Raw genomic sequence first — 144,179 nt, 5'->3', positions numbered from 1 at the left:
ATGCTTACACCTGTTTGGTAGGCCTCGTATTATACATTTTTGCACCCATGTCCCGCTTTTCTTAGGGCGCTGATTATTTGTGTATGAGCTATAGCCCTGAAAATATCTCCGTATATAAACAATTTATAAAAGAAAATGCTTAGATAAAATATATTAATCTGTTTGAGTTGAGTGCCTCAACTAAATAGGTCTTGATGTGCTACAAATTCACAGGGGTCAGTAAAAATGTCCCTTTACCACTTAAAACATTTAGATGTTATATTTGCAAATCTTTTAGTAAAGAATATATTGAAGGATTTGCCTATATAAAACAATATGCAAGAACATGTGGCATACAGACACTGATTGTAGCAACTCTTTGTTCTAATACTTGAAAGAAGATCTAAAACTCTTCTGGATTACGTGTTTTGGAGGGAAAGATAATAAAGAATAGCAGTGACAGGACAGTGAAGTCCGAGACTTAGTAAATATTTTTATTAATGTACAGTAAGCTGTTTGCACATGTGAGAAATATAAAAATTAACAGTTTCACCACTTGGCAGTTTTGGGTGTTTTGCAGCCAAATTATTGTCATGCTTTGGAGAAAGCAACCACGGTAAATCTCAGTTCTTCTGGATCACGTTGCATAAACTTTTTACAGACCTCTATAGCATCCTAGAAAGGAAAGATATATATTATGCATCTTAATCTAAAAGTGTATTTATCCACCATTTATTTAATATTTTTATTACAATTTGAACTGTTAAAACAGTTAATTAATTCTAAAATAGCTGATTTGTGAAGTTATTCCAACTTCATTCGGTCACAGTACCAGTCATATAACCACAGACTATGACTACATTCCAGCTGAGTTCACTGGCTAATGTTTTTCTGTACAGATAAATAATGTGGAACGAGGTGGATAAAATAATTACACAGAAAAGCGGTCCACAGGAACAACAATTCTGGAACTATGTACACACATAATTACTAAGATAACCGTGGCTTGTAATTCTAAAACTGTTAAAAAAAAATATGGCAAAACCCCCCCCATAAATAGTGGAATATTTACATGAAATACCAGCTGTCCGGGACTAGAGAGGGAGAAATACATCTGTACTCTGAGCAAACTGTAGTAAATCAGGCAAATAGTTAGGTCAGTGTCACTGTGTCACTGGTTTAACGTCAATAGGAACAGAACCAAGAATGTCATCCAATCGCCTACTGCGGTGCGCAAAATTGTACAAATGTAGGTATAACCTGATTTTACAGTTATTTGTTTTACCTTGGGGTAATAATTAATAAAAACAACCATGTTTTGGAGTAAATAGTGTATTAAAGTAACCATATGTGTTGGTTTCATATGAGAATGTAATTGGTTCACATTCTTGTAAGACGTAAGAACAGGTTACAAGGCATAACAGCAGCTAACGAAGCAATTGTCACCAGCTTAACATGCCAAACTGGTAACCATTGCCTTGTATGAAAACATAGTATAAAAGTTGGCAAAGCTTGCCTTTAGCGCATCCCGAAATCGGTTATACCTTTTGCCAGGGCCATATAAGTATGTGAATGGACTACCAGGGCATGAAGAATTCACCAGTGAAATCTATCAAACAAACCCAATTCATCATGGACCTTACCTCTAACAACGTGTCATCACTAGTCTGTCCATGGTTTATTGGGAAAGGCTTTCGGCCATCTAAAAGAAAACAATAAAACAGTTTCTAGCCTTGTATTTGCAGAACTATTTCAATGGGAGCTCAGATTAGCTTGGTATCTAATAAAAAATCCTTTAAAATTGTCCAATTAAATATTGTTACCCACTCATTGTGGATCTCTGAGCTATATGATGGCGATGTCAAATTAATCACTAATAACTAAAAACCTATTGCACGTCATTGTTTTAAGACACAAATGTTTTATATCAAAGATTCTGAGACTTATAATCAATTAGTGAGGTATTTTATGGAACTACGTAAGCCTCAAAAGGAATTTGAAGTGACGTGTACTTTGGTATGGTCCATGTAGAGCATAGCTACCTCTTACAGTTTCCACTGCGATAATACAATTTATTTACTTGTAGGAAAACATGCTCAATACTAAACTGCTTTGTTGAAAAGTATAAGAAGTTTGGGTATTATCAGACATTTTTGGCAGTACATGGAATTTGATTAAATTGCTTAATTAAATAAGATCACGCTGACAGCCAGCCAACAAATTATAAAAAAAAGGCGTTCTTAATTTGACAACCACAAACCAAGGAAGGATTCGGGCCCTGGAGAACAGAACTGCATTAAAATATATTATTTGGGGTGAGAGTCCAAATTAAATAAACATAAAATTGTGATTTCCATAATAGTGTGGCTGTTGGTATTTTAGCACAGATCCTCAATAATACAAAATGTTGGTGTCTACAACATACAATAAATAGGAACTTAAATAAAAATAAAATGTAATTACCCATTTCATATAGTTGACCTTGCACGTTTACAAAGGCGATAAAATGCAAATCTACTTTATCATCTATGCTTGGTGCCTGTGAAGAAGAGGAAGTTAGTGTAATCGAAAAACACAAGAACCGTTGTACAGCTCTGTAAAATATTATAGCACCATGTACCGGTAACTCAATAGATAATATGTTCTTGATCACAACAGAACTGAAATTGTTAAACGGTAAAAGAAAATAGTAACAATAAGGTACCTTCCATCTACTCTTACTTTATCTCTGGCTCCTTGCCACTCAACACACATTAAAATTCCGTTAAAACCAGGGACATCTTAAATGTTACACTATTAAAACTTTTCTTACGTCTCAGTTTCGTGTAAATCTCAAATGTAAACCACAAACCACATCTGCAGCCTTTATATAAATAAAATCATTTAAAATACATATGCAATGGCTGGTATTTTATTCAATAAAAAAATATATACATATATTACTACTACTTAGTTCCTTGGTTTTCCAGCCGGCATGGCCGCAGTTTTAGAAATCATAGAAAAGGTTGAATTATTAGAAAGCTCCATGTTTACCTTTGACACTGTGACTGTTACTTCTTTTACCCTAATAACTCCTTGCTTAGAGATTATTGCTTAATATCAAGTCCTGTTCTCTATGGCTTAATCCCCGGATACCAGAATGGTGCAAATTAAAAGGGAATATTCTAGTATTATATATACTGAGAATAATCTGCTATTAAATGCATCAAACCTGGACAAACTCAAATTTTACAATTTGTGCAAAAAAAATGGGTTACGTTACGTGGTAGGGCATGTTCTTAACTGCATAAAACAAGCTTTAAAAATGGTAATAAAAAAGGTCCTAGCACTTAACACTAACCCTGCAGGAACAACACGGAAAGGACCCAGTAAAACTACATGGAAGTAATGAAACCTGAAATATTCATGTAAAAAAACAGACACAGAATTTGACGTTAGAACAAGAGAGACAATGTGGTCCATCTAGTGTGTTAATTTTCCTGCTGTAAAAACCTCACACCTTATTTGGTCTTATCTTATATTCTGGACAGCCTTATGTCTAGGGTAGTCACATTTAAACTCCCTCACTGTATTAACCTCTACCTCTTCTACTGGAAGGCTGTTCCACTTATCTACCATCTTCTCGGTGAAGTAAAACTTCCCTGGATTACATCCAAGCCTCTGCCCTTCTAGATTTAGACTATGACCTGCTTTCTTTGTTGAACCCAGTTATGTATTTAAAAGATTCTATCACACCCGTTTTCTATGTTCTCTCCTCCAAGCTACACACGTTGAGATCTTATGAGACATATTTTATTTTAAATTGAAAACAATTCACCATATGAGTAGCCCTCTGAAATCTCCCCAAACTCTCTTTATTATCCTAGAGATGGGGTCTGCAGAACTGCGCACAATACTCTAGGCGAGGTCGGACTACTAATGCTTCCAGCTATACACTCCAGCACCCCGCTTGCATTTTCCACTGCTTTGTTAAATTGCCTACTGTTAAGCCATCGGAAATAAATTACTCAAAAATCCCTTTTTATCTGTTGTCTGTTTATCCGTGTAGATTTTTGTCCCCTGAAAGTGAACATTCCCATCTGGGTTTGATGAATTCTGGTGGATAAGTCCTAGTGGCAGCATTTTTTTAATGAAGTATTATATAGACGCCAACTGAATAGCCTAGTACAGGGGCGTCCAACATGCGGCCCGCGTGACCTCGAGGTGCGGCCCGCGTGAGATCGGCAGCCAGGATCACAAGCCCTGCCGCTTACTTGTGGGAGGGTCTATTCTCTGCTCCAGTCCTGCCTCCTCTGTGAGGAGAATGAGGGAGGACGTGCCCCCTGCTGAAGTCTGTGAGCGGCATTGAGAGCTGTAGTAGGTAAGGGGGTGGGGGAGGTTGTTTGAATGAGTATGCCTGTGAGGGAATGAATGTGTGAATGAATGACTATGAATGAATGAGTGTGTGTGTGATAGCATGGATGTGTAAGTGCTGGAACCTAGGCATGATGGGACTGTGATTGCTGTTAGCAATCACACTCCTATCATGCTAAGTCAGCCAGTACATGCTGAAACCTGGCTAGCTGCCCTCCTTGTGTATTGATGATGCCAGCAGTATGGGGTCTGCACTTACAGCCACCCTGTACCAGCATGTACTGGCTGACTTGGCATGATAGGAGTGTGATTGCTAACAGCAATCTGCTAACAGCAATCGCAGTCCCATCATGCCTAGGTTCCAGCATTTACTGGTTGCCTGGGTATGAAAAGAGTGTGTTTGCTGTTAGCAATCACACTCCTATCATGCCAAGTCATATTGTTGATTTTTTTTTTTGTCCAATTGTGGTGTGTTACTTTTATTAAAAGTGTGGTTACACACTTGGACAAAAATTACTGGTACAATGCCCAGCCAACCAGTACATACTGGAATCTGGGTATGCCTGAGATTGCTGTTAACAATCATAATATAAAAAATTTTTTTTACTTTTATTAAAAGTATGTGGGGGGGGGGTCATTTTCAGTTTTGGCTAAGTGAACCCTGAATTTTCGGTTTTGGTCCAAAATTTTCATTTCGGTGTATCCCTAAAATAAATAGAACTATTTCATTTTGACTTATCCAGAATCCTGCATTTGTAGTCACAAAACTTTCTAGGCCCAGAAATCAGTGAGAGGAAAAGTAAAGGTTTTGTGTAATTTACTTTATTTTAATCTGCATATTTTAAATGCCATTTTTTCACACAGTGAAAAATGAGTGGCCCGCACACGTATACAATTCTGATGAAGTGGCCCACTGCAGAAAAAACTTTCCTGGCCTAGTACCTTTATACTACAAATATACCAGACCCTTGCAAGAAGGGTGGAGCAGACCCTGCACAGTTGACACCTCAACTCTCTTGCAACCTTCAGCTTGGTTAATTTGAAGAAATAATTTATTTTTTTTATTATTTATTTTTTTAAGATGTTTTTGTTTTTATCACATTATGAACTAGAGTAGGAATTGGTACGGTGCCTTATACTAGGTCTGCCGCGGATGGCAATCGCCTAACCCATGCACGATGGAACTTAAGTGAAGACAGCACGAGATCTGGTGATAAAGAAGGACCAGATAGCTGTGACAAATGGTATCGAGCAGCATACAATGAAACTTGAAAACATATAAACCTCGAACACCGTTTAAAAGCAGAAACGTGACAATCGCACTGTTTTATGTAGCTTCGGCATTACTATTCTTTTAATAAGAATCTTGGTTGCCAGGGTGAAAGGTAGCTAAGCTATAAAGAATGCACAACCGAGTAATGGAAATATTTGTCAGAAAGAGCTTATGAAAGCTGCCAAATCACTTTATAGAGTATAAAACCTATTTGATCAACAAGTACTGCATTTTTCAGGGTTAGTAACACTTCTTCATTTCAGTGCTTTGAATATGTGAGGACTGATTAAAGTAGTCTGTCCCCAAGCTCTTGGATGTCCACTTATATTTCAAAAGACCATTTTCCATAACAGGAAGCCAAAGGACTAGATATTTTTAAACATCAGCATATTATAATGTTTTGTTGCCAGGAGAAAACTGCCCAAGCCCTGGCCAACATTCTACATTTTGCTCTGTCTTGGTTTCCTATGAATAACTTTTCCAAAAAAATAAAATAAAAAAATCCAAAAAACCCTTAAACATGCTGCTTTCAGGGCTAGACTGTTGGCCAGTGACTGGATTCCTGTGTAGACCACAAACTTCTGTTGGGAAACATTATATAATGAAATACGAGTCACCTGATAAAGCAACTTGATCAGCATTAATTGGCACAGTTTTACTACATTGATGTGAAACATGCTATATTTCTATATAGGGCTGCAACAACTAATCGATAAAATCGATAATCGATAATGAAAATCGTTGCCAACGAATTTCATTATCGATTAGTTGAATCGATTTTTATCGATTATAAAATGAGGGTTTTTTCAGAGCAAATGCTCTGAAAAATACCCCTCATTATATAAACCGTTTCAGTGACTCACAGCAGCAGCTCCTACTTACCAGCCCCTCCCTGTAATCACTGTGACAACTGGCCCCGCCCCTTCCTTCTCCCAGAAGGCCAGAACCACATGGCTGTGACACTCATCTAACTGTAAGTATAAAATTAATATTTGGGCTGCTGAAAGTTAGGGGAGGTGAGGGTTAATTTAGGGGCAGTTATGGTTAATGGGGTGTTTAGGGTTAATTTAGGGGCAGTTATGGTTAATGGGATGTTTAGGGGCAGCTATGGTTAATGGGGTGTTTAGGGTTAATTTAGGGGCAGCTATGGTTAATGGGGTGTTTAGGGTTAATTTAGGGGCAGTTATGGTTAATGGGGTGTTTAGGGTTAATTTAGGAGCAGCTGTGGTTAATGGGGTGTTTAGGGTTAATATAGGAGCAGCTGTGGTTAATGGGGTGTTTAGGGTTAATTTAGGGGATGCTGTGGTTAATGGTGTGTTTAGGGTTAATTTAGGGTAGTTGTGTTTGATGGGGTATTTAGAGTTAATTTAGGGGTAGTTATGGTTAATGGGGTGTTTAGGGTTAATGTAATGATGAGGACTGAGGGTTAATTTAATTAATTTAATAAGGTTAACTTAAGGTGCAGTTAGAGGTAAAGGGGGGCAGACTAAGGGGAATCTAAATCCTGGGGGCAGTGAAGATTAATATAGTACTTATTTATAAAAGTATGGTGTCAGTGTGCTGTGAACAGGTCTGTGACTCTGAGGGGACTATGAGGTATCTGGGGGGTATATGGCATATCGGGGGAGGATGGAGTGACATATCTGGGGGTATAAGGCATATACGGTATATAAGGCATATGTGGGGAGGGCAGTGTGGCGTGTCTGGGGAGGATGGAGTGGTGTATCAGGGGGTATAAGGCATATCAGGTGGAGTGGAATATGTGGGAGGCAGCATGGAGTGGCATGTCTGAGAGGCAGCGTGGCATGTCTGGGAGGCAGCGTGGCATGTCTGGGAGGCAGCGTGGCATGTCTGGGAGGCAGCGTGGCAAGCCTGGGCTCAAATGTGCATAAATTGGGGGGGCTGGTTGGGAAAAAAAAAGACAAGAAATGCATTTTATCAAAGTTTTTTTATTCTGCCGTTTGTATTTAACATCATTTGTTTATTAAATTATTTTAAATAAATGAAAAATGTACATAAACTTTTTTTATCCGATTAATCGAAAAAATAATCGGCCAACTAATCGATTATGAAAATAATCGTTAGTTGCAGCCCTATTTCTATATTTTCCTACTTATTGCTAACAAACACAGATTTATATGCATGCCTAGGGTTTTGGGGAGCGCTCCTCGCCAGATCTGCTGAATCCACTGGTGTACGGAAGGCCCCTGGCATTGTGAGGGGGCTCAGAATGTCAGCACCCCCAAACCCTTCCCCACCAGCAACCCCTGCTCACTCAGCACGTCATTTCCCGGCACTCAGGCACAGCCAATGTGTGAGGATCATAAGGTAGCAGGAGAGCCGTCCTGAGCCAAAGTAGAGGTAAAAAAATAAAAATAAAAAAAAAGTGTGTGTGTGTAAGTATGTTAGTGTGTGTGAATATGGGAATATGGTCATATGATCCAGCTGAAATATCCTTATGTCAGTCACATGTGAATGTGTTTTAATTGATATTTTTTACGCTATTCACAAACCAACCCAACGCTTAAACCAATGGCCTAGCTTTAGTCAACTGGCCTTTTCTCCAGCAGTAAGTCACAGTCCACAGTGGCAGGACTTTTCAGAGCAGCTGGGAACAGACTGTCCACACTCCTGCCATGACACTTCCCATCTGGGATAATCACAGAGAGCAAGCAGTTTAAATTCCCCACAAATCTTCGAAGGGAAGCTTATCAGAGATCTGGTTTGATTTTGTCTATTCTCTTTGCCAGACTAATTTTGAAAAACAAAATATCAGCATATATGTAGAAGCCGCCAAAGTTCGATACGCTCACTTGGCAATAATCTGCAATGACTCACACAGTGAGGGTTTAAAATATAATAAAATCAATAATGTTAATTAACATAGCCCATATACTTTGAAACTCACTGCTTACAGAAACTGATAATATAAAAAACATGACTTGTCATCTCTGATTAAGTTGTATTTCTCAAAGTGATACCGAATGTTGTTACGATATTGAGGTTTAATTTTACCACAAGACAGGAGGCTTCATAATTTGCATAAACCTTCTTTACTGTACCACCAACAGCAGCAAAGAAAACTCAAAACAACAAAGAAATATAGCCAATGAATGACCAACATAACATATATAATGTCCCAACTGTCACTTCTCTTCCTCTTCTTTGCTGCTGCCACCAGCAAGGTCAGGTCAATTTAATTTCAGGGTCAAATTAATTTCAAGGTCAGGCTTTAATTTGTCCATTTTCTCTATTTCTTCTTATATATTTTTCCTATATGTCTGGTCTCCCTTAGTACATCTGGGTTTTGGCTGCTTACCTTGCCAGCTATTTGACTCCCTATTTAGGCCGTAATCGCGCCATTTAGCGTGTGGCCCTTCCTCCCTTCTTTTATCCATTAGTTTCCCTTTCTTTTTTGGCCTTATCTCTCCTCCTCTCCCTCTCAGTTCTTACCTCGTCTGATGGTCCCATGTCTTCTTCTGCTTCTTCCCTCCTCTTGTAATCTGTATTTAATTATTTATTTCCACAATCGCGTCTTTAATTATTTATTTTCGCGGGCTTTCTCTTCATGGAGTTCTCCCTTGTGCTCCATCAGTTAACCCTTTCCTTGCTGCAGCTGTTTCAGGCTGCCAGTCTTCTTATTAATAAACATTCTTGTATTCATATGTTTGGTCTCTGGACTTTTCTTCATTAGTTAGTTCTCTTGGTTTATTGTTTAATTATTTACTCTCTTATTCTCATTTTATTAAAAACACCATTCATCTACTCTGATTTGCTTTTACTCAGACCACGCCACCAGCTGGTCTAGTGGTTCAGTACTGGGTCTCTCAGAGATGAAGTTGCTGGTTCAATACCCAAAGGAGCTAGATACTAAAAAAAAAAATAAAAACAAAAAAACCAAAAACTTTTATATTCAAACTATTATAAATTACTATAAATTGTAGTATATGTAAATACTTTGTATGGATCACCCTGCTTCACACTGTCAATCAGCAGGGTGATCCATACAAAGTATTTACATATACTACAATTGCTAAGGCTCGTCCCCCGCTTCATACTGTCAATGAGCGGGGTGATCCATTCTAAAGTACTTACGTATACTTATATTTATATATATATATACACATATATTCTTGGCCCTTGTCCCCATCTGGGTGATTTATCAAATATATATTGGGCCAGTCAGTATAGCCTTAACTGACCTTAGCCTCTACTGCCACCTTGTGGTTTTGTCGTTGTGCTCTGCACATTTATGATTTATTGCCTCAATTCTGGTGCCATCAACCATAACTCTGTTCTCTTACAGTTGTGAGACAGACATACTCCTAAATATCATGGCAGACGATACCGGCACACCTTTGGCCGCAGATTTCGCTTCCTGGCTCTCTGCAGCCAAAGCCTCATTTGATACAGCCCTCCAACAGGCTTTAACCTCCATACCTCAGACTCCGGCTATTCCTCAGGCTTCTTCCTCCGGGGTACGCCGCAGAGACGAAGTTATCCTATCAGACCCTGATCCTGAAGGCTGTGCTCACAAGCGCCCTCGTAAAGGAGTCGTGTTTGGCACCAGTAAGGGGAAACATCGCGCTATATGCGCCCCAGTTGGCTCCACCCCAGAGCTCAGTGGGGTTAATCATAGTTCCTCATCTGAGGATGACGAGGCTGCTGGCTCCTATGCCCTAGTAGACGAGTGGCAAGGAGACTCACACGACTCTGAATCTGAATACGATGCCCCTGACCTCCCTACCTCTCGCATGTTCGGCGAGACGGCTCTCTCATCCAATACAGGCAATCCTACGGTCACAGGAGACTCCGCCAACTTGGATGCTGCAGGCGAACCCTGGTTTGACCCAGAACTAATCCGACATCCTCGCTCCGCAGAATGGACGCCCCCGGAGCACATATCCAATTTCCTTGTGAAGTGGATTCAGAAGCCTGTGGAGAGGGAGGTACGAAATAAGCCTTGTGTGGAATAAGACCGATTATTCCACACAAGGTGTTAAAGACACCTGAATTCGATCCCACCATGGCAACTTATATGGCCAAAACGGGTCACATCCTTCAATAAGGCTCAGACCTCCATCAGGAAGGCATTTTCATCGGGCCAACGTTTTTATGGCAGGGCTGGACGACCGAGGAGCCGGGCCGCCAGCCGTTCTGCCACCAGAGGCTCCCGAGCTTTCTACCAGACTCGTCAACCCGCCTACCAAATACGGGCTCCTTTTCCATCATCCAGAGGCGCCTTCAGGAGAGGTTTCACCAGTTCCTCCCGGGGAAGAGCTTCTAAATGTAAGTCCTTTACTTTCAAATCTCTCTTTCCCCTTAAAGATTGCGGGCAGATTATCTCTCTTTTCCCACAGCTGGCACCTCATTTCACAAGACCCATGGGTTCTTCAATCTGTCCTAGGTTTCATGATCGACTTTGTCATGCCGCCGGTCCAACTGTTTCTTCCCGAACCCCTCCGCCTTTCTCTCTCTCAACAGGCCCTAGTGGAGTCCGAATTGCAACTCCTCCTCCAGAAAGGCGCCATAGAACCCGTCACAGGACCGCCATCCTTTGTCAGCAACATCTTCCTAGTCCGCAAGAAATCAGGAGAGTTCCGTCCAGTCATCAATTTAAGGAACCTCAACGCATTCGTTTCATACCGGCACTTCAAGATGGAGGGGATCCATCTTCTAAGAGATCTTCTGTTAGAAGCAGACTGGCTCACGCGCCTGGACTTCAAGGACGCCTATCTGACGGTACCGATCCACAAAAGCCATCGCCAGTTCCTCCAATTCTTCTGGAACGACACTCTGTGGCAGTTCACCTGCCTCCCCTTTGGCCTCAGCTCCGCCCCGTGGTGCTTCACCAAACTTATGAAACCCATCATGGCTTTCTTTCGATCCCACGGAATTCGATCAATCGTCTATCTAGACGACATTCTCCTCTTCTCACAAGATCGATCCCTCGCTCTTCAACACACGGCGTTCGGGTTTTGTGATCAACAAAGAGAAGTCAGCGCTCATCCCAACTCAGGTGATCCAGTTCCTGGGATTCGAGATAGATTCCGTAGCGGCAGTTCTAAAGCTCCCGCTTTCAAAAATTACAGCAATCAAGAAGGAGATTCGCAGAGTACTTCGCGTCAAGGCGATACCTCTTCGCATTTTGGCTCGCATTGTGTGTCTCCTGTCCTCTTCAATCCAGGCAATCGTGCTCTACAACGCCTGAAGACAGAATATCTACGCCAATGTCCATCTTACGACCAGACGGTTTTCCTCTCAGCAGAGGTGAGGATAGAACTCTTGTGGTGGCTTCGTCACATGGAAGCCTGGAATGGTCGAGCTATCTTTGGTTCCTTACCAGACCTTGTACTGGAATCCGATGCCAGCACTCTCGGATGGGGTGCTGTCGGACCTACGGGAGCGACAGGGGGTCGCTGGTCAGCGGAGGAGAGACAGTTACATATCAACTGTCTGGAGCTGATTGCGGGCTCTTTCGCCATCAGGAGTTTGACTGCGGGTCGTTCCAATTACTCCCTCCTGCTTCGGATGGACAACATCTCAGCGGTGCAGTACATCAATCGACTAGGGGGCACCCACTCTCGCATACTCACAGACCTTACCAAAGACCTTTACGATTATTGCTTGACCAATCACATCACCCTCAAGGCAGAGTACCTTCCGGGCAACGACAACATGGTAGTGGACTGGTTCTCCCACCACTGGAGAGACGTCAGCGACTGGAAGCTGGACAGTGGGGTGTTTCAACGTTTATTCAACCTAAGGGGTCCGTTCATCTTGGATCTGTTTGCCTCCAGACTGAACGCTCAACTCCCGAACTTCTTCAGCTGGCTTCCAGACCCGGACTGTTCGGCAGTCGACGCCTTTCTTCAGGTTTGGCCCCCGACCGGATCGTATGCTTTCCCCCCCCTTTGCACTGATCCCAAGAACGCTTCACATGATTCGTCTGCAGCAGGTGTCGGTGATGCTCATCACCCCTTTTTGGCCGGCTCAACCCTGGTTCCCATCCCTTCTGGAGTCATCTGCAGGGACTCCACTAACACTTCCGTCATTCCCTCGCCTCTCCGGCGTCCCCAGGATATGTCACGACTTTCAGAGGACGCTCGAACATTGTTACGAGATGCCCATGCCCCAGGCACCAGAAGGACATATGCCTGTGCATGGCGATCTTGGGTGTCTTGGTGTGTGGAACGGCAGGATGATCCGTTCTGCGCCTCTGTAGAGTCGGTCCTTAACTTTTTATCCCATCTTTTTTCTCAGGGGAAATCTTATCGAACCCTTAATGTTTTTGGCTCGGCTATTTCGGCCTCTCATGCCTTAGTCGAGGGTGTTCCTCTCGGCCAGCATCCTCTTGTTTGTCGTCTCATGCGCGGCACCCGTCTCTCTCGCCCTCCGGCCCCTAGATACCCATATCTCTGGGATGTCCAGAAGGTGTTGGATTTTCTGGGCTCCTGGCCCGACAACCCTCTGTTATCTCGCAAACAACTGTCTGCCAAGCTCGCGCTGCTCCTCTGTCTCCTCTCCTTCCATCGTGTCTCAGATGTCAGAGCGTTTGATGCTGATGCGGTTTCTTTCTCTCCCGAGGGGGTAGTTTTTTCCATCTCTCGTCGTACCAAGACTTTCATTTCTCAAGTTTATTATCCCTACTTTCCCTCCCATCCTCTTTTGTGTGTGGCTCGCTGTACTCAGCAGTACCTTTCGGCTACGGCTAGTCATCGTTCTTCGAGCTGTCGTCAGCTCCTGTTGTCCTATGCCCCTCCATTCCGACCTGTTTCTTCTCCTACTATCGCCAGGTGGGTGCGTTGGCTGTTACACCTGGCAGGCATCGATTCTAGGTTCGGGGCTCACTCTGTCAGGGGGCAGCCGCCTCCGGTGCTATCTCACTTGGCGCCTCCTTGACTGATGTCTTACGATCGGCAGATTGGTCCAGAGCATCTACTTTTCGCACCTTTTACTTTCGTCCGGTTTCACATCCTCTTTCACAGAGCCGCGTCCTCTTTAATTGAGCGTTAAAACTGCAAATTATGAAGCCTCCTGTCTTGTGGTAAAATTTGAGATTATTTTAGCCTCGGTGAAGGCATAATCTAAATTTTATTAAAGACAGGAGGCGAATAATTTCCCCCCCTCCCTTTCCCTGATATCTTTTCTGGGGTAACCTTTCTTCAGTCTATTTATTTCTGCTGTGTCAGGTTTTGGTCTTTTCTTTTACTCATTTTGGTGTTTTTCTGCCTATATTACATTGTTCCATTATTTGTGCGCTCCTACTGTATTGTTTACAACTGGTTATTTCTGCATTGTTGACAACTGATTATTTCCTTATCTTCATTTACTGTTATAGCTTCTCTTTCTTTCAGTTTAATGGCCATCATCCGGCTGGTGCCTAGAGTTTCCGGCGGCTGTTTGGCTGTTCGTGTTCGGCTGCGGCTGATTCGTTGGATTTTCACGTTCCATTTGACTGTGGTTTTGCATCAAAGAAGAGGAAGAGAAGTGACAGTTGGGACATTATATATGTTATGTTGGTCATTCATTGGCTATATTTCTTTGTTGTTTTGAGTTTTCTTTGCTGCTGTTGGTGGTACAGTAAAGAAGGTTTATGCAAATTATTCGCCTCCTGTCTTTAATAAAATTTAGATTATGCCTTCACCGAGGCTAAAATAATCTCAAATTAATGCTCATGTTCTAAGGCTTGTATTTCTAATGATTGTCTTCTTTTTCATATATATACAAGGCTGTAAAGAGAAGTAGATGTTGGCCTTCTCTTAAACATCCATTATTATTTAAGTCAGGTGTTGATCCTAATCCTTGAAGGCAGTGTAGATAATATAGTCTAATTTAATGGCACGCTGCATCTCAGACACACTAAATTAAACATTAAGTCCGGGGTGGCCTTTTACCAATCGACATGCTCCCAAAATGAGTTTGATTCAGTTGGATACTTCTATTCAATGGGAAAATAGATTAGCAATCAAAAACTGCATTAAAAAATAGAACAACCCTACAATGTTTTGAAAAAGACAAAAAATATTAATAGAAAAGAGGGAAAACTTGCAGATTTTGTGTGAATCTCTCTGTCTTATACATTTTAGGTTATTGGAAGATTTCTGAGAGATAACAGCTTATATATCGCAGTGTGGTCACGGCAAATAATTGCATTCCCCTGTTACTTGAATGGAGGTCTGTGTGACTATTACAATGGTTGGGAAAACAGCAAATAATTGCTCTGACTTAATTTGAATTAGCATACTTTATTTACATACATTGAGATGGAACGCACCTCGAAGAACGTGTTCCACAGATGAATGAGGGCTGCATCTATCCTAGCACTTAGCTGCAGTAAAATTGGCAACTGCTCACCCTTGTCAAAAGACAGCTTTTAGCCATAAGTCACTTGCCGTGACCCGCACTGGATGCAGGATGGAGAGCAAATTCCAGCCAAGACGGACATCTGTCATGGCCTCTCGTTAGTATGCGGTTGCCTGGAAAGTCTCCTCATGACACAAAAGGAAATGCAGGAAACAGCCCAGAAATTGTTGTGGCCCTGGAGCACCTGCACTGAAAGACCAAGAACAGGCATACCGTCACAAAACGAACAGTGCTCCTAATTGTGCCTTTTGGTAATGGTTGCTGATCGTGAATATTTTCCAGTAAACCTGCAAATTATGTAAGATTTTTTTACAGCCCTCTTACTATAACAAAATTCTTAATTTTGTGACAAGTTGGATGAAAGTAAGTTGATTCTCTATACAAGGATTCCTTATTTGCTTTTATGTGTAGCTACTAAATAGCTTTGCCTGGGCCTTTAACTTTTTTTCTACATTCTAAAGCCGCATTTATTTATATAGCCTTACCAGACGCCATCAAGTCCATGGGTGTATTATTTAGGAATAGGCCCTAAATAGAATAATTTAAACACAGTTCCAAAATTTTATGGCATTTTAAAATTTTCACAAAAGGCAAATGTTTTTTTAAGAATGGTTCAGTTACCTTTATATATTTTATACATTCCTTATAACCATTGAATTAGTTAAACTGGAAGTAGGGTGACTTGATTAGCCCCAGCACTTCTCTAACCACAAAGCTGTTCAGCGTCAGTGTGTCCTGGGCAAAGGGTTTTCTGGGCCGGGCTCTTGGAAGATAAACTGTGCCCTGTTACAGAAGCAGGAGATTGTGGACTAGCTGCAAAATGTATATACGGACTGTGTCAGAACGAAGTGTGATTTTCCCCATTGTAGATAAGTGGTGGGAGGTTAAATTCCTCTCTATCAGGCAAAACGCAAAAGCTAGGGGGGGGGGCAGGGAAGAGGGAATTCAGAAGGCTACAGCACAAACTACAGTGCAAGTTGGGAGGTCGTTGAGTGCTGAGGAGACCAAAGATGCGAATCATGGCTATCTTCTTCAAGAAAGTCTACAACTCCCACATGCCCCTGAAACAACTGCAAAATAGACAAGTTGTGGTACAATAGGGTGAAGAGGTGCAGAAGGTGGTTGGCAACTATTGGGGATCTGTACTCTCCAAAAGACACATATATATCACCTGGTGGTAAGTTCCTGTCAGGTCTCACTAGCACCATTGATCTTGAAAGTGAAGCACCAACGGAGGCCTTCTTGGCACTGGACAACTGGGGACAGGGACAGTCTCAAAATTGTGTTATATACAACACTGTCGGATCACTTTTTGTATGGGCCTGCTCGACTTATAGAGGGTCATCGTGGTGGAGGGCAGGATGCCTTCAATGCTCATGGATGTAATGATCACAACCCTGTATAGGAAGAAGAGGAAGCCATTGATTTTAAAAACTGGCTTCCCATCACTCTCTTCACCAGATCTGTCCTGCAGAATTCTGAGATTAGGTAGATTGGTGCACTAGACAGAGACAAGCAAAAAGTAAACAGATCACTCTATATGGATGACTTGACCATCTTGTGTGCCAAGGTCCAGATGTGTGGGGACTTCAACAAAGCTCTAGGTACACAGAGATAAACTGCAGGAACTTGAAGACCATGCTGTTTGGTCAGTGGGACCTTGTTTCTAACCTACTCCTGTTTTCCCCATCAAGACAGTTCTGGATCTGGCTTGGCAAAGATGGCATGGTCCTGAAGCACTGAGGAGGAGAGACTTGCAAAAGTAAAGCAGAAATATGAACAGTGGAGCCTCAAAGATCTCACAATCAAATGGAAAGTACTACTGCTGTGAAACACGAGCCCTGTTTTCCAAAACATCACGGTGGGGTCACTTCTGGCTACTTCATCTGCATATCCAAAATGAAGAAAGCCAATCGGCACAAAGACAAAGTGTGGATGGCCATTCATCAATAAGGCTTTGGACAGGCATGGTTGGGTTGAATTCAAGGAGAAAATACTTTATGTACTCTTTCCAGGAACAAAATTGGAGGGTGCCACTAAAGATTCTTGTTGTGTAAATAAAGCTTTGTTTTACCAGGAATCCCTTGGTATTGAGGATGGGGCAGGTTTCAGTATAAGACTACAAGCTCATCCACAGTCTGCTAAGGGACTACTCTTCTTCTACTAGAGAAGGACTAATCTTCTTTGCCATTCCCTTATTTCCTGTACCTCACCCCAGCCGCCCCAGGATCCACCATCACCGCATTTCTTGATTTGTCAAATCACATTTTATGGACTTTGCCTGGAAACGCTCATATAATATCCTATTGCTGTTACATTGCCTTTGATTGATACATATTCTGTACATGAATTGCCCTGCAGAACATTCTGTGCTTTATTGATATTGTTGTTGTGCATTGTTATAATGTACATTTAATACAAGTGATTGAAGGGTCATGAATTCCTTTTACTTTTGCCTGTAAACCTTTGCGTTTTGTCACAAGTTTCTTGGTTGCTCTGCCATCCATTGTATTGCACTGAAGAACATAATGGAACTTTGAAAAATGAAATGGTGGTAAAAATATTAAGGCTGTGTAAATATCAGTCTAAGTGCCTTTCTGACAGTGTCCTTTGTGTGCACACTACAATACCAAACGATTAGAGCATAATTAGGCCATCATGGCACCGCAGCGGAGAATACCAAACGATTTTAGCACAAAGTAAGGATTCACATCTAAAACTGGATTTTCCAGATGTATCTATTCAATCAAAGCACAAAAGCCTACGGAGCTATGCATGTATGCCAGCAGGTTTTCACAGAGATTGGCTCAGAACTCCTGAGTTACAATGTGTATCTAAAACTTGACACTCTACCACAATGCATAATGGGATGTCATAAATGTAACCACACATGCACAATATGGAAAAACATGGCGCAGTAAAATAACGTTTTAAGAAGCATCTATGTTATCGTGTTCAGTACTTTTCAACCAACGAACCTGATCTTTTTTATTAGATTGCCTACTGCCAGTAATGAATTATAAGACTTTGCCTTTGGCAAAATCCTGGACTCCCTACCTATGCGGAATTCGCGGCACATCAGGCATCCTTCATAACAGAGGTCATCCGTGTGAACTTTTTTCAAACTGCTGGCAGGAATCAGCATGGTGCAGAATTGTCTTCACATTCAGGACATGACCCACACATTCCCCTTACATTTTTCACCCTGTGCAACCCTAAAATCTCATGTGTTTGCTGTGAGAAACTCTTCCCAGCACCTTCTCATTCATGGACCCATTAAAATCTTACAGAAAAAGGGTCATGAATCGACATGTACTCTACTGCTAACACGGTACTGGCATTCAAGGAAGATATTATGGAAACTACATACTCTACTATATATATAACTGGCAATATTCCATTGGGCTACACATAATGTAACACTTAGGTTGCAATTATGATTGTTATTAAATTAACCAATTAATTAAAAACCAAAAAAAACTAAAACAATAATAATAATTATTGTTCTAAAATCTTTAATGGGCACACAACAGTTTAGCGATACACCTGCCATTTATTGTCCAGGTAGGTTAAGGTACGTTTGTCACCATCAGAATCACAATGATTTTAATCTTCTTTGTTCAATGATCCCTAAAATGAAACTGTCACAAAGGGTTGCAAGCAATACAGTGCTGCTGACACGATGAGGGTTTGAGTTTACCATCTAGAACCCAGCTGCAAAGACATGTTCCTCAGCCTCAGATTCCACTCGTTTATAGCACAGTAATAATTACAGCTACACTATAGTGACAATATTATCTTCCTCTGCTCCACAACCACTGCTAGCAAGGAAAAGAAAATACTATTTTGCCGACCCTGAGGCATAAAATTCTATTTTTATTTTGCTTACTGCACACAGCCAAAGAGTCTCATTCATACACAAGAAGGAACTTACTATTTATTCTTTCAGTTGTATACAGGCCTCAGATGTACTGAGAAGTGAAAAAGGTGAGAACCTCAAGTTTAGCCTACAACGCTTCACTTTCAATTGGATAATTAGGCTCCGTGGCTCAATATAGGATTGTGCATATGCCCAGATTTATAATTCATTCTAATAAATTCACAGGAATAAAAAAAAAAAACGAAATCCTTGAGAGTAAGACATTATGGAGGAGCCACAGTTGGCCTATTATGATGCACAATGAATCTGGAAAGATGAAACCTCAACTTCTCAGCAAGTTGATTTTTTTAGTGAATATACTCTTTTGTTACTAAACAGAAATAAAATACCCTGCACTTCAACAAAAAACATTTCGAAAGAATAACTCCTGCCAGTTAGATTCATAGACAAAGATGGAAAAACTGAATTGTGATACCTCAGACTGTCCTTCTTGGGCGCTGCTCTCGTGTGTAACCCGAATACTCTGGAATTAGAGATGCATAAAACCAGAAACATGAAGACAATAAAATTAACAGGATTCCACTATGTAACGTTATTTTATTCACTGTTCAAATGTGATCTAACATACGCCAACATATACAACACCGCAAAATATTATGGTTCTATACACGCATATATAAAGTGCATATATATATATATATACACATATACATATAAACACACAAGACACAATTTTCTCACAATATATCTATATACATTTTTCTTGCTGCAGAAAGTGTTAAACGTTTTAAAAACACTTGGGGCAATGAAAAGGGACGTTATATTTAGATCTAGATATGGCTTTTTCTTTCTTTATATATATATATATATATTAGTATTTTTAAATGTGACTACTGCTAACAAATTAAAGAAACACACTTTATGACCAAAAGTATGTGGATACCCATCCTAGTTATGGAATTTAGCAACATCTATTGCTAACGGGTATATAAAATAAAGCTCATAGGCAGCCATCTCCATAGACAAACGCTGGCAGTAGAATGGGTCGTACTGAAGAGCGCAGCTACTTTAAAACCAGGCAGTGCCATAGGATGCCACCTTTGGCAGCTCACAACAGCTCAGCCACAAAACGCTAGACCACGCACACACAGTAGGGCTGCTGAATGCTGATGTGTGTATCGAGTACAAACTGCCTGCACTCTGTACCACCCCTCACTACCAAGTTCCTTCTCGTCCAACATCAGTGCCTGGCGTTACAAATGCTCTACTGGATGAATGGGCAAAAATTCCCACAGAAACACTCCAAAATCTTGTGGAAAGACTTCCGACGAAGAGTCGAGGCCGTTATAGCTGCAAATAGGGGTCAGCCCCATATTAAAGCCCATGGATTTGGAATGGGATGTCCGAGAAGCTCACATAGGTGTGATGGTCAGGTGTCCACGTATGTTTGGTCATTTTGTGTACACTGTAACAGTTTCAAATATAGTAATTCAATGCTTCCATTTTTTAAATCAAATGTGGTCAGTTTTACAGCAGACAAAACTGCTTAAATATTTATATTATATATATTTATTTAGGCAATAGCCAAACACACAAATGTGTGGGCATATAAAATAGATAGGACTACGAATGCTCCTAAACAACTCTGCGGTGTGATAAGCACCATCAAACATACTAGTGAAATGTGACATTCCTCATCAATGCTACTGAATTCCAGTAAGTTTGATTGTAGCAAAAGCCCAAGATCCCACAATCAGGGTGGGCATTTTGCTATTGAGTAGTAATAGCACTTTCACATCTGTAGTAAATTCCCCAGTTAATACAATGGTTTCTATTAACGGGTAGGGCGCATCATTGTGATACTAAATTAAATGGGGGAGGGGGCACTAGAACCTTTATTTGTTGGGAGACTCTAAAGTGTATACAATATATCTGCAGCACAAAGAAGCACCGGACAAATACACCAACCTCATCTCTCTCTAGGAACTTGGCTCTTTCATCTGGACTTAGCGAAACTGAATCCTCAAGAAACTTTTTCAAGGCAGAATCACCGTCTAGAAGGAAACAATATTAGGAGTATGAAGAAAAAACATGCGGCAAGGATTATTACATTTAACACACATCTCATGCATGTAAAATAGCTGGGGAAGGGGATTCAGGCAAAGGGGGAATACATGAAAGGTAATAATAAGGCCGATGAGCACCTAGGATTTTTAAACCCTACGCTTATAGAAATCAGATTTATCTGTTGCCTACCTCTTTAAATGTTCTTGTTCCCTAGCAGTTTCACACGTGTCTTAACATAGATCTTTTTTCAGGGGCTTTGAAATTGAGGTAGCAAGTATTCAGAATAGAAAAAAGTAAAAACAGAAAATCCAATATATATAAATTCTCAGAACCATACCACAAAGAAAACATAAAATAATAGCTAAGAATAACTATATTAAAGCCGACATCGACGGCTCAGTTCCCGTCTTAAACCTGTTCTATCATGCTCTTCTTATTAGTAGCTGCCAGCCGTGCACTTCACTTATTTCCACCGGTGAATCTTTAGAATTAGTAAAGAGACTGAGACTGGGATGTAGCGATAGATACTTAGAGACAATATTCAAAGTTGATCACAAGCAGGAGCTGATGCGCTAGGAAAATCTTTTTTCATTAGAAGCAGGATTTGTTTTATGTGTCAGATTCCATCAGAGTGATGCCATATTTCCTTCCAGTATTGTATTACTATGATGTAATCTCCTGTTTTAAAATGCAGAGCACGTCCAGATACATTTGTGTCTGAAACAAGGTAACATAGCCTACAAAATCTCTCGCCACTATTTAAGTGCTTTAAAAAAGTATGGAGGGTTTATAAATACTACTGATGCCTACCTACATAATTTGTTTACAATGGCTGTTAATTTTATGTGGCCTCATAACTTTTCAAAACATTATTAATCAAGAAGTCAACAGCCACATTGCGGCTTGCAAATGGTTATTATGGACTATACACTAATTTTCTACTTAACGGGTGGCCACACTAGCCAATAACTAGCATTACGTTTGCACGTAATGAAAATGTATCTCATCAATCTATTCATTATCTAAAATATAATATATAAATATATTTTATGTGCATATCCTTATTACATAGAGCAAGATTATTAATTATGATTTTGGGGGAAATGTTCGATAATTCCAATTGATTAACATGTGAAACCAGCTGCTACTTCAATGCATTTATGTTTAGAGAAAAAATGGCATTAGTAGCAGCAGAATGATCCATTTCTCCTCATCCATAGAAGAAACAATCTAATATTAATCGGAAAGACTATAGAAGACATCTACCTAAGTGCTATAGCGCCATCTACTGGCTTCTAATAACTGACGCAGAGGGTGCCTTTACCAAAATTCAGCTTCTCCCGATTGTTTGCCACAGCGTGAATAAGGCCTATTGTTCCGCAAGCGTTGCTTATAGTTTGTTTCATGAAGTAAACTGACGGTTTCACATCTTGACCACTCGTTTTAATTTTTGCTTCCTCCTCCGCCCTAAAGAGTTCATACTGAAAATATAAATAAATAGAAGAGTTTAAGGTGTCACATAATACACACAAAAAATGCTGACTCGATACAGGATTCCTACCCATCAGGCAGAATAGAATTGGCTTTGTAGTCCAACAATGGTTGGGTTTATGGACCACAATAGGACACTTTCATTTTAAAACACTCACAGATAAAGTAGGACAAACCATTAGCATTTTTTTAAGTGCAAAAAAAAAAAGAATTAGATAACATCACATAGTAGGACTACAGATTTTGGTAAACTATCTTTTAGCCAAATTATACAATGATTACAAAGAACTGACAATGTACTAGTTAGGCTAGGTTTCCACTTGGTTTTTTTATGCTAAAAACGCCCATAAAAACGCCAATAGCGCCACCTGGCGTTTTTTTAGTGGAAAAACGCAGCAGCCAGATGTTAGCTGTTTTTCAATAGGAAATCGCAAAATGCCATTTCCACTTGGCGTTTTTCTGTCTGGCGTTTTTTCAGTCCTCTTTGGCGTTTTTCTGCTTTTTGGGGCTCTGTGGCAGTTTTTCAAAATCGCAGCATGTTGACACTCTGGCGTTTTTTCAAGGAAATCTTGGCGTTTTTCTCCAATAGAAGTCTATGGGAGAGAAAAAACGCCATGAAAAAGCCATGTGGGTTTATTGCCTTGGCGTTTTTTATGGCGTTTTTTCCACAGTTACAATGCAGAGGATGGACCCAGTATCTGTGTGTCCTACGAGAAATAGGCTGAAAACAAACAGTTTCACACAAAACAAAGTCCTGGACTGGTTCATATTGAATTTTACACCATTTGGAACAAACATGCCATTACAAACAAACATACGCGACACATCAACTGGATCCTGCGTGCCAAAAGCAACAGCAAACAATTTGCACCATCATTTGGGGCCAATCTTCCTAGAGGAGCAGACATTCGGAATAAAGCATGCCTTACAAACCACAGAAAAGAGACAAAAGGGTCTACCAAGTAAATGACATCGGGGGCAGATACTTGCCATTTATCCTAATCCCTTTTAGCTGGGTGAAACTGCTAACTTGTAAAGGCTGGAAAAACTGCCTAAGGTCAAAAAAAGCAATTTCCACAGAAAGGCTAAAACGCCAGAAAAAACTCCAGAAAAAAACGCCAAAACGCAGGAAAATGCAGTGGCAGTTTTCTTGGCGTTTTTCATCAAGAAAAAAAATGCAGGACAAAAACCCAAGTGGAAACCTAGCCTTATATTGGAAAAAGGCAAACGGGTACAGTAATGTTAGGCTTGTATTCACTAATTACTGCAGTGCTTGATTAAAGCAATTAATTGGTTACCATTATCAGGCAATAAAAAAAAAAGATAAACGCAAAGGAGCTGGACCTCCATTAAACAGATCAAAAGAAGGTTCTTTCTTAAACTTTGAAAGTCTTAGTACTAAAAATACTTTTGACAGTTATAGTTTATTCACAATAGATGGTATACATATGTTAGCAAACATCGTGAACAAGAATTGATATGGCGTCAGTAACAGGAAGCATTTTTGTGAGGTAACTCACCTTCTCAGTTACTGGGAAGAGTAGTAAAACGGCACAAACAGGCCGTGGGACCATGCTGAGGAGTTCGGGGTCCATACCATAAACATCAACAAATTGCCAACTGACGCCAACACCTAATTGCTTGAGAAACTGGAGGAAAAAAAAAAACAAATAATGAAACCATGATTTCAAAGAGTTCTTAAAGAAAAGGAGCCACACAGCAATGTTCTTTCAGATAAAGGTTATTCAGTGCATGGGTCGTCATATTGAAAGCGCCTAGAGATAGCATTATGGCAAAATTAATTAATATTATAAGGATGCTATGTTGGAAAGTGACACCCTCCATTATGTAACAATCTATCTTAAAGGGTGAAGTAATCAACGTACTAGTGAGTACAAGAGATATTTGATCCAGGCCTGAGAAAGACAGTGGGCAAAGATGAGACTGATGGTAGAATATAAGGGAGAAACCATTGATCTATGTAAAAAACATGAATAGCTGCCTATCGGAAACAAGCATCTGGAGGCTACTCAAGAGTTATGGAGCAAGACAGATCCCTGTGTAAAGCAAATGGTGCGTTTCACATTATAAACCTTATCCAGATGGTCAGGCATTTGGTAGGACATGGTTTGGGGATTCTTTGCTACATGAGGACTTGGACAATTTGGTATCATTGAAAGAACCATGAGTTGTATCTTCTATTTGCCACCAACAATGGGTCATGATGACACCTCCAAGGTGATATACTGAGTGGAACACTGGGTCAGAAGTGCATAAGAAAAGGTACACCACTGACTGGCCGCTGTCCGAGTCACAGACATCAAATAGACAATACGTCTGTGGCTCTGATCAATATAATAGTCAATCTATTTCTTAGTGACCTAGCACCACAAGTGTCTCTACCAAAGCTTGTATTACTTCCAGTGAAATTTTGTTTTAACTGAAAGCCAGAACCTGCAGTAGTGACTTCATTGAGGTCAGTCCTGGCAGCTATTTGTTACAATGTAATAGCCCCATGAACGTTCTACAAGCCCTGAACACTGCATGAAGATACCCATAAATCTTCCTTTGCCCAATCCAAGCTCTGAAACAGGGCTGTCATCCTGTCGATGATTATGGAGCTTAGACAGCTTCCAATTGGGTGAAACAAACTAGCCCTCCTAGATCAATTATGCCTTGGACTAACAGAAGCCTTGAATGATAAACTTGCCTGTGGAAGGTGGCCCAGTAGTGTAGAGGGAATATCTCTACTCTTCCCACTGATCCCTGTCTACTTTAAGCCATTCATCTGATAACTGAAGAGCAAGTGGAACATGAAACAATGATCAGAAACAAACAAGCAAGTCCACCTCATTAATGACTAAAGACCAAAAGGTTAAAGCTTTCGAATGACCTAGTCAAAGCCTAGGTCTAAAATCCTTTAAGCTGAAACAGGAACTGAAACAAGCAGAGCATGCGCAAAAACCCAGCCCTAGAAAGCTCCTTCCTTACTCATCCCATGGGGGTGTTTGCTCGTGGTTTTTGCATTACCAGGTTGAGTCAACAGGTAACAATTATTTTATCATTCAGGGGCATTCTACCAACGCACCACATGATTTTGATACTTTTGATAAGGCTCCCTTGTATCTATTATTGTAACTACTGATTGAACATCTAGTAGCCTTCAGTGCCAAATATGTGCAACAATGAAGAAAAAAGGCTCAGACAGCCGCGGGTCATACATTTTTACTGCATGGTCACTTTTTAGGTGCCATATGTAATCGTTCTGTAATTTAAGGTTACCTAATAATTGAATTACATTTGTATTATTTGGGTTTTATAGTCATGCCAACCACCAAGGAGAGGCATTAATTAAAATGGGAAGAACTAAAATTCACTGTTGGTATTTACTGGATATAGGTGAGAGATATATATACACTATGGCAGCTTTTATACAAGAATTTCTCCAGGCAGATTTTAGAGTGAAAAATCATCAAAGCACAAACCCACCATATTTTGTTTTTTTAGTTTGCTTTGGGGAGGGGTGTCAACATTTATGCCGAAACTATTGTAAACTATTAGCAATATGTAGATTTTGTCTCACTTGTGCTTTAACGCTCTCTACAATGTAAGCAGGACACTGATCATGTTTATTTTATGGAATGCTCTAGTCTTTTATCTACCGCAAACAGGGAAAACAGCCAGTTTCGAGGGTAATCATACCCTTGATTGTAAGCTTGCGAGCAGGACCCTCTCCACCTAATATATCGGTTTGTCTTAGTCTGTCAATTCTCGTCTTGTCATTCTCGTTAAATATATGTATCGTATTAAGCGCTGCGTAAATTGTTGGCGCTATATAAATTAAAGATAATAATAAAACTACCTCCTTCTAGATTGTAAGTTCATTTGAGCAGGACCCTCCTTACTTGTTTCTCTTAATCAAATTGATACGCTACGTATTGTTTGTTACATCCTGTTTACCCATTGTACAGCGCTGCGGAATATGATGGCACTATATAAACCATAAATAATGAGATATTTTAAATGTATAGTTATTAGGATCTATAAACCCTATTCCATAACATTATTAATAATGATAACGAACAGAAGAAATGTAAGACATATGAGAACGTGTTAATAGGATTCACATATTTGTGAGTCATTGTGTAGTCTTGCGTTGTGTTCATTAGACACATATTATTCTTGGCAGAAACAATAATGCCCAAAGCCTGACAGCTTAGATGAGAGGGATCTCATTTCCAACGCGCTCCATGCAGAGCTTTATGAGATATCCAGCAGGCTGCATTCACTTTCAATGATTTGCTTGCACGATTGCCGGGGTATCATTTAAGGGGCATTAGTCTAGGGAACTATAAAACAACCTTATCAAGAAGCAATGTGTGCCAGAACTATGAAACAACCGATTGACTGCATTCAGAAGAACTCCAGGTGACTACTGGTGTAGCCACGTTTATTTAACCCTTTGAAGTTTCTGGTATAGTTACATTTAGGTGACCATTCTATACACAGCTCACACATTTAACCAGGAAAACATATATATTGTTTCTTGTCTTGTCTCTCTCCAGGAAAAAGTTAAGGTATTCATAAATACCTAGTTTAAAGTAAACCATGCATCCTATCGCATCATATACTGGTATAAAATGGGAGTGCCCCCCCATAACGAGATGGGGATGCAAAGAAATATTTAGAGCCTTGAGCTTAAAATACAGAGCTGTATAACGGTAGTATGGGTCGGCATTAACAAATACCTGGTTTCATCTTAAATTCCCAGACCCAGAAGCTGCCATTGTTGCCAGTCATATGATCTTTTCAGTAACTTTCCCTTCTCAGACAGCAGACTGAGATGCTTCTTAATGGCAACGCTAACAAAGTTCATTCCTTCGTTGACTTTGATTAGTTAGTGTCCAACTGTTTCATTAAGCCTGACCATCTATTGTTTATCAAGATGAAGTGGCTTATTCACTCACGGGATAGTTTCACCCGTGTAAGAGGCAGAACTGGCCCTATATTTATGTAGAAAGTGTATACAGATGAAATAAAAGTAAACAATAGAAAAAAACAAATAACAAACAGAATAAATAGGAATTTATAATCCAATAACAGGTATATTCTGTTTTCCCAACATACAGTGGCAGTACGATGGGTACTGTTCTTTTCTCGGGACAAGATGCATCTAAAGATAAACAAACAATTAAGTGCCCCGGGACCCCTCCTCCTTACCCATAAAAACCGGGGCCGAACCGAAGGTAGACAGTTCTTTTCTTGTCCCTTTCAGGGACGGACAGGGTGTATCGTCGGTCCGGACAGGAGTTCGGCATCTCGTCAGCTGGTGAGGCGCACGGGTTGCTGCCTGGGGGTCTTCGTTGCCTCCGATTGCTCCCCGGGTGGTGAGCAGAGAGAGGCTTCCCTCCGTAGCGGTCCTCGTTACGGAGGATGTAATGGTGTTCTTCCTTTTCTGAGCAAGGAAGTGGGAGCATGCGCAGTTTAGGTGGAACGCACGCCCGGGTGGCGTTGCGTTCCACTGAAGATCCGATCGCGCTACTGAGCATGCGCGAATCGGATCTTCCGGAGTAGACATCTTTTTATTAGAGGTCTACTCCGTTACCATCAGAAAATCCGGATAAGGATAAAAGACCTGCTTCCGCTCCCAAAAAGGCCACTTCCAAAGCTAAGCATTTGTCATGTGCTGAATGTGCTACTCCACTGCCGGATGGCTGCAGGAAAAAGGTGTGCAACGCCTGCTCTGCTGCCCAGCTTGCTGCTGAGAAGCGCAAAGACCTTCAATCTTTCCTTGGGTGGTTCCAGGAAAATTTGGCGCAAACTTTTGAAGCATTTCAATTTTCAGCAGCTCAATCTCAGGAGAGAGTCAAGTTGGATTCCACACACAAGCGCAAGAGATCCAGGTCTTCCTCTCATTCAGACCTTTCCTCGGGTGAGGTCTCCCGGTCCTCTAGTTCTTCTAGTGATAGTTCGGAGGAAGAGATGGTTTTCCCCTCCCAGGATCTCCGTAAATTCACCAAGGAGGTGACTCGTATGCTCCTAGTGGGTGATGTGGGGAAGGTTAAAGGTTTTCCTGTACTCCCTAAAGTGGATGACCTTATCGCCAGGGAATGGAAGCACCCTGAAAAAAGAGCCTTCATTTCTAAACGCTTTAAGCAGTTGTTCAGGCTTCAGGGGGAATATTCTTGGGAAGATCCCCCCAAAGTGGACATACAAGTGGCCCAGCTCTCCAAAAAGACTACTCTCCCTATCGGTGAAGTGTCCGGGCTCAAAGACCCTATGGACAGGAGAGCAGAGACTTCATGCAGGCGTGTGTTCCAAGCGGCAGGAGCTCAATGCAAGGTGGCGGTGTCTAGTGCGGCAGTGGCTAGGGCCCAGCACATGTGGCTTCAACTTTTGCAAGATCGTCTTGCAGATGATGCTGATTCTGAGATTAATAGACTGTTGAAGAATTTAAAGCTTTCCAACGATTTTTTTGTGGATTCAGCTCAGGAGTCCCTTAAGCTCTCGGCCAAGAACATGGCCTTGTCGTCTGTGTCACGCAGAGCCCTTTGGTTACGTTCCTGGACGGCGGATTCTGCTTCTAAATCTGCTCTTTGTGACTTACCTTTAGAGAGTAAGAAGATCTTATTAAGCAGATTTCGGATACAAAAAGAGCTTTGCCTCAGGATCGAAGGCCAAGGTGGAACCGCAGATATCCTTATAGGAACCCGAGACCCGTTTTCCAATCCTCCAGATCTCAGAATTTTCGTGGGCCATTTGGAGATAAAAAATTCCAAGATCGGCCGAAAAAGCAGGATAAAAGAAAGTTCTGACTGCAAGGTGGGAGGACGCCTACGACACTTCAGCCTATCCTGGGAACAGACCACACAAGATCCGTGGGTTCGTCAGATTATTTCGGAGGGTTACAGGATAGAGTTCGTTCAGCCTCCGGTCCGCCAGTTCCTGATTTCGTCCTACCCTTTGGAAAGGAAAAATTGGACTCTTTTTTCCGAAAGCATGAAGCTTCTGGGAAAAGCGGTGATAGAGAAGGTTCCTGTTCGCCAAAGATTTCAAGGAGTATATTCCCGGTTGTTTCTGGTACCAAAGCCGGATGGCTCCTTGCGTCCGGTTCTGGACCTGAAGTCAGTAAACCGCTGTATCCCCTACCAGCATTTCCGGATGGAGAGTATCACCTCAGTCACTCAGGTGCTAAAAAAGGGAGATTTGATGGTCACCTTAGACCTGAAAGAGGCTTATCTTCATGTACCTATAGCCGAAGCGTCCAGAAAGTTTCTGAGGTTTGCTTTGCGCATCAATCACAGGGTGCATCATTTCCAGTTCAAGGCCCTTCCATTCGGTCTGGCATCAGCCCCAAGGGTTTTTACAAAGATCCTTTGTCCTTTGACAGCTCATCTCAGAGAACGAGATATCTCGATAATTCCTTACCTGGACGATTGGCTGATCATGGCGGCCTCCCGGGAGAAACTTTTGTCAGACCTTTCCGCAACTATGAAGTTCCTAGAACTCCACGGCTGGTTAATCAACAAGAAAAAATCTTGCCTCATTCCCGCTTCCAGGACTCTTTTTCTGGGTTTTTTTGTGGACTCAATGTCCCTTTGCGTTTATCTTCCGCGTTCCAAACGCCTCAAGATAAAACAAGAGATCTCGTCGCTGCAAAGAAATCCAATTTGCTCGGTCAGGAAGGCTATGAGCATTCTGGGTCTTCTCACCGCTGCCATCCCGGCGGTTCCTTGGGCAAGGTGTCAGCTTCGTCCCTTGCAATGGCAGATCCTCTCGAACTGGTCCAGGCAAGAAGAAGATCTGGAAACGTCCTTCGCTATAAGTGGCCAGGTTCTCTCCCAGTTGAATTGGTGGAAGCAGTCGTCCCATCTCGCCAGAGGACTCTCTTTCCGTCCCAGAAGTTGGATTGTTATCACCACGGATGCCTCCGGCCGAGGATGGGGAGCCCATTTGGGCTCCCTTTTTCGAAGGGGAGATTGGGCTCCAGTAGATGCTGTCCGCTCGTCCAATTTCCTAGAGCTAAAAGCAATTCTTCTGGCTCTCCTGGCCTTCAGGTCATTGATAGAGGGTCAAGCTGTCAAGATCCAATCAGACAACGCAGCGGCCGTCACATATATCAACAAGCAGGGCGGCACGCGGATCCGGAGTCTTCAGATCCTGTGCGCAGTTATTATGGAGTGGTCCCAACTTCATTTGACGGATATTTCAGCGATGCACATCAGAGGCCGCTACAATTTAATCGCGGACGATTTAAGCAGAGCGAAATGGTCACAGACAGAATGGTCTTTGACCCCGCAAACCTTCTCCACTCTGGTGTCACTCTTCGGTCTTCCGGAAGTGGATTTGATGGCGACTCGCAAGAACCGCAAGGTCCCGGTGTTTGCGTCCCTCAACCGATGGGATCTTCCTCGATTTTTGGACGGTCTTTCCATGGTGTGGAATTTCCGGTTGGCCTACATCTTCCCGCCAGTGGCATTGATTCCTCGCGTTCTGCTGAAAATCCGAAACGACAAGGCCAGGGTCTTGGCCATCCTTCCATACTGGCCCAACAGGGGTTGGTTTGTCCTCCTCCGGCAGTTGACCGTCACCTTTTGGGAGCTTCCTATTTCTCCACATCTTCTCGAGAACATCGACCTTCGTCCGGAACTTCTCAAGATGTTCCGTTTGACAGCCTGGCTGTTGCAAGGCTGATCTTGAGTGACCGGGGTTTGAACGAAGACGTCGCAGACTTTTTGTTGACTTCAGTCAGGAGTTCAACGTCCAAAATTTATTTTCGGGTATGGACCAAGTTCCTCCGATGGTGCACCGCTAGGCACCTTCCCATTTTTCCTCCTGCCATCAATTCCGTCATTTGTTTCTTACGGGAAGGTCTGACTTTGGGCCTTAGTGTCTCGACCCTTAAAGGGCAGATCTCGGCCCTTAGTCATTTTTTTCTTTTAGATCTGGCCTCTCACGTACTTATTAGACGTTTTTTCAAGGCCGCTACTATTCGCCGTCCTCCTAGGAGGTCCTTGTTTCCATCATGGGATCTTGCCATTGTGCTTCGAGCCTTGTGTTCAGCTCCTTTTGAACCTCTGGAGGAGGTTTCCATGAAGTTTCTTTCGCTGAAAACTGTTTTTTAGTGGCTATTACCTCAGCTAGGAGAGTTGGGGAAATCCAGGCGCTGTCGTCCTCTCCGGCGTTCACGATTTTTCATGACGATAAAGTTGTTCTCCATGTTAAACCTTCTTTTCTCCCTAAGGTCATTTCCCGGTCCAGTCTTAGTCAGCCCTTGGTTCTTCCTACTTTTTTTCCGTGTCCTTCTTCTCCTGATGAATTGATTTCGCACACGTTAGATGTCAAGAGGGCTTTGGAAATTTATATTGCGCGTACCTCCTCCATCCGTTCTTCAGACCAGCTCTTTATCAAATTTTTGGGGCGGTCGGCCGGGACGGGAGTTTCCAAAGCTTCCATTTCTCGTTGGCTGGTGGACACCATCCGCATGGCTTACCACTCTAGTGGTCTCACTCTACAATGGCCCATCAGGGCACATTCCACTCGGGCTATGGCGGCCTCCTGGGCTGAAAAAGCTGCAGCTTCTCCTGAGGACATTTGTACGGCTGCTACCTGGTCCTCATTTTCCACTTTCGTGCACCATTATCGGCTAGACATCTTTTCCTCCTCTGCAGCGGATTTTGGGCGTAAGGTGCTCCAGGCGGTGGTCTCCTGATATGGCCCCCCCATTTCTGGGATCTTGCTACATCCCATCGTACTGCCACTGTATGTTGGGAAAAACGGAAATTTTTACTCACCGTAAATTCCTTTTTCCTTAATACAGTGGCAGTACCAGTTTCCCTCCCTTATGTAATAAATTATGTTTGGCAAGCTATTTGGTGTCTGTCTTGTTACTTACTGTCTACCTCCGGTTCGGCCCCGGTTTTTATGGGTAAGGAGGAGGGGTCCCGGGGCACTTAACTGTTTGTTTATCTTTAGATGCATCTTGTCCCGAGAAAAGAACAGTACCCATCGTACTGCCACTGTATTAAGGAAAAAGGAATTTACGGTGAGTAAAAATTTCCGTTTTTTAGATGTTCAGGGAGTTTAGAGGATGGATCCCTGAGGACCTCCACACTTACTCCGCAAAGGAAGTGAAGAAGCCTCAGCATATTGAGTTCTGTGAGATAGGAAGGAACTAAACCAGTAGAAGCTGGTGCTTCTATTAGTAGAGGGGCCAGAGTTGGTTCCAATGTCATTAGCCAGGACGAGCAGAAGAATGAGCACAAATTGCTCGAATCACTCTCCACCAGCACTCACTAAGAAGTGCACTTTTGCAAAGCAGCCCATGGTGGATCATTAAGTTATTTTGTAAGGTATGGGTTTGCGCCGTGGGATGAGTGGAAATGTGTGTTAATAAAGCCAGACATTATAAAACATAATTATCACTTTTTCAAGTGTTTTCTACAAAGTAAAAGAACTATGAGGGGAAAAACGACAGCTGGGTATATTTAGAGAGTACCTCCACTAAAATGCGGTTAATGCTGCACGTTCGTTTGTTCTACTTTGTGTATAACATGAGGTATGAACAGTAATAGACTGACTACTGAACAAAGGACCCTATTACTCGGGCACTGATGGCTGAACCTGTTGAAGGAGGCCATGTTTTTTTTTTAGAAATATAGCAATGGTCAGGAAGGTCTATATACGACATGAGCCAGGGAGTGCGTGAGATCTAGCACTGGTCAGGTTTGGAGTTATGGCTTTTGGGCACAAAAGAAAAGCAAAACTGTGATGAGACTTTATGCAGACAGAGCAGTAGGGGCTACCTAATTAGAGCATTATTAGATAATCAGGTGGATGTTGATTGGTGTTAATAATGCCCCTATAATATATCATGTATATTTCAATGTGTGAGGAGATCAAAGGAATTTCACTTTACATTATAGGGGCCAACCAAGCTCTTCTTGCAGCAGAGGCTCACTAGGGCTGCACCTTCATAACACAGTGAAGGGAAGGAGCTGAGACACAACTCTACATCAATCCGTACAGTGTTGGAGGAGCACTCAGCGTCATAGGAGATATATATATATATATACACACACACATTACACATCTATATATTATATATATTTAATATTGTCCAATACTTCTGGTGTTTAATTGACAGAGACAGTACTCAGGCAGCACTATATAAGACTGACCTCTTAAATGCATAAAACATGTAGAAGGGTTATTACTGTATTATTATATTTATACAGTTTCTGTTATGCTATTACAATGGGGAGGAGTGAAAATTAACAAGTACAGTAAAAGAAGGTGGTGATGGATAACAGGTTAGGGCAGCAGAAGTCGAATAGTTGATATATTGAGAGGTAGTAGTGGTCATTCCATGAGAGCACAACAATTGCAGGAACACTATAAAAGACTTACCTACCATTTATGCCCCACATGTAACACAAAAGCAACACTGAAAACAACCACAAATGTGAAAATACATTATTGGGTGAGAAATAAATGGACTGCCAAGAGATGAGCTTTCTGGGCAGATATAATGGTGGCATGCTTTCCTTTAGAGGCCAGGGTCACAAAAACTGGAAAGGTTCTGGATCGTTTAGAACAGCTGTGAAATAAATCCTTACACTTTGGGTTCTGCCAAGTACAAGGCAGCATGCTTGCTTTTCGCCAAAGCTTGACATGAGGAATCCTTAGCTGAACCCTCCAGAATATTATGATTAGGGGACATCGTAAAGAACAATATGCAAGATAACAAATAATAAATAAAACATAACCTCAAAATGGAGAAAAAAAAACTATTTCCCATAGCGGTGAAAACACACAGAAACACGGTCAGACCGCAGAAACTGTCATAAGTGAGTCGGTCCCTTTTAAAAGGGCCATCAGTGAGAAACCCTAGTACAAGAAACACATGTGCATGTATGAACAACATGTGACAGGGAGGGGAGCCACCAGTCACCCCACGTGCAACAGGTAGGAGCACAGTTCCCAACACAGCCATCCCAAGTATAGGCTGGAGAAGGAACTGGAACACCAGACTTTAAAACTGGAGCTCCTTCCTGGAACAGAAACATCTGGTACCTACTGGATACAACAAGAACAACTCTTACATACCAGCATTAATGGGAAGGCGGAGGTATTTTATATTTTTCCTCACCTACCAGTTCAGAGGAGGGTTCTCTCATCTGTACTGCAGGTATGTTAAGGGAAAGTGACATGTAATTCAATAACTATGAATTATTAAGAACCGTCCAAGCCATTCTTGAAAGAGATTGAGGCTGGTCCTTCGTAATGCACAATGTGGTCAGTGAGTGGAAACCACAGCTCTTTCCAACTTTAGTACGTAAACCCCAGGATGCTATATTATGCTGGTTAATTTATTTATAATAGGCAAGCATCCCAATTGGAGATAGAATTATGGCTGGTGGAGATGTTCTAAATCCATACTTGTCCTTAATAAAGACATCCCATTGGAACAGCAGACCTACATTGTGACAGAAACCTATTCAGACAATAATTCTGTCAAAATAAAATTAGCAGATGTTTTTCACAGAGGTTTATCAAACTATTCTCTTTTCAATCTTGCTCGTCAAAGACTTTCCTAGATTTGAGTTTTTCTTTAAATGTGGAAAATTAAAAAACATGTCATGTGACACAAGGACAGGCTGAGTGGTTTTCCTGCCATAGCAACAGAAAAACAATGTCAAACATTTCGGTTTTGTCTTCATGCTATAAAAGGCAAAACAAGAGGACTTACTTACTTTACTTAATAAACTAGAGATATGAATGTTAAAGTATCTGTAACTTCCTTCTTCAGAATAATTATCTTGTATGCAGCAGGAGACTAAGTCCACTGGACCTCCCTGTCCCAGAACAAGCTTAATAACAGCATTATGGTCTATATATTTTTATATATATTTTAAGTTCTTACCACTTTAATTATTCTTGCTCCATGGATTTCGCTGATCGTATAAGAACTATTTACATTTTTAATAGGTCTCTTTAAACGAGATCTCATATATGGAGATAGTAGCCAAGAAGACAGTGTATGTTCTGTAATGAGTAATCACTTCTAGATATTCAGGCCTTGTAATTACAGTCGGGTATAAGAGAGATACACCCAGTTTGGCATTTCTTGATTAACAAGATTTTTTTATTGCCTGGTGCCATTCCCAGCCGCATGAAAAACCAGGTAAATGTGAATTCGGCATATATATATGATAGTGCCTTCTTACATGGAACACAATGATACTCTTATATTTATCATGACTTTGCAGGTAAGTAGAACAGCTTCCCAGCAGAAGCGGTAGAAGCCGACAACAGAGCGTAAAGCTATCCTGAATACGAGAATGAGACCAAGGTCCGATTAAGGTCTGAGTCTTTATGTCAGGATAAACGATGGACCGATTGGTTCTTATCTGCCATCAAATTCTATATTCCACTGTATAATATGAATATCATACTAATTTATTGATCATACTACATAAGCACAATACATTCATAAAATACTTACAGCCTGTTGATTCCTAAAGCTATGTCTGTATCTTACATTATCTTGGGGGTTACAATCTTCCAAATACATTCGATGATCACCAATAAAAAAAAGTCTCCACTCACCTGGTTCATAACCTGCAAGAAATAGAACAATGTAAGTTATTCTTCCCATATTTCCCGCACTACAGCATTATGTGGGTATCTGGCCCTGTACAGCCCTTACATCTGGATTGGCCTCCAGCGGCAGCCATCGCATGGACTGCATGATCGCGGTGTCCGTGTGCTCCTCGTACCGGGAATAGACTTCTATTGAGAACGCACTGGCAGACCCAGTTCTGACAGCAGCATTAGGTCTTCCGACTACTAAACTTGACCCATGGACGCACCCATCTTGTACACAGGGGAGGTGTATTGGACTTTTAACAACTCCTTAAGATTAAAAAAAAATATTTCTACCATGGTTCAGAGTTATATGTCATGTAAATAACATTATGAAACCAGAGTGGATAATTTACGCGACAGAAGTTTGCTTATGTTTACTTTAACTTACAGGCGCTACAGAGTCAACTCCCCTACTACCGGCTTTCAAGTGGCTCGTTCCCAAGTAAGGGAGCATCCGGTGGAACGCAAGTTGGCGGCGCCGGGAATGCGGTGTTTACGTCACGCGGTGGGGGTGCAGCAAAGGAATTCGGGGCACCGGGTCGTTCTATTTAGCTGCTTAACATCAGATTGCAATAATTCAGCACTCTCAGCCAGCAGACTATGAACATGCTAGTTATATACTGGGTGATGTATTACGCCTTCGCAGTCAGAGACAACTTCTGGTACCTCAACCTACAACTTTCGTTATGCACAGTCAGCCTTTTGACCACACCGATACCGGCTGGACCGCAGGAAGATTCCTATTGTATTGCAGTGTTAAATAGGCAGCCTGCGTACTCTCTTGCACGCGCTATATGATTGAGAAGCTGTACTATCAGAGCGTTTCAAGCCTCGCTTTGAGCTAATCTCCGCCTTTCAGTCGATCAGCCAATAGAATGTGGGCGTTACAGTCTTACACTGCAGAGGTAATAAATCTGGTCCCTGCGGCTTCTGCTGTGAGTACACCCTACTTAGAGTGTATTACGGAGGATGACGCGGCGCTTTCTACACAGCAGGGTTTTTTAAGCATTGAGCCGCCTGTTCGACCGTAAGTTTTCTCGTTCTGCTCTTTGCCCGTTTTAAAGATGGCCGCTGTGTGGCTACTGTAAGTCACTGTAAGCAACCCGGATGCGTCACGTGAGGCGGACACAGGCTTCTCGTAGTATATGGCTGCAAAATCTGAAGTGGAGATGTTTGCGAATGAGTTACCCGCGCTAGGTAGGTGCGGGTGATTCGTTACCCCTTCCCCCCCCGCAGGGTGTAGTGCGATTCCAAGTGTTACTGGCGTTCTTTGGGGTATTTTGGAATAATTGGGCCCGTTGGTTGCCATAATCTTAAGGTTAGCGGATTTCTTCTTGCGAATAAAATCTAAAACAGGCGAAGCTGTATACGTTGCTATATGATTTACAAATGTCCCCTTTAACCGAGAACACCGGCGGACCGCGTACAGTGCAGGGGATATCCCGGTTTCTGCATGTTCATGTAAGCAAAGTACATTTAAGGAGGTAATAATGTGAAATATAACCCATTTCTGGAATAAACTGAATGTTTTGCAGTCGGTTTCTGATTGCTGTTATTGGTATGTGCGAAGGTGATCAGTGTGATGACGTTTTTCTATCCCTGTACCTCTTTTACTGACAGTGTGGTAGATAAGTGGAACAGCCTCCCATCAGGGGTGGTATAGGCTAATGTAGTGAGGACTGATCAAAGATTTAAGGAGTCTTGGGAAATGGGCAGAATGGTTCTTATCTGCCTTCAAATTCTATGTTTGTCCCAAAGGCCGAGGATATTTTCCACCCCAGAGACCTGACAATTCTTAGTATTTTGCTTGGTTCTTCAACCAAAAAGTCTCGTTTACTCCATCGATTGAATTTATATTTTTATGATGAACGGCAAGGACTGTATGCTACGTAATTTTATTATATATATATATATATATATATATATATATATATATATAAAATTTAAAAAGGGGATATCTATATGAAAATCAGTTTCAGTTCTGAACTACAGCAGGTGTGGAAAATTACACCAAACTTTATCTACTTTTCTTTGGGTCATTTTTCTATATTTATGTGTGTGTATACAGTATAATATATATTTATAAAACAGCAGTCAAGGGTTTCCCAACCCAAAACTGAGATCTTGGAGACCCTCGATTTCTGGCCTCCGCTCGACGCTGGGGGCCACTACATACGTACGTGTGTGTATTTATCTATGTATGTTTATATATATATATATATATGTACCCTAACACGTGCCATTATTATATACTTATTATATACCGGTGTATTTCACTTTGCGTTTAAGATGGGCCCCATCTTTTTGTTTATTTGTAATTGTAACTGGATACGATTACAATGTTCCCGTTTCTCTTATCAGGTATTTTGGCTATTCTTGTATTTGTAAGCTTTAAGTGTCTGATAGTTACAGCTGTAACTTTGTATCTCCCTCCTGTGTATTCTTCCGGGCTTCCTTGCAGCTGCATTGGAAACTTTATTTATTTTTTTACGCGAGACAGGGTGTTCATGTAGTGACCCCGTTTTATACATATCACAGGTTCTAAATATATTTAATATTGATCTTAATAAAGGTTCTTTTATTTGTTATATTGTATCGATCTTTGAATATCTACATTTTACTTATCGTGGAACTAACACATAGCAAGAAAGGTCTTTTTTATGAAATGTGAAAACTCCTTATTGTTTCTTGGTGTGAAGCTCTTGTCGCTCTGAAATAATATTAACGGTAATAACAATATCTGGTTTCTTGCAGGCTTTGAAAACATAAGTGATCAGTTGAAGCTGCTGCCACCAGATCTATTTGCTGAGCTGGTAAGTATTTATTCTATAGTTCCCAGCAATGTGGCACCCAGCACCACAACGGGTCATTGTAATCTTGCAGTTTTTGCGTTACGGTCATTAATAAATATTAAAGAGTGTGTGAGTTGGACCAGACGTGTCCCGGGGTGAATGTGATATTATGAGAAAAAGCCAGGTATATAATGAATTCCCAGCTCCTTGGACAACAAAGTATTTTTTGGCAAGACGACATTAAACAAGCAATTCTTTTTTTCTTTTCAGTGTCAGCAAAGTGTTGTGTATTTAAAGTGTCAGAGCGATGGCGTCGATCCAACAGCTGTTTGTCAGGTAAGTAAGGAGACTTGCCGCGGACGCTGCTAGTTATGTGATCTGTCCTTTATTGCAAATCCCTAACTCGTATGTCATACCGAGTATAAACCTCGGTTATTTTCCAAAGCCATTCGTCATAATAATGTGTTAGAACGTTACCTAAAGCACTGTAAGCCAGACCTTCATTTCCAAATGAGTCAATGTGTAAAGGCATAGCCCTTAACTGGGATTCATGTACATTCAAGGGGAAGACAGAGTAACTTATTGAAGATGATGGGATAACTACACTAGCTACTACTATACTATTTTAACTTCAACATTCTTGGCAGAGATTTCAAGCTGCTGGAGTGACATTAACTGTGGAGGACCTCAGAAAAATTGTCAATGCCCTTACTTCTCTTTTCAGGTAGACTTTTTTTTTATTGTTATAATTGTTATCTTTTGTGGGTATTTTTTTTTTTTTTATCAGCTCACTTACACATTTTAAAAGGCCATCTGGAACACTAAGTGAGTTTATGTAATTGATAGAACAGAACACAAAGGGGTCCATTGCAAGGAGCTGAATATTCCAATATATTGACGTTACTATATGTTGACAAGGACTTTCATATTACATAGTGAAATCAGGGGACTCAAAAGGTGACTTTAGGAATAGTCGGCAAATAAATTAAAATGGACCCTGATACAGATGAGCAATGCTAATTCAATTCCCCAATTAGCCAATATTCTAAAGGCCAATTATCATTGCATAGAGAATACTTTCAAATCGCAAACAAGGGGAATATTTTATTCATATTTAATGCCTCCACTTCCTAATGATATGTAACAAATACTATATACACGCTAGTTCTTGGCCACATATGGATTGCTTGTATATCTATCAGACCAAATATTGAGTATGTACGGGTATCCTCTGTTACTGACGGAGACTGAGATCTCGTTTGTATCATTGCCCCTTCTGCTGTAAATTTCCTGCTTCCTTTTAACTTGCAAAGCTTTATATATATATATATATATATATATATATATATATATATATATATATATAATATACCCTCAAGTCCTCAGCGCTATACTTTGCCTTGTACCTGAAATTCACCATCTCTCATATTTTAGTGCAGCTGCTAAACACAAACTATCTTGCGAGGAACTGCTAACCACGGTAGCGAGAGGCAACAAGCTGCCAAAGCCCATCCTGCAGGTAATACGACATGTGTGGAACGAGGAGGGCAAACACTTGTCTGAACTCGGAGGTATAAGAGACCTAGTACCGGTCGGACAGGTAAATCATCAACTAACAAAGAACATTAAGCTTTAATAGTTATGTTCGCTAAAAAGTGAAATAAATGGTTTTGTCTCGCATATCATAGAGAACCCATAAACATGTACAGAATGCATAATTGTCAGGCGTTAAAAGGAGGACCTTCTGTCCTATCTGTTTTATGTTGGAAGTATTTTTAAATCTGCTTCAAATAGAATTTATTTAGCAGTGGTCTTATTGGTTTCCACCGAAATGTAATTTAATTTTATGGTAATGTCAGAGGAGCTTGCAGATCAATTTCTTTTTATTAAAGCTTGTAGATGTGCAATGGAAGATTGGAATGGCAGTGAGCAGTGACACCTGCCGGTCCCTAAATCATCCGTATGTGACACTGGTACTGAAAGTGGCTGATTATTCCGGCTACATCACAAGCAAAGTCCTTGAGCTGACCATTCCTGAGTTTCAGGTTTGTGATGTTAGGCTTCATTTTGTCTTGTATGAAATTGGTAGCATAAAAAATTGCCTGTCTGGACAAGTAGCATAACAAGATAGTTGCATAATAATTTAGGTTGACAGAACTCCCTCATGTTAAATGCTGCTGATGATCCAACAGAAGGGGGCAAAAAAAAGTGATTCCCGATTGTAGGTTAAAAAGGGGAAACATTGATGCTAGAATTACAGGTTGCTTTATCATTAGATCAACAAGCTAACTAATTACCGCACTGTATCATCCTTTATATCACTGTATATTCCTCCTTGCTAAAGACTCATCCAGCTCCTATTTGAAGGCACCAGTTGAATTTGATAGCACAACCTCTGTAGGCAACGTATGCCGCATCTTTATTGTTCTTGCTGTAAAAGACAGTTTTAGGTGCTTAAGCTGAAAATTCCTTTGGTCAAGTTTGCATGGATGCCTCTTGTTCTTTATATTGTCCCAGTGTGTATTATGTTATCATTTTATCTAAGACACCTGTTTTATTGTGGTGCCAAATGAAATCTTTCTAATCTTATGTTTTAGGAACTGACTCGGAAACTTGCAATGCATGTTTAACATGTCTGGTATATATAAATTCCATTAACATATGCAGGCATGTTTTCCTTCCATGAGTCTATACCAGGGGTGTCCAAGTTTTTTCTGCAGTGGGCCACTTCATCAGAATTGTATACGTGCGAGGGCCGCTTTCATTTTTCACTGTGAGAAAATATAGCCTTTAATAAAATATGCAGATTAAAATAAACGACACAAAACCTGGTTGGCTGGGCATGATAGGAGTGTGATTGCTCTCAACAATCATATAGAAATTAATGGTTATTGTATTTTTTTTGTCCAATTTTAGTGCGTTAACCACACTTTTGTTAAAAGTAACACCAGAATTGGACAAAAAAAATTCAACAATATGACTTGGCATGATAGGAGTGTGATTGCTAACAGCAAACACACTCTTTTTATACCCAGGCAACCAGTAAATGCTGGAACCTAGGCATGATGGGGCTGTGACTGCTGTTAGCGATCACACTCCTATCATCCCAAGTCAGCCAGTACATGCTGGTACAGGGTGGCTGTAAGTGATGTGCAGACCCCATACTGCTGGCAGCATCAATACACAAGGGGGCAGCTAGCCAGGTTTCAACATGTACTGGCTGACTTGGCATGATAGCAGCAACAGCAATCAGTCCCATCATGCCTAGATTCCAGCACTTACACATCCATGCTATCACACACACAAATTCATTCATTCCCTCAATCAGGCATACTCATTCAAACATTTGTGAGGTCAGGCACTGATGTTGGATGAGAAGGCCTGGCTCACAATCTCCATTCCAGTTCATCCCAAAGGTGTTTAATGGGGTTGAGGTGTGTGTGTGTCTCAGTGTGTGTCTCAAGTTCTTCAAAACCAAACTCATCCAACTATGTCTTTATGGACCTTGCTTTGTGAACAGGGGCAAAGTCGTGCTGGAATAGAAAAGGGCCTTCCACAAACTTGGAAGCATAGCATTGTCAAAAATGTCTTGGTATAGTGAGACATTACCAAGACATTTTAATGTCTATGTATTTAGAATGTGATTCATAAAATGGTCATGTGTCCCAATACTTTTGTCCATATAGTACATGTATATGTATGTATTATATATTTATGTATATATAAATACTGCAAAAATGCCCAACTCTGCACATTGCTAAGCTACAAGGTAATAATAGGAGATAGTTAAGAGAATTTCTTCCCTGGGAGGATGGTAAAGGAGTGACATTTCTTTCTGGCTGGCATAGTAGCTGTTAATATGATGAGGTTTTTTTTATATCTGCCAGGGGGGGGGGATATAACGTACTTACCCAAAACTAAGGCAGGAGCCTCATTGGAAAACAAAGAACGGTTCTTATCCGTCAAACTATGTAACCGCTTCATCTGTGTGTGGATGTTTGAACACTAGGCGGCGCTGCAAGGACTCCAATTTCAGAAAGCTGCACTTTACAGTTGTTGCTCAGATCTGCGATTCATCATGTATAGTTTGTTTAATACTCAAATTCCAGATCAAGTTGTTCTTAAACACACTCTGCTTATAGTATTTCTTCTACTAGCAACTTTCTGGTCTTGCATAAATGTATTGGTGGATTTATTTTCCTCGTTTCTTAACCTGAAGTGTCTGACAATGTGGTCAGACACTTCAGGTTACTAACAATCACCCTTATGTAGCTTTCTCTAGGGTAAAAAAAAAAACAAAAACAAAAAAAAACACACAATAAAAAAAAACAAACACTCCTATCCACACTTTAAAAAAAAAACAATAGTGAAAGAGGAGCCCCAAAAATACTCTTTTTATATTGTCTTATACAACGAGAAATTAGAATACAACATATATATTGCTCAATACAATTAAACCATTCTTATAGCATTTTTCTTCTAGGATTCTTGTTCAGACACCTGGACGCATGCTGGTTTTTCTAAATTATACCCATAAAAATGCTCACTGCAGCAAAAAATATAATACAGTTTTGGTTTTAATAAATATCACACTCACAGACATAGAGCAACACACTGCTCTACTGTTCACAGACCCAAGAGGATTGGCAGTTAGTAACAGTCCACACCTTGATATACTGTAGACATGTACAAATGTGCCAAAAACTATTTGGACACATTTTTCAGCTCATTTTTGGCCCATTTGTTTTTGGGCAACTTATTACGTTCAGTTCACATGAGAATCAGGGAGCATTTTTAAATTGTGAATGAAATTTGTTGCCTGGTGCCCACACTCACTCTCTCACTCAGTTACTCTCTTGCAGTCTCATTCTCGTTCACACTTTTCCACACTCTCTAAATGTTTCCCTACCTTCTCTGCCAACCATTTCAGCTTCTGCTGACTACTTCCACCTACACATCTTCTTGTCCATCTTCTATCTTTCATCTTCTCTTCTATCTTCGTCTGCATCTCCGCAGACATAACCTGGAGCGAACTTCCGCCAAATGGCTGCACTTCTGGTGATATCCTCACGCAATTCTCAAATCGGGTGGGAGGACATCACTGAAAGTGCATCGATTTTGACAGTTCACTTTAGGGCAAAATGGCTGCGCTTTCGGTGACGGCCTCTCACCCATTTGGAGGATCTGACATAACCTGGCATGAACTTCTGCCACAATGGCAGTATCCTAAAGTGAACCGCTGCCAAAATTGCTGCGCTTTTAGGGACATCCTCTGCCTCAATTAGAGGATCTGTGGGGTGGAAGTCATTGGAAGCGCTGTCAACAAGTTTGGAATAAGCCCTGTTTTCTTTTAAATCTGCCTAAACCCACGTAATAAGAGGATTTTGAGTTTTTTATGAACTGTTTGAGTTAGTATTCCATATACTTCTAAATTATGTCTCTCATAATACTTAGGGTACCAAATGGTTAATATTATATTTATAGTGTATTCCATTCTTCTGTTTCAGAACTTCTTCAAGCAATTCAAAGAGATGGCAGCTGCCCTTGAGACTGTTTGAACTGGATACTAGTCTACCATACATAATTTGGCTATAAAATATATGTGTATGTGTGTAAAATTTTGTAAACTTTTTTATTTTATTTTCTAGATGGGGAAAAAACAATAAAATTTATAATATCTTTATTTGTGTGACTACTAAACCTATCCAGGATACCCATTGGTCTGTTTAATGATTTGGTGCGCTTCCAATTACCGGTATATCCATTATGTTTTGGAGAAGAGCAGTTTAAAACTTTTTTTTTTTTTTACGCCGCTCCCCTTTCATTGCCTTCCCCCTGTGTTGGTAACCAGCCATTCCCCGGGCCATGGAAACATGATGATTTGTACACTACAGGACCATGCTGTCCCCTTTTTCAGTTTAGTAGATTTCTGGTGTAGATTCCCCAGTGTAAGTATATATTAATACCAGGCTGTGGTATCATTAACAAACCTGTAAATGTCCTTTTACATTACAGAGGATTTAAATCTTAACAGGGTTTTGCAAAATCACAGATTGCTAAGTAGAATGTCGTGGACCGGCAGACTTTACAGTCTATGAGCTGCCATCTGTCTATTTACAGCTGAATCCAAGCCTTTTTATCTCACCAGGCTTGTTAGAAATGGTATTCCACCTCTGAGAGGTTCCTCCTGAATGGCATTAATTATTCAGATCACTTAAAAGTAGATGCTACAGCAATTATTCATGAAGCAGAGTTAGAGTATAGAGGCACTTGATGTTTGTCGGTAGTGATTCTTAACTCGGGAGAAGAGCATGTGTTCAGTATGTGAAGAGAAGGCATGACATTAGGGGTTAGGTTATGTTAATATCGGACGTTGCAGTGAAAAACGTGTGATAATTCTTATATACCCCTGGAATTGTTAAGTATGTAGCAATTATATTTATGTTTCTAATTCAAATGAAATGTTCATTACAATATCTGGGCAGAGGGTTACAACCCACAAATAGCTGCGCAGAATTATAACAATATGATTTTCATTCCCTTGCTTCTTACCACCATTGCCTTTTCAGCACACTGCTTGGAAATAATATTAATCATTAAACATTGTTAAAAATGTATAAATGTTAATTTTTACATGATGACCAATACTAAAATGTGTATGATTGAAGTAAAGCTCAGGAGATTATAGTCATAATTTCTACCATCCGCAAAGCTGAGGTGCATACATCATGAAATTAGAAGATGGTTTTGTGTGTGCCAAAATTACTTAAGAATAATGCTTTTTCTTAATAAATAATAAAAAAAACTATTGATATTGCATAATAAAGCATGTAGATGCAGCCTGTTACTGTATGGAGCTGACCTGACATGGACAGGAAAGCTTCATTACACGTGTTTGAAAAGGTGCTTATGTGGGTAAAATTCTGCTTCTAAGCTGAACGGTAGCTTCAACTGAGCTAAGTCACTGATTTCATGATGACTGTGAGATCATCATGCAGTCTGCATCGGTCTTACTTGCAAAAGCAACAAAACCATTACATTTGGCTATGTGTTTTTCTTTTCATCTAACCTTCTGCCTCTTCTTGACTCTTTCCACTCCAATGTTGTCCTCTCATCTCTGCTAAAGCAAAAGGTCACCCCTTACTTACCCTCCTAGATCTTTCTGCAACCTCTGACACTATTGACCTTATTCTCCTGCAAAACCTTCCAGGCATTCATAACACAACTCCTTTTTGGCTAAAATCCTACCTCTCTGACCACATCTTAGTCCTTACATCTACGGCTTCAATTCTTCTCTATTTACACCTCCTCTACGATGACAGCACTCTAATCTACAGTTCCACTCCTGCCCCTTCACCCTCTTACGAGCTGTCTGTGCTGTAATTGCATTCCACTACCTGGAGCTCCATCATGAAGGAGAGTTCACAATGCCTAACAGTCCAAATTTGCTGCCTTGGTGCTTTCAACTCTGCTCTCTCCTTTAGCCCTCACATCCAGTCGCTAACCAAATTCTGCTGTCTTTACCTACAAAATGTCTCTCAGATTTGTCCTTTTCTTACGCACAACCCTACTAAAATACTACTTTGTTTCCATTCGACATCTGGATTATTGGAACCTCCTAGTAACAGGCCTCCCCATCTCCTACCTTTTCACCGCTCCAATGCATTCTGAACACCTCTACCGCGCTAATCTTATTATCCATAGCAATTTACCCTCCTACCTCTCTGTACCAGTCCCTTCGCTGGTTCCTTGTACCTTCCAGAAATAAAATGAAACTCCTGATTCCTAAATACACCACTGCACCCCTTATTTCTCCATTCTTATCTCCAAATACTCCTCTAATCTGCACTTTTCTCATGGCTTGCTTATCCTGCAACTATTCTTATCGCTTCTATCTATTGGAATTTTACCCATGCTGTTCCTATTCTCCAGAATTCCATGCATATTCTGCGAGACTATTTTATCTACCACTTCTAGCTTTAAACACCTGTTCAGAGAAGCATAACATCATTCCTCTTGATACCCATAACCTGTATTCCGAAAGAAACCATCTGTTCTCTCCCTTATCAAGATCTCCATGACACTTACTCTTCACATGACCTTCACGACAATCATCCTCACCCAAGTAACCGCACAGCTCCTCTCTTGTTCCTCCTTTTATGTCTGTACCAGGTTGTTTTACGTGTGTTCTTGTTATTGCTAATTTGCATATTGTTAATTTTAATGTTGTTTGTTCATGTCTGTTTTGTAAAAGCAATACTGAATCCCCTGGCTCTCTATAGATAGAATGTATTATGATATTACTAGTATGCTCCCCATATGCGATCAATCAGCTTGGGACTTTAACATTCTTTTAATGATAAGTGAGCCCTTGGCCATCTTGGTTTTAAACAGAACTGATGTAAGACTCCATAGGGTTCTAGGAAGCATACCAATTTAGTGGAAAAAAAGTAATTTGACACTCCCCATAAATCATACAGGTATATTAACATATAAACAAGCTCTAATACCATACACTTACACATCCATATACACACTTCAAGTGAACCGACGCTTCTCTGTGACTCTGGGTCACTAAAGGGAAACTATGGGTGGTGGGATTGGCACGCGCCACTCACACCCACTTCCCCATTAAAAATAATGTGTGTCCAGCAAAGGCTGCCGACTGACGTAGGCGGGATCGCCTACCCGCATCCTGCAGGCGGGCTCCAGTTAGCTGGAGCCCACCAGAAAGTTCCTAGGTATGCACATACATATAAAATAAGTTATTTTATGGACTTTCTGCTGCAAGAAGAACATCTATAAGAGTTCATGCTGCTGCGGTGGTGGCCACCAACTCTCATCATCTCTTACACTGCCATCATCACTAGTGCCATACACCACCATTGGTGTCTCCCTACAGTGAGAAAGTTGCAGTTCAGAATGTTGGGCATTGGTATGTTCCACTTTTCCTTGTAAATAATAAATTGCAAACACTGCTGTTATCTGTGATCCCCTGATAACAAGCTGTAGGTTTTCCCCAGAATGGCATGCCCTCCAAATAGCTTATGTTATAACTCATGTATGCAACTGTGTTTATGAGTTATAGCTGAGATGACCCTTGTCATCATTCTGGTTGAGGTCCATAGGATTTGTAGTACACAAGAACTCATCTGTCCGTTCCTTAATGTCAATTTCAATTCAATTTTCCCTTGATTTGTTGGGGGCATTCCTGACACACACCACATAACATCTGCAATGGCCAAAAAGGGACTGTTTTATGGGAGGTGGTTGGAGGTGCTATTTAGAGACTTTGTCTCTTATACTTAGCTATTTAACTTACTGAGTAGGACATTTGAAGGAATAATGTCTTTTTATTCACATAATTCAATTTATGAACACACTTTATATACACATTATTGTGACTTTAAGGGTTTTACCATGCTTTGGTACATTCATAACCAGCAAACATACTGAATGCTGTAAATATTGTTCAGTTCCTCTGTGTCAGTTTATAATTTCAACTGAAGACCACACTCCCGTTTAACAGTTATTTTGGGTTGGGTAACCACGACAGAACGCTTTCACAAACAAATAGAAGGAGCCACAGCTGTCATGGACTGAACTGGCCTTCCCTAGTGGGGATTTAAAGGGACACTCCAGCCATTATACGATAGTTGTGTGGCCCCTTTAAATTTGTGTAATTTTGTGTTGCAGAATTGCCCCTTTCCCCACCCCCAGCTATTTTCCGTGCAGAAGACATGTTCCGCCGAACACATCTCCATGCGTGTGATATGCTTAACTCCACTAAGCTCCAGCGCTGGCTCGGTGAAGGGTCGGACTCCCCTGTACATGCGCGGTTGCTACTCCCATTGATTTCAAGAGTACTTTAATATGCATTCTTCTTTAGTGGCGCAGTCAGGAGCTGTAAACTGTCCCTTTAAGAGCAGTCATAGCAAGTCCTATTGGGGAGGAGGGAGAGCACTTTACTCCTCCTGCACCCTGCAGCAGTGACACCCACAGCATATAGTGACACATTTAGGATAATAAAGAGACACGTTCAGACATTCTATCCCATCAGGTGGAAGGACTGCATGCATCCAGCACTGGCCAGGGGCACAGAATAGGCAGCAAGGGCACACAGGGCACACTGCACAAGGCTGGAGGTGAGAAGAAGTGATAGAACTTCTTGCTGGGTGGTGGGGTGGGGGAGAAGACACCCTCTTGCTGCAGGAAGGAGGTTGAGGCAGAGTAGATGCTTGTGGGTAACTAATGGCTGTTTATTTTTGGTGTGGGATCCCATCTCTGCAGAATCGATCTGCTCTGTTAATAAAGCTAAACTGCCTTCCAGTGAGATGGCAAGGAACTAAAGGGGTAACCTTGCTTATATAGTGCCCTGGCCATATGCTTGCATGGACTTTTGCTAAAAGACAATACAAATAGGCAGTAGGGGTGGGATCAGGGCTAATACATGCAAGCTGGAGGTGGGGAGAAGGAGGCTGCTCTGCAGGATCTGTCATGACGATTGCAAGCTAGAGGGAGGAGAGGAGGAAACACTGTACAGACAGGAGGATTGTGTGGGGAAAGCAGATCCTGGAGGCACTAATGTTCCTTGCCATGTGTGTGTAAGAAGCCATTCGGGATCCCTGAAGTGCTGCCACTGCTACCTTATTCACATGTGTTGGTGACATGGCAAAACATATTGCTGTCTAATCTGCCCCTGACTGGGCTTCAGCAAGCAAACCTTAAGATCCAAGACTGCAGGTCTTCCAATAAGCCACAAAGAGAGGTCCTTTTGTTCATTTGGATGGTATAGTATACCGAGTTTTTATTTTTTCCCGTCTGTCTACACTAGGATCTCTTTGAAGATTTGCACTATATCGCCTGGGGTTGCATTCTGGAGGAGTTATGGAGAGAAGAAGTTCTGCAGACCAGTGCCACCCTCTTCTGGAGGATCAACCTTTGCCAGAGGAGAGCCCAGCCCCGGATAAGTTGGTGAAAGTGGAGAAAAGGTTCCGTCTTTGGTATGTTGGTTGGTCAAACCTAGACCGGCGCACCACTTTGCCCATGCTACCCTGGCTTGTGGCAGAGATTCGTAGGCGGGCGGAAAGGCAGGAGCCACCAGGATTTGTGACACCATGCAGAGAAGTTCAGCTGTTGTTGGTTGCCCCTCACCTTCGCTGTGTGCCCGCCTTAAATGGTGCCAGTACCAACACCGCAGTTTTCATCTTTGAACACAAAGCACAGCATATTGCACGGTTTATTCATAATACACAAGACCCCTCTTATTTTGGGTACTTGATTAAGACTCAGCCTGACAACCCGGAATCTGAGATGGCCTGCCATGTCTTCAAGGCAACAGACCCCAGCCAGGTGAGGTGACCTAGTACTGTGCCATGATAATCTTTTGTTTGGGCATACTTTGCTAATCCTGGGTGTACACAGACATAACAAGAGAATACCGTAAAAAAAAAACTCCGACCTTGTGTGATCAGTGCAAAGAACCAATTAGTTTTATGGTTCTTAAGAAATTAGCGTGTACAGAATAATTGGTGAAAGTTATATGGTAGCATTGGGTTCCATTGCCTATTCACTTCTGCCTACTCAGCTGAATTTAACACCTTTGTAAGTAAACACGACTCTAGAAACACAATTCCCAGGACTGTTGGATGTCCAAACCTTCCCAGAAATAATTATTTAATCAAGCGAGATCTAGGGTCATTCATATTTTATCCTGGGAATAGTTAATTGTCATATGACAGAAAAGCAGACCGTGGTTGGTTGTTGCTATAGAAACTGAAAAAAAAAACTTTCTAAAATATTCTGTGTTGATTATATGGTATTAAACTTTAATAGGGAATAATAAAATTACAGAACTGATAAAGGCTTGTTTGCTTAGCATGCTAGAGCGTACAGTTAATGTTTTTTTTTTAAGTGGAACAGCATCTTTAAGACTGGATATCTTTATATAGATCCAGTGGGAGAAATTCTTGAACTCCACCGACGTTTAAGGTGATCTGTTTTTGAGCATTTGCAAAAGTTGAGCTGGTAGTGCATTTAAAGGTTGCATATGTGTTTTGTTCTAAAAAACATTTTTAATGCCCTGTCATCATACAGCTGTAGATGAAATATAACTTTACTTTAAAGGGGCAGTCTAGTATTCCATGCAGCCTCACCAACAAACTGTGCATGACAAAGTAGTTTCATAAACATTCTTTAACCTCTAGAAAAAATAAAAATAAGTAATAAAAGTGACATCTTTAGGAGAAGCTGCAGCACAATGCCCCTTCCTTGGTCCTTTTTTCGCAGCACTGACTGGCTGCTTAAAATCAATGGCAGATCATTTAGTTCATGCACGTGAAGGGGTCTCATTAGTTCCCCCCTGGAGCCATCACTGAGCCAGACCTGTATGTGACTGGCGGTGAGTACACCATGCGGACGCAGGCAGCAGAACACATCTCCTACAAGCCAAGTTCCCTGGGAAGGTGGGCTAAGAAGCAACTTGATATAGGAATATTCTGCAGAATCCCTTTATGTATTGGCAAGGGGACTACCCAGAAACTTGAAGGGACCGCTCAGTAATTATATGCATAAAGTCCATATGATGGCTGGAGTGTCCGATTTAAGTTCCCAGTCTTTGTCTCTGTGCTGCCACGGTCAACATACAGCTAAAGGCTACAAATATGTCTGCCTGGTGGACTGCCAGCCCACATGTGCATTCCCACAACCCTCTCTTTTCGGCAACAGAATGATGCGTGCAGGATCTGGGGCTGGGGATGAAAATTACATATGTACAGCAATATATTAAGTGAAGGGCATTATTGGGCAGTTGCCCAGTGTGCCCAAAGGTCAGTCTGGGCCTGGCTATGTGCCTGCAAAATTGTGTAATGGAAGAGAGCAAATTGTGCACACAGCCCAGACCATCTGATATGACCTTGCATATACATGCACTAGAGATTTCACAAGCACAGTGTGTGTGTGGGTATGTATATATATATATATATATATATATATATATATATATATATATATAATGTGCCATATTTCTACACTAGTCACACATTTTTCATGGCAGTCCTCCTTACCTGTTGTGAACTGTGGTTTCTCTTACAACTAAGTTCAATGTTGTCACCGAGTTCCTTTGTCTTATCTGGAGGCTTGACATATTTCTGTGGCCCAGGAACCACATCTTCACAAAATGCTAATTAGTCTTAATATAAGTGTTTCCTTGTTATTACCCATAAAATTGTGAGGTTGGCTCCTCAATTTGACCGGTTCTCCTTAATTCTAAAAATAGTTCTCAGTTCCTGTATTGACTGCTCTTCCATTCACATATGTAATACACGTAGGATTGCGATAAAATTAATTTCCCAGGGAGCTTATACCAACCGTCTATGACTTGGCCCTTTTTTTATGTATGTCACCATTCTGTACCAGCATCAGTAGGCACAGAACGTGGCATTGACCTCGGTGTTTTTTTTTTATATATTGCATCTTTGTTCTAGGACTGTGTGAGGATGTGCCAACAAAATCATCTAAAAATGTATATGAAGCCAGCAATAGATATTTCGATACAGGGAACAGTAAACCTTTATGTTGATAAAGTTCCTCCTGAGAATCATGTGAGTTGCTGACCAGCAATATATGGAGTTTGTCCTGTGGGCTACCAATGTCTTGGATAAACTTATTACTGATTTCACTGGCTCTCTGGCGTATGTACGTTGAGGGCTTGGTTAACCCTGTCCTACTGTAGACTACACTGGGAAAGGTCAAGGGTATGGAAAGAAAAGCCATGTTCACGAAGGGAGCCAGAGTGCTAAATGACCACATACGGCAGCAAACGTTTCCCTTTTTTTTAAGTAAACACAAGCGAAACACTGCAAATATGGTGAGTTTCACCCTCTTGTCCTTCCAAGCTGGAGACCAGTTCTAGCAGGCTTTGTGAGGTTTCAAAGCAAATCCCTTCCTCAAAGGCCTCTTTGAGTTGGGTGTGTAGTGAAGTCCAGTACAGTCGCATCAGTGAACACAGTGTTTACGTGTGTAAATAAATGTTCCCGCTACGCAGAAAATAAATACTCAACCATTCAGCTTTAATTTGAAGGAATTTTTTATTCTATGTCGGACCGTTCCCCATGTGCTTATCTCAAGTTCCGGTCATTTTTGGTTGGGGCATGTGCTTTTTGTTTTTGGAACTTTTTAACTTTTTGTCTACAGGTGGATTCAACCGACATATTTATTTCCATATGTGACGTAAGCAATCAAAATAATAATTTAGACTCCTGGCAAAAAAAAGATTACACATACTTACTTTGTAAGTACTCTAATATCCATTTATTAAACCTGGAAAATAAATAAATCAGATAAATTACTTCCAGGTCCAGCTGCAGCTCCAGAGCATCATTTCTTTCATTGATTGGCTGGAAAAGACTCCCATTCATTGCTGCCCATGTCCACAGTGGGGAATTCGCTATACGTTTACACTAGTAAGAAAAGGAAAGAAACAAAAGTATAGGGAAATATAAAAAAAAAGCGGAAGAGCAGTTCTCAATGCTCCAAAAGAAGACCAGTGTAAATGGGATTAATAGGTGTGAGCACTAACGGGTACACATATGGACAGTTTCTGATTAAAGCAATCATTTTTAATATAGAATGCTAAAAAAATATACAATGTTGAACAAATTATATAATATACATGCATAAACAGTGCTTTCAGATCAACAAATAATCTAGGAACCTGATGCATTTCCAAAATGGGCTTCACCAGAGGTAGGCGATATAGAATGCTGAGAAATAGTCAGGTAATATTCTTAACACATTATATATGCATTAAAAATGGAAATGTAGGTACTAAGGAGTCCCTTTAAGGGGATGCATTTTTTGTTAAATGTAATTTTATTCCTTTATTTTTACCTGCCATTAAAATATACAAAAAATATAATTCAACCACCATCGTGTTTCTTATTAAATACATATCCCCAGTGTAGATTAAGCAGGGATGTGTTAAAATGTAGGTTTCGCTCCAACGATTATTTAAACAAAAACTTTTAATAACTGTTCGCGTATGAGTGTTAAAATTGTTCTCATTTCTGTTACTTGCCGGCAAACGTTTGAGCCCTACCATGGTAACATTGCAGAATTGGGTAGCCCTTGGGTTAATAATCTAAACCCACACTAGCCGAGGAAAATGAACTCCTGGGCTGACTTCTCAGTGTTCACTTGCTAATGTGGGTCACAGCAGAGACCAGGAATAAAGCAAATTTAAGTTTAAATATTGAGAAAAAGTTTAGCTCTTTTTCCATTTTGAAAGTGGGATATTTTGAAGTTTTTGCCTGCAGAGTAAATAAGTACAGACTGTAATAGTTTAATAGTCTGTGCATAGCATAAACTTTGGGTGTATTCACTAACATAGGACTTTGCAGGAGAGTTAAACACGTTAATGTGTATTATAAACAATCCTAATGAGCTTGTCCTTCAGGATGTGAAGTGTTGGAAAACATTAATACATAGTATGTCATTTGTAATAATTCCATTTATGCCAGTTTCCTCTGATCTTACTTATGGAGTTAGCGCCACTTTTTGCTATTGTCTAAAGTCAGACTGTCACCTATCCACTGGGCCGACACCAGGGTAGCCCTCCAGCTTATGTGGTATGGTCCACTCCTCCACCTCGCTGTCGGGGATGTCCACCTTCCTGTGGATTTTTTTGCCCCTGCATCCTCCCACAGGTGCTGCTCCTCTCCTTCTCAAGGTCCGGCTTCCATGCTCTATAGCCTCAAGCTATCCTCAACTATCCTGCGAGTGCACCCCAGTTTGTCCCCGGTCTCGGAGGATCATCTGAAAGTCCCAAGGCTGTTCGATAAAAAAGAGTTCAACCCGAGCAGGAACCTGTTGGAGGGTGAAGAACTCTTTTGAGCCCGATGAGCTTTCTCTTTTGGGAAAATTGTGCCCTACCCTGCACAAGCATCTCCTCTGATATGCTGAGCGTGGCAGAGGCTAAGTAAAGCATATCAACATAATATGGAGAGAAAAATGGTGGCAGTTCCCCTTTAATGGAATATAGAAAATAAGTACTTTTTAGATCTAATGGATGCTAACCATTTGTAAATAAGGATAACATGCAATTGTAACAAATTAAAGTAAACCTGTCAACATCTTTCTTCATTTTCTCGGAGCTTGGTGTGTTTATCAGTTGATATGTATGTACTAACGTGCACACCACTGAAAAAAGTATCACTTTCGGAAGGAGTTAATAAACATTCCTTTTTCACTTGGGCGTAACTCCTACTTGCGCAATCACTATTGACAGTCTAAACATTATTCTTCCACATTTAGATAAAGAGCTAACCGACATACTAGATTAATAATGGCTAATGCATATGAAAATATTAATATTTTATGTGCTATTTTGGGAAATACTGTGATCCTTAAGTCCTTTGAAGGGGATCAGAGTCACCAAATACTCTAAACTTGCAACGATAAAGTATTGGATCTCAGCTTACTTGATTAAAGCTGAAATTTAACTGAATTGGAGGTGATTTGTTTTTAATTGTTTCCATAGATCCACAACACTTAGGGTTGACTTTGGTAATTCAGGCCTTCATAGGCTCATGCCTTGGAGTTAATTGTCAGAAGAACGTGCCTTTACTGAGGTTTTAGAGAACTAGCCAAGCGTGACATATTAAATCCAGTTTTCTTCTGTGTCCGTGACAATATGAACCATGATGGCAATCAACTGCTTTTGTAATAGTCCTAGGACTGGAGCATTGTTTATTGCTTTCTCATGGAAAACATCATAAGTAGAAATAGCGGTACTTGAATGTCCTGTTTGTTACTGTTATTGTGGAGACTGGCAAGGTTCCAAATCAACCACTGCTACTTCCTTACTTCGAGAGTATAAAACCGTCTCAATGCTGTCTCAGTTGTGACGATGAAAGAAAGTAAACAAGATTTCGAATTAGGAGACAATTGTGGTTCTGATTAGTAGTGCTACTCATTGCTTATATGTAACGGTTAATGCTGCTGGTACTTTTACTTTTGTAAAATTTCTATATCCACCCTTAAAAATCAGAACCGGTCTGGCGAAGCCCAGAGGCAACCTGATGACTTAAGTGCAGCTGAATACGTGTGACCGTGTGTTTTAGGAGGCAGCGAGTATAGAACACAGAACCTGTAATCCATTACTGCATAGATCATGTCAATCACAAAACATTCATTTATTCAATTACTAAATAAACCCCATAATCCTAAAATAGATGTATTGTGGAGTTTAAGGTATTATATCCTACAAGGTGCTCTGGACCAAATCTAGACCTCTTGTGGCCAGCTAGAAATATTGATGCAGGATATGGTTCTCCTCTGTCTTTAGACCTTACCCTTCTCTCTCTCTGGGTTCCATGCACAGCAAGGATCTACTAAACTCTTAAAAGTTTTTTTCCCAACATTCCTAGAATTTTATATTATTATGTACTCATATGGAATGCATCTTCAATAAGCTTATACCTTTTTTAAAATAATATACCACTTTGTCTTGTTGAAAACATTTCAGTAGGGCCTCTTAATCCTGTCTGTCTTCACTGCTCAGCCTTCCCACCTCTGACAACACAGAAAGGGCGTTACCTTTAACTCTCATCACACCTATCACAAAGAACACCTTACTCATTCACTCTCACTGGTCATCACTGTTTAAATGTGGATTTGTAAAGCATTGCTGTTGCAAGTGCGTATGCATGAAATGGCAGGTGGGAGGGGCTGATGGTGGTCAGATTGTAATATATAGGGAAGGGCTTTGGAGGAATGACAGGACAAAATAAGTAGACGTTCTTCATAGTTAATGGAAAGTTCATGTGACGGTTCCAAGATGGAACACATTAAATGGTCTGTATGGACCTTTTGCGAGAATGAATTCTATTTATGCTTGTTATAATAAACTAATACTTATTTCAGGCTATATTTATCTCTAAGTCATGCTTATACATTATATATATAAGCTAATTGTTACTGATGTGTTTTTTATAATGATTTTGGAAACCTTTATATATTTGTACCAATTAAGCTTAACACCAGTGCTAATGTTTAATGAAGCCATTTGTTGCAAGAACGCTTTCTTCATTAAAGGTAAAATGACAATGCTCTGTAAAATCAAATTAAATGTAATTTAGAATAGTAATGTCATGATTCTATGTATGTCTTGCTTTGTATATTATTTCAGCTGTTCCTAATAATAAGTGTCACTGACATATTTTTACACTGCTCTGCATTTGTGGGTACGTTAACAGGGTTGTAATTGCATGCATGTTAGGTTTTAAGTACCCACTTATCTGGGTTTCTCACAGAACAGTTAATATTTTAACCTTATTTTTTAATTTGTGTGCCTGCTTTGATATTTGGACCATCTGACCATTCTTCTTCATCTTGCCCTTTATTACAACGTATTGGACTGCTGACCTCTGCCTTTCTGATTCTGCCACCATATATACTCTCTAGGTCAGTGGTGATCAAGAGGAGTCTTCTCCTGCATTAATGATCCAGATTGCAGACCGTGTGAGCTGACACCAGTCTCTGTCCCTTTTCCTGTGATGTTAGTGGTCATTGTTATTAGGGGTTGGGTAGTATAAATCTTACCATGTGAATGGCTGCTGGTCTAGTTGTCTGCGGGACTGTTTAAAGGGAAAGTGAACTCACTGGACTAAGTTCATGCAATACAGGTGTCGGCAACTGTACACGCCTTGTAACTTTTTCTGCTCACAGCTATTCTACATTCTTCTGACACTTTGTTCTTCTATACATTGCTCTCACAAGTCCTGGCCTACTGAGCTTAAGATGTGTATCAAAGTAGCCCTGCAGACAGTGACAGCCATGCCACCCTCACGCCTCTGCCATGGTCTAAACATTTCATGCCAGTAATTGACTGATTGGCTGCTTGAAGCCAAACACTTGTCCTGCATGGCAAACAACTGGGTGGCATGTAAAGGGGCAAATACACATGGGGGGAATTCTGCAGAATTTCCCCGATTAATTTGCAATGAGGATATCATGGGAATTTTAAGGGACCATGCAGCAGATGACTGTTGTGCCCCTTTAATCATAGCAGCTGTATTCTTAAATGTAGTGCAGAAATGTCATTCGACGTTGGACACACTAAAATGAGTTCTTTACTATGCATGTCTAAACTATAACCCCTCAAATATGTCAGTCCCATAAAACAAAAAAGAAACAGTCCCTGCTTTTGCACTTCCACATCAATTAGTGACAACTGTGTTTGTTCAGCCCACAGTGTTTCTACTTGTTGTGTTAAATCACTGTATCTAGGCCTTTTATGCTTTAACAGCCACAATGAGAATATAAACCAGATGAAAAGCCTAAGGTCAATGAACAACATCAATGGACAGTAGGACAGAAATAACTTAATGAGCAGGGAAACTTATGAAGATCCAGGGAGGCTGCTTTCGTTGTAACCACATATATGGCGCCTCAAAAATATATTCACCGCTTGACTGAATTACAAGTGGTGTAATATTTTATTTTAAAACGCTGAAAACACAGTTATTTTAAAATGACAAGTTTTACTTTTGAAAAATAAAAAGCGAAAAGTATTGTTTATATATGGATTCAACCACCACCCATTAATTCTTTCTAATTAGGGTACACATACAGCTTCCAATGTATTTTGGGGGGCTTGCAGATGGTTTTTAGTGAGATGGGACATTTGAACTCACTGATCTCACTATTCTTCTTGAAGGGCCATGCCTTCGCGGGAATGGCCATGCTAGCACTGAGTAACTCCTAGACAAACTTGTCGAACAGCATTCAAGAAATCTCACCAACTGGTTGGTTCTTCACAACAAACACAGAATACAGTTAGGGGGAACTGTTTTAACTCGCCTACAAATGTATGCTTTAGAGAACAAAACAAGGCGATAGAACAGTTTGTTAGAGAACACTGGACATATACGTGGAAATCTGGATTGACAGAGTGGTAATTGTTGCAAAGCAGATCTTGATATTGGTGGCATCTTTGCTTGTAATCCCATGTTATATCGGTTCTGCGTTCCTTTGATGTTTATGTGTTGACATTCTGTATGTAGGGAAGACTGATGTTCCAACTGTTGCTATTTTTTCTCGAAACTTGTTTATGGAAACTAAAAATAGCACAGACAGGCTCAGAAGGTGTCCAAAAGTAGCAGTTTTCACACCAGCATTTACAGCCCTGAGAGGTCTCGCACAGTGTTATATTCTCTGGGAAATAACAGAGTTTGCGCTGTGAAAATAGTAGCTGAAACAGGCTGGGCTCTGTAGGTTTTCGTTCACATGCTATGACTTTATACTGATGTATCTTGTATATAAATATACATTATTTCAGCTCATCCATCTTATTAATTTATTTTGTCTCTATATACCGGTATTTTTCTAAAGTGATATGTACCATTAAAATGTTTTATACTTGGCTTAGTTCTATACATTTACAAAACATATTTGGGGTTCTGAGTCTAAAATAGATAAAAAGGATATGTAACAAGTGATAAATATCGTATTGGCTGCCAGCTGGACATGGAAGAATTGGCTAAGACATGTTTGAGCAGCTGATGTTACTTTATTTGGTTTCATTGTTTTTAATTGACGCTCCTCTACATTATCCACCAGCTGTAGGAACTTCCAGTTAGCCAACTAAAAAGTCATTGAGTATAGCACATGGTTAGACAAGCATAAATACTTGGTCTGAATAAATTGTAGCCAGTCTTCATAATTGACAGGTGCAGTGACATTTGAAGAACTTGTTGTCTTTGACCCTTTGAACCATAGCATGTGTTAAAAAGATGCAAGAAACATCTCTGGCAGAAAAAGTCCTAGTTGAAACTATTCATACTTACTCCGTAGAATGTTATACCATTATAGGTAACTAGATCACTAGTCTAATGTCCCTGACACCCCTCTGTGAGTACTTTCATATGCATTCTTCCAAAATGAAAAAAATAAAACAAAAACCTTACATAGAAGATGCAGCTCTGCTGCAGCAGCTGACCTCCTCCTCCGTGGTTTGGCATTCGACTGACCAGTGGGAGGAAAGTACTCACATTGAAATCCTATTAATAGTGTTTGCCACTCATGGCATGGGGGGGGGCTGTTTGAATAGACAACCGCCAGCACCGGGAGATGTGTTTGGCTGATCTCGGGCAATTGTTGGGGGGTGAGGGAAGGGGCAAATGCATATGGGAGGATTCTGCAGATGTATTTTTGCATTGATTGTACTGGTAAAGATGAAAGCAGACATAATTAAAGCCATTGGAGCATTTCATTTGCTTTAAGGTCACCAGTTTATTATTTTGTAGGAAATCTTCAGATTATTAGCATGAAGTACTGTTAAGCTGACCTACACAATATCATTTTGCACTAGCATATTTCCTTTTGATCCAGTTACAAGTTTCAATAAAGATTCTGCTTTGATGTGTTTTACGCTTTCTTTTTTAGCTCCTGAAATGTCTGTGGTTACAGAATAGATTATGTTGACATATTGTGTTAATATGTGGTGCAGAAAGTAAATCCTCATCTGGAACATGTTCTGAGTCCCCTCTTCACCCTTGCTAATTTTTCAGCGTGACAGAATTTTTTTTTCTTCTCCCAAATAAATTGCCAGTTTTACAAGAGACTGTTTCTTTTTGCCAGTGCTAAAACCTGGCAGGGATTTCACATGGAAAAAGCAGACAAACATCCCTTTGGTGCCAGTTTCTCTTCACGAGAATGTTAAGGGCTGGAACAGTAACTTTTTCCTCATCTACAAACGTGAATCTAATTGTCATTATCTTCTGTACTTATTTCCTGTTTACTTTTCCAAAAGTATCCTGGGATGACACATTCCAAGCTAGCCTATTCTGTGGCCTCATAATGTGACTTTAATGCCATAAGAAGGAAAAGTTTAAAGGGTTGTCAAAATTGTTCTTGTTAATTTCAATGACAGTAGGCATGTGTTAATGAGGTTTCTAGTGAATTCCTGGATTAAATCTGCCCTGCTAGATTTACCCCGGTCCACTGTGAAGTGGAAATGCCTAGTAGTAGCTGTAGGCCACACATACTTGCAGAGTAAGGCTTTGAAATAGCAACTAGTACTTATTGCCCCATAATGTGCAGAAAAAAGCACATATTTCTAAACTCAGGACAAATAGTAGAATCTATTTAGCAGGTTTTACTGTTTGCAGATGAGTAAAATATTTTTCAAAACAAAGTGAGAAAAAAGCATTTTTTTTAATAGTAAATTAGATGATATCATAAAAATAATGGTATCTAAAGAAAGCCCTGCTTGTCCTGAAAAAACAGTAACACTGAAAAATGTTAAAAGAGCCTTTTCCCCAAAATGTACTGCGAGTAAGAAGTCTTGTCATTAAGGGGTTAAAAGTAGCACACCAAAATTGGACAAAAAAATTAAATAACATTGATATTAATACATATATATATATTAACAGTCATATATATATATTAATATTGTTATTGAATTTTTTCTGTCCAATTTTGGTGTGTTACTAACTTTTACTTGTGCCTTGTAATTTTAGAACTGAGGTGCCAATGGTTCACATCCTTTGTAGGATCAAACTGCTCTTCTGATGGCCCATTCATGTAAATCATCAACAAATCATCTAAACTTTCTTCTTTCTTGCTTCAATGTTCTCAATATATTTTTATATGCTAAATTAGGTTGTGCCTTTCAGACTGAATAGAAGAGTTTGCAGTAACACTCATCCCATATAGCTGTACACCTTGATACACTACCTATTGGGGTGTTCCTGTAATAAATCTATTCTTATGCTGTATCAGAACATGGTGACTGCAGTGATGCTACTGTGCTTTTCACGTGTAGCTCAGCTGTACTTAGAAATAGTTGTTCTCTTCGGAAAAAATTTAGAGGTTCTTAATTATTCCACAAGATATTCCACAAGAAAATGGAACATATGCATAGATTCAGTGGGTAAGTAAGTTTATTCAGCAAACCATGTTCAACTGCTGAAGCACTTTCTTTTTCTGTGGCAACGCCAAGTGTGTTTTTGAATTTTAGTTACTTTCAGCTACTTTAGCTGTTACAGCGAACACAGATGACATGGCTAGTATTTTCCTTTTCTTCTGTATCAACCCATTCTCAGCTCCAAACATGCAATACCAATGAGCTGGTTGGAGGAAAACTAGTCAATGAGTCCATGCATCTTTAGATTTTTTGTGATGGCATCACCTTAATTGTGTCAAGAGGAAGGACACTTTTTGACCCTTTTGTTCTCGAGGTACCCAACACACAAAATGAACTCTTCTACTCCAGCTTTGACAGTTATCAATCATGCAACAAACGCTAGTATTTTGCCTCGTTTTTATTCACAGATGAGCTGGTTCCTTATTACTGTTGAAAAGTAGAACATACATTCTTTGTAGGGCTGCAACTAACGATTATTTTAATAATCGATTAGTTGGCCGATTATTTTTTCGATTAATCGGATAAAAAAAACAATATGCAAATTTTTTGTTTATTTAAAATAATTTAATGAACTGGATGTTAAAAAACAACTTAAAATTTACATTAACATGCTTATTTTGTTATAATGTAATAAAAAAACAATATTTTCAAAGTACAAAAACCCAAACACAATATTTATGAAACAAAATAACCCCAAACATTCTGAAAAGAGGTGGACTATTACTGTTCAAGAAACTTTGCACCCGGCACTTTGCACCCGGCACTTTGCACCCAGCCCTGGCACTTTGCACCCAGCACTTTGCCCCACCCCTGGCACTTTGCACCCAGCACTTTGCACCCGGCACTTTGCACCCAGCCCTGGCACTTTGCACCCAGCACTTTGCCCCAGCCCTGGCACTTTGCACCCAGCACTTTGCACCCAGCCCTGGCACTTTGCACCCAGCACTTTGCACCCGGCACTTTGCACCCGGCACTTTGCACCCAGCCCTGGCACTTTGCACCCAGCACTCAGCACTTTGCCCCAGCCCTGGCACTTTGCACCCAGCACTTTGCACCCAGCCCTGGCACTTTGCACCCAGCCCTGGCACTTTGCACCCAGCCCTGGCACTGTGCCCCTGCACCCAGTCTCCAACTCTGCCCTGCACCCCCACCCCCACTCTGCCCTGCACCCAGTCTCCTGCCCTGCATCCCCACCCCCTGCCCTGCATCCCCACCCCCACTCTGCCCTGCACTCAGTCTCCTACCCTGGCCTGCCCCCCCACCCCCACTCTGCCCTGCATCCCCTGAAACCCCACCCCCACCCCCGCGAATCGCTCTGTGCCAGTGGCTCCGTTCGCACAGAGCGGTTCGCTCTGTGCGAGTGGCTCCGTTCGCACAGAGCGGTTCGCTCTGTGCGAATGGAGCCACTCGCACAGAGCGAACCGCTCTGTGCAAAAGGAGCCACTCGCACAGAGCGAACCGCTCTGTGCGAACGGAGCCACTCGCACAGAGCGAACCGCTCTGTGCGAACGGAGCCACTCGCACAGAGCGAACCGCTCTGTGCGAACGGAGCCACTCGCACAGAGCGAACCGCTCTGTGCGAACGGAGCCACTCGCAACTAGAAGAAGGCAGAGAGTGCAGCGCGTGTAGCGGAAGCGGGGAACGCTCGCGGAGGTAAGTAAAAGGAGCCGAGTGCTCCAACAACGAATCGATCACTCGATTAATCGATAACGGAAATCGTCGACAACGATTTCCGTTATCGATTATTATCGATTTTATCGATTCGTTGTTTTAGCCCTAATTCTTTGCATCTTTTGTTGTTCTGTCCGCACTCACTGTTCCCCTACGGAGATTGACAGAGAGGTAACTTTTCACAGACCACACAAATGAGAAGGTTGATGTCGATTCAGGGTTTGTTTATTCATCAGAAACCCATGAGAAATACACCAATACAATCTAAAATCTAACTCAAGGAGTAAGGTATGATTAAACTTCCTCTTTCCAGAAGTTAGAAATCGGCTTGTTAAAGGGGACACATCAAGTCGCTCGTCTGTGTGTTCTAGGCTCATCTGTGCGTTCTAGGCTCGTCTGTGTGTTCTAGGCTGTGTGATTCTTCTGGAGCTGTAATCTGTTTTCTACAGTAAACCTCATTTTTAATTTGTTTTCCTGTATTAACATTTTTTTGTTTTGTTTTTGTTTTTAACACTTAAAGTTTATTGGTTTTACAATAGACCAGCAAATGAAATCAGCAAATGTACATAGATCAGAAAGATAACAATGGCAATGAGAACCAAAATACGCGGGACCGAGGTTCCCAAATACTCTCAATACATCCTCGTAACATAACATATGACATGCAAAAAGAAAGAGAGTAACAACATATAATGGAAGGCACAGAGAGACAAAAAACAAAAAAGAAAAGAAAAAAAACCAAAAAAAAACAAACAAAAAAAAAACAAAAACACATAAAACAGAGACAAGGACACACAAAAGGGAAAAGCACACCAAGGGAAAGACAAGGAGGGGGGGACAAGGATAGGATACCAAGAACTAGGCCGCAACCAATCGTTGATACGCCTGAACTATGAAGCCGCAGTAGCCTTGAGAAACCAAGGCGTACGGAGTGACCCCAATATGAAGCCCGAAGGGGTATGACCAAATTGATTTTGATAGAACGTAAGCCAGCCTTCCCAAGTCTCCTCAAAAATATGCGGTGTGTCACCGGCAAAATGAGCCGCCCTCTCATATTGGCAAGTCGTAGTAAGAGAATAAAGGACATCATGTATAGAGGGGGGAGATACAGACTTCCATTTCTTGGCGATACTAATTTTCGCAGCAATAAGCACATGCGCCAGCAGCTTCCGACGAGGGCCAGAGAGGTCATCCGGAAACATGTCCAGGAGCGCCAGTTCAATCGACCGAGGGACCTGACAGGAGAGAAGGTGAGCACCAAGATCAAAAACGTCCTTCCAGTAGCCACTCAGGACAGGGCAGTCCCACCAGATATGTGTCATCGAACCCCGGGCACCGCATTGACGCCAGCACAATGGAGAAACCGTCGGGAAAATGGACGCCAACGTGGTGGGTACATAGTACCAGCGAAACAAGATCTTCCTATTAGTCTCAAAGTGGGTTACATTTTTGGAGACACCACGGATCGTGGACAGAGCCTGAAACCAGTCGGAGACATCAAATGTGCGACCATATAAGGGAGCTTAACATCCGTACCAGGATTCAGCAGAGCCTGGTAACACAGCGAGATGGCCTTGGAGACCAGTGGAGCCCGAAGGCACATTTTGACGACAGGCGTAGCCGGAGCATGTGACACAGACTTCTGCAGAACAGAGCGGAGCTGAAGGTATTTGAAGAAATCCTGTCGCATGAGGCCAAACTCAGCACACAAGTCCTGGAAGGAGCGGACGTGCGATGATGTAAAAAGCTGTGAAATCGACCGGACACCACGCCGGATCCAGGCATCCAGGGACGTTTGCGGCAGGATAGCCTTTACGGCAGAGAGCGGAGCATATCGGGAAAGCAGTGGCGGAAAACAGAGAGAGAGTCTATGTTTATCCCACAGAGCAATGGATCGTTTCGTAGTAGGTAAGGCGTCCGCTAACGACGGCCTCAGCGACTTAGGGAGCCACAGAAGATCTCCAATGCCGTATGGACGAGTAAAAAGGGTCTCCTGATCAACCCAGGCCACCCGGGAAGCATCCGAGAAGAGCAGCATAGCCTGAGCCAGATGGGCAGCCAAATAGTAGAGCTGAACATTCGGAATACCCAAACCCCCAGAAAACTTGGGCCGCTGCAGGAGCTTCGTAGATATCCTCGGACGTTTGTGAGACCAAATAAAGGCAATGAGGCGGGACCGAATGGAACGCAGGAAGGCAGCCGGGAGGACCACAGGGAGTGTCCGGAAAAAATACAGGAGTTTAGGTAACGCATTCATTTTAAACGCCGTGATACGCCCCAGCCAGGAAACTTCCAGTTTAGACCACCGATTAAGGTCCTCTTGTATCCGGTTCCAGAGGGGGAGAAAATTATGCTTAAACAAAGTAGAAGTGCACTTGGTGATACGGATCCCCAGGTAAGGAAGAAAATCCGAACGCCAATCGTATGGAAAAGAGGACGAAAGTGTAGTCACCAACGAAGAGGGATATCCAATATTAAGGGCCTGGGATTTGCTCCAGTTAATTTTATAATATGAAACTGCACTAAAGGAGTCCAGCAAAGCATGCAACCGCGGCAGTGAAGTTAAAGGTTCCGTGACTGTCAGGAGCACGTCATCCGCGTACAAACTGATTTTAAACTCCTTAGCACGGGCAGAGAAACCCTTGATCTCAGGATCTTCACGGATTGAGATCGCCAAAGGTTCCATAGCCAACGCAAAGAGAAGCGGAGAGAGAGGGCATCCTTGACGTGTACCATTACAAATGCGAAAAGATTTAGAAAGGAATCCAGAGGAACACACCTTGGCCGAAGGGCTGCTGTAGAGAAGAAGGACCGCGTTGATGAACGCCACTGGAAAATTAAAGGCCTCTAGGGTAGCTCTCATATATCCCCAGTGGAGGCGGTCAAACGCCTTCTCCGCATCCAGGGAGAGGAGAAGGCATGGCGATTTAGTGGCATTAGCCAGATGGACAATATTGACAATCTTGCGGGTATTGTCTGACGGCTGGCGGCCCAAAACAAATCCCACCTGATCATTTGAAATCAGCGATGGGAGAAGGCCGTTCAAGCGCAGGGCTAAGAACCGGGAAAAGAGCTTAGTATCTGTGTTCAACAGCGATATTGGCCTGTAGTTGGCACAGCTGGTAGGAGATTTACCCGGCTTGGGAATGGTAACAATCTGCGCCTCCGTCATTTCACTCGGTACAGACGATGCAGACAGAAGATGACTAAACAGGGAGCAGAGACGCGGGGCCAGTATGTCACGAAATTTCTGATAATACGAATTTGGAAGGCCGTCTGGCCCAGGCGCCTTATGAGGCTTAAGCCCCTGGAGAACTGCCTCCATTTCCTCAATTGACGGAGGAGCAACAAGAGAGTCCCAATGCGTAGTTGACAAAGCAGGGATAGGGAGCGACCGTAGAAAGGCAGCAATGGAGGCCTGCGACGGCTGGGCAGTATGTGGCTGGGAGTGCAGATTATATAAAGAGTCGTAATAGTCCGCAAAACTGTCCCCGATATCTTTAGGGTTATAAAGCCGTCGACCATCAGGAGCCTGGATATACTGCGCCGAGATCTGGGCCGAGCGCTGGGTAAGCTTTTTAGCAAGCAAAGAGTCCGCCTTATTGCCCTTAGCGTAATAGGTCTGCTGGAGCCTGCGGAGCATATATTCAGTGCGTTGTAGTTGAAGACGGAGGATATCTGATTTAACAGCCATAAGTTGACGGTAGGTATCCTCAGACCACGACATCTTATTAGACAGCTCCAGCGCTGTGAGACGCTGTGTCAGATCAGAAATGGATTGCGCATAGTCCCGCTTACGTCTAGACGCCAATTTAATGAAACAGCCCCGAACAACAGCTTTATGGGCCAGCCACAGAGTGGTAGGAGCAACGTCGGGAGTATCGTTGAGCTGAAAATAATCCACAAGGGAATCAGAAACTGCAGTAGAAACATCGGTATGCTGTAGCAAACTTTCATTCAGCCTCCACCTAGAGGAAGCCACGCTCCGGGGAAACAGGTCAAAGGAAGTCCATATAGGAGCATGGTCGGACCACGTTATAGAGCCTATGTCCGCTTGCGTGATCGTTTGCAAGGTAAGTTTATCCACAAGAATCAAGTCAATTCTGGAGTAACTGGCGTGTGCCGCCGAGTAGAACGAATAATCTCTGTCGAGGGGATGGGTGACCCTCCAGGAGTCAAACAACAAATGCTGGTGCAACAAGTCCTGGAAACGAGAACTTTGAACGGTCAGAGACTTCAAATACTTGGACGACATCTTAGCAGAAGAGTCAAGAGACGGGATCGGTAGCAAATTAAAATCCCCTCCAACAAAAATCCGGCCAGCAGCAACCCTAAGTAACTTGGTGAAGACACGGTCCAGGAAAGAGAGCTGATGAGTATTAGGAGCGTAGACATTGAGGAACGTGCACACCAAACCATTGAGAGTGCCATGGAGGATGAGAAAGCGACCTTGAGGGTCACAGATTTTCGAAAGGAGTTGGAACTGGACATCTCTGCGAAATAAAATAGCCACTCCGAGTTTCTTGGAAGTAGAAGAAGCGTGGAAGTCTAAGGGGTAGTATTTAGAGGTCAAACGAGGAGTCCTCGATTTGAGGAGATGAGTTTCTTGAACCATAATGACAGAGGCGTTACGTGATCTCGCTTCCTGAAGAAGCATATGACGTTTATGGATAGTATTAAGGCCCTTAGCGTTGATCGAGAGCAGCGTAATAGAAGACATAGTCAACAGAAGACAGGAGAATAGGAAAAACCAAGGAAGACAAACACAACAACACACACAAGGGGGAGAACTAACAGGACAGACGACAAAAAGAGACAAAGAGAAAAAACTATACAATCGAGTTTTAGGCCAGAATCGTGACAACCGAGACTAAGCCCCAATTTATTCCCACCGAAAACCAGAGGGGATCGGAGGAAAAGAAGTACATACAAAGGGCGAGGAAACATCAGCCCATGGTAACCATATGAGAAAGAAAACAAAAAAACTAAAACAAACAAACAAATCTCTGCACTAACAGTGTGCTAAGTCAGCATGGGGGGTCCCAATCATGGACAAGCCAAGAAGTACATGTGTACATGTATATGTGCGTGAGCGTGTGGATGCGGGGGTAAGCAATCCCATACTGGGGTGAAAAGCTGTCAGACATGGAGTTAACCCCATAATGCAGACAGTAATAAGCAACCGTGGGGTAACCTCTGCAACAGAGTGCCATTGCAGCGTGGGGGGCCCTAATCACAAATAAGCCAAGTGGCACATGTGGACATATACGTGCGTGTGTGTGTAAGTGTGGTACAAGAACCTCACCCACTTTGGGGTGAAGAACCGTCAGACAGGTAGGTAACCCCCACCATGCTAGAGTGCCACTTAACATGCGCAGGAGTAACTTCTGCAATGCTGGAGTGGAAACCTACAGGTAGCTAACCTCCACCATGCCAGAATGCCACCGCTTTGCCTAAGCAACCCTGCATTGTGGAAATGCAGCAGTCAGGTGTACGTGTGGATTGCCACTGTGTCCGTGTGTGTGTGGAGTGTACCTTGGACAGGCTGCAATTCAAGTCCCCCTATTACGTGGGCAACAGCTGCAGTACAGGGAAACATACAGCTATGTGTACCGGTATAACAAATGCAACAAAAACAAACATGTAAACAGCGAGATGTAATACACCTCCACAAAGAAAAAAACAAAAAAAACAAACAAACACCGGAGCCCAGACAGACCATACACTCCAAAACGAAGGAGCCCTGCAAGTCCCATAACAGCAGACAGTCCATAGCAGCTAGAAGATGGAAAAATCAGGTGGCCTGAGATGACACGGTAGGCTGAGAGCTAGAAGGGCCACGGGTAAAGCGGCGTCGATCCTTGTGTTTCCCCGGCGAAACTAATTCCCACTCGGTCGCGAGACCACGAGCCGGAGCATGTTCCTGAGGCATAGCAGCAACAGACGTGCCATCAACCACCATGCCCCAACGCTGCAGAAGCTGGAGACCTTCAGCGGGAGACTGGACGGTAGAATGGATCCCATTCCTGGACACCAAGAGCTTGACCGGGAACCCCCACCTGTAAGGTATGTTGTTGGTGCGTAGTACAGAGGTGATCGGTGCAAAGGAGCGTCTCTTAGAGAGGGTAGCGGCAGAAAGATCAGCATAGAGATGAAGGTCGGCATAAGGCTCCGGTAAGGTAGGGAAGGCACGGGCACATCTCAGGAGAGCCTCTTTAGCGTGAAAATAATGGAGACGAATAATAACATCCCGAGGAATGTGCGATGGTAGAGACTTCGGTTTGGGGATGCGATGGATGCGGTCGAGGAGAAAGTCCGAGGGGGGAACATCAGGTAGCAAAGAGCAGAAAAAAGTAGAGACATACTCCGGTAGGGCAGCCATAGACACCTCTTCCGAGATCCCCCGAATGCGAAGATTGTTCCGACGGGAACGGTCCTCCAAGTCAGCAATCTTGCTGTGCATCGTCTGAACTTGATCTTCCACAGCGGAGGCGAAGTCCTCAAACCTTCCCTCCAAGTGATCCGTCCTGGAACCCAATTGCTGCAGATCTGATTTAATGTCTGACAACATGTCCTTAATCTCTGAAGTCATCGCCACCCTCATACTATCCAGCATAGTCTGCAGAAGGTGAGTGGTAACAGGAGCATCTACTGCTTCATCATCTTCCTCCAACTCTGGCTGGGAAGCTGGAAGTGGCGGGCCATCGCCATCTTGGTCAGAGAAAGGCGGCCTAGCCCGTTTCGGGAAGTATTGCGGGAGCTTCTGCGTGGACCTCTTCGGGTGTTTAGAGGCAATGAAAACGAACCCCCAAGATGTCAGGAACAAAATAAACAAAACCAAATAAAAAAAAGAAAAAAAAATCGCGAATAGGCTATGTACGGCTGATATTTCGTCGGAGCTCTAGTGAAAGACGGCCATGCGGTTCTAACATTTTCTTTTTTATATAATTATAATAAATATTATATTTTTTTCATGGAATTCAGTTTTTTTTTGAGGAATGTACTTGGTTTTATTGCTGAATAGTGTGTAATTTACAGGAATATTAGATACAGTGTATATGTGAATGCATTCATAAATGTATTGAAATGATTTATGAAATGCATTGCCAATTTTTTTGTATGTCCGATAAATAAAGTATGGAAACAATTGGACCATCTAGTCTTCCCTTTGGACAGACTTTACTTAATTATTCTTGAGGATAGCTTTATTCACACCCCGAGCATCCTAGAATTCATTTGCTGTGTTTCTTTGTACTACTTCCTCTGGAAGACTTCCAACTTCTACCTTTTTGTCCTCTAGTTCTTGGACTCCACTTTTTATTAGATGCTACATCTTGATATATTTCAAGTTGTGGTCCTATCTCCACTCTCCCTTCTGGACACCATCATATGTCCCCTTTAATATATATATATATATATATATATATATATATATATATAATCAATTTAATGATGAATTGATACATTCAATTATTTGAAAATAGAGTTAATACCGTAATTGATAAATATAATTTTGCTAAATAAATTGATAAATACATTCGATGTTCAGAAACAGAATGGTCTTTCTACTCGCTGTATCCTTTGCGTCTGGACGCATCACATGACAGCGTGCATCCATCAAGCGGTAAGACCTTTCTGAGTTTTCCTGTATTGGCGTTAACGCTAAGGTACAAAATGGACTCCTAAATGCATTAAAAAATAAAATTTTTGGGGACTAGGCTATTCCTTTAACAAATTGCATCTAGCACCTGACAAACACATTGGGTCAGAAATTAAATATTTTTTTCACACATTATTGTGCTGTTATCCAACATGCACTGATGGCTTTGATTATTATGAATCACCTAAAATATAGGTAGGTGTATTACATGTATATAAAACTTAAACAAAAATAAAATTGATATATTGTTTGTGAAAAGTAAATGGATTGCCATACTTTATTTTGTAACTTCGGACCTGAATGCAATGTTGCTAGAGCTCTGTAAACCTCGAATGGCCGTACTCTGATCAGGAGCATTAGCTGTGTTGAAACTTGACTGAAAACCCACAGGGGCCTTTGATGTTATTTACTGTGACACGGCTAAATATGGAAAGTAATGATCCTTCTAAGAATAATCTTCACATGTTTTCCTGCCAGGGACAAGTTCTTATAAATTATACAGCAATGTACATAGGTCTTACTGTTCAATAGAGGTTCTGTTTTGTTTGTGTAGTTGTATGAATTCTATTGGAATGGTTTGACAAAGCTTGTTTGGAGTACACACAAGAGCAATGAGTATGTGGAATAATTGCTCGTTCTCTTTGAAAGATAAATCAATGTTATTTACAGCCAGTGCTATGGTAATTTCATTTGCAAATCATTAGGGCTGCAACTAACGATTATTTTCATAATCGATTAGTTGGCCGATTATTTTTTCCATTAATCGATTAATCGGATAAAAAAATTACATTTTTCATTTATTTTAGATTATTTAAAACAAACGGCAGAATAAATTTTTTTTCTTGTTTTTATTTCCCCAACCTGCCCCCCAGTTATGCATATTTGAGCCCAGGCTTGCCACACTGCCCTCCCTGACATGCCACACTGCCCTCCCCGACATGCCACACTGCCCTCCCCACATATGCCTTATATACCCTATATGCCTTATACCCCCAGATATGTCACTCCGTCCTCCTTAGGTATGCCGTATACCCCCGATATGCCATAGTGCACTTATAGGATTTGCAGACTCGTTCACAGACACAATACTTTTATAAATAAATACAGGATTAATCTTCACTGCCCCCAGGATTTAGATTCCCCTCAGTTTGCCCCCCCTTTACCTCTAACTGCACCTTAAGTTAACCTTTATTAAATTAATTAAATTAACCCTCAGTCCTCAGCATTAAATTAATCCTGAAGAGAAGACCCCATTAACCACAACTGCCCCTAAATTAACCCTGAAGACCCCATCAACCACAACTGCCCCTAAATTAACCCTGAAGACCCCATCAACCACAACTGCCCCTAAATTAACCCTAAACATCCCATCAACCACAACTGCCCCTAAATTAACCCTAAACACCCCATCAATCACCACTGCCCCTAAATTAACCCTAAACACCCCATTAACTATAACTGCCCCTAAATTAACCCTAAACACCCCATTAACTATAACTGCCCCTAAGTTAACCCTAAACACCCCATTAACTATAACTGCCCCTAAGTTAACCCTAAACACCCCATTAACTATAACTGCCCCTAAGTTAACCCTAAACACCCCATTAACAATAACTGCCCCTAAGTTAACCCTAAACACCCCATTAACTATAACTGCCCCTAAGTTAACCCTAAACACCCCATTAACTATACCTGCCCCTAAGTTAACCCTAAACACCCCATTAACTATAACTGCCCCTAAGTTAACCCTAAACACCCCATTAACTATAACTGCCCCTAAATTAACCCCCACCTCCCCTAACTTTCAGCAGCCCAAATATAAATTTTATACTCACAGCCATTGGCCCCGCCCCTACTTCCTCCCTGTCCCTCCCTGCAGTCACTGCCGATTGGCCCCGCCCCTTTCTTTCTCCAGCAGCGATTGCAGGGAGGGACTGGAAAAAGGAAGTGGACGGGCCAATCGGCAGTGACTGCAGGGAGGAACTGTAAGTAGCAACTGCTGCTGTGACTCCTGTGAGTCACACTAAACGGATTATAACACGAGGGGTATTTTTCAGAGCATTTGCTCTGAAAAAACCCTCATTTTATAATCTATAAAAATCGATTCAACTAACTATCTGTTTGGAGACAAAGATAGCACAGGCAAGCTGTTTAGGGGGCACTGACAAGCAGCTTGGATATAAAGATGGCACAGACACTCTTATTTTGCAGCACTGAGAAGCTATTTGGGGACAAAGATGCCACAGACAAGCTGTTTGTGTGTGCCACCTTTGTCCCAAATTAGCCAATGCTCCCAAACAGCTAATGACCAGGGAGAATCTAGTCTGTCGTTAGACTCCTCGGTGTATCATCAGGAAGATTTCTCCATAGACTCATTATATCCAGAAGTCGTTTAGAATGTTCTTTTAGGGTATAACAATAAAAAATTCAAGGTTTCCTGTCCTAGGATACTAAGATCACTTAATATCACACATGGGTCCAGCCACAACATGGTAATCTCTGTATCAGTGTTAAACGTTCTATTTACAAAATATTTTTCTGTTTTTATAACATTTTCTTTGTGTGAGATAGAGCTTTGGCTTTTATCTAAAGCAGAAATCTCATTTTTAAACAACCTTCGCTTTTCTGCAAAACTATCAAGAAGACCTGATAACCACAGACAGGGACCTTGGTGTATAGAGTACGCAAGTTGATTTGCATAAGCTATAATATTGTTATGAAATCATAAATTACACTATTTACTGATCTTCAGCGTGAAATCATATGTTTTCTGCCCTAAATGTGCTGTTTTTAGTGTGCAGGTATCTGAAAATGCTGACATGTAAGATTTTCTTACTTAAATACCTAAGGAAGCCTTAATGTTATGGCAGCTCTGATACTTCAACATAATTATACATTGTCATACACAACATTAGTGCATATCCTAAGTGCCCCTCTTTCTTCCGTGAAAGGTGGGAGAGACCAGTGGGAAACACCTCCATTTAAAGGGGAAATGGGCGGGGCGCGGATCGTGTCAAGACTCTGCTCCCGCCACCTGGAGATTGCCGGGTCAAGCACCTCTTCTCCGGTTCTCCGGGTCAAACCCAGAGAGTTCCCAGGTATGCATATAGGTGATACTGGAAGCCAAAGGAAGATACCAGTGTTGTAGATGAAGTAGTAGAGGCCCAAGAACTGAGCCCTGAGGAACACCAACAGATAACGGTAGGGGAGAGAAGCAAGTTCTAGTGAGTGAGACACTAAAGGTACTGTCAGAGAGGTAAGATTTGAGCCAGTAAAGAGCTGTGTCACGGATGCCATGAGCGTGGAGGGTTTGTAGGATGAGGTGTTGAACTGTGTCAAAGACGGCAGAAAGGTCCCAGAGAATAAGTAGTGAGAAGTGGTTGTTTGTTTTAGCTGCAAGGTTCTAACCACAGGAATACAGCAAGTATGTGAGCTGTTAAGGAGTACAACCCTTACAATGTGCAGTGTATCAGCCATTTTCATTATTTAATAACTGAACAGGTAGGAAAAAAAGGTAGAAGAAAAGCCTTCTAAAATTTCCTGACAAAGCTCTTCATAGCTGAAATAGTTAAGTAAACCTAAAAGCAGCCCACAGACATTTGTTATTCACCATGGTAGGCTGCTCAGTTAAATATTATCCTTAATGTGGTTAGCAATGAAAACACACATAAAATGTGTGTTAACAGATGGGCATTTTTTTCATATAAACAAGAATTTGGAGATTTCCATTAATCTTTTATTTAACTGCAAGGTGAATATACAAAGGACCTTTGTATTGCTTTGCAAATCATTTTCAAATCGTCATGACACCCCCAACGATGCTTTGTGAGTATTTTGTTAGAAACTAATTTTTTTAATAGAATACAGGAAATGTAGTACAGTTGACAATTCTGCTTCTTGCATGGTAAAAAATGTGATCGATTTAAAATCTCAAGAAAATGGCTAAATTATTTTAGTTATTTGCGGGTGTAATGGGTAGCCGAATGAACATCTTACAGTAGCTCCAGATCTGATTACTGGCTTATGGGTTCTTGCTCAGTATACATTGCCTGCGGCGGCATAGATATACTAGCTACTAGGGCTGCAACTAACGATTATTTTCATAATCGATTAGTTGGCCGATTATTTTTTCGATTAATCGATTAATCGGATAAAAAAAATGTTTGTAAATTTTTCATTTATTTAAAATAATTTAATAAACAAATGATGTTAAATACAAACAGCAGAATAAAAAAAAACTTTGATAAAATACATTTCTTGTCTTTATTTCCCAACCAGCCCCCCCCAATTTATGCACATTTGAGCCCAGGCTTGCCACGCTGCCTCCCACACATACCACTCCACGCTGCCCCCCACATATGCCACTCCACGCTGCCTCCCACATATGCCACTCCACGCTGCTTCCCACATATACCACTCCACGCTGCCTCCCACATATACCACTCCACGCTGCCTCCCACATATACCATTCCACGCTGCCTCCCACATATGCCACTCCACGCTGCCCCCCACATATACCACTCCACACTGCCTCCCACATCTGCCACTCCACGCTGCCTCCCACATATGCCACTCCACGCTGCCCCCCACATATACCACTCCACGCTGCCTCCCACATATGCCACTCCACGCTGCCCCCCACATATACCACTCCACGCTGCCTCCCACACATACCACTCCACGCTGCCCCCCACATATGCCACTCCACACTGCCTCCCACATATACCACTCCACGCTGCCTCCCACATATGCCACTCCCCGCTGCCTCCCACATATGCCACTCCACGCTGCTTCCCACATATACCACTCCACGCTGCCTCCCACATATTCCACTCCCCGCTGCCTCCCACATATGCCACTCCACGCTGCCTCCCACATATACCACTCCACGCTGCCTCCCACATCTGCCACTCCACGCTGCCTCCCACATCTGCCACTCCACGCTGGCTCCCACATCTGCCACTCCACGCTGCATCCCACATCTGCCACTCCATGCTGCCTCCCACATCTGCCACTCCATCCTCCCCAGACATGCCACACTACCTCCCAGACATGCCACGCTGCCCTCCCCACATATGCCACTCCAGTCTACCCCCAGATATGCCACTGTGGCCCCAGATATGCCTTATACACCACTCCGTCCTCCCCAGACATGCCACACTGCCCTCCCCACATATGCCTTATTTAATGTATATGCCTTATACCCCCAGATATGTCACTCCATCCTCCCCTGATATGCCTTATACCCCCCAGATATCTCATAGTCCCCTCATAGAGTCACAGACCTGTTCGCAGCACACTGACACCATACTTTTTTAAATAAGTACTGGATTAATCTTCACTGCCCCCAGGATTTAGATTCCCCTTAGTCTGCCCCCCTTTATCTCTAACTGCACCTTAAGTTAACTTTATTAAATTAATCAAATTAACCCTCAGTCCTCATCATTAAATTAACCCTAAACACCCCATTAACCATAACTACCCCTAAATTAACTCTAAATACCCCATCAAAACAACTACCCTAAATTAACCCTAAACACCCCATTAACCATAACTTCCCCTAAATTAACCCTAAACACCCCATTAACCATAACTGCCCCTAAACACCCCATTAACCACAGCATCCCCTAAATTAACCCTAAAGACCCTGTCAACCACAACAGCCCCTAAATTAACCCTAAACATACCATTAACCACAACTGCCTCAAATTAACCCCAAACACCCCATTAACCACAGCTGCTCCTAAATTAACCCTAAACACCCCATTAACCATAGCTGCCCCTAAACACCCCATTAACCATAACTGCCCCTAAATTAACCCTAAACACCCCATTAACCATAACTGCCCCTAAATTAACCCCCACCTAATTTTATACTTACAGTTAGATGAGTGTCACAGCCATGTGGTTCTGGCCTTCTGGGAGAAGGAAGGGGCGGGGCCAGTTGTCACAGTGATTACAGGGAGGGGCTGGTAAGTAGGAGCTGCTGCTGTGAGTCAGACTAAACGGATTATATAATGAGGGGTATTTTTCAGAGCGTTTGCTCTGGAAAAGACCCTCATTTTATAATCGATAATAATCGATTCAACTAATCGATAATGAAATTCGTTGGCAACGAATTTCATTATCGATTATTATCGATTTTATCGATTAGTTGTTGCAGCCCTACTAGCTACCCTTCAATGCCTTTATACATTTGGGCCTGAGTTGCCTTTATACGTTTGGGCATTTCCCCTTGGAAATGCATGGCAGGAGGTGTGTTGATACTCACCATGAGCAAGGAGGTCTAAAGAAACCCCATGCCCATCCCCGGGACACCAATTCTTTCTAATGCAATGCTACTAAGTTAAGTTTGATTTGGAGATTAAAATATCACTTTAGGAAAGTGTATATTGACTGAAAACCCAAAGTCATACAGTTTTTATAAATGTAGTTATGTAAATTTCCGTTAAAACACCAACTGACCTATAAAAACAAGTATGACATTGTTTTCTGTAAGCTCGTTTGAGCAGAGCCCCCCATACGTCTTGCTTCTGTAAGTCAAATTGTTATGTCCTATGTTTATCTTTATCTCAAGAATAATCATTTTATGATCTGACCATGTCATTTCCTTTCTTTTTTTTTTTTACCATATTTACAGTCTTTATATTTCTTAACATCATATATTTCCTGGAATAGGAACTCTATGATCTAGATAGAGTAACACAATCCCTTTCCTAATAACAGGGTGCTACAGCCACGATGTTAACACTTTCCCATTTATTTTGACGAGCTTGCAATACCTTGCGGGCTAACAGCATTGTATTATAAGCTTGGATTGCTGCCTGCCTCTGACAAATGCCCATTAGTTTTGTAATAAGGCATAGAGCACCATGGAGGTTGCTTAATGTGATCTATTCAAGTACAGGCATAACGCAATCTGCTCAAGGTTTTTACAGGTATCTCTTGATGCCAACATATGGAAATGTACTCATTTCCAGGCAAAGAACAGACATGCAAAGAGAAACGGTTTAATTACAATAACAATGAAGTGTACAATAAAAAGGATATCTAGAAACATGACGCTATTTCGGGTGGTTCTCATCCGGATTGTGAAGCCCTAAGTCTTAAATGTTTACATATCAAAAGTTTACATTAACTTTGTAAGTATACGGTGGCATTGCTTTTGAATTGCTTTACGCTTGGAGTAGCCTTCCACAAGCTTGTCACAATAAAAGCTGGAATTTTTGCCCATTCGTCATCTACATAGACCCATCATTACTTATATTGTATATACTTGGCCTGCTGTAAATCGGCAGCATGTGGCCACATCTAACAGTAAATATGTTACTATGCAAAATAACTGGGCTGCTTTTTCCGTAAGGCAAACTCGGTGCGACGCAGGAAGCAGAAATGAAGGATCTTAATGGCATCACACCTTCCATATATGTTTCATCTACTTTCAAATAGACCATATGACCAAAAGTATGTGGACATCTGACCATCACAGGTATGATGGTGAGATGTCCGCATACTTCAGGTATAATATGCCTGAAGAAAAGACCATTATAGTCTCTTGCAATTCATTATACAGCAATAAAGGTATCATCTTTACCACAGTAAAGACTGTATACCTTCCTCACACCTTATATGAGCTTGATGGACATCCCATTCTAAAACCATGGGCATTATTACCCTTTGGGGCTATAACAGCTACCAATAATTAGGTGTGGTGCCCACATACTTCATATTCCAGATATATTTCAGCTGCGCCTAAATTTTGTGCGTGCCCTGTAAATAGTTTACTAGAAGGCGGGGGCACCAGTAGTTTTATGCCAAGAGGTGTTTAGAAAATGAGTCTGGCCCTGTAGGTTTCTATAAACCCTTTTTTAATTTAGTGTCTGAAGAACGTTTTTTTTATAGCGGTTTTGTACACATAAGTGCCTGCGCCACGGGTCAGTGGGTTGCAGAGCGTGCCGCCGTTTGTAAATATCCTTGTAAATTTTGTTTTCGTTATTTGTGTCGAAGTAATTTAACTTCAAGGACGCAGTGACTTTTAAACTAGTGCCGTTTCTTGTCTCCAGACCAAATAACGGTTTGCTCTCTTGCAGCAGTGTATGAATTCCTGTGTAATCCAGTGTTATGGTGGCCAATTGCCTGTGCTGATTGCTACAATAACATTTTGATAAGACAACCTACGAAATGCAGACATCTTCAGATGAAGCCAGAATACAGATAGTTACGTTTTCTGCATGACCTTTTAATTTTGAGCTCCTTGCATTGTTTTAGTTATCCAGTAATTACCAAATGGACTTCTTAACCCTCAAAGTGCTGGCTTATGTTCCACAGTAGCACACCTCTAGATGGGAGGCTAGCTTTAATGATTCAGGGCTGTACATCTAAAATTAGTTTTTCTTTATGATGAATTGATGATTAACACACTGCTTTAGTTTGGAAAAATGTTGGCTTACTGAAGCTAGGACGACGGATAAGTGTGAAAAAGAGACGATGTCTTTTTGGCATCCAACTGTTAAACAATAAGCGACAGCTGAACATATCGTTAGTTCAAAAATAAACCAAAAGTGAAGTGACAGCTTGCATTCTAACATTCTGTGATGGGTCTATAGTCATCCTCCCCTCCACATCATCTCATATTACAGGGGTGTCCAAGTTTTTTGTGCAGTGGGCCACTTCATCAGAATTGTATACGTGCGAGGGCCGCACTCATTTTTCACTGAGAGAAAATATGGCCTTTAATAAGATATGCAGATTAAAATAAAGTAAATGACACAAAACCTTTACTCTTCCTCTCACTGATTTCTGGGCCTACAAATTCAGGATTCTGGATAAGTAAAAATAGTTCTATTTATTTTAGCGATGCACTAAAATGAAAATTCTGGACCAAAACCAAAAATTCAGGGTTCACTTAGCCGTAACTGAAAGTGCCCCCCCCCTCACACTTTTATTAAAAGTAAGTTACACACCAAAATTGTACAAAAAAATTATATATTATGATTGTTAACAGCAATCTCAGGCATACCTAGATTCCAGCATGTACTGGTTGGCTGGACATTGTATTTTTTGTCCAATTTTAGTGTGTAACCACACTTTTATTAAAAGTAACACACCAAAATTGAACAAAAAAAATCAACAATATGACTTGGCATGATAGGAGTGTGATTGCTAACAGCAAACACACTCTTTTTATACCCAGGCAACCAGCGAATGCTGGAACCTAGGCATGATGGGACTGTGATTGCTGTTAGCAGATTGCTGTTAGCTGTTAGCAATCATACTCCTATCATCCCAAGTCAGCCAATACATGCTGGTACAGGGTGGCTGTGAGTGCAGACCCCATACTGCTGGCAGCCTCAATACACAAGTGGGGCAGCTAGCCAGGTTTCAGCATGTACTGGCTGACTTGGCATGATAGGAGTGTGATTGCTAACAGCAAACACACTCTTTTTATACCCAGGCAACCAGTAAATGCTGGAACCTAGGCATGATGGGACTGTGATTGCTGTTAGCTGTTAGCAGTCACACTCCTATCATCCCAAGTCAGCCAATACATGCTGGTACAGGGTGGCTGTGAGTGCAGACCCCATACTGCTGGCAGCCTCAATACACAAGGGGGGCAGCTAGCCAGGTTTCAGCATGTACTGGCTGACTTGGCATGATAGGAGTGTGATTGCTAACAGCAATCACAGTCCCATCATGCCTAGGTTCCAGCACTTACACATCCATGCTATCACACACATAAATTCATTCATTCATTAACAGATTCATTCCCTCAGTCAGACATACTCATTCACACACCCTCCCCCACCCCCTTACCTGCTCTACAGCTCTCGATGCCGATCACAGACTTCAGCAGGGGGCACGGCCTCCCTCGTTCTCCCCACAGAGGAGGCAGGACTGGAGCAGAGAATAGACCCTCCCACAAGTAAGCAGCAGGGCTCTTATGATCCTGGCTGCCGATCTCACGCGGGCCGCACCTCGAGGTTCCGCGGGCCGCATATTGGACGCCCCTGTCATATTAAATGACTAGCTAATTTAAAGGTATTTACCAGATGCAGTCAAGTGCTTTTTGTTATGCTTCTCGTAACACACACACACACACACATATATATATATATATATATATATATATATTGTGACAAACCCTATAGCATGAGGGCCATACATGTCACTTTTAGGGGTCCTAAGCACAGTCCTCTAGGGCAATCAGAGTCAGGAACAGCAGCTTTGCACAAAACAGCGCTTTATTTTAACCACTTAAACCCCAAAAACCAAATCATAAAAAGAAAACCTAGCTCCCAATTGGAGCCCTCTCTAACTGAACTATGCTGGTCCAGACTGACCAGCCTAATCACCCACTAACTCAACCTCCCAGCCAGACCCAGCTACGCCAGGCTCTGGAAAACCTCCCCCAGACAGCAGACAAAATGTCCAGGCAGGTATTGCCTCACTTGGCTCAGGGATGGTCTTCTTCAGGGCCTCTCCTTGCCCTGGGAGCACAGGGAACTTCCTCTTCCCCCAACAGTCTCCCTGATTATCAGGCTCCAGGGGGTTTTAATGTCCAGCACCTGTGCCTGATGCTGGCCCCATAGGAATCCCGGACCGGATCCTACAGACTTCTAACCTCCTGGAAAACCCGGCATGGAATTTCCACAGCGTGGGGAAACGGAGCATTGTCCCACCCTGCTCTCCAATTGCTCCACCCCAGGGACCCATACGTATAATCTGCATAGCAGCTATACCCAGATGCCATGCCAATCAACTCTCTGGGGTTCACAGTCTCACAATATATATATATATATATATATATATATATATATATATATATACTTTATATCATCGTTTAACACATCTGCAGGTTCTTTTTCCATTCAACAATGTTTCTTCTGGGGGTGGTGAGCGGTCAGAGACCTTCTACAGTAGATGTACTTGAGAGAGAGAAGAGAGATGTCGTTTAAAAGCAGATGCTCTTTGGGTCTTAATTGCATGAGCTAATGCCATTTGTGTCAGCCTCTAGATAGAGTAAATTCAATTACTGCTTGTCCATTAGATCCTCTGTGTTTTCATACAGAAACAATTGACTTAGCTGTTTTGCTGTTGATGTGATTGTCTCCCACTTAGTGATGTTGATGGTTGCTAGGCCCATTATGTTTGAAGTGTAGTGTCACTAAGATGGATGACAATAAAGGACAATTTTTAATTGTGCCAAATGTTTTGGCCGTTGCACAAAAACCTTTACTTTATCGTGTTGTGTATGACCACCTCATAAGATATCTATCTTTAGGTATATGTTACTTTAAAATAGTGTTTTGATATAGCACATACCAACTTTTCTTTTATATTTATATGGTATGGGTAATGTTTATCAAATCGAAATAATTAAACACTAGAAAAGTTAGATTAATATGGAAATGTTCCACCTACATCAAATCCATATTTCTCCTATTCATCCTCAGATTTGTTTGTAAAGGTAATGTTAGTGGGATAACAGTTTATCTCGCACAGTATAGTAAGAGTGATGACCCTACGGGAGCTTTTCGGGCCCTATATAATGCATTATTATAATAAGTAAAGAGTGACTTTTTAAATCACAAACTGCACTATTAATTATTAAAGAGTTTAGGTTTGCATTATGCAGGACAAACCAACCCAGCTGGTTGAGAAGAGAAGTTTGTGAGGGTTGTCCCTCCATAATACAATGGGGAGGCTACATTGTACTTATTCAGTAAACAAAAGTTGTACAAACTTTTGGTGGTAGAAAAGGCGTGAAAACAACCAGGCAAAGCATTTCCATGTGGAACATTTAATAGTATTAAATTGAAAATGAAAACATTTACCTGACATAGAAGGTGCTCTGTCGCTGCAGCTACTCTCCTCCTCCATGGTCCAACTATTCTTGCCATTGTTTGGCTGCTTCAAGCAATCAATGGGAGTGCTTTCCACACGTGTGAACGGTAAACATATCTCCTGCACGGAAAAAAACTGCGGGGCCGTGGAAGGTGCCAATGATTATGAGTGGATTGTACAGAATCCCCCCATGCATCCACAAGGGGATGCCCCAGGAATTTAATGGGACCCCAAAGCTATTGTATGCATCGAAGTGATTGTGTCTTTAATCTATTAAACGCATAATGCAAGATGAAGATAATGAGCTCCTGAAGTGGCAATTATAATTCTGCAGGAAAATAACTCCACGGTGAGGTAATTCTTTATCTATCTTATTTAGCTCCATAACACAGACGTGTTAAAAATGTTTATGGTTATGTGACTTACTTTAGAAATAAATCAGAGACCGAGTAACTGTGTCTAAGAGGTAGAAAGTAGTTATCAAGTGGATTGTCAAGTTGGTCCTACAGTGAGAATACTGCTGTTGACTTGCATGCCCAGTTCTAGCGCTGGTTGCAAGTCCAAATGACTCTTTCTGCTGATTAGTTTCTTTTCTAATTAAGTTTCCGTAAAGAAGACATGCATCATACGGCTGTTAAAGTTAAAATATAAAAAAAAACTGTGGTGTCCTGTGGCGAAAAACTTGGGTAGGCAATTCTTGTTATTCTTCACAGAAAGTTATTACTGGGGAACGGTTCACGTACTATTTGTAGATTCCTTCTTGCAAGTCACTACAGGAAGTCAGTTGGGTGGTGGCCAAGATGCCAAAGAGTTTTCCAGATTTATTTCAGAAGTTTGGAATGTTGATAGGGATCTGCATATAGAACTGTGTATGATACTAATACGGTTTGCATGGTAGCAGAAATGGTTAATAATATAAACATAAAAAGACGTGCACCGGCTGGTGTGGGAAAAAATACTAAGGGGATGTTGCAATACAAACCAATACAAAGAGGGGCAAGGACATGGTACGTCATGATAAAATCTACTTGGTATCTCTTATCTGACACTGAGAATAAGATGAATCCCGGGCAGGGGACTGCTTCAAACATGAGGAAGTCCACCGGGAACCAGTGCTGAGCCACCACTTTGGAAAAGTTGCGTGATTGCGAAGATAGCATGCAGAAAAATATGTCCTATCTCTGCACGTGTTATGCCAGACCCTCACCTGTCAACATATTAAAACCTATGTTTCCAGCTTATCTATTGATAGATCAGCTAACCAGCATGCAGGAACATGTGTCCGATCCCTGCTCAAATTATGCCAGGCTCTCACCTGTCAAGATATTAACTATGTTACCAACTTATCTATCGATAGAGCACCTAACCAGCATGCGGGAATATGTGTCCGATCTCTGCTCAAATGAAGCCATACCCTGACTTGTCAAATTTATCCCGCTTCTAAATAGTAATAAAAATAATAGTAAGAGAAACTACAAACACATATTTATAAAATTATTAGTAGACACTGCTGTTGAAAATTTTTGTTTAACGCTATTAATCTTGTTTTAACATTGATCCATGCCATATTTTTGGCATACTATTTGTTGTTCTTTCTATCCTAATCTTACATTTTGCTGTCTAATGCACCATGAAATCTATGTAATGGTGTTCATAGATTTAGAAAAACAAAATATATTTATTAGAAATCCATTGTATGTGTGTGTATTATGCTTAAAAGGATTTTAACTTTTCTGTTATCGGGATTGCCGTGATTATCTGTAGTCGTTAAGTTATTCTTCCCCATAGCATTGCCATTAAGAATGGGTTCAATGAAGTGATTGTGCAGGGAAAGTCATCGTAAATATCACAATGTCAGCCGCCAGGTCTGCAGAGAAAGGATGTTTATTGGCACAAACAGAGATAAAAACATGTTTTGGTTGCTGCTAACTCATATAACGGGCATTTAACTTAAAAGTGGCTTCTCTGCTGGTGGCAGGTAATTAGCTATTAAAGGCTTTGTACATTTTGGTGTAGAGAGGACTTCTGGATAAGAAACTGTTCGGGTAGTTATTTTACCCTTTTGCCACACTCCAACTTCTTTTCTCAGCTAAACAACATTTTACATTTAACCCTTTCAGTGCCAAGCACTGATATGCTATGTATTCCCCTGTAGCGTCTGGTACTGTATTGATTTGTGCCATTAGCATGAAAGCCTGCGTCCAGTCCTGCAATCCTTAGTGATGGGCAGAGATGCAATTTCCGGTTACAAAGTGTCCCGTTACAGGTGTATGTATCAAAATATGTTCTAATTTCATGTTTCTGGTCTTGTTTTTGGGTTGGTTCAGTGTGTGCCCACTGCCTACAACGTAATGTCCCTTAGTGTCCATCGAGGGGCATTATTTGGTGGCATAGACATATAGGCTGTAAAACATTCTGCTTAGGATAATGTTATTTATACACTCATATATGGTTATGTGTCTTAGAAAATTCTGTTACTAGCAGCATAATGGCCACTTAGTGAAGATAGGATGAAACATTAACTATTAAAACAAGCGAAAAGGAATGGGTGGCAGGAGAGCCAAAGCAATAAACATTGGTTGTTTTTCCATGTAGCATACATAGGTGTATTTAGCAATGACTACGTTTTACAATACATATGTATACAGTGACAGAAGTCATGCTCATCTCAAATGGGAAGTACCGGTGATACCTAGAATTTCTTTTCAGGCATCAGCTGTTATGTTTGATTCACTGATACCTGTTGTAATGCTAAATTAGTGGTATTTACTTAGAAACATCACTTGTTTACTTTCCTGTAGGGCATTGCCCATCTGCTGGCTGAATGCGTTTTTCTGTAGCAGCCAGGTACAGAATTAAACCTTGCTGGCACCCATCAGTGGCATTGGCACAGTAGTCTACTAAGCTGACCAACAGGCCACCACACTTGAAGGGTTGGGGCTTAGACTTGTAGAGTGTTCTAATGGAAATGCTCTGCAGGATAGGAGAGAGTCTGAACGGGATGGTGATTCATATCTCTGTGACCAGCCTGTGTACTTTCAGATGATTTATAATGAGTCTTCAATTGTGATAATGGAGATACAAAGTACATTTCACATGACCAGAACTGGCCCATCTAGATAACGGAGTCATTGGTCCAGACCACTTTCTATAAACTATCCATATTTTCAAGTAACTATCTTTGGTTTTTTTTGCTCGAACAATGTCTTGTTCATTTCATTTGAAGCCATGTAATGATCATTGTCTGGTTATATATGCCTAGGAAACCTCCTATGTATGTATTTCTTTGCTGACATGACCATTGTGTTGTATCAAGTAGTGAAGCCTTCCCAATCTGGCAAAACAGTGGACTATGTCGCAGGGAAAGGGTATAGTCAGGTATTTAGGGCCTTCGTTCTGTTTCTAATTTGATCAGTTTCTTAAAAACTAAGACTATGTTTCAGAGAAATTCATTGAATTCTATAGCAGTTTAGAATAAGAATATTTGGAGTGATTTACGGCGTGTGTGTAGGGGTGATAAATTTAAAACAATTTGAAAAACTCATAGTAAAGAAGTGGAACATGTAGAATCTTGATATGACATATGAAGCATTTTACGGTTACCCAAAATGTTATTTTTCAAAATCACCACAGCTTATTTTGTATTATTTATTTATGTATTTATTTAAATTGTTGATTTTATGTAGAGGCATCATATTCCGCAGCGCTGTACATAAAAATTAAGTAGGATATAAAAAGCAAAACATAGCAATGGATTTGCAGAAATAAAAGGTGAGGAGGGCCCAGCTCCAAATAAAATTGTGTGATATTTTCCTGATGTCATTGAGTTGTTTTCATTGTTTGTAATAAGGGTTCTCAGCAGTGAGCTCTATTATTATATGTGTGATCATAATTTAATGTAGTTCTTGGGTAAATGCACACTGGTGAGGGCACGATGCCTGGAAAAAGAAGTGACTAATACACTGCTTAGTGCGGAAACATAGCTGCAAACTCAACGCTCCTCTTTAATTCAAACAATCCAATACAGTAAATACATAAGACAGGTAACATTCTCTCATACAATACATTCAAAAGAGAAAAAGATTTGTAGTGTAGGAAAAAAACATAAATTTTTATGTATTTGACTTATACATTATACTTATCATATTGTGGTGCTGCTTGTTTTTTTTTTCTCTTTTTTTTCTCTTTGTTTTTTCTAATTACGGCAACTGTTTGTCATATTTTTTTAAGACATAGTTCTTTGAATTCTTGAAATTGATTTACAAGCTTTGTGTGCTAGTAGGCCATAGTTATATTTGGAGGCCATTGAGTGAAGGACATCTGGCATAACACTGTGGGCTGAAGCCCAGGACATGATTACACAAGGTTTTGGCTTAGTCCAGGGGTTCCTGAACTTGTCCTCAAGTACCATTATACTGAGTGTCTCTTTACATATAATATTAAGGTAAAGATCAAAATGATCGCCCTCCTTTATGTGCAAGAAGAAATGTTGCATATCACAACCACAGCATTAATAGAATGTAAATATATGAGAGTAAGCAGAGCACCTCTTCTTCTGTACCACCACGTTATTATTCATGTTATATTTTCACCTTGTTTTAAATAATGAATCCATCTATGTTCTTAAACCTATGTGTGTCAAATTCTTAAATGTATAATGTAGTAAGGACAAGTTCTAAAGAATGGGTTTTTTTATCAAACAAAATGTGTCTGGTTTGCTCATTCACAACACCAAACTGTTACCTTTTGAGCAGGGTCCATACTTTACCTTATGTATCAGTTTGATTTTGTAGCAAGCTGCGTTCTGTATAAAGTGTTGCGTACATTTTGGTACTATATAAATAATAGTCACAATCTAATCAGTTAGGAAATAAATATGCACTAAATATCATATGGTGCGGCTCTTATGCTGCCTAACAGATGGCCTCCCTTAGATTTTATTGCTCAGCCTGGCCACAAGGGGGCCCAATCTGTGGCCGCATGCGAACGTGCTCATGAATGCGAGTGTGCTCATGAATGCACATGCATGGCTGACAGCTCTGAGACCCCCCTGATGACAGGAGGCAGCTGCTGGGTAAATAACCGAGCTTTGTTTCTCAAGGAAAAACTTGCTGACCCATGAAAAATCAAATTGGCACAGCTGCCTCTTTAAATGATTCTTCAGTTGGGTAAAAAGTGGCAGCGATAACGTAGACAAAAAAGGGATATAAAGATATGTTTACTTCTCGTCTCTTTTATAATAGTGCACAGCTGTTCAAAGATCACATTACTGTTACAATGGATAGTTTAGTGCCTACTGTACTCTTACAGAGCCTCCCTTTTTACCCTTTGCTGCTTCTGCTATAAGACCGTTTTTTTTAATCACGACCCTTTCAACAAAGTAAAAAAATAGGCATTATTTTTATTTATTAAGAGTCTGGAACTTGGCCTACTGCCTATAATCCAGGGTTTTTCCTTCCCTGCTGAGTAACATTTCCCTTGTATATTGTGCCTATCACATAAATCGCATATTTATGTCTCAGTTATAACAGTATTTTAATGAAATGTAAATTAAAAGTTGTTCCTGGGTACAAGACATAATTACTTGACTTTAACCGCAAGAAAAAGAAAAACAAATAATACATTTAAAAAAAGAAAATATACTATGTAACAAAAATTGCACATTTCATTATTGGGCTGTTTTGGCACCTTTCACCTATGCTACCAGATCTTCCTTTACAAAATTGTCCGGCATCCGGAAAGCTGTATACAAAAGGAACCTTAATGTTTCGTTGTCAAAAAGATTTGATGCTATACCATATACATTTTCCTTCGTACAAGGACATCTCTGTGAGTTTTTATTTTTGGTAATATGTGTATTTATTCTGAATGTGTGTTTTTGTTTCCTCCTCAGGTTTCTAATGTGATCAGTAGTATACGTCAAGTCTCCAAAGTTGCCCTGAAAGAAGATTCTAAACCCAACAAAGATAATGAAGATGCGTTTTATAACTCACAAAAATTTGAAGTTTTATATTGTGGGAAAGTGGTAATTGCACATAAAAAAGCCTCGTCTACCCTGGTTGATGATTGTATTGAGAAATTTAGTCAGCATGAACGCCAGCGTCTTAAACTCTTGAGTGAACAGCGAAGTTCCGACTCTACCAGTGACTTCACGCTGGCTGAGACAGAGGCTCCTGCTTCACCATCTGATAACTTATTTCAAGAGCAGGAGAAGGAGATAGAGAATAATGGCTCCCAGTCCTCTGGACGTCATTCAGGAATGTTTATCGTTGGTAGCCAGAGCAATCTAACATGTCCTCGGGTGTCATTCCCTGAGAGGATTTTAGAAGATTCTGGTTTTGAAGATCAGCAAGAGTTTAGATCTCGCTGTAGTAGTGTTACCATCCAGAAAAGAGTCAATGATGGAAAAATACAGCCAAGAAGGAGGCATGCAAGCGCACCAAGCCATGTTCAACCATCCGATTCTGAAAAGAACAGAACAATGCTGTTTCAGGTATATAATACTCTGTACTCTATTATCTGTTTGGGGTTCGTAAGATGCTGTGAACTACAATGCTAACTTCAATGCCAGAGTCTGTCTTCTCCCAACATGCTGCCCTAGACCTAGTTGGTCTAAGCCAATATACTCTGTTTTAGATGACTGGAGTTATAAATCAAGGTTAGGTAAATATATCACCTTTCGGCTGTTGCTGATCTAATTGGTGAACATCATCTAGACCAGCTACACACATAGGCAATCTATGCAGCTACCTAAGGTGTTGAGCTGGTGGTGGACACCAATATGAGGTTTTTTTCAATGTCAGAAACAAGTGAAGGCAGGAGAGCGGTGCCAGAAACCTACTATGCCTTGGGTTTTAGAGACAATAGGGAGGACTAAAACATCATACGTACTTTAGTAGTATATGGTGTATTGTCCAGACCTGAGCCGACCTTCCTGTTGGATAGATATTTTTTCTACTCCACAACAATACAAAATGACTTATGACTTCTGTTACTGTTACACAACATCTGCTAGTTTATATTACCATTTTCTTTCCTGCCGTTACACAAATTTCCAAGTGTGGTTTTTATTGTAGTGATTTCCTATTCCACTTGTTCTACCAGGAGTTATCTCACTGATGTTGTATGTTACCATGTATGGTTATTTCTTGTGTCCTGATTACCAGTTATGCCTCAATCGGAATTCTAATAAGCTGATTTTATGTTTACTTTATTATACAGTGTTTAAAGCACAACTTTATTTATTTAACTAGTTTTGTGATTAAATTGCTAGCTATTTATTAACCTTATACGACAAACACAGTTCTAAATCATATTTGCAGACATATATAAAACAAGACTGTAAAATTAATAAATTGTCACAATGTTTGGTTTGGTAACATACACAAAAATTAAAGATTTACAAAAGTTATAAACTTAATGGTAGCAAGAAGAAGAAAGAAGATCTTTAATGCCAAGGCACCTAAGCACTAGTGTAAAGAAGACAAACTGCATTAACCGTTGGGTACTTAAATAAAAATATTATTATTAAAGTAAGAAATTATTCATCAATCAGTCATGTTATATTCTTTTTTCTATAGGTCTGATTAGAACCTTTGCTGTGTTTAGGTTTCATCTTGTAAGATGTTGTTTGGAGCTATTACCCCGTAGAGACATAATGCCCTTTTCCAGATGCAGCGCAGAGCATGTACCTCTCAATCTGATAACATCCTCATGTTAAAGCACTAGCTAGCTGAAGAGCTAGAACGTCACGGCTTATTTCCCCTTCCCTTCTAACTTTGGAGGGCATGGCACTATTCCAGTAGATCTGCATGAACCTATCTAGTTTCATTCTCAGAAAAGCAATGAGAAAAAACACTTTAAAACAAGCTTGTATAAATGGCATCCAAGTGAATATTTGTTTTCCAAAGCTTTAATGCAAGAGGCATTTTACTGCAGCCCCCCTCTAGACAACTGTATGTGTTAAGCCACGTAAAAAAAAGTTAAATAAGAAAAAAGATTGTTTCTTCAGTTCTTTTCCACTGTATTGCCAATCACCTGGCCCAGCTAAAGGTAAACAGATGCTCATTTTAAGCTATTAGCAGTTTTGCCAAAATAGGGCAGGAAAACATGACTCAAGGGCAGATTGATTAATCTCTGCTTCACCCAATTTTTAATTTAACATGTGTACCCATAAATTACCCTCCTTGATGAGAGTGTATGAATACGTCACTCAAAGGTTTCATTGACCATTCAAGCTTTTCTGTAATTACTGTACTGAATGTCATCTGCTGTTTAAGTGTCAATTGAATCTAAAATAAATAAATGAGGACTTTCTCTTATTTGCTCTGTGTGTGAGATGTAGGATTCCCCTTAAATGTCAGAATGTCAAGATACTACTTATCTACACACAAGAGTCTAGAACCAAGGTGCTGGTAGTTGGGAGAGGAACTGTACGAGGCTTCTGCTCTTAACCGCGTTGGAGCCAGAGATCAATGTAGAAAGCAGGGCAAGGACAAGCAATCCAGAACCTGAGGCCTTAGACAAACCAAATTCAAGGCCCTGGGGAGGTCCAAATGGAAAGGTACAGGCAGTGTTGAGGGCAACTAAGATATTTAAGATATCAGGTTAGACTAGACTGCACAGGTTTGTTCAGCAACTTCTCTCTGTTGATTGACAAGCAGGGTCAACAAACCTGGACCAAGGCAACCATGTGCTTGGAGATCCTGCAGTTGTTAGGCTTGTATAAGCATATAAGGCATATCTGGGGGGGGCAGAGCAAAATATCAGGGGGCATATGGCATAGCTGGGGGATATAAGGCACATCTTGGGGTTATAAGGCATATCTTGGGGGGGCAGAGTGGCATATTAGGGGGGGTATAAGGCATATCTGGGGGACAGAGTGGCATATCAGGGGACAGAGTGGCATATCTGGGGTACAGGGTAGCAAGCATGGGGTCAGATGTGCATAACTGGAGGGCAGGTTGGAAAATAAAAGGAAATAAAAACAAGAAATACATTTTTCTCAATCATAGTTTTTATTAAATATGAAAAAATAGTTTGTTTTAAATAAACAAAAAAATGCATGTTGTTTTTTTTATCCGATTAATCTATTAATTGAAAAAATAATCGGCCAACTAATCGATTATGAAAAAAAAGTTGCACACACCTAGATTGCACACACCTTTGCATATATATATACTGGAGATTAATTCGTAAATAGAAGTATTATTAAACACCCATCTACACACACCAGACAAGCCAGAAGGCTTGTTTTTCCCTCAGAAATCTCATGGTGCTTTCACAACCACAAGGGATTCTGGGTAGGCACATGCAAACAAGGTTAACAATTATCACCTTTGCCTCTATATCCACTTTATACATGGATTCCTTGAAAGTAATTGCCCGCTGTACAAGACAGCCTTTAGACAAAACTCAGAAAGAGGTACAATAGCCAGATCACCACTCATGGACAGCTCACAAATCACTTGTTGGTTTAGTGAGCTTGCACAATTTGCTCTGGAAATGACCTTGCCATCTCTTCATCATCTGCATATATCAAGATGTGGCCAAAATCCAAGCTTCAATGAGCACATTTTGCTAGAGAGGATCACTCAAGGTAGCTCGTGTAATCGGTGGATTGCTATTCAAACACAGTGTCTATGTGCTGATATAGGGGAAAGGGCTCCAAATTCCTGTCTCGGTATTGTAACTTTTTGAATACTCATTTCGTTCTTCATATACCAGAGCGGTGTCCATCTGACCCTCCAAGCAGAAGTTTAGGCTCAGAGGTCCCACTGAGCACCAAGATCATTGAACCAATTTTGAGCAACCCATAGCGTTCCTGCTTTTGGTGGACAAGGAAGCCTCTCATCCATAGACTGTTTATATGAACACTATGTAGCTGTAGTCATCATCCAATTTTGTAGGCTGTTTGTGGTATAGCAAGGTGCCAAAGGGGGTGAGCAACACATAATGCTTTTCCAATAACAATTTCACAACTTCACCTTTTATAAAGGCAAGATTACATGTCTCCGTACCAAAAACAATATGTCTGGACATCATTTGTGTTTTGTTGCTTTCTGCAGTACAGAGTATGTTTTAATACTTCTTTAGAGGAGGTTTCTGGGACATTGGTCTGTCTCTTTAAGGAAAATACACATTTTGATTGAAAGGAATTTGAGTTATTCTAAAGTCTAAAGGAAGGTATTTACTGAATTGAAAAATGAATGCTGTGCCATAGGGCAGGAGGCAGTTCTGCAGTAATATATAGCCTTTTATTTTGGGAAAAAAACCTGCAAATCTCTGATGTGCTGTTTTTATAATTAAATTGCACAGTTTATAGAGGCATTGACTGAGCAAAATGCTTCAGGCATGTACTGAATGTTCTGTAGCTGGATATTGTCTCCACTTCTTAAAGCAATAGTGGACCTGGATACAAATGTATTCTTGGTCTGGCCCTTTACATAATGGTTTCTCTTGTTCTTCTAAAACACTTTCTGTTAAATATTGAGCTGCATGGTGTTCTGACGCGTACTAGCTGGTTGTAGAATTAAGTGAATGTGGTAGGATTTTCTCTCCAGAACCATTAATGTCACAATGTCTCTACTCGTACCCAAATTGTCCAAACCACTTTGACCTAACCTTACTCCATCCACATTTACACTCATAGTTTCACACATATCGACTCAAGTGTAGTGTCCTACTGAGTGAAGCATGACCTAGCAGCATGTTGCTGGTGGTTCTTTACCCGGTTCTCTGCCAAATGAAATAACAAAGTGAAGATACAGCCAAAATCCACAATTTATATGTAGTAGGAAATGTTACAGTCTCCTCTGAACTCAAATAGGTTATGTTACGTTACTATTTTTCATGTAAGTCAGCAGAGGGCAGCACCTTTGATATCATTTAATGACCACCACAAGCTACTAATTAGCAAGTGCATTGATGCATGACCGGGTTCACCATAAGGCTCGTTAAGCGTGTGTCTAGAGAGCAATATGGAAGACAATAAAGAATAGCTTTATGGTAGTCGTAACCATTCTAGGTAAGTCTAGCCATTTTATAAAATGCACTCTTTATATTCTTCAACTGGCCGTCTGCAAACATTTTTATTTTAATTTTACATTTTCAGGAGGCACATTTACTCAGTTTGCCTAGTCTTGTCCTGGTACCAAAAAGCTAATGATGGAAAACCCCAAACAACATGGGCTACTAAATCAACAGATCTAATACAGGGACCAAAGAATAGAAGATCAAATCTTACTGTACATAGAACATAAGCAAGCAAAGGGGGAACCCTTCCATATGCACCACATAAATAGCCCAAAACTGGGTGATCTGTTTTGTTTGTTAGAAAAGCAGGCTTTTTGATTACCCGGATGAGACCCTTAGGGCTATGGTAGACCATGTGGCTACTGCTGCTATGTACAGCCACCGGCTGGAATATCCATTTGGCATGGGTACCCCCAGACACGTGCTTAATGTCCCAAATGGAAAATCCAAATCTAATGTCCCCTGATATCTTTCATAGATATGAGAAAGACAACACCATAAGTACTAATATCTGAATTCTATTCCAAGAGTCTTTGAAACTGAGATTTGCGTATGTCCTCTCTATATAACATATTCTATTTCCTTTTCTTGAAGGTTGGGCGATTTGAAATTAATCTTATAAGTCCTGATACTAAGACTGTGGTTCTTGAAAAGAATTTTAAAGATATCTCATCATGCACTCAGGTATGTGTCCTCATAATTATATATTTTGCGTATACAAATATGCTTGGAATCTGATTCAAATAGCTTGCTTAGACCGTAATTTTTCAGTGCCTTATACACACAGAACAACATCCAAATCATTATGTGTTGTTTTTTTCTCAGAAGTAAACATTGGAAAATATTTATGAAGTGTTGGTTTGTGAAAAAGATTATCACATTTTACCGCAGTTTCACCATGAGAATGTTTTTGAAAACGAGTGTTTTAAAACAAAAAGTAGAAGATTTATATTACTGAACTTGAATGGTCACCCACACTAATCTGCTGTTATGTGTTCCATGTACAAAAGAGTTTTTAAACCGATTATGAAAGTTGCAATTCTATCTATTTTCATTATTTTTATGGCGCTATGTCATGAAAGCCCAGAGGCAAACATAAGGCTGATGGGATCATTCTAAATGCAGACTTTTTACATAAAATTGATATTCTCTCTTGTAATGTATTTTGTTGTACCATGTACACAAAACAAGAATGTCCTTAATGAGTTTGAAAGAGCTATTATTGGATTCTACTCATCCTTTGAAATAAATGATTATATTTTCTTCTGCACTTTTTGTGACAGTTTAGCGGATAAGGCCTCTCCTCGGTTTTTGTATTTAGCTCTGTGGAGATTTGGGGTCCTGAGTTTTCCATAATGTTCCAAATGTATTGCAAGCACATTTTAACTGCTTAACCACTGCAAGGAGACCTTCGGTAGTTTACATAAAATTACACTGCCAGCAATCTAAGAAGACAACAGATGTTGCTGAAGGATGGGAATCCCCCCGATTTAGAATTGTTTTGCAATGTTTGCATGCTAGGAAATATGTTTTATTCTGTACCTGTCACAGCTAATCTACATGTTTTATTTTCTTTTTTTTTGTAGGGTATTAACCACATTGATCATTTTGGTATTGTTTGTCGTGAATGCGTGGAGCCTGGGATAAATCAGTACATTTGCTATGTGTTTCAATGTGCTTCAGACGCACTGGTAAGTAAGGGGAGTAGTTAGGATAGAAGAACAGAGTTAACAGATTTTTTTCCATTTTAATAAGGCTTCTTGTTATTTTTTAGTAATACATGCGAATCTGACGCTTTTTCCTAAATTCTGCATTTAACAGTTCTGGAATGCGAAAGAAACCCAAGTAATGATGGTTACAGAGACATATACATACATACATACATACATGTATACATACATTTTAGGAACACATGGAGCCAGACTGTAGAGGCTCTGCCAATACTACACAGTCCTCCATATTGTTGGTGGGCTAGTTGGGGGAGATCAGTGATCACCATTTTAACCAGTCCATTGAGTAATGGCGCTTCAAGTAAGCCTGATCACTCTCCCTGGACCTGCCACCCAAAGTCTGCAAGGCCTAGGCCAGAATATTCCACTGGGTATATTTACTTCCCTTTCCCTTGGTTGACATGATTATTCTTCTCTTTTGTTATCTGTGTCTTATTTTAAGTTTTAAGTCGCTGAATGTTGTTAATTGGTTCAGGCAGCTTTTTTAAGAGTGGATTGATGTGTAGGGAAGTAACTCAAGGACAGAATATTAGATAATGGTGGTTCTGCCACACGCTGACACCAATCCCGGTATCCCTGACGTGACATTAGAAACTAAATATCACAATTACACGGATTGGAAAATAAAACACACAAGCTATATGTAGTTTCAGCAAACGTATTTACCAATGCTAAAATCTGTGATCTGCGAGAGTTCCTCTTCAAAACATAGTTAGCTCTTACTTCCAGCTTTGCTCTTTAAGGCTGTCACAACAAGGCAGTTTTTGGGATAGGTCTATGGTGGCTGACTAATCTTCTTTTGCTGATACGAGGAGATCGTGAAAACCAGACCTTTTAAGTGACCTTCACGATCAGTAGTTGGACCGCTGACGCATAGCGTGAGCAGATTACAACTGTCTGCTTTCCCAAGTATTTTGTAACCAATATACCCTGCCAGAAACTACAGTATTTGTACTACAATATTAGGTATTTATTCTGACCTAAGATTCGCCACTATGTCACACTGCCGTCTAAGCCTAGGGGCTTGTTACTTAATGCTCTCATTCACCTCTCAAGCAAACATTCCCTCACACTCATTTACTCTCTCTCTCATGCACTCTCTCACAGTCTCCCTATATGTGCAGAACTTACACATTTGCCTTTTTGTTAAGTTGTGGATTGTTCTTGGTTGGTAGAGGGAGAATTGTGGTTTTCTTGACCATCCCATACTTTGCTATAGACAATTCAATCCAATGCATATGGAAATGATATCCATTTTTCTACTACACTACATGGAGAATTTTGTGTATAAGCACCCGTTCGTTTTTAATTTCTTACTGCTCAGCCCTCTGTAGTCAAACTTGTGAAAGTTATTACTAGTATTTATCGCATCATGTTGGGCCAGTGCCTCTCCTTCTCTGTATCACTTCCACCCATTTCTTCTTACAGAAAATTATTCTTTTGCACCCTCTACATGGAGATCCACCATGTTTACCCCAAGATTCCAGAACCTAAAAACATATTCTTCAAGCCTTGCCCTATCCCTTAACTCATTGACAATGTTTTGCATAGATCAGATATTGTGTGTCGTAAACACTTGTAGGTCGGCACGGCCTGATAAGGTCTCACTAAGAAGTAGATAGTATTCCTCGTGTACCAGTGTATCTTTTCCAGCCTCTTATTTTTACGGTACTCTTGCTTAGTGACATATATCTCTTGCATGTACTGTATGTTTGGAGCTGCAAAACAGGCGTAAAAATGCAACATACCTATTTTAGTTTCATTGTTTGGTAACCTATCTTTTTTGCATTATTTAAGGTGGATGAAATCATGCTTACTCTAAGGCAAGCTTTTAGCACGGCTGCTGCTCTCCAGAATGCCAAGACTCAGATCAAGCTGTGTGAGGCTTGCCCAATGCATACGTTACACAAACTCTGTGAGAGAATTGAAGGTATGATACTTCAGTAGGGAAATAATTCAGTCTAGGTATTACCAACCCAAAATAGCTCTTAGTGCCAGAACTGTGTTCTGATGGCGACACTAGCACACCATACGAAATAACTTTCTTGGCAATGTTGACAAGCGCCACTCTAGGTTCTGTTTCCTTTATTTCTATAGAGAGTTAAGTTTGAAGAGCCATTGTTGTGAATGGAAACAAACGCTTGATCTTTGGATTAATTAGCCGAGAAAAACACAAGCAAAGCTCTTGGCTTCAACAAAACCTTTGAAATGAAATATGCCTGTGTTGATACTTAAGATAAATAGCTAGAAATGAAGAACAAAGTAACGGTTGCATACCAAGCGCATTCTACAGGAAACGTGCTCCGGGTGCTTCTTTGTGTGAATAACAAAATGAAATAAAACGTTCCCATCCTATAATATTAAAATTATTCGTGGTTCCAACTATTACAACCATAAAGTGACCCAAGTTAAAACATTAGAGATTAACGTTTTAAAGGTGTCAGCTATAAAAAGACTATTTTATGTGCAATTACTATTAAAATAACGTACACATTGCGTAGGGTTTAGAAAAGTTCCTGATGTTTGGAATAGCTGATGGTCAATGATTTCTAGATATCTGTATCTGTATGATGTGATGTTATGAGTAAAACTAATCACATGTGGAGAGTGCTTTTGAGAGTTAATTGCATTCTAATTACCTTATTGGTTTAACATTACATTTCTGGTTGGCTGTGAATATTGAAAGCGATTGCTTTATTAATAAAAAAAAACTTGTGTTATTGCCTTACTCTGTAATATATATTCAATTCATAGCTTAATTTTTGAAACTTTATTAAATATAAGTGTAAATGTCGAGAAAAACAGCTTTAGGAGTATAGCAAAAAACATGGCCGGGAAGTCATGGTTTTGTAAAGTTTTGCTGCTGGTGCCTAGCTGTTTTGAGATTTTTCATTAAACTCACTATGACTGCGTCCTTCCTTGACTCCTAATAAAATCTTGCACCAATGGGACATTGGGATGTTGCATGCCTGTGCTCTGAATTTATGTGTCGCCAATGAGATAATAGGATTACAAATACTTGATTAAATGGCATCCCCTTTTTCATATTTATTTTTCTTGCAGGCCTTTATCCACCTAGAGCCAAGCTTGTAATACAGAGACAACTATCATTGCTATCAGACAACGAGCAAGCAGATATTTTTGAACGTGTCCAGGTAATGGTTTGCATAGATGATTTGCTTTTGTTAGTGATCCAAGATACTTTACAATATTCACACCATCTACGTTAGCTTTACTGTAGTGTCTGCTGTTCATCAGTTTCAACTTTGCCGTTTTGGGGTCAAGAAGGAATTTTGTCCCTGGTTAGTGCAAAATTGGAAAGAGCAAAACCGGGTTTTTTTTTTGCCTTCTTTTGGATCAACAGCAACAAATTAACAGATATAGGAAAGGCTGAACTTGATGGACGCATGTCTTTTTTCAGCCTATGTAACTATGTAACTATGTAACTTCAGTAAGGTGACACGTCGGCCATTTTTGCCCCGACACATATCGTTTTCATATGTTGCAGACCGGCACATGAAAGATGCTACTCTGCAGTATGTGGGATATAAATAACTCCCAGTAGGGTATCAACTGTTTGATGAAGTAATGGATTCCCTTCTGTGAACTCTTACATCCTACCTACCTACCTACCGAGCTACCTAATAGGGCAAGTGGGGGGTGGGCAGCCACCAGCATAGGCCTCACGGGGCATTAGCAGGTGGTGTAAATGTCATAAGAAAGTATGGTTAAGCTTAAAGTAATCCTGGGTGCAGGGCAGCTACCCTTTTTGCCCCTCGTTAAAGACCTGTGACCAAGTAAAACAGAGCTAATACTTTAAAGCAGACAAAGCTAGTCATTTTTATCAACATTGGTCTACATTTGAGGCAGAGTTCAACATTTGGAGCACTTAACAAAGAAACGAGCGAATGCTTAAGTGGAATTTTCCCGGTATAGTATTTACCCCATTACTGGACTTGCGTCCTGATAAATATGGAGCAATATATCAGATTGGCAGTGCTATCCCCTGCTGTTGGGTCAAGGCTGCCATGCTTGCCAAAGCTGCTTAACGTGGATGCAGTGCTTTTTTTATTGTCTTCGCAACAGGACATGGACGACAATGCATATGGAAGGGTTGAGATGTACTAGCATTAGTAAACGAGGCTATGTATATGAAACCAGGGCTATGTTATTGACAAACATTGATGGCTTTTTTATTGCTTTTTTTGTTCTCAGAAAATGAAAGCAGCCAGTGACCAGGAGGAGAATGAACTTGTCATCCTCCATCTCAGGCAGCTTTGTGAAGCCAAGCAGAAATCCCATGTTCATATAGGAGAGATGCAGCCGGTAAATAACATTATTGCACTTTACAGTGAGCCCTATGCAATCTTTAAATGTGATATTTTAAATAAGTCAGAGATTGACTACTTCTTACTGTATTTTGGTGAAGCCGTTTTAGATAAGACAGTTGATGCCTCTGGCACTTACTTGTATTAACCTTAACTTAAATGCTCTTGCCTTACTCGTTAGATCTAAACTTCAGAGTCACTGCAGCATTACAGTATATATTATTATTAAATAATATATTATTATATATCATTATTAAAAAGGTGATACTGATTCCTTTATTAAATAGTCCTATTCTTTTTAGTGACTCGGCTATATAGAGTGTTTAAATTAGTTCGTTGCCCTTTGATTGTGATATATATATAGTAAGATATATATTGTATTTTGTAACCATGTATCTCTTACCAATGTGTTATGGGTAGGGGTACAAATCACCTAGGTATACATTGTAAATAGAACACAAACTGCTTCTCCAGAAAGAAATGTAATGTGTAAACTGATGAACGGAAGCCTGTAGTAGTGTAGTCTGTCTAATAGGTGCCTCATAAACTAAATACAATAGTGTAGATTGCACCGAATAATTTCCTTTGTAATGTATATGTTATGGCTTTTATAATATACATCATTGTTTTGTAATCTTACTTGATCAGAAGACAGTTATTCGCCTTATAATATATTTATTAAGTACTGATATGAATACATTATTTTATATATTTATTTTATATATTTATTTTTTATATATTTATGTTATTTTTTTAAGAAGCGCTCACATTCTTTTTAAACATTAAATTAAAGGCAGCTTTGCTTTAACATATAAATATAAAATGTTTGACCTATCCCCTGCATGCTTAAATTCCCTTACTGTTTTAACCTCCACCACTTCTGCTTGGATGCCATTCCACTTATCTACCACCCTCTAGGTAAAGTAAAGCTTCCTTACATTAAATCGAAGCCATTCACCTACTATTTCTAGATTATGACCTCATATTCCAACATTTCTCCTCCTTTGGAATAAACTTCCTTCCTGTACTTTGTTATGCTTGTATGGCCCATGAGAGATAATGATTATTTTTTTTGTGATTGTGTTTCATGCAAATTGTTTTATCATGTAATCAATTTTCTTGTTTTATACATCATCTTGAGAGGATTGGTTTACAGATACTGTTTCATATGACGTTTTCTCCGACTAAATGGCTTACTGCATGTAGCTCTTTTTTCTCCAAACGTTATATTCAGAAACGTTATCGTTGTTAGGACTAAATATTATGAAATGAAATACCGTAAAAACACTTAAAATGCACTTACAAATGGTAAATTATTTGACAGTGGAAAACATTTCTTTTAGGATAAATAATATTATTTTCATTCAGATAATGGACCCAGCATGTTGAAAACCTTTGTACTTGACTTTCAATATGTCTTAATAAAGTTATCTGAAAATTGTGTGTTAAGGACACAAAATACAGGGTAAAACTGGACTTTGCTGGTTTTTAAGTTTTTATCTTTTATTTTTGGTCATGTCCTTTAAACAAGGCCATCATGACTCCCATGGGTGTGTAGCAAATGCCCTGTTTGACACACACAGCTTCCATCCAAGTACATATATATTTACTTTTAATGTATGATTGTCTGTAGTTTGGCAATTTAAAAGCTTTTGGTTGTATTTGCAGGTACATTGAATCTGCTTTAGGGATCAGCATTAAATTGATATCTTACAATTCTCCAAATATAGGAATAGTGATTACTGTCCTTGGTGTAAAAAAGACAGTTTGTGAATAAGTTTAAATTGTCTAAAGAACGAACAACATTGTCTAAGGGTCACATTAGGACATCAGAATGATTGTGTGGCTCCTTTGGCAACCTACTAGTCCAACCTTGTGGACGGGTCAGGGTTAGTGATAACCTTATGTCTCAATATTAGCACATTTCTGGACAGATGTGGTTAAACTTACATGATTATCTGGAGAGCTTGCTTTCTAGGATTAGAAAAGAATTATGGCACGTTTATCTTGTTCCATGGGGAGGACCAAAAGGCGTCTCTGTTCTCCCACACTACCACTGCCACGACCAGCAGCTCTCCCCTTGCAGGGCCTTTTGATGTTGGACATTTTTTTTAGGTAATCAGGCTTTTTGGGAGCATCCAGAGGTTGGACAGACTAGATGGGCCAAATGAAATGAGGAATAAATGATCAGGATGAAACAAAGAAAGGGGTAAAACCTTACTATGGTGATTCTATTTTTCCCAAATATTTCTGTGGACACCCATTTGGCGCACTTAGACCATCGTCTTAGGTTTTCTTTACTCTATACGAAGCGAACAGTCTTTTAGCATTGTGTTTGTTGTCACTCTGAATGCAGTAACACAATGTCTTTGTTTTTAAAAGCAATACGATCTTATTATTTTTAAATGGTACGGTATTTATATGCACCATTGGAAAAGCTTCCAGTGGAGAGACATAAAATATATATTAATGCAATTTAAAATTGCACTAACTTTATATGTCAAATGATTGCTGTGCCTTGTTTTTATTCCCCATGTGTAGCATAAAAGCAGATAAGGGAATTTGAATACAATTGGATGTTTTTTTTTGTGCAGTTAAAGACTAACATCAGAATAATGTTTCCAAGACTTTACTAGTTATGGTGGATTATGTTTTTGAGGAAGGGTATTTTGTTATTTCATCCTCATTATGAGAGGTTTCAGATAGCAGTATTACCATAAACAAACCTCCCAAGTATACCTCAGTAGAAGGGATAGCTCCTCTTGGCCCAAAGTCCCTCTTTTCTCCCCTAAAAATGTTTATTGGGTATTATTGTATACCAGTGTTCTACAGCAATTAACATTATAATAACCTCTTAATTATTTATTATTATAATAAATTTTTATTATATTTTTTTAATTATACCAGTGTTCTACAGCCCTAAAAGTTATAATAATCTCTTAACCCCTTCGCGACCTTTGCCGGTTCAGGACCGTCATAACAAGAAGGTCACTAAATGACCTTTGACGGTCCTGAACCGTCAAAAAATTAAATAAGCTTAGAAAGTGATCAAGGATCACTTTCTTCGCTTAAACGGCCTTGCTGCAATGCCTCGATGTCGAGGCATTCAGCAAGGCCGAGATCGGCATCGGGGGCCATGTCTGGCCCCTCCCCGGGGCGTCAACAGCCGCCATACATTGTATGGCGGCGGACGCCCGTTTTAAAAGCGTTTAGGAGGCGATCAACGATCGCCTCCTAAACTTAAATGGTGTCGCTGGAATGCCTCGATCAGGAGGCATCCAGCGACACCAAACACTTACCTCTGGGTGGGCTGTGACCGCTCCGGAGAGCGGTCACAGCCGCCGCTGCCGGTGATCTTCGCCATCAAGCAAGATGGCGGCGGCCCGGGAAATAAAACAATAAAGACGAAAAAGTTCGCTAGAGGGTCTCCAGACCCTCTAGAGAACTGGCTCCACTTGCTGGTTAAATACAGGTACTGCATTCAACCATGCAAGTCAATGGAGCCCAGCTTTCTAATCACTATGTGATTAGTAAAATATTCAAAAAAAATAAAAATAAATAAAAAATGGAAAAAAAAATGTGCTAACATTTAAAAATAATTATGCAGTGATGTCACTAGGTGAACCATCCAGTACCAGCAAAATGTGTAAAAAAAAATATAAAAAAAGTATTAAAAAAATAAAATTAAATTAAAAAATAAAGTTTATTATTTTGAGCAAGTGCTAAAATTTCTCAAAAATCTCAACAAAGAGTTAAAATAAAAGCACTTCAAATACCCAAGGGGTGTCTAATATATAAAAAAAATGGCTGATGGGGTAAATTGGAGTGGCCTAGCTCAAAGATAGGGCATAGGTACAGACTGACCAAAATGGAGAAAAAAAGCGCACTTCCCAAATGTAGCATTTTAAATCTGAAACAACCCAACAAACCCATGCATGTCGGGTATCACTGCACTCAGGAGATGTTCCTGAACACACATTGGGGGGTTGTTTGACAGTGGCATATACCAGGACCTGTATATCTATAACTAAATTACAATTTGTGTGAAAAAAAAATAAAAAAAAATTACTATTACAAAGTTTGACAAAGTGTAGTTCTATAATTGGTGCATGGAAAGGGTTAAAATAACAGCATTTGGAATACCCTGGGGTGTCTAGTTTTCAAAAATATATGGTTTGAATGGGTTAAATTGAGTTAAATTGAGTTAACCGGCTTCAAAGATATTCCAAAGAGGAGAGGGAGGCACAATGACCAAATGACCACCTGAATTACGCATGCCCCAAAAGTAGCCTTTTACCAGCCAAACAATCTGACAAACCCATGCATGTGGGGTATCGCTGTACTCAGGAGATGTTGCTGAACACATATTGGGGTGTTGTTTGACAGTGACATATACCAGCACCTGTATATCTATAACTAAAGTACAATTTGTGTGGGAAAAAAAATAAAAAAAATTACTATTACAAAGTTTGACAAAGTGTAGTTGTATAATTGGTGCATGGAAAGGGTTAAAATAACAGCATTTGGAATACCCTGGGGTGTCTAGTTTTCAAAAATATATGGTTTGAATGGGTTAAATTGAGTTAACCGGCTTCAAAGATGTTCCAAAGAGGAGATGGAGGCAGACTGACCAGATTTGTTAAAAAAGATTTGGAAATCATAAAACGCTGCTTGTACTTATTGCCCTATAACTTACAAAAAACAGCAAAAAAACATAAAAACATTGGGTATTTCTAAACTCAGGACAAGTAGTAGAATCTATTTAGCTAGTTTTTTTACTTGCTTTTTTAGGTGAGTAAAAGATTTTTCAAATAAAAGTCATAAATTTTTTTTCAATTTTTCACCATGTTTTTTTAATTTTTTTTATAGTAAATAAGATGATACGATCAAAATAATGGTATCTGAAGAAAGCCCATCTTGTCCTGAAAAAAACAATATATAACTTATGTGGGTACACTAAATGGGTGAGGAGAAAATTACAGCTGAACACAAGCACCACAAAAGTGTCAAAACAGCCTCGGTCCCACAGGGTACAAAACGAAAAATGAGCCCGGTCCTTAAGGGGTTAATTATTTATTTATTGTTTATTATTCATTTCTAAATGTCTTACTACATACGTAAAACCATGAGACATTGTCCCTGGGAAAAAGAAGAAACCACAGCTTCTGTGATCCCTGTACCCCTTTGTAGAATAAGTAAGAGCATTTGAATAAGAATTTAAAGATGCAGACTACAACTGCATTAATATATATTGCCATATAGAATAATAATTTCATTTAGACAGTAAGCTCGTTTGAGCAGGGTCCTCCTCACCTGTTGTTTGTCAAATTGTTATGTTATATACCACTTATTATTATTGTACAGCGCTATGGAATATGCTGGATCTATATAAAACAATAAATAATAAGAATTTAATTTACTGCTGCAGGGAGGACAGCACTTTGAATTGTGCTCCTAGCCAAAGAGAATGGACCTCTTCTTCGTTTAAATTGTCGGATTTGAGGATTAAAAGACTCCTGCTGAGAGCTGTTGGCCTCTTTAATCTTTTTATTGCTTCTTTACAGAGTCTATCGAGCAGCGCAATTCCAGAGAATACAGCGCCCAGTGGCCGATTCAAACTTGATGTTCTGAAGAACAAGGCCAAGAAATCCTTGACCAGCTCTCTGGAAAATATTTTTTCAAGGGTAGGATTAACAGTGAGGCGCCTAAAACATTGTCTGTTTTCTCAATGACATTGTAGCTTGGTGTATGTTTTGGGTCTTGTACTCACATTGTACTTGGATTATCTTTCAGTACATTTAATTATTTACAACAATGCTTGTTTTCACAGGGCCTTATTTATATTTAAAGGGAACTTTAAAATGTGTTTTCAAAAATATTTTGCTTTTTTTTTGTAACAAAATCAATATTATTGACACTGAAGCCTTATAGTAATAATAAAATAATAAAATTACCCTGATCGACATTCTGACTCGTAAAAGTCTATGGAGAAAGATTTCTCCGTATATCTGTTGGATAAACAGGACTTCATTAGCATTGCTTAAACAGCAGCTCAGTGTGGGATTTTCATCAATGTTATACTAGTTTACTATATACAGTGCTGTAAAGAGATTGACACCGATGAAAGAAATAAGAAGGAATGGGTTTGATAGACAGAATATCTGTAGATATAAGGCAGAATTGACCTAATCTGTGTAATTGACTTCAGCCAAACATTAGGCTATATCTGCAAAATGGTATTTACAGTTATTTTAAGTCTTAGAGACGCAGGCTGTCAACTTCAGATATATTATTTGTTGGTTAATAATTTTTATATATATATATATATATATATATATATATATAATATTGTGTGTATATATATATATATATATATATACACACACAATATTATATATATATATATATATATATATATATATATAAAAATTATTAACCAACAAATAATATATCTGAAGTTGACAGCCTGCGTCTCTAAGACTTAAAATAACTGTAAATACCATTTTGCAGATATAGCCTAATGTTTGGCTGAAGTCAATTACACAGATTAGGTCAATTCTGCCTTATATCTACAGATATTCTGTCTATCAAACCCATTCCTTCTTATTATATATATATATATATATATATATATATATATATATATATATATATATATATATATATATAATACAATGCTTAATTTCAGTTCTGATTATCAGTTTATCAGAACGTATCAATTTTTAGTGTTAACCTTGCTAAAACTCAGAAGAACCAGAGAAACCAACCAGATTCACCAAAGAGTTCTGCGTGCCCTCACGTATATATGTTATTCCGTGTGTGATGCATTTGTTTTTTGTGGGTGAACAGTTTACAATCCCCAGGCATAAAATACATATGAAACTCTATTTCTTACAAAATTATAACACACAAGAATCCTACAACACCTTCCACAAATAGCGTGATGTTACAAATATTGTGGTGTATATAAGGATCTCATCCTACAAACCAGGGAAACTCCTATAAACTTGTATACCTTGTATAAAAAGAGTTCTACAAATGCCCTTATAAAAATATATTATTTTATTGTACAAGAAAATATAAAAAAAATATAGACATATATAGTATTTCATAATAAAGACAACAGAGGTTTCTAGGAAAATAATCAGAGCATATGGAGGAATTATGGTTATATATACATAAAGTGTCTCAGGTGCATGTAAACAGTAGATGAATCATAAAGTGCTGAATCATTCAAATATTATTGCCTATTACTCACTATGGAGTGCACCTATTGATTCTGTAGACATGTAAAGGACTAATAATTTCAATTAATATATAGATAGTCCATAGTTCAATCACAGAAATGTCCACATTTATTTAAACTTTTTGAGCCACTAAATATAAATACAATCACATGTCATATATATAACACCATATTGCTGCCTTAACCCCTTCGCGACCTTTGCCGGTTCAGGACCGTCATAATAAGAAGGTCACTAAATGACCTTTGACGGTCCTGAACCGTCAAAAAATAAGCTTAGAAAGTGATCAAGGATCACTTTCTTCGCTTAAACGGCCTTGCTGCAATGCCTCGATGTCGAGGCATTCAGCAAGGCCGAGATCGGCATCGGGGGCCATGTCTGGCCCCTCCCCGGGGCGTCAACAGCCGCCATACATTGTATGGCGGCGGACGCCCGTTTTAAAAGCGTTTAGGAGGCGATCAACGATCGCCTCCTAAACTTAAATGGTGTCGCTGGAATGCCTCGATCAGGAGGCATCCAGCGACACCAAACACTTACCTCTGGGTGGGCTGTGACCGCTCCGGAGAGCGGTCACAGCCGCCGCTGCCGGTGATCTTCGCCATCAAGCAAGATGGCGGCGGCCCGGGAAATAAAACAATAAAGACGAAAAAGTTCGCTAGAGGGTCTCCAGACCCTCTAGAGAACTGGCTCCACTTGCTGGTTGAATACAGGTACTGCATTCAACCATGCAAGTCAATGGAGCCCAGCTTTCTAATCACTATGTGATTAGTAAAATATTCAAAAAAAATAAAAATAAATAAAAAATGGAAAAAAAAATTAAAAAAAAATGTGCTAACATTTAAAAATAATTATGCAGTGATGTCACTAGATGAACCATCCAGTACCAGAAAAATGTGTAAAAAAAAATATAAAAAAAGTATTAAAAAAATAAAATAAAATTAAAAAATAAAGTTTATTATTTTGAGCAAGTGCTAAAATTTCTCAAAAATCTCAACAAAGAGTTAAAATAAAAGCACTTCAAATACCCAAGGGGTGTCTAATATATAAAAAAATGGCTGATGGGGTAAATTGGAGTGGCCTAGCTCAAAGATAGGGCATAGGTACAGACTGACCAAAATGGAGAAAAAAAGTGCACTTCCCAAATGTGGCATTTTAAATCTGAAACAACCCGACAAACCCATGCATGTCGGGTATCACTGCACTCAGGAGATGTTCCTGAACACACATTGGCGTGTTGTTTGACAGTGGCATATACCAGGACCTGTATATCTATAACTAAAGTACAATTTGTGTGAAAAAAAAATAAAAAAAATTACTATTACAAAGTTTGACAAAGTGTAGTTGTATAATTGGTGCATGGAAAGGGTTAAAATAACAGCATTTGGAATACCCTGGGGTGTCTAGTTTTCAAAAATATATGGTTTGAATGGGTTAAATTGAGTTAACCGGCTTCAAAGATGTTCCAAAGAGGAGATGGAGGCAGACTGACCAGATTTGTTAAAAAAGATTTTGAAATCATAAAACGCTGCTTGTACTTATTGCCCTATAACTTACAAAAAACAGCAAAAAAACATAAAAACATTGGGTATTTCTAAACTCAGGACAAGTAGTAGAATCTATTTAGCTAGTTTTTTTACTTGCTTTTTTAGGTGAGTAAAAGATTTTTCAAATAAAAGTCATAAAATGTGTTTTTTTTTCAATTTTTCACCATGTTTTTTTAATTTTTTTTATAGTAAATAAGATGATACGATCAAAATAATGGTATCTGAAGAAAGCCCATCTTGTCCTGAAAAAAACAATATATAACTTATGTGGGTACACTAAATGGGTGAGGAGAAAATTACAGCTGAACACAAGCACCACAAAAGTGTCAAAACAGCCTCGGTCCCACAGGGTACAAAACGAAAAATGAGCCCGGTCCTTAAGGGGTTAATTATAGTAATACTGACAATGTTGGAACAATGTGTCCACAGGGGGCAAGCAGAATGAGAGGACGGCTGGGCAGCATGGACAGTTTTGATCGTTGCAACAGTTTTACATCCGACAAGGTATGTATGTGATAGGTTTACATTATATCTAACGAACAGGTAGGTAGGTAGATACAGTTTAGTACAGTGAAATATAACACCCTATACTCACTTGACAGTTCTACATGAAGAGGCGTAAAACCCACTCATTTGTGACACTCATGTAAAATTTTCCACCACCACAGATTATATATAGTATTTCCTGTTTTTTCTGCTTTTTCGGAACCTGATATGCAGTGAGAACAGATCTTAATTCACCCCTATGATATATGATATTGGCTCAACGGCACTGTTTTTTTTCATATTGTTTTTCTACTTCTGGTAGATCTGTGTTACCAGTCTCTATAATAATAGACTCTTTTCCAGGATATTATACTGACAACACAGGAAGCTTGTGTCCAGGAAACCAGCAAAAAAAAGCAAAAAAAAAAGTTAGCCAGGCACTACTATCCAGTAAAAAAAACAGAAGTGTTGTATTTGAATTGGTACTGTAGTTGGAGAGCAGTTTGATTTATCATACAGCATGCCAGCCTGTTCGCATATTACTGAATGTAGAAATTAACCAGTTGACCAGTGATGTCTATGGCTGCTAGGAGAAGATCCTCATTCTTGATTTTCTTTCTAAGAAGGCTGCTTAGCCATTGCTCCTAAGAAGAAGTTCCTCATTCATTTCTTGTCACAGGACGGCTCTCCAGGGGACTCACCTCCTGCCACTCCACCGTCTTCTCCTGTGTCATCTGCCTGGCAATCTTTTCAAGAGGACGACCCGGACTCTCCTCAGTTGAGGAGGCGAGCGCACACTTTTAGTCACCCTCCGTCCAGTGGCAAGCGAAGGCTAACCTTGCCGGAAAATAAGTCACCAAACTCTAAGTCTCCTCTGCAAAGGCAGAGCTCCTTAGTTTCTGATGGCGTACAGAGCAGGTCAGTGGCCCTTTTTGTGTTATTTTTGATTATGTCCTTAATACTTACTCTAACTGAAACATCAAATTAACATGGAACAACAAGCAACGTCTAACATTGTAATTTACTTTTAGTGCTTTGTGTTCCTTAAACCTAGCATGTACAACCATTTGGAATTTACTTAACGCACTGGATGATGTCGATGTTTGAAGCGAGTAAATACATATTGTTGTGTTTTCAAGAAACATATGATGTATTAAATTCTTTTATTTGAGCTTGACAAACACATTTTGACATGGAGGATCCATAAACTTCAGAGTATTCCAAAAAATCCTGAAGTTTATTTATTAGGTTAAGTGCTTAATGAGACTAAATCATAATAAGAAAATTCTACATGAGCCACAAATCTTAGGTACACACACAGTACAGAAATGATTAATTACAACATCCTAATCACAATTAAATTCCAAAATCCTTGACCTTTTATGTAGCCAAAATGTAAATGTATACTATTGTTTTTAGCAGTTGCCTTAAAATTTTATATAAGTTTATCGTTCACGTTACAAATATACTTTGACTAGTATTTTTCTCTCTTTTTGCCAATGTTAGAACACTGGCCTGCTTAAAAGGCTTTAGTGCCAGTGGCAATGATAGGGTACTGTTGGGCTAATCCTGCCGCCAGGAGTGCATTACTAGCACTTTTACTGGTAGTTTGTTTAACTGATCCCAAGACTAAAAAAATAACCACCAACATGTTCAATACAACATTTAGAATGGTATCTTCTTCAGCAAGTTTATATGATATGCAGTAGAACACAGAATTTGGCATTAAAATAAGCAAAAGGCGATGTAATAACTAATAAGAAAATGGCTTTTTGCTCAGTCAGTAGTTCTCAAACTTTTAATTACACCCCAAACGTGTTTCAGAATAACAGAACGGCGTATTCCATAAACAGGAAGCTTTAAGGACATTTCTGTTTTAGAAATGTGCTTAACGCATATTTCTTTATCAAAGGTTCTCAGACAAAGGGGCTTCAACAGTGCTGGACAATGAAAAGTTTTACCTTCATTTCCTGTTAACACGTCGGCAGAAATGTTTTATCACGTCTCCCCGAACACATTTATAGACTTACAAAACATTTATCCATAATGTAATAGAAAGCTTTTATTTATTGCATATCTATCACAAAATGTACATCTTACTGTAGTGTTAATCATTAATTCTTTTGAGTCGCTGAGGAAAGTAAAGTACTTTTAATGCCAATTAGTGCCTATTAGGTATGTGACCTTCAAAAAGTCCCAAGAAGTAAGCACGTGTCAATTGAAGTGATACATTTTAATGCAAATAAGATACTTTTTCAACTCCTGGTCTCGTTAGATACCTTCTTGTTAATGCTACAGGAGATGCGTTTTCTTTTTATTATTTTTATTATTATTATTATTGCTATTATTATTATCATCATTATTTTCAATGCCACTCCCAGCCCCGTTCCAATTGTCCGACGCATCCGCACTGAGAGTGAGTCTTCAACATCCAGTCTCCCTTCATCTTTCTCTGCCCCTTCATTCCTGAAAAACTTTTACCAGAGTTCAGGGAGACTCCCCCCACAGTCTGAATACGATACCCCCAAGAGGTGAGAGATGCCCCACATGTATTATGTGCATGTCTGGGTACAGCTGTCTTACCCAAACATTAACCAAACCTTCAAGTTCTGTTCAATGTCTGCTTGGGGACTACTTAATTACCGTAATTGAAATGGTAAAATGTTCATCAGTATATTTGTATGTGGTTTTATTTTAGACCAAGTTGTCTGGATTCTTCTGAATGACCATTTTACCATTTAATGTTGATATAAATTGGATCACTAACAACTTGTTTCAAAGCTAATTTTGCATGATTTAAAGATGAAACTAAAATACCAGCTTTATTTATGTTCTTTGAATCTGTTCTATGTGGCAAGGTAAAGTGTAGCCCAACTAACAATAAATAATTCATGTTGGAATTGTAGTCTTGAACACCAAAGGAAAACCAAACCAAACATATAAAAACCACACACCTGATTTGATACTACTACTAAAGTTAGAGGGGCTACACCTGGACTTGCCTTTTGTATTATTACCATGTTACATTTGTTTGAACCATCTGCAGGTAACCTTGGAAGTCACTGTTTTTGTTTCTTTGAGTTATTGGTATATTGAATTTTTATTATGAGAATATTTTAATAGTTTTATTAAAATTTACATTTTATTTCATATCAGACAGTTGGGAGACACATTTAGTTGTTTGTGGGTAATTTAATGAGACTGGTTTCCCATATTAGATAGGGGCATAGTGTGTAGCATAACCTTGAGGGTTGGGTTTTTAGGACCCACCATGACCATGGATGTGATCTCTGAAGAAGACGATTTTGCAAATCAATATTTATTAGATCCCATGTATTGTATTGTAGTTTGTACATGTGTACTCGATAGTATCTCGAGGATTTATTCTCTAAAGAGGGAGTTTCCAGGATAGCTGAACATATTAATTCTCTGATATAACTATGCATTATCAAAGGCTATTGAACTTCTCCAGAAATAAGGTCTCTTTTTATTGCTATATGTATGTAAGTGACAAGGGTCACTTGAAAATATTCTTGTTTTTCAAAGAAAAGCTAATTTTGTCCATTAAAATAGCATGAAATGCACCAGAGATACAGTGCAGAGATTGTTAATTTTGTAAATGACTATTGTAGCTGGAAATGGCTGATTTTACAGAGGCCCCTTATCAATCCCATCACTCCTGTGTTCCAATGGCGCGTTGTGTTGGTTAATCCAAGTTCAAATTTAAAAGGCTAATTAATTATTAGAAAAGCATTTTGCAATTATGTTACAGCAAGAAATGTACTTGTTTTCCATAAAAACATCTAAGTGACCTCACATTTTTGAACGGTAGTGCCTGCGTATATATACATATATATAATGTACGATGTTGAAGTGTGAAAAAATCTGCCCAGTGCTTTTTAGAAAGTGGTCATAGGTCAGTTAAAGGTTGGGAATGCTCCTAGTGAGTTTCCGTGCTTGGTTATTTTGTTTATGCTGGGTGAGGAAGAACCATTGTTCTTAGGCGGGCTGTTTTGTAGCTGTGTGCATTTGACAATATTAGCTGTTTTGTTTTATTGTTTGACAAAGTGTTAGCAGGATACCGGATTGCTTCTTTAGAAAACACGGGGGAAAGTGTAGAGATTTTGGGGTACTCAACAAAGTAGGTAAACAGAGCAGACAGGGACACAGGGCAGGTAATGGACAGGACTAAAGTAAGGAGGTGCAAATACTGTATTGTTTCATCTGTTTGTAAAGATATATCTTTGGTACAGTTAATCTAATAGTTTATCACATCTCTATGTGATAGACCTACTAAACATTCATCCATAATGTAATAGAATATGTAATGTACTGCTGCTGCTAGGTCTTGCACCAAATACATATAAAAAGGCAAGTAAGTTTGTGAGTCCCTCACCATCTTTATGTTGGTAATCACAAAATAGTCTTAAATCCAGCATTATTCGTCATCATCACATTGTGGTGTCATGTATCATTCGTTAAGTCATGTCACCAAATGAAATTAGTTAACTGCTGCCTTTGCTGCTATTTATGACACTTATGCAGAAAGGAATTAATTATCTACTCCAGGTTTTGCAGCAGAAGTTGGTCCCTGACCCCAGCAACATGAAAACACGTCTTAGTAGTCGTATCGCATGTCATTTTGGTAATGGAAGCATCCACATCAAACAATGATGCAAGAATTGGGGTATGGGAGTTATGGGTAGGGGGATGATTTAGCAAAAAGCTTTAGAACTATCTGATGATAATATAGAGAATGACCCAGAATATGTCCCTCCAGTGAAAAAAACACAGCCTTCCTGTTTAGTCTAACACAGAGGATGTGAGTAATGATGAATTACAATTTGTGGCCACCATCAAGTCTGGAAAAAACAAAGCAGTGGCAAAAAAAAGCTGACTTTGTAAAACACACTTCAGTAATCCATTCCTAGGCTCAATTCTGGTCATATTGTGGTAGAATTAGTAGTAGTAATATTATTTAATTATTCTTAGGAAGCCCCAAAAATGAGGCCCATATTGACTTACACTTTCACCCACTCTCTCACACTTTCATTCTCGTTTCTCTCTAAATATTTCCCTTCCTTCTCTGCCAACCACTTCCGCTTTTGCATCTTCATCTTCTATATTCTCCATTCTCTCTTCTCATCTCTGTTCAATGTTCAATCTGCTATCTTCATCCACATGAATGATCCTCCAATTGGGGAGAGGACATCACCTAAAGGGACGTCATTTTGCCCTCACTTGAACTGAGGGCAATAATGCCGCGCGTCTGACGTCCTCTCCCTGATCCTCCAATCGGGGGAGAGGACGGTACGAAAAGCACAATCATTTTGCCCTAACGCAAACTAAGGGCAATATGGTGGTGCCTCTCACTGTGATCATGAGCTGTTACAGAAGAGTAAGAAACAGTGATTCCCTGCTCCCCAAACTCCAAGGTTAAAAGTTTTTTTAAAAATTCTAAAAAATAATGTTTTACATATATAACTATGTTTTTTTAAAAAGCCCTACTATTTCCAAAAAACAAAATATATAATTTGTGTGGGAAAACCTAAATGAGAAAGAGGAAAATAAAGATTGAAGAAAGACGTAGCAAAACATGAAAATTGCTCTATTCTTGTGGCCTAACTACATGTATTCATGCTAACAAACACATATATGCACAGCCATGCCCACACACACTTACACATACACGGCCATGCTCTTACATACACATCCATGCTTACATATACACGTTCATGCTCACATATACATATTCATGCTCACACATACACATTCATGCTCACCCACAAACATTTACATATACATCCTCACACACACTTGCATATACACGTCCATGCTCATATATACACCAATGCTTACACATAAACATGTAGGCTTACATGTTTCATTTTCAAATGCTCACATTTAATTGATCATTAGATCAATTACCTATCAGTTAAATATCTATACTCAACTAGGTGTATGCATTGTCCTGGAGTTATATATAATGGTTAATATGCTTTCTTTTTTCCCAAAAAATAAAGTTGTTTATCAGATATTTATTTAGGCTGTCGTCTGCTAGGAGAAGAATTACATATTTATTTTCACCTGTGGAGATTGTGCTGCCTTTCAGCAGTTCACAGTGTGTAGCTGGACAGAGTCATCAATCTCAGATGTTTTGTCAAAGAGCATCTGGTCACTGAGCTATAAAGTGTGGCCTGCTTTGATAACATAATTATTTTACATTATCCACTGTAAACAATGCATTATTTTGTACTATATTGTTAAAGAGAAAGAGGTTTTTCAGTCTGTTATATAACAGAACACATTATGGAAATTCATTGAACTTAACATGTAAACCAAATCTTGAAATGTATCCAAGGTAAAGCAAAAATCACCTCTATATAGTGTTTTAATAAGTGCAAAACCATTTATGTAAAAATTGGTTCTTTGGGTTTTTTTTGCTTCGTTTTCGCCAATGGCCCTATTCATATAGTTATTCAGTTATAAAACATCTCTGATTTCATGTTTTTTAAAAAATAACAAAGCATCGGATCTGTAGAAGAACTGAAAGTTTTATACTAGAGCCTGTATTTTTCAATTAGAAATTTCAATTAGACATACGTGAGTGGCTTCTCAGAACAATTGTTCAGAACAGCTTGTGTATGCAGTTGAATGGGAATATAAACCTAGGCTATGAATAAGGTCATTCATAATAGCATGGTTTGATATTTTATGGATTGCTAGGTACATTTTGCCACTGCTACTTTTATGTTTTTCTCTACATGGAGCCAATTAATCCAGCAATCATATATGTACGGGGGTTATTTATGATTTTTCTAATAATATTCAGTGTTTTAGGGCCCGCGTAGTGCTAAATATTTAAGACTTTGATTATATAATCAAAGTACGGACACCAAAAGGTAGAGCCCCACCAGTTATAACCATCATTTTTCATAATTCCCTGACACTGCCGAGAATGAATGTTGTGCTTTAAGTATAGTCGACAATTTATATCTTGGGCAGCTCAGACATCGAGATGGTCCTGAAATGAAGCAGCGTTAAATATAATACGAACACATATGAAACATACATCGTGATGCACATTGTTTTTATTTGGATCCAACGTATGTGTTCTCGCCACCTATGTTATAGACATTAAGCCAGGAGACCTTTTGGGGCTTCCTTATCTTTCACAAGGCATCCCACATCAACGATGGGAGAATATACAAAAATGTTTTTTTTGTGAGGAATGGGGACTTTAAAAGAGGGGGCTATTGGACCTTTATTGTAAATGGGATTACTGACTATGGTGGTCCGTAGTGCTTACAAAATGACACAAGAATATTTTAGAATGACCTTCTAACTGTGGTAAAAAAAAATGATCATGCTGAAAGTTATGTTACAGCAACAAATATTTAACTGAGAGTACTTTTATTACAAATAGTATGGCTTTGGTTGGGTTTCATATGTGAAGAACACATAAAAAATAAATACATTCCAATTCTGTCTTAGTCAACATGACACTTGCCTGTACTCTTTGTTTCCGTTTGTGTTGGTGAAGGAAATAGTTAGTGTAAATATATGTAATGTGGAAATTTTATTTAAAAAAGCATGACTGCTTATCTGTTTATTCCATGCTTCTGAATTGGTAACTAACACTCAAGATGACTTGTACAATATTATAATTCCTTAATGGTGACCTTAATTGTGTGTTTCTTAAATGTGTAATTATATTCCTTTGGGAAAGGAATGGTTTGTTAAAATCAATACATCTTCTGGATGAGTGTGTTGTTAAAAGAGTAATTTCTTTTTTGTAGATAAAATGAATCTACCTGTTTAAAAAAAAAAATGTTTGTGATGAATTTTGTCTACCAGTGAATTTGAAGGCAGAAGGAGAACTCTGTCCACATGCAGTAACGACTCTCTAAATACGAGCGGGGTCACCGTTACCCCTCGCCGAGTATCGTGGAGGCAACGCATTTTTCTCAGGGTTGCATCGCCAATGATCAAATCTCCATCAGATATGCAAGATAAAGGTATGCCCATTAATATTTAATAATGATTACTTTTATCGTGCGTTTTAAAAGGTCTCTTATGCAAAAATGTTTTATTATAGTAAAAGGAAATTCTTCCTTTCAATGGCAAATCAGTTAAAACATTACAGATAGCTGCTTATTTCTATTTGCATTTTGCATTACATTTTAAATATAGAGCACCAGCGGATTCTGTAGCATAATGCATAGGTTGAATTTTTTGGTGTTCTCTATTTCAAGTAGCTTCAAGAATAGATTTTTCATATTGTACTGGAACAATTTACACATGAGGTGAATCTCTCAATAGCATTTTTTATAAATATATAACTCAAGATAAGAGCACATTTTGTCGAAACTAAGAGTAAACACACTAATAGGCTGTTATCTTGCAATTTACATTTGTGGTTTTGAGGGGTGTTCTTTGCAGTGTTCAACAAAAGTGAACATAACCTAAATGTAGTAGTATTGGTGTTTTGATCCATATATTTACCATCCACATTCTAAACTCCTAAAATGCCCCAATTTCTTAAACCGTTTCATATATATATATATATATATATATATATATATATATTTCACGAAACATTACATGGAATAACTTGTCTCAGTGTTCTTGTTTTGTTCCTGTTTGAAGTAGTGGCCTTTGTTGCCAATTTAAACAGAAGTATTTATTCAAGACATTCAAAGCATTTTATCTGCTCTGAAGCTGGTACGTTGAACAGTGAAGGTGTAGATCTTAGTGCTACAGACTGACGGCGGCAGGTTAGGTCTTTATAGGAAACTGAGTAAAGGGGGAAAAACAAGGAGAACAGTCTAAAGTTGTATTTCAAACAAAAAGTAAACTATCCTGCTTTATACTGAAAACCTAAAAATCAGGAAGTTTGCTGTAGTTCCACATTTCTACAGAGAAGTACCAGAGCAGGCAAGGTAGCAGTGCTTTGCTTCATGTAAACAATGATTGACGTATTAACGCCTGTTTCTTTAGAACGGCTAGATGGAAACGAGTTGCTGCCTTTATCTCCTCTTCCTACTACAATGGAAGAGGACCCCTTAGCGTCTCTTCTTCAAGAAGAAGACTCTTCTGTTGAGTCAAATGGGAAGAAAAATTCCGAGGATCTTCAAAGACTATGGAGGAAAGCGATACATCAACAGATTTTGTTGCTAAGGATGGAGAAAGAGAACTTGAAGCTTGAAGGTGTGTGAATCATATTGTATACATAGAAATAAAAGATTTGTTATGGGGTTTGCATAACCTTTGGGGTTATTAATGTCTGTAGATTATTTCTCACCTCAGAACAACATATGTTTCTCTAACTGGAGTGAAATTTCTCTGACTTATTCCATAGAGCAGGAATAGGCAGCAGGTACACCACGAGCTAGAGAAGTTAGTCCAGAGCCTTTTTGGTCGCTTGCCCATAAAGCACTATATTAATTGTACAAATGTACAACTTTTTGATATTGATTTGGCCCCTTTAAGGACTCATTTATTCGTATTTAATACTTTATTTCAGAATTGAATTTTCATTGAATTCATTCCTGTTTCTTTCCTATTATCATTAACGGAGTGGTTCCTGCACACACCACGTATTCACTTCGACTATATTTGTTTCCTCATGTTTGGAAATGTACTTGATTACTGTGTTTGTATTCACCACTGATTTGAGCTTAGTCACAATGGGCCGGATTCATTGCCAGAGATACATTTATCACCAGTTATTGAACACTAACACATCGTAATGGAAAAAAGAAAATACTTGATATCTCAATTAACCTCTGCCAGTTTATCTTTGTTTTTATCTCTTTTTGCTCCATTGCAGGATATGTGAAGATCTATATTCAATTACATTTGATAGATTAACTTTTATAAATGAATCCAACCCAGTATTTGCAGTTACTGTAAAAACATCTACATATAACACTAAACATGTCAACCAAAAAAATACATTAGAAGGTGGGACCATGGCAAACAAAGTGATATATGTAGTTTATCATATTGTAATTCTGTGTGAAATGTAATATTTAACATATTTGGTACCACAATAAAGGTAACATGTAGAATAAGTAGCTTGGATTTTTTTAGTATTCTTAAAATTGGATCTAATTTACAGTTTGAGTGTAGTTCCACCCAGTGGCCAGATAGTGGAAATTCAAGCTGTGCACTTTTTTGTGTCTGTTTACAAAGTTACTCCGAAGCTAGTGGTTTATTCACTAAAGGGAGAGTTCTCAGGTGAGTTTGCAGAAGAGTTGCGGTTTCATCTCCCTGTATTCACTTTTCATTATGAGCTTGCCCCTATATAATGCATAATTTAATGGGTGAAGAGACGTTGAGTAGTCTCTTCATAGTGAAGTCAAGTAACTGAAACCAGAACTCTTCTGCCAACTCTCCCTTTAGTGAATAATCTCAGTTGACTTTAACAGGTATGAAGTGCAACTTGTGATATTAGGTCTAATTCATACAATGTTCCTTATGTTTTGTGCCACCATGGAGCTTCAGTTCTGTCCCTGGTGTCTTTTTTTAGAAGGTAAGTTGAATTAAATCATAAAAGCAGAAATAATCTTAAAATATTAGAAATATATTGCATGGTAATGGTTACAGTGTGCCAGTTATATAAGTTTATTATTGTATTATTATTTTTTTATCATTCAATTGTTATTGTCACTTTTTACCGATGACACTTTTAGAAAAGATTTTACATACCTGCTGATGCCTTCACAAACATCATTTGATACGGGCCTGTAACATTTTAGTAATTTTAGTGTGTCTGAACACTATCCATCAGAGTAACACAGAATAGATATATGCGTTACCATTACCTTTATGTAAACATTAAATGTTTATATGATGCAATTATTCAAACTTTTACATTAAGTGTACATGCAAAAAGTTATATATTTATGGACCTGTTGATGTAAAGGTGTTTATATCTTATCGTGTAATGATGCAATGGTTTATATGTGTAAAATGTGAAATAAATAAATTTTACTAATAGCTAATTTAAATTATATCTCCAGCCAGCAGAGATGAGCTGCAATCAAGAAAAGTGAAACTGGATTATGAAGAGGTTGGAGCTTGTCAAAAAGAAGTCTTAAATTTGTGGGATAAGAAGTTAAACTGCAGAACAAAAATCCGCTTTGACTTGGAGGAGATTTATGCCACCCTAAAAGAAGGTACTTGTGCTTGTTATTTATTAACACCTTAGTATTTCATACAGTTTTCACTTACGCAGTAGCTGAATTTATGTAGTTTAGCCAAGTTCATGTTAGGTAGCGCCAGAGATTTTTTTGTTGTTGTTATGTTAATATTAATCAATTTCAGTTAAACCAGGATAATTAACACATATATAATATATATATATATATATATATATATATATATATATATATATATAGTGGTTTTATTTATTTAGATCTTGATTTTGTCCCCCTGGTTAGGTGTCCCTAAAAGCAAGCGGGGAGAGATCTGGCAATTCCTTTCTGTGCAGTATCGTCTGCGACATCGACTTCCTAGCAAACAGCAGCCATCAGAACTTTCATACAGTGAACTTCTGAAACAACTTACAGCCCAACAACATGCCATTCTTGTCGATCTGGGTAAAGTATTATTTATAGCAAAAATAGGTTTTTATAAACTGTTTTGCATTATTATATGCTGGCGGAACTTCATGATCAATCATGATATTGCTATTTTTTTCTTGTGAAGGAAAGAGGTTCTACCCCAAACACAAATCAAATTCAACCATAAACTACACAGTGTTATTTTCAAACAAATATTTTTTTTGTTTGTTAATAAGATAAATGTTATGTGAAGCAGTCCAGACATTCATATATTCATATTGCTTGTAAATGTGACCCAAAAAACTAAATACTCTTAGTTTGGATTTTTTTTTAAACTATTGATATGCAGTGCTTAAATTACCACATTAGGATAAGAACCTATGCATGAAGGGTTCAATGTAGTGTTAGAAGTGCCTGTTTAACATGCTTTCTTTTTATTCAGGGCGGACATTCCCAACCCACCCATACTTCTCTACACAGTTGGGAGCCGGACAGTTGTCCCTGTATAATCTTCTCAAAGCGTATTCACTGTTAGACCAAGAAGTTGGCTACTGTCAGGGAATCAGCTTCGTGGCCGGGGTGCTTCTACTGCATATGAGCGAGCAACAAGCTTTTGAAATGCTCAAGTTCCTTATGTACGACCTTGGTTTCCGCAAGCAGTACCGGCCAGATATGATATCACTACAGGTATGTAAACAGTGTTATGCTTTTACTAAGCTCGTTCAGATTAATAATAATTTAAATTACATAGAGGGAGTCAACACCACAAAGCAGGAGAGTACTGTATTTGCTTGATTATAAGACAAGGTTTTTTTAAGAGCAAATGCTCTGAAAAATAACCACCGTCTTATAGTCAAGGTTGTTTTCTAATCAGACCTCAAATAGAGCTCTGACTACAAGACTAAGATCCAGATCCCCCGCAGCGCTGCAAGGGACCTGGATCCTCCTCTCCAGCAGCCGGTGGAGGTCTGTGCAATGCGCATAGACAACCTCCGCTGCTGCCGGCACTTTTGCCAGGGCTTCTATGACGGAGCCCCAGCGTCACATGACCTTCCGGTGATCATTCATAGAAGCCCAGACTGAAGTGCCGGCAGCAGCGGAGGTTGTCCTCCACCAGCTGCTTCCACTACACACCAAGGAATCTGAAGCACGGGGAGTCTAGGAAAACACTGGTAAGTCGTGGGAGGGTAAGAGTGGCACATGGGGGTGGGGTTATAAGGGCTTTCTAGAGGCAGAGTGGCATATAGGGAGTTAAAAGGAATATCAGGGAGGCAGAGTGGCATATAGGGGGTTAAAAGAAAAATATCAGGGAGGCAGAGTGGCATATAGGGGGTTAAAAGGAATATCAGGGAGGCAGACTGGCATATAGGGAGTTAAAAGGAATATCAGGGAGGCAAAGTGGCATATAGGGGGTTAAAAAGAATTTCAGGGAGGCAGAGGGGCATTATAGGGGATATAGGGCATATGTCTTTCTTGTGGTATGACACAAAGTAAACTATAGGCTTTAGAGATTTGTTACTTTATTAAGCAAGAAGAATGTGGTTTATTCAGTAAATAGTACGTTTGATCACGATGAAACAGTTAATCTCGACAAATTCAGTGTGCATTATGAAGGGCCTCTCCTGGCAGCTTTTCCTTGGAAGGGGGTGAGTGCCAACACCGCATAATGCGTAGTTCATGAAGGGAGATGATATTCGTCACTCCCGGGTTTATAAACCAAACATCATTAAACCAGCAATTTTATTGTTCTAGATTCAAATGTACCAGCTTTCCCGGCTTCTCCACGACTACCACAGAGATCTCTATAATCATCTGGAAGAGAACGAGATCAGTCCCAGTCTCTACGCAGCACCCTGGTTTTTAACACTATTTGCCTCACAGTTCCCTCTCGGCTTTGTTGCCAGAGTCTTTGGTAGGATATCGGGTCAAATTATGTTATTTTTAATTGAAATAATTTTTACACCTTTGCAGGTTAACTAGATTATATCCAATACAGAGCAAAGGAAAATATGCATACGCTCAAGGGGGAGTTGGCATGAGGGCTATTATTTCACTATTCATTATAGTCTCCAGCAAGGAGGGCTGAGCTGGCCCTGTATGATGCCTAATTGAATGGGTGACGAGTCTTTGGAGAGATCTCACTATGCATTATACAGGGCTGGACAAGTAATTTCTTAGAGATGGCCCTCAAGGAGTTGAAACCACAGCTCTCCCACCAACTTACTTACCAATTCTCATTTTAGTGAATACACCCCACTGAATACATTAGCTACAGTATTTAATGGCGTGTCCTATAGTGTGTTTAAACTAATATGATCTTGAGAATACTTTGTGAAGTTCTTTGCACACGTTTATTATTTTCAAATAATTAACTATATAGAATAATTTCATATTAACCCTTGGCGTGTCCGTATAGTGAGCGATAGATTGCAATGGATTGCCTGTGGCAAGAAAAAGTTTTTTGTTTTTTTTCACAAATACATCCTCTAGTTTGTTAGGGTTCATGATGTGGATCAGCGCTTTAATCAGTAATGTAGTAACACAACTGGATATTAAGTGTTCTCACGCATGCCTTTGTTGTACTTTCCTTTTTCAGACCATGATAACGTTCTAAATTTGCCTTCCATTTTGTTTGCCTTATAAAAGCCTGTGAAAATGACCCTACTAAGTGATGCATTACACATGGTAGTCATGGTAGTCAGAAGGCTTTAAACACAGATAGTGAAGATTATAGTGAAGATTTTTCTCTTCATGACCTCGTTATACATAGTTCTCCAGTAGCCGATATGTTTCATTTTTTTAAAGTTTTTTTTTTTTTTTTTTTAAATAAGGCAGGGGCGTCCAACATGAGACCTCGAGGTGCGGCCCGCGTAAGATCGGCAGCCAGGGCAACCGATCTTACACGAGCCGCACCTCAAGCCCTGCTACTTACTTGTGGGAGGGTCTTCTGGACAGCACAGAGGAAGCGGAGTTCACGTGACATCCTACTTCCTCTGTGCTTTAGCAGAGAAGGCAGAGGGAGGCCGCGCCCCCTGCTGAAGTCTGTGAGCGGCATCGAAGGGAGATGCAGTGCAGGTAAGGGGGTGGGGAGGGTGTTTGAATGAGTGTGTGTGATTGAGGGAATGAATCTGTGAATTAATGATTATATGAATAAATGAGTGTGTGTGTGTGTGTGTGTGATAGAATGGATGTGTAAGTGCTGGAACCTAGGCATGATGGGACTGTGATTGCTGTTAGCAATCACACTCCTATCATGCCAAGTCAGCCAGTACATGCTGAAACCTGGCCAGCTGCCCCCCTTGTGTAGTGATGCTGCCAGCAGTATGGGGTCTGCACTTACAGCCACCCTGTACCAGCATGTACTGGCTGACTTGGCATGATAGGAGTGTGATTGCTAACAGCAATCACAGTCCCATAATGCCTAGGTTCCAGCATTTACTGGATGGATGTGTAAGTGCTGGAACCTAGGCATGATGGGACTGTGACTACTGTTAGCAATCACACTCCTATCATGCCAAGTCAGCCAGTACATGCTGAAACCTAGCTAGCTGCCCCCCTTGTGTAGTGATACTGCCAGCAGTATGGGGTCTGCACATCACTTACAGCCACCCTGTACCAGCATGTACTGGCTGACTTGGCATGATAGGAGTGTGATTGCTAACAGCAATCACAGCGAGCACAGTCCCATCATGCCTAGGTACCAGCATTTACTGGTTGCCTGGGTATGATAGGAGTGTGATTGCTGTTAGCAATCACACTCCTATCATGCCAAGTCATATTGCTAATTTTGTCCAATTGTGTGTTACCTACTTTTATTAAACATGTGAGTTTTTATTATTATTTTTAAAGGTGGGGGTCATTTTCAGTTTTGGCTAAGTGAACCCTGAATGTTTTGGTCCAGAATTTTCATTTTAGTTCATCCCTAGAATAAATCTAGGGAATCCTGAATTTGTAGTCGCAAAACTTTCAAGGCCCAGAAATCAGTGAGAGGAAGAGTAAAGGTTTTGTGTCATTTTACTTTATTTTAATCTGCATATTTTATTAAAGGCCATATTTTTTGTCACAGTGAAAAATGAGTGCGGCCCGCGCACGTATACAATTCTGATGAAGTGGCCCACTGCAGAAAAAACTTGGACACCCCTGGATTATGCCCTTTGTACATGCGCCCCTTTTTCTTTGATTTTTTTACAGATATGATTCAATATGAAAATTTAATTTGTTGAATTAGTTGAAAAAAAATTGTTGGGTAAAAATCATGTTTTTTGGGGGGGGTGAGGGGGTGGGGGGCCCTTAACAGATTCTCGCACCCGGGCCCTGAGGCGTCTAGTTACGCCCCTGGTCACCTCTAACCTATTTATATATATATATATATATATATATATCCTTGTTTATTTTTACTATGCTGCCCATTTGTGCGGTGATTTTAGTTTGATTCTTCATATAGGCTTTCTTATGTAGTGTATACGGGTTGCTATAAGCTCTTCTGTGTGAACGGACATAGATATTGATGGATGTTGCTTATATTATTAAAATAACTATAGCAGCGGCTATATGCACGCCATTCTGATTTCTTGGAGTGCTATATTTACAATTTACCCCCATTTCCACCAGATATCATTTTTGTACAAGGAACTGAAGTCATCTTCAAAGTAGCCCTTGGTCTCCTCAGTAATAGTGAAGAACGGATAATGGCCTGTGACAGCTTTGAAAGCATAGTGGATTTCCTTAAGATCAGTATACCTGATATGACAAATGCAACAATGGAAAGAATAATTACACAGGTAATCTGGCTCAATTTTTTATCGTCTTGGGGAGATTGCTTGCACATTTTGTATCTTTAATCTTAATGGCCAGTACTTCGCTATTACAGAACATATTTATTCTCCTTTTTTTCTGTATTGATCTAATCGTACACCACAAACTGGTAGATGGGTTTAGAAGGAAATCAGAAGCTGTTGAATGTAAGAAAAGTTATTTTTTAACACTACTTAGTAGGAACTTGGGGAACTTTAAGATGGTGATTGAGGAAGACTAGGCTGGCAAGCAGTATTGTGTGCAGGTACCTTTTGCTCAACTTGTGGTGTTGCTGCTTCTACAGTTTTGTATATTGGAAAACCAAGCTTGTCCTTTCAATAACAGGTTTTTGAGGTGGACATTTCCAAACAGCTCCATGCATATGAGGTTGAGTACCATGTGCTTAATGATGAGATGCTGGAAGCGTCTAATCCTTGTGACACAGAATCTTTCCAAAAGCTTGAAAAGGCCAACAACCAGCTAAAGAGGCAGAACATGGACTTACTGGAGAAGTTGCAGGTAAAGGACTACAGGACAGTGTAAAAAAAAACATAAACTGGGTACTAGAAAAAAAAAGAATACTTATTCTAATGACAGAAAAGCAGGCAAACTTGTCACTTTCAACCACGAAGGTTTCATAAGAGCTAATCCATCTTCTCTCTCATCCCAGGTAGTAATATAAATGTGTGTTCAGCAATTTTGAAGAAAAATACTCTGATCTTGGTATTGGTGAAATTTTTGTTTTGTATAGAGTCCTTACACCAGGCAGGTTTTAATATAAAGGAATTCAAGACAAATTAAATCAATAAGTAAAGTTTTAAAAAAAGTACTAATGGAGTAATGTTAATAAAGCTATAGACACTTGAAGTGTGGCAAAGGTGTGATACCAACATTTTTGGTGCCTTAAATTCCTCTTCAGTATCATGTTAAGTGTTTTTTTTTCCCCATCTCAACATAGCTATCTGTTTTTGTTTCTTTTCATGACAGGTAGCTCATACTAAGATCCAGAACCTGGAATCCAACGTAGAAAACATTATTTCCAGAGAAAGCAAAATGCGAAATCAAATCCGGTCTCTGGAGCAAGAGAAAGCGGGCTATCAAAAGATTGTTGAACACATGAGAAAATACGTTCCTGATCACGTACTGACTGACTGCGAACTTTTACTTAAAGATGTCAGTTGTAGCCCAAATAACAAAACAAAACCAGGAAATAAGCAATAAGTAAAAGTCTAGAACTCTTTGGATGCGTAAAGCGAACCAAAATTGACGTAGGCTACAAGTTCTTTCAAGGAGCCGAGTGACAGTAGTGTCTGGCGTCTGCAGTGTAGCTACTCATGGTGGAGAACGTGGCCTCGTATTAGATTCACACGCAGCAAACCTTACCTGTGAGAAGGAGAATTTCCTACATTATCTTGATATGCAACTTCCATGCATTTGCTACTATATAGTAACTATAATCGAAACCTAAAAGGGAAATGCATTTTTCTACTGTAATAATGTGTACATTCTCGAGAAGTAACTTCACTGGAATTTACCTTTAAGAGCCATTTTCTCCTCATTCTGTCTTTGTAAAGTAATCATATATAGAGAGAGAGAAATTTTACTTGAATATTGAATGTAGTTTTCCAAAGAACAACATGTTTCACATGTATTTGAAAAACCTGTATGAGATATTTTTGTTGCCTGTGATTTGATTCTACTGACATCGATACATTTGCGTTTCTTTGTTTCACAAGCACTACGTGATGTGTATAAGGTGAGAAAATGAACCAGTAGTTTTCTGGATAAGTTATGCTTGAACCTGAAGTAAAATATTCAATTTGTATTCTCCTTAGTCCAAAGCAAAAAACAAAAAAATACCTTCTTCAGCCTAAAGCAAAAAAAAATCAGGTCCTCGAATTTTTTTTTTTTTTTCATGGAACAGATTCCAAATGGGAGAAAAAATGACACTCAATGTTTTCTAAGGATGCATTTGTACACTTGTATAATTAATTGTAATTTTGTTTTTATTAAGTCACTCTTAAAGTTGGGCTGCTTTACCCAGAATGCTGTTGACATGCCATGGATCATATTAGTGGATAAACTTTTAATTATCGTCAGTCAATTCCGCTGATATTTAGCAAGGTGTTAGGCTATAAGAGTTCCTTATCATTAATTATTGCTCGGAAAATTAATATAAATTGTGTGATTAAAATGGGGCACGCTATTCTGTCAAAAGGGCTACAAAAGTTATTGATAATGTTGTTTTTAAGCACTGATAAAAATAATTTAACAGAACTGTGAGATTTATATATATATATATATATATATATATATATATATATATATATATATATATATATATATATAGCATGGATCATTTCACATTTGCGTATTCAGTAATAGAGAAAGATAGAAAATAGAACCATAAGGGTTTTTTTGGAGAGGCGTTAACAGAGTTTGGTTTTATTATATTTGTAGCCTAACATTTCATTTTTTTTTTTTACTTAAAAATTAAATCCTATATTACAGAAATGGCAAAGGAGTCAGAAATGACTTGAATCGTGCACATTATATTGAAAAATATATGTAGGTTAATTAACACGTTATGTTACAAGATTGTTTAGTAATCTGCCATTCAATGTCATGTTTGAGTACTGTGTATAATGTGTATGTTACAATGAATCGGAGAGTGAATACAGAAACCTTGGAATAAACCCAAAAGTGCATCTAATAAATTAGGAACGAAGTCTAAACCAAAAGTTACAGAATGCCTAGGCACCTCCGAATGTGCTGAATTTCAGACTTTTAAAACTAAATACAACATTAGAAGTATGATTCCTAGTAAGTCATCTTGTTTATAATGTAACAAGATGGTCACGTGACTCAAAAGCAGACCATAAATGAAGAAGGAAAGAATAAAATGGCAGATCTGTCAAGGTCTGTTTTGCTTAAGTGGAACAGCACCTTTACATTTTCAAGGATTCATATAGCAAAAAAATACTTCCTTTTTATTTAAAAAAATTTAAATAATAAATTGAATTTGGAATAAAGCAAAAATAAAAGCAAGCTGGAAAGTGATTCCTTTAGATGGAGACAAAAGGGACGTGTATTCACTGTGGCTCTGATTGCCACTATCAGTAATTCTTGGCTTAGGACTTCTCATCGGCAATTGATTCTGACCAAAAACAATCTTATACTACTGACCACAAGGTGTCCCTGTACAAAAATAGGAGAGAAGATGCATTCTGTTTAAATGCAAACATACTATTTCCCCAAAAATTTTCTTAAGGCTTAAAAAAAAGGCTATATATTTGAGTTTGTTAAGTATTGCTATTTGTTTCTGCTTATTTAGCCTTTCTAGGGGTATGAAACACACGGGCGTGCATTATCCTCTATAACTGATAAGGCTGATTAATAGGTCAAGAATCACAGTTATCTTGTCTCTGTATTTTGCATTGAAATGTTCACTACGGGTTTTATTAAATGTGGCATCGGAAAATTGGTAAATCACAATTACTTTGTATGACACATTTACTGGTGTTTCAAGCATATGATCACAATATATATAATACTTGTGCCAAATCTGGGGTCTGTGGGGCTTATATGCTGAATGGAATTGCTGTGTTTTGCTTCCTATGCAATGATTCACTGAACACACCAGTCCCTCCACTAAAAAATAATAAAAAGAACTTTTGAAATCCATGATTTTGATGTGACAGCTGTTATATACAAAACAGTACTTACACCTTAGCTTATTGTAAAGTATTTAATTTGTGTGCATATTTCCTATATTTATTTTTTCCTAATTCGGTTCATTATTCGTATTATTTATTGTTGTTATTTATAGAGTTGTAGTGTGATGAACATCAAAGTGTTCTTTACCAACACAAAAAGTACTCCTTGCAGATTATCTGCAGGGAATTCTGTTTTGTGTGTGCTGTTTGATAAATAGAACCTCTAGTCTGACCATTCTTCCTGATGTAGAAACTCAGACCTTCCCCATTCTTTCTCCATGTGCTTTCATTTGTAGCAACAGATATGGGACAGTCTTCATTGTATTGCTTTTAGACTGCATCAGTCCCAAAAGTCCTTCTAGAATATCCTTATCTTTTCACTAGATGGCTTCACCAGGTTCCAGTCAAATTTGGTTTTAAAAAATGGTTTCTTTAGGTGGGTTCCTGGTGGGTTATCCAGCTGTGTCTTACGTACATTTCACAGTTACATTATTAAGGGTTTTTTTTTATATAAAAGTAGTATATACATTACATAACATTATGCAAGCGTAGGTACAAAAGTGTTTGAATGACAATGTGCTGCACACATACTTTTTACAGTAGTGATCATCTATAATTTGTTAACCATTTCTGCCACTAGGCATCACTGCTTAATCAACTATGGATAGATTAGATTGACATTGCCCGGGCAAGTTGACTTTGCAGAAGGTGGCATGGAGCATCTCTAGGTTAGGGTCCAGTCACCACGGTAACCATTGGATTGTTCCTATCACAGTATACACACTCCGCCATTGCCAACACAGATCTCCTCCTCCCTCGATACTTCCTTGTGTCACCTTGTGTGACCGCTCAATTTGCACGTCTCCAAATCCAACCCTACCTAAAATGTTCATTCACTTTGAATTATACAAAATAAAAATGATGTCTTCTTTCGTACCAATAGGTGGTGATCTAGACCTTTATAGCATTTGTATTCTCTCAGTGATTTCAGCGCAGATGGCCCTTATTGCTGTTAAGCCAGTTCATCATACATCTACATCTAAAAAAAAGACATTTACTCATTTAATCGACCTATCCTTCTATGAGTGTGTGACTTTTCCAAGTAACTATCCCTGAAAGCCGTTACACATGTGTAGCTTTTACCGAGTCAGCACAATGCAATTTTTATTAATAGGACATTTTCTGTTTGTGTATTGCGCATGCAGGAGTGTGAATATCATAGCAACGTGCTAATTAGCCCTGCGTTAGAGACCACTCGCTCATCAGCATTACAAAGCAGCCCTCTGCCACAACACACCTGTGGTGCTTGCTGTACCATACAGACTGTAAAGTTAATGAGCTATAAAATGTTTCAGAGACATTTATTTAAGTAGAAGACAGCTCTGTGAATATTCAGAGATCGGAATAACTAACGAAAATTGTATTTCCACAAAACACAGATAAAAAGAACAATGCAACATTTATTTTGTTCTCTTAGCCAGCATTGGAGGGATTCTCACTCAACCAAAAAGCTATTTGCTCTAATTAGTTGTGCCTCTTATGCGGCCATTATAATGAAGAACTACAGTGTGTGGTATTCTTTCTCAATTACATATCCCTTCCAAGAGAGGTAAATCGAGACTCCGAAAGCAAACATTTCAATAGGAGATTAATATGATTTACTTCTGCTCTTGTATGATGCACCTATGATTTTGGAGTAATTGTGGAGCCCAGGAAATGGCCTATCTGTATCAATAAAAATATTTGCTTCTTTACCCAGAACAGAATTTTTACTAGACTTGTGCATTCGTATTCGGACTAACATGAAAACGAACACCAAGGGTGCGTTTTCGTTGTTCAACCTGAATACCGAAGAAACGAACATGGTGGCGGCAAAACGTACACGAAGACACACAACACGTTTACTAATCTCCCTGGTCCCTTCCCCATCTATTCTGGAACATACCCAGTGGAAAGTTTATATTACAATAATCAAAGCAGCCCACTAATATATATATATATATATATATATATAAATATGAAGTGTCCAGCTGTACAGCTGCAATGGAAAATATGCAGGCGATTGGCAGCACCAACCACTCATATACTGTTAAGTCACTCAATTCCAAAATACCTTCTCAGTCACTTTCTTGTTGTGTGGATCCCACTGGTGGTTTGGTTGATTCTTTCTCTTGGCTTTCTCCTTAACGTTTTATAACACCATTACCTCAGTGTTGGTACAGGCTTAAAGATGCTACAACTTTAATTTGTAAATTAATAATGTTTTGTTTTTTTTCCCGATTATTATATTTTCCCACTTCTTCTGGCAGCACTATTGCCCACGCTTAAAGTCCAATTCATTCATTAAAACTCCCCATTTGATTCCCGAAAGTAAACCAATGTAATGTTAATCATTACCAAACAATCCAATGAACAAATTAAGTGCAAAGCAGGAGGGAATTTAACATCAGGACTTTTACATTCTATATCCTCAACAGTTCTATCTAACATTCTTCTTATTTTCGTAAGACATCACCCATTTGGCTAATTTCACCAGGACATCTTACCCTGTTGCAGACTTTTGTATTGACTGCGGAAAGATATCATTAAATTTACTAGGAGCATGAGCAGGTTTGATTTTTTTTTGGACCAGAAAATACAAAAGGAAGAACTCACACAACAGTCTATAAGATATTAACTTATTTATTATTAACTAATTAAGGGATAAGCCACTGAAAACATAGAAGTTGTTTATTGGGGAAGTTGAAATCAGGGAAGAAATAGTCCCCTGTGACGAGAGGAGCGAAGTTTTGGTCGTTGGAATCCAATTGGAGCTGGTACAGCAGGACTGGTGGCTTCCTTGGAGACTGGAGGAATAAAAGGAATGTTCCGGGCCGGCAAAGCTTTGGTCGCTGATATCCAATGGGAGCCGGTCTCACAGAAATGGCAGATTTCTTCTCTCTTTGCTCCTCATACAGAAGCCTCAGGTGTTCTTCTAGTCCTGAGTATGATTTCTCCATGTCTCCAAGGTCTTTCTGCAAAGCTTCCATTCCAGTTTTTTTCGCATTAACCTCCTCCTGCAGCCAACATGCTACTTTAAATAATTCTGCAATCTCCTTCTCTTTCCTGAGAAGGCAGGCATTCACTCTGTCAATCTCATTTTTTAGCTGTTCTGGATCGAGAGTGGGCTCCTCCTCTTCAACTAGTTCAAAAAACAATTGTTGGACTATAACTTGGCTGCCCACCTCGGTCTGGCACTGTGGACAAGTCTGTCTTGGAGCGGAGTGAAATCACTGCCTTACACAGTCCCTATTGAAAAGGTGCCCGCAGCAAAGGGCTGTCACATTACAGGTGTTATTGAGAGGGACACGACGGGCATGGCTGCGTTTCACTCAACCTCTCTGGATGCTGTCACCTCTGTAGCACAAGGATGAATGTCTACAGGCAACTTTTTTCTTCCTGCTGAGAGTGTTCTGATTGTGCTTACCATGATTAGGATGTAAACACTGCTTATAAGATGCAATTCAGCATATTTCCCTTTCTTTTTTTATTATAAATAATGCTGCTAGTGTTGTACTCATATTACTGCAGAAAAAAAGAGGACCTTTCTGAATAATAATCTTTAAAAATAAATAAAAAACACTAGCTGACATTGACAGGCTTGCTTTAATGCAATTAATAGCAGAAATATAATCCAAACACTATGTCATTAAGATATTAGGACTACACAAATTTCATATAACATCAGACACTAGATATAGGAAAAAAACATAAAAAATGGACTGGCAGGTAATTTTTCTTTCTACTTTTTTTCTGTCTAATGGTTCTACAGCAATCTAGGACATAAATAAATAAATGTATGTAAATGTAAGATGGCTGAGTGGTCCCTTTAAATTTACATGGGGTCCCTTTGCAAATGCCTCTGTGGGACAATAAACTGCCCTTTTTATGTCCCTATGTAATTCCTTCAACAAGTACTGATAAAAGTGACGAAAAATAGTGTTGAATATAAAAACCACAGCTCTATAAGTATAACCTCTATGAAAAAAGACCCGCTAACATTAAATAAATTCTTATTTTTGTAGGAAATTAAAAATAGCATTTAATACTATATAAGTGTAACCCTTTTTTATCTTGCTCTGCTGCCAGGCTGGTAGTTACATATTTCAGTGATGCTGGTGACAGGAAACCTGAGCCTCCGTAAGTGCTGGGAGATCGGGACATCTTTCTTTACACAGTGCCTCCACTCAGTGATTTGTACTATGTTGAGTAGGGGAACCCACCCACTGAGAAATGGCCCCTTTCACACAAGAAAATAATACACACAACTGAAATGCAAATTATTTATAGAATATATTGAAATAAACAGGTATAAGTGGGTGCACAGTCCTGAGAATATATATAACAGATAACTGATTAATTTGCAACAACAGCTCCCCCACTCCAAATGTAGGTGTTCTTCCCACCCAGATGTCCCAGTGTTGGTGCACTGTTGGGGCCCTTGATGCAGGTAGCGCTACCCGGTGAGACAAGGATATATATGTTGATATATATATATATTAGTGAAGTACCTCTCCTTAGTGTCTTCAGACAGCTCTGGTATGCTGCCCCTTTAATCTCCTGGCTGAGAGTAATAACTGTCTTCCCACACAGATGTCTGTTTTCACCTCACTGGGTGCAGGACTTGGACGCTCTGGGTACTTGCAGTCTCTCACACTCACTCAGGAAGCATACAACACCATGCTGTATTCTCTGCACACTTGTACTTCACTTCAGTGTACTGCTTGGATGTCAGCAGTACACACACACTAAAGGCAGCAGGTTTACTTCAGGCCTGTTTACAGGGAGGGCAGTCTATCTCGCTTCCTTTTTCACTCCCCTGCTTAGCTCTGTTCTTCCAGAAGCTTCTTCCTAGATCCTATCCTCTTATAGGCTGAGAAACATTTCTCTAGCTCAGGAAGACTGACATATGTCCCAAAGAGATACGGATTGGCTCACAGGAGACAAGTGACCTGGTGCTGAAAGAAAAGGTCAGTATCCATGACAACCCAGCTGCAATGTTATTAGACAGAATGACCTGCACTGGGTTACATAAGAAATTATACAGAAAGTGATTTAAGCGTCATACAAATGCTGTGTTTAATTTAGACACTTTATACATTATCTTTATTACTTTATTATATTACCTATTGCAATTTTAAACAAAATCATATGATCAGCTACCTTTATATGAAAAACTTCACATAGCATTAACACCGGGACTCCTGTTGGCACAGGAAGGGTTTAGTTTGCGAGTCCAATCGGTTAGAATCCACATATCTGGGGACAAGGACTATACCTGAACGAGAGATTATGATGTCAAGAGAGCGATGAGATTGTATTTTCAGAACATTAGAATAGTAATTGAGATAAATCACTACATGTGAAAAGTTATTTGTGATCATTATGATTTCCAAAGTACCAGTAATAGAAAAAATGCATACTTGGAACTTCACGAAAACAAGACAAGTTTTGTTGAGGATGAAATCTACCGTGCCGTCATCATTTTGAGAAATAATTATTATGCCTGGCAACTTTCCAGTGAGGCTACCCTGCCTCATAAAAGTTCCAAAATTCTTGAATAAAGGATCAGCCTGGGTCAGCCCACTCACAGAAGTGGGAACTTGGCGTGGTCATGTAACATGATGTTGCATGACACTGCTGCTGTTTTCACAGTGTGTGCCAGAAGCTAGAAAGAAGCCTCCAGGAAGTTAAAGGGGAAGGAAGGAGTGAGAGAGAGGATAAAAGAGATAGGTAGGGAGTGGGAATGTACCTGCTTCTGAGGGAGTGTCTTTGTGTTAGGGAGAAGAGCTAGCCACACACAGTGCCAGGACTAGCCACTCAAAAAGCATGGTTAGCTGGTCTAGAGGCAGAGTTAACTGCGGACAAGCAGCTTTTCACCCAGAGAGTTACCAGGTATGGTGATTAGTCTCCACTAACGTGAGCACTGGCCCACATAGACCATCTGTAGGATGTTTATACTTTCTTTAGGCTTATCTAGACCTAATGCTTATTAAGATACAAAACATATTATGTTTTACACCAAGTACCATGTGTCTCACCTGTGGGTAGAAAGGTAGCCCAAAATGACACTCTAGTATTAGAGTAGTAGTGGGATATTCCAAGCCTTGATTATTTGATTTGTTACTTAATTGAATCATTTATCCTTTGCACATGGTTATAGCTGAAATTCTACTGCACATGGACTCTTCTAATTAAAGATCATACCTGGGTCCTTATTATAACCATCAATTTTATATCAGCACATGGCAAAATGCAATTACAGTATTGTGTTAATTGTTGAAAGGTGATATTAAGGATATATGTTTGGAGTCTTCTCCTACTAGATGTACTTAGTTGGAACAAAGCTTTCAGAAAGCATACATGTGGTTTTAAGTGATATATGAACCGACACATAATACCAAAACATTCAAAACACAACATATATGAATAATAATTAAATACACAAAACAACTTTAATTTGGAAAAACAGGCTGTGGTATTTTATTTAGCTTACATTATATTTACCAATTAAACAATTACTTAATAACATATACCAACAAATTGCATACATATTAAAACTCTTGGCCCAAACCCAGAGTGAAACAAACTTTAAATACTTCCAGGCCCTCCGCCCTTAAGCCAGAAGGCCCACTAAACCACCAGTTCACCCTTTCTTTCTTGTTTTTTTTTAATTTTTTTATTAAAAAGGGCAACCTTAACCCAATAAAAGCCAGATAATTTTAATATAAACATTTCTTTGGTGGGAGGTTGGTCGCCTAAAAAGGCGGAAGGCGCAAGGCGGGCAAAAAAAGAAAACGCGGGCAGTATTTTTTTTGGCTGAACTTTTCACCCTAACCTGCTCTACCTCCCTGAACTTTATTTGACCCCCTATCCCCACAACCACATGCAGCCCTGACTGCTAAATTGAGCCAGGACTATCCAGAACACTTGTAAAATTCTATTGAATCTAATTCTGTATCGATTAAGACTTTTAACAAACCTACCTAGTCCTGAGTATCACAGAGCTCTGAAGCAATACAACTCACAGATATATGAAGTGTCCATTCTGTACAGCTGCAATGGAAAATATGCAGGCTATCAGCAGCACCAACCACTGAGATACTGGTGGTTTGGTTGATTGTTTCTCTTGGCTTTCTCCTTAACGTTTTATAACACCATAACATCAGTGTTGGCACAGGCTTAAAGATGCTACAACTTTAATTTGTAAATTAATAATGTTGTTTTATTTTAGATTATTATATTTTCCCACCTCTTTTGGCAGCACTATTGTTAACACTTAAAATCCAATTCATTTATTAAAACTCCCCGTTTGGTACCAGAAAGTAAATCAAAGTAATGTTAATCTTTACCAAACAATCAAATTAATAGATTAAGTGCAAAGCAGGAGTAGGGGAGGGCTGGCAGCCTAAGGCCTGGGGGGCAAGTCTAGTCAAGTGGCCCATTGCGCCACCGAATCAGCCCACTATACATGCCCATCTTTTCCTGATTTTCTAACGCATATTGATGTAATGTGATGGGACTGGGAGTAAAAAAAATGATGTTTAATACATTAAAAAACAGCTAATCTTTGTAACAAAATAAAATTTAAATATGGAAAAATTGGACCCTAGGCATTTCCTTGGGCCCCTGCCTGTAATTATCCCCAGAGTCCCTTTGTCCCTCATTCACTAAGCCACACCTTTGTTTTACTTAGATCAAATAAACAACACATGTAAACAGCACGTGCATGTATAGATCAACTGAATAAGAAATACAAACTCTGTATTTGCAGGTACACATAAATAATGTATGCAAGCATAGCATAGCAGAATAACACACAAACCCAGCTTTGCAGGTACAGATCAACTAGAAATCACATAACAACTAAGCATTAAAGGTATAGATAAAACCCCCTAAATTACAGGCATAGATCACAGGATGCACACCCCCAAAGCTAGCCCTGGTGTCCACACTGCCCACATAGAACCCGACCAGCACCAAGATAACATATTACAGTCCAGAGTGAGCCAACTTTGTCCCCAAACAGCCCAGGGTGAGCCAATTTTGTTGTTTGTTTGTTTTTCCCCCTTGTGTATTGATGCCCAGCCAGCCCCCCCTTTGGTTTTAATGTATTTCCCCCCACACCCTTGTGTATTGCCCCATGTGGATTTGTGCCCCCAGTCAGACCCCTTTGTACATTATGCCCCTTGTGTATTGCCCCATGTGGCTTTGTGCCCACAGCCAGCCCCCTTTGTACATTATGCCCCAACACCCTTGTGTATTGATTTATGTGATGCCCCCAGCCAGCCCCCTCCCTTGTGTATTGATTTATGTGGTGCCCCAACCACCCTGTTGTGTACTTATACCCCCTAGCCACCCCCATTTTGCATTTAATTGTTGTCCCAATGCAGCGCCCCCCTTTGAATATGGCTCCCCTTCCGCCTATTACCCCAACTATTTTTTTTTATTTTTTTTATACTTACGTTTTTGCTGCCATCCTTCACTGCTGCTGTGCTCCAACGTGCTCTTCTAGCTGTCACGAGGAGCTGTTCCGTGTGACTCCGCCCCCTTGAGCGGCCCATTACATTGACGATGTGACGTGCCACTCAAGGGGGCGGAGTCACACAGGACACTGGGTGGCACTGTGCAGGCACGCTGGCCGCTTAATGATTAACCATTGCAGCCAATGTGGCTGTGACTCTTAAAGCGGCCGTAAGACACGCTGGCCGCTTTAAGAGTCACAGCCATATCGGTTGCAATGGCATTTCGGTGTGCCGGCCAGTTCGGCCGGCCTACCGCGGATGCTGCGGGCGTTAAAGACGGCCCTGGTGTGGCCGAATCGGCCGCTTAAATGGGCGGCCGCGCGGCCGTTTAATGTAGATTCAGGGCGGCCTGGGGGGCAATTGCCCCCCAGCCCAGCCCGCCCCTGAGCAGGAGAGAATTTAACGTCAGGACTTTTACATTCTGTATCCTCAACAGTTCTCTCCACCATTCTTCTTATTTACGTAAGGCATCACCCATTTGGCTTACTTAACCAGGGCATCTTACCCTGTTGCAGACTTTTGTATAGACTGCAGAAAGATATAATTAACTTTACTAGGAGCATGAGCAGTTTTGATTTGTTTGGACCAGAGGAAGAACTCGCACAACAGTCTATAAGATATTAACTTATTTATTATTAACTAATTAAGGGATAAACCACTGAAAACATAGAAGTGGTTTATTGGGGAAGTTGAAATCAGGGAAGAAATCGTTGGAATCCAATTGGAGCTGGTACAGCAGGACTGGTGGCTTCATTGGAGACTGTGGAGGAACAAAAGTTTTTTCTGCAGGAATGTTCCGGGCCGGCGAAGCTTTGGTCGCTGATATCCAATGGCAGCCGGTCTCACAGATATTGCAGGACTGATGGTTTTGTCCATGGCAGATTTCTTCTCTCTTTGCTCCTCACACAGAAGCCTCAGGTGTTCTTCTAGTCCTGAGTATGATTTCTCCAAGGTCTTTCTGCAAAGCATCCATTCCAGCTTTTTTCGCATTAACCTCCCCTTGCAGCCGACATGCTACTTTAAATAATTCTGCAATCTCCTTCTCTTTTGAGAGAAGGCAGGCATTCCCTCTGTCAATCTCATTTTTTAGCTGTTCCTGATCGAGATTGGGCTCCTCCTCTTTAACTAGTTCAAAGAACAATTTTTCCACTATCCCTTGGCTGCCCACCTCGGTCTGGCACTGTGGACAAGTCTGTCTTGGAGCGGAGTGAAACCACTGCCTTACACAGACCTGATGGAAAAGGTGCCCGCAGCAAAGTGCTGTCACATTACAGGTGTTATTGAGAGGGACACGACAGATACTACTTTAAGCCCAGATGGGCATGGCTGCATTTCACTCAACCTCACTGGATGATTTCACCTCTATAGCACAAGGATGAATGTCTATAGGCAACTCTTTTCTTCCTGCTGGGAGTGTTCTGATTGTGATATCATAAAGTGACCAGTTTGCTTACCATGATTAGGATGTAAATACTGCTTATAAGATGCAATACAACATATTTTCCTTTCTTTTTTATTACAAATTAAGCTGCTAGTGTTGTACTCATATTACTGCAGAATAAAAGAGGACCTCCCTAATAATAATCTTTAAAAAATAAATATAAAACACTAGCTGACATTGACAGGCTTGCATTAATGCAATTAATATCCGAAATATAATCCTAACACTACGTCATTAAGATGATAGGACTACACAAATTTCAGGATTTAGACACTAGATATAGGGGGGGAAAAAACATTAAAAATCATTTGGACTGTCAAGTACTTTTTCTGTCAACAACTATTCTAATAGTTCTACAATGATCTAGGACATAAATAAAAAATGTATGTAAATTACTTCCTTTAATTCATTCCTTTAATTCATAAGATAGCTGAGTGGCCCCTTTAAATTTACATGGGGTCCCTTTGCAAATGCCTCTTTGAGACAATAAACTGCCCTTTTTATGTCCCCATGTAATTCCTTCAAGTACTGAGAAAAGTGACAAAAAATAGTATGGAATATAAAAACCACAGCTCTATAAGTTATATAATCATAACCTCTATGAAAGACCGGCTAACATTAAATAAATTCAAATTTTTCTGGAAATTAAGAATAGCATTTAATACTATATAAGAAATTATACAGAAAGTTATCTAATCGTCATACACATGCTGCATTTAATTTAGAGACTTTATACATTATCTTTATTACTTTATTACATTACCTATTGCAATTTTAAACAAAATCATATAATCAGCTACCTATATAAGAAAAACTTCACATAGCATTTCTGTATAAAACAATTAACACCGGGACTCTAAATCATTTGCCATTTCGCTTCTCCCTCCAGGAACATCAACTCTGCTGCAAATTTTTGTGTCATCAGCAAAAAGACATACCTTTCCATCAAGACCTTCTACAATATCACTAATAAAAATATTAAAGAGAATGGGTCCAAGTACATATCCCTGAGGTACCCCACTGGTAACAAGACCTTGCTCTGAATATACGCCATTGACTACAACCCTTTGTTTTCTGTCACTCAGCCGCTCCCTAATCCATTCAACAATATTGGGATCTAAACTCAGAGATTGCAGTTTATTTATAAGTCTTCTATGTGGCACAGTGTCAAAGGCCTTACTGAAATCCAGATACGCAATGTCTACTGCACCACCTTGATCAATTACTTTACCAATCAAAGAAATCAATAAGATTCCTTTGGCATGATCTTCCTTAGGTAAACCCATGTTGTTTTTTTGATCTTGAAATCCATGTGACTTCAGATGTTCAACAATCCTGTCCTTTAACATTGTTTCCATTAATTTCCTTACTACGGATATAAGACTTACGGGCCTGTAGTTCCCTGACTCCTCCCTACGGCCTTTTTTGTGAATTGGCACAATTTACTCTTACTGAACAGCCTAATACAATTTTCTGTTATCTTCAATAATACAACTTTTAAATAATCCCATTGCTCCTGATAATGACTCCTCTACACATATTATCATGTATTAAATCTAAAACTTTTGTTTTTGTGTGGTGTGACTCAGTCACTGTTTGTATATTAAACCACACAGAATGAGGATCACTAGATCCCAAAGTTTCACCTACAGAAATATGCGTTAACAAATCTCCATTTGTGAACACTAAGTCCAATATGGCCTCCTTTACGAGTTGGCTCCTCAACTACTTGTTTTAAAGATAATCCCAGTAGGGAGTTCAGAATATCTGCACCCCGGGCACAACCAGCTACTTTGGTTTCCAGTTTACATCAGGAAGATTAAAGTCACCCATGATTATAACATCCCCCCTTACTGCCGTTTTAGCTATTTCCTCCAGTAGTAGGTTATGATTATTATATTTGGAGTCTTCTGCTAATAGATGTACTTGGTTGGAACAAAGCTTTTAGAAACCATACAGATATTCTATTCAATCTCATTCTGCATCAATGAAGACCTTTTACAAACCTACCTATTCCTTAAAATTGCTTCTTTGCACACATAATTTCATTCATTTTTTAAAAAAATAATCAATCACATGAATAGTCTATCAACATTTGCCCTCTCTGATGCTATATAGTTTTAATGTTTGCCATAATTTGCATTTTTCTGTTCTCTTCCACTACTTTTGGTATTAAACCTCAGCACCATATTTCCCCATTCTTCCTTGTTCATGGTGCTGTGTGATTTTTATTCGTATAAGTTATGCACCTCCCTGCCCTTTTCAGTCTCTTGTTTCAGGCCTCACGTCTCTTTCAGTCAAGTTCGATGTCTTTCACTGGAACCACTTTCCAAATCACCATGGTTACTCTACAAGGAGACTCAAGGGAGATGGTCTTCACATCCAGTAACTATGGAGACAAGGGAATGGTTGGCAAATGAGAGTCCAGCGAGGTCAGAGGAACAATGCCACCGCATTGTGAAAGCAATGGCCTGTTTATTTCATCCCATATTTGATGGTTTATTTCACACAGTTACCTAAAGCACCGATTTAACCCTTAAAGCTCAAGTTTACTATTCGAGGACTTAAAAATATTAAAATAGGTTAATTCCCTTATGGAACTCAGTATAGTGTATGGCTTTTTTTTTTTTTTAAATAATTATATTTTTTTTATTTCCTAGTTTATGTTCATTTTCAATGGTAGAAACAATTATGAAACAAAATAATTGAATCTTTGTAACTATCAACAGTACAGATGTAACAAAAGATGTAACAGCTTTTGTAATACAGAGAATCTGTGCAGCCAGATGCATGCTGCATTAACCATTTGATTTCCAATATTTATTCTCTCTACACAGTTTAAAAAAAACTATAAGCAAAAAATCTACTCATTATTCATAAACAATTATGGATATTTGTGCACTTTGATATTTACAACTACTAACTGTTTAAATGTTGGCAAAGTTTTAAAAAAAACCATTTTGTGTAATGACAATCTTCTCAAGAGGTCACAAAACTCACGTAGGAACTGCTGGAAACAAAAAAATATCGCCCTAGAAGAAGAACTTTTTTTCTGCTCTAGTGTCACTGACCGCAATATTGGATAACACACTAAAACTGACCAGGTCTACATATACACAGTACTATCTCACCCTACATTCTAACACTGTCCCCAACTACACCCTAATATGTCAGCGTCCACTGGCGTAACTACAAGGGACGTATCGGTCACAGCTCTGGAGGGCCCCGTGCGTACCGATCCAGGTTGGATGGGCCCCTTTCTAAACTATTTTGAACTGACATTGGGAGACAGAAGCGTATCTGGTTGATGTGACATCATGTGGCCCCACGGAGAAACAAAGGCTGCCCGCACAGTGTGTGAGCAGCTGGAGATAAAGCTGTTGAGGAAGCGGTGAGAGGTAAGCAGGGGCGGGCGGGATGTATGTATAAATGTGTTTGTATATATGTACTGTATGTATGTTAGAATGGATGTGTAATTGTGTGTGTCAGCATGTATGTGTAATTCTGTGTGTGTGAGCATGGATGTGTAATTGTGTGTGTGTGAGCATCAGGGGCGTACCTAGAGTATTTGGCACCTGGGGCGGATCCTGTATTTGGCACCCCCCCACACACTTTAAAACTGCATAGCTTCTATCGTTATATACTGGCGCAGACACTGAAGGTGGTACAGCATTACTGTTATCATTATATACTGAGGCAGACATTGACGGTGGTACAGCATAACACTTATCACTATATACCGAGGCAGAAATTGACGGTGGTACAGCATAATCCCTATCACTATACATTGAGCCAGACATTGACAATAGTGCAGCATAACTTCTATCACTATATACTAAGCCATACACAAAAAGAAAGGTTGGAATGCAGCACTCAGCAGTGAAATGGTGCACGAGCCAGGGTACCACCAAGTCCCTCAATAAATCCAAAATAAAGAAGCAGAGGCTCAGCACTCAAATGATAAGGTGAGTTTATTTCACGCAGGCAATGTTTCGACGCACAGGTCTTTCTCAAGGCTTGAGAAAGACCTGTGCGTCGAAACGTTGCCTGCGTGAAATAAACTCACCTTATCATTTGAGTGCTGAGCCTCTGCTTCTTTATTTTGGATATATACTAAGCCAAACATTGATGTGGTGTAGGCCTACCACTTCATTGTCTGGCTTAGTAGTAGGGATGCACCGAAACGAATTCTGGAATGAAACCGAAAATGCAGCATTTACCTGGCCGAAACCGGATATGACCCCCCCACCATAAAAAAAATCCAACACTTTTATTTAAAGTAAGTAACACACAAAAATAGGACAAAAAATTAAATAACAATATATTAATATTAACAATCACACTCCTATCGTGTCCAGGTTCTAGCATGTACTGGTTGCCTGGGCATGATAGGAGTGTGATTGCTCTCAGCAATCATATATATATATATTAATATTGTTATTATTATTGTTCACATGTGAACTCAGCACTGGAGGCATAGAATCAGACATACAAATCCCGTATTTGCAAGTATACAATAATAATGTATGGAAACATAGCATTGCAGGTATAGATCAACTGGAAATCATATAAAAACTCAACAATAAAGGTAGAGATAAAACTACAGGCACTGTATGGAACAGTATAGAGTGATGGGAGTTATGATGTACTTTAGAGCATAATTATGTAATGAAAGACATTGGAAATGGTACAGCATAACACCCATCACTCTCACACACTTACCAATCCACAATGACCAATCCACAATGACCAATCCACATTTACCAATCCACAC

At 39.8% G+C, this 144,179-nt stretch overlaps 3 protein-coding genes across 3 annotated transcripts; 2 read left to right on the top strand and 1 right to left on the bottom strand.

The window, feature by feature from the left end:
• Positions 1 to 570: 570 nt before the first annotated feature.
• On the bottom strand, positions 571 to 24,055 carry LOC149299873 (ubiquitin carboxyl-terminal hydrolase isozyme L3-like). Its single transcript, XM_089485922.1, has 7 exons — positions 23,930 to 24,055; positions 22,243 to 22,399; positions 20,820 to 20,905; positions 19,327 to 19,374; positions 2,443 to 2,518; positions 1,623 to 1,681; positions 571 to 654 (listed from the first exon to the last, which is right to left on the bottom strand). Exons 1-7 carry the CDS (start codon positions 24,002 to 24,004, stop codon positions 571 to 573), a joined length of 585 nt encoding a protein of 194 aa, XP_089342048.1. The 5' UTR covers positions 24,005 to 24,055.
• Positions 24,056 to 40,770: 16,715 nt separating this feature from the next.
• COMMD6 (COMM domain containing 6) lies at positions 40,771 to 44,409 on the top strand. The gene is made up of 2 exons (XM_089485957.1): positions 40,771 to 40,896; positions 44,359 to 44,409. Exons 1-2 carry the CDS (start codon positions 40,771 to 40,773, stop codon positions 44,407 to 44,409), a joined length of 177 nt encoding a protein of 58 aa, XP_089342083.1.
• Positions 44,410 to 49,738: 5,329 nt separating this feature from the next.
• Positions 49,739 to 126,905, top strand: LOC149299871 (TBC1 domain family member 4-like). The gene is made up of 19 exons (XM_089485828.1): positions 49,739 to 50,203; positions 88,848 to 89,447; positions 94,583 to 94,672; positions 95,575 to 95,679; positions 97,516 to 97,648; positions 98,782 to 98,873; positions 99,934 to 100,044; positions 105,611 to 105,730; positions 109,264 to 109,338; positions 110,000 to 110,238; positions 117,178 to 117,338; positions 118,321 to 118,530; positions 120,348 to 120,503; positions 120,768 to 120,926; positions 121,333 to 121,577; positions 122,643 to 122,802; positions 125,502 to 125,671; positions 126,030 to 126,203; positions 126,672 to 126,905. The coding sequence occupies exons 1-19, from the start codon at positions 49,739 to 49,741 to the stop codon at positions 126,903 to 126,905; spliced, it is 3,699 nt and encodes a 1,232-aa protein (XP_089341954.1).
• Positions 126,906 to 144,179: the final 17,274 nt, after the last annotated feature.

This window comes from Sceloporus occidentalis, unplaced genomic scaffold (genome assembly GCF_023333645.1).
Source record: "Sceloporus occidentalis isolate IW3139 unplaced genomic scaffold, rSceOcc1.0.p SCAF_27, whole genome shotgun sequence".
NCBI lineage: Eukaryota > Metazoa > Chordata > Lepidosauria > Squamata > Phrynosomatidae > Sceloporus > Sceloporus occidentalis.
Note: the sequence above shows the minus strand (reverse complement) of the source record. Positions and strands in the feature narration are given on the sequence as shown.

What these genes read in the sequence shown, in the direction of transcription:
- LOC149299873 (XM_089485922.1), bottom strand. Translation starts at nt 24,004, where the DNA reads ATGGACCCCGAACTCCTCAGCATGGTCCCACGGCCTGTTTGTGCCGTT. An exon ending in TCTTCCCAGTAACTGAGAAG is followed by an intron (nt 22,400 to 23,929) that starts GTGAGTTACCTC and finishes TTATATTTTCAG; the next exon opens with TATGAACTCTTTAGGGCGGA. An exon ending in GTGATGACACGTTGTTAGAG is followed by an intron (nt 655 to 1,622) that starts GTAAGGTCCATG and finishes TTTCCTTTCTAG; the next exon opens with GATGCTATAGAGGTCTGTAA.
- COMMD6 (XM_089485957.1), top strand. Translation starts at nt 40,771, where the DNA reads ATGGCAGTGAGCAGTGACACCTGCCGGTCCCTAAATCATCCGTATGTG. An exon ending in TGACCATTCCTGAGTTTCAG is followed by an intron (nt 40,897 to 44,358) that starts GTTTGTGATGTT and finishes CTTCTGTTTCAG; the next exon opens with AACTTCTTCAAGCAATTCAA.
- LOC149299871 (XM_089485828.1), top strand. Translation starts at nt 49,739, where the DNA reads ATGGAGAGAAGAAGTTCTGCAGACCAGTGCCACCCTCTTCTGGAGGAT. An exon ending in ACTCTGTGAGAGAATTGAAG is followed by an intron (nt 97,649 to 98,781) that starts GTATGATACTTC and finishes TTTTTCTTGCAG; the next exon opens with GCCTTTATCCACCTAGAGCC. An exon ending in ATCAGATATGCAAGATAAAG is followed by an intron (nt 117,339 to 118,320) that starts GTATGCCCATTA and finishes CTGTTTCTTTAG; the next exon opens with AACGGCTAGATGGAAACGAG.